Below are 144,179 nucleotides of genomic sequence, written 5' to 3'. Positions count from 1 at the left end.
CCTCCCTGAGAAATACTGGTTATCTTAAATTACCCTCCCTTACATTTAGTTCACGTTCTCTGTTTCCAAACATAGACCCTGGTTCAGGAGTCTGGGGTGGGAGAGCCACGCGGAACCAGTTAGAGTGCCTGGTATCAGGGCTCCTTGACCCAGGCCTGGAACAGTAGCTGTGTCCCCTGTCTGTCCCCTTAGGAGGTGACCCATTAACTGAGGGTCTCTGAAAGTTACATTGACGTGTCAGTATTTTGTATTCTTCAGCTTTTTGGAAGGTACCTCTTTTTCAAAGAAGTGAGGATGCCATTGCCCTGTTGTGAGGTGGCTGGAGTGGTGTCTTTATACCTTGCACCTGTTGGGAGAAACTGAGAGTTGGGGCCATCTTCAGGCACTGTGTCAGTGTGGGAGCTGGAAGAGGGAGTTTGGAGCCCGTGGCGCCTTTGCTCGCACTTTATTGACAAATTGACCTCAACCCCTTTGTCCCATGTCTCAACTCACAGATATATGTCATAGGTTATATATTTGTGTTTCTGATCCCTCGTTATTTTATCCATCATGGTCCCAAATTTTTGTAATGTTACTGGGGTTTGGGGTGGGGTGGGGTGTTAAAGTGCTCTGGGCTGGAAAAAGACAAGCCCAAACCTATTGATTGTCGAATTCTTAGATGACAGAAGTGGAGAGAGGGGCTTGTGGTCCCTTGTGATGGGAAGTGCTGTGAACATGTAGAAGGCCCTGCCAGGCCTCGCTCTCTCAAGTCTCTATGTATTTTTCGGGAGACCAAACCAGACACCAGATAATCAGGAAGAAAGCTTTTTAAAATAAGGCAAAAACCGAGACCTTGTCTAGATATTTTTAGTTTGTTGCCAAGGTAGCACTGAGAAATCTCACTTGAATGTTACATAAGGAGTGATTCACAATAGTCTAGAGTGAAGAAAGTTATCTGGGTCTGTGAGTGTTCGGGTCCGTTTGCTGCTGCTGTTGCTACTGTTTGCCTCAAACGCTGTGTTTAAACAACGTTAAACTTCTTAGCCTACCAAGGCGGCCGTATGTACATAGCTGTTAATACTCCCAACTAATGATGTCTGACATGCTATTTTTGTAGGGAGAAGATACCTGCTAGTGATATTTTGAGTTAAAATATCTTTTGGGGCGGACTTGGTGAAATGTTTGCACTTTGGTCACAATGCTTCTACTGCTTGGTGCAAGCTTACGCTGTCTTAAATTATTAAACAAATAAAAATATTATCTGCAAGAAAAACCAGCTGGTTTAGACAAGTTTAGTATGTAAAGATAAGCTAGAAACTATCTTTATATTCTAGTATTTTCAGCACTCCATATTACCTAAATATTGCCACACTATTTTGTGATTTAAAAGTTCTTACTAAGGAATAAAATCTTTATATATGATATGAGGTGGTCTAATAATTAAATGGTACTGGTTACCCCATGAGTTTTCAGAGACAGCTGACCATCAGTGTACTCAGACATTTTCTGTCTGGTTTCGGTTTTGTTTTTTGTTTTTTGGGTTTTTTTTGTTTTTTGTTTTGTTTGTTTGTTTGTTTGTTTTTTTATACCACTGGTTTCTCCAGGGAGATTCCTGGAGTCCTGTGTCTTGGGCCCTGTGTCCTCACTTGTCCCAGTCTATCTTAATGAAAACCACAGAAGGAATAGTCTAGCAACCACTGGGGGGTTGTTCACCTTAGGCCCCATGAGCTAGTTTTTTATGATTTACCAGGTTTGGGTTGGTGACCCCAGATACCCTCTCTTGTGTAGTCTGGTGTTTCTCTTCTGCCCAGGTCTGAAACCCTTGGGGGGGCAGGGGATGTTTCATTCATGCATATATTTTGCTGCCTTAACTTTTACAAAGTAGCCCTGGTATGGGACTTGGCCTTGGAGTTCAGGAAACAATTTGTAGACTTTTCTCCAGCACAAGATCATTAAGGTGCTTCGAGACAAAGGGCTGTCCACTTTCTTTAGGTGGTGGTGTTGAACCCCTGACTTAAGGTAACAGTTTCTAAGATGTAGGGGAAGCACTCCCTCTGCTGACTGTGACAAGCTGACAAGGCATGGTAAACCCAAAGCCACAGCTCATAAGTCTGCTAGGGCAGCCCCCTGAACTTTGTAAGGGAAGAAAGTCAGGCAAGGTCACAGTGGCACTAGCCGGAGCGTGGCCAGGCCCAGTGTCTATCCCCACTTGAGGACTTCATCCTCTGAAGCCTTCTAGGCCAAGGATGCTCTTTTTGATTGGGTAAAACTCCTGAAACTCAGCAAACCAACCAGGGGGACAAAGGAAACAAAATTCAGCTAATGCTGTCAGCTGGAGGCTGTATAGAGAGCCTTGATGTGAGTCCCAAGAAAGATGGCCTGCCCTAAACTAAAAATTACATTTTAACCGTTTCCAGCTACATTTTTTTTTTGCCATTATTGTCATAGCTGAAAAGAAGTTGCAACAGTTGACATTTGCATGGTTTTGTAACATGTAATAGAAACTTTTTTTTTTTTTACTTTGGCCAGGTTTTATAGGTTGCTTATTCAGTCTGAGATTATAAATAGCAACATGATAAAATTACGAAGTTAGGGCAGAAAATAAAAATAGTCTTTTCGGTATTACATCTGAAAACGTGATCTCGTGTGTTTCTAGGGACGGTACTTACGACCTTGTGCAAATGGGGCCAGAGTGCTACCACTGATCTGGGCCCTCAGCTTCTGGAAGCTGTTATTTGAGTCATTGGTTGATTTTAATGAATTAACAGCTGAGTCAGAACTCACTAAGGAGGTAGACTTGAAACATCAGCTGAACTTAGTGCATCGTGGGATCTTCCAACTTAACACTACGAATTAGTGTTCATCAGTTTTGCACAAATAGACTTAGAAAACTATGTTGAATTTATAAATGTCCCCACCACCCAGCTGAAATTTACATTTTCAAGGTGTTAGAAACCACAGCCGTCTTAACCGGCATTCTAGTCCCATGGTTGTGAAAGCACTTTGACTGAATGTGGTTACTGACTACAGGGACCAGGACATCTGTGATTCCTAGCTTGGGAGTAGCACCTTGGCCTGGTCCTGTCTGTCACTGGTCAGTCCATGTTTGTCCTCTCCATGGGAGGTGACTGCTCCTCCAGGGAGACTTTGGGAAGACAGGACTGGGCAAACAGACCTTAAAGGCTTTTTTGATTTCAGGTAGAGATGAACAGAGTGGTTTAAGACTAGCAGCTTCCTTATGTGAAAGAGGCATTTGTTTTCCCCTCAGCAGGTATATCTCTTACTAAAAACTTTTTCTTTAACCTGTTGATCCTTCATATCAATAGAGTGAAGCCTTCTACCAACTATTCTCATGTTAATTTCTAGAGAGGTTTACAATCTGCTCATTCCTACCCCGAGTGCCAGCTTTTCATGGGTGAATTTGGTGGAGAACTGACAGAAAATCTCATTTTCTGGGGAACCAGGGATTGCACTGCAAATGTGCTAGTCTCAGAATTCTGTGCCTATCTTGAAATTGTATTTCTTGTACAGTTGGAACAAACTCCAAACAAATTCTAAACTATACTTTAAAAAGAGCTGATATTTTAAAACTCTGAATCTTGAGATACCCCCACAAACAGCAGAAGCTTCTAGATTAATGCTTTTTTTTCTTTCCTTTGGAAAAAAAAAAGCATACTAAAAGTTTGTTATATCTATCCTCTGGGATGTTCTAGAAAAACTACCCTATACCTGTTAAATGTTTCTAATGATTCAGGGGTTGAAATGTCACTTTTATGTGATTACGTGTGTGTGTGTGTGTGTGTGTGTGTGTGTGTGTGTGTGTGTGTGTCTGCACTTGGGGCCCGCCCCTGTGAAGCAGTTGTATCAGATTACTTATATTGAGACAGGGTTTTCATAGTGGAGCGCTGGCTGGCCTGGAACTCCCATATAGACCACTTGCCTCTCTGTGTGTCTTCAGAGTGTTGAGATTAAAGGCACCTCCACACCTGGCCACATCTGCTTTTCCAGGGTTTCAGCCTCCTTCCCCAGCCAGTCTGCTAACTGTCACTTCTCAGTGGTCAGAGAGACGCCTCCGGTGCATACCTGATTTGGTGCCTGTTTACTGTGAGCAGGGACAGAACCACACCCAATTTCACACGAGTCTAAAATGGGAGTAAATAGGTTCAGGCAGAGGCCCCTGAGGGCCCTGCTCTAAGCAAATCAGTGCACACTTATAATCTCAGGACGGTTTCTTCCTCAAGCTATCTCTGTTTTCTAAAACTTAGAGGTTCTCAGCGGTGCTCCACATGAAATTATTTGAAATCTACAGATGCTTTGTGCACCTTCCCATTACTTCTTTAGGTAAAAAATAAAAGCCAGGTGCTAATGGTCTCAGAAGAGAGCAGACAGTAAGAACAACATTCTCATTTCACGACTAAGAAATTGGCTGGGTGCTTTTTTCTTTCAGGTCAGTGAGAGCAGGGCATTAGTGAAGATCGGCTGAGTGTTTCCATTCATGGGTGACCCTGGACCCTTTTTCTGGGTTTTAACACCTACATGGTGGGTACGGGTCCAGCAAGAATGTCCTGGACGCTGTCTGGGTCGGTAGTTGTGCCAGTGTGTTCAGACACACCCACGGCGGCTCGAGGGAGAAGCTTCAGGCCCACTGCACATACCCTTTTCCTCTCGAGCCTACAGGTTGAAGACAGTAGGTATGGGGGCCGTGCAAATATTTTGCTCTTAGAGAAGAGGTTGTAGAAAGTACTGGAGTATGAAATATTAACCTTGGGACCTCATTGTCATAGGGGTCACGGGAAAGTACTATAACAAACTACACAATAACATAAGAGGGGACACAGATGACTCTGTGGTCAGCTGGGTTTGCTAACCTCCTTTAGGCAAGTGGGACACACACGGCTTGGAGGACTGACCGGGTTTTGCAGAGTGGACAAGAGTTCATGAAAAGACTCTGGCCCAGCCTGTCTTGTGCTACGCTTTCAGTTTCATGAGTAATATTAAATTTGAGGTCAGAGCGAGGATTTCCTAATTTCTCTGTCCCTTGAGATCTTTGACTGCCCTGTCTGCTCCTAGCCTCAGAATCTCCTGTGGGAATGGACCCTCGGTTGGCACGGACCCTTCCACTGCAGTGGGAGATAGAGCTGTATTGTTGTGTAAGGATACTGTGGTGCAGAAGGGGAAACTGCATCTCACGATGCCTCCTGCGGGCATGTATTCTAAGCACAGAACAAGCATGCGTACCCCGTGGTGACTTCTGTCCCTATGGTGAGGGTAACAAGTTCTCACTCGGTGACTGGAGAAGACAGCCATTCTAAGGACTACTTTTTCAAAAACAACCCCAGGGGGAGGGTGCAGGCAAGGAATTCTGCCAGGACCACCAAGATTGGAAGCAGATTTGCTGGGTCAAAGTCACGCTTCTTTATTCTGGGTCAGTGTGGAGAGTCAGGTTTGAGCTGAGCTAGGCCACACATGACCTTCAGAGGGATGGTGTGTTGATTCCAACAATGTAGTGGGGAGGGGGCAGGGGTGGGGGAGACAGGTCTGGCAGGCACCCACAGAGCAGCAGGATGAGCAGCACATGAGGCGAAATCCTGAGGGATCAGTTCTGAAGTCCGTGACGGTGCTCCAGTCTCTTGACGCCCCCCCCCCACTTTGGAGACACCCAGAAATGTGTGCCTGAGGGTTTTCATGTCTACACATGATCTGGCTCCTGTTTGTCCTCCTCTCCCCTTGCAGCCCTCACTCAGCCAAGAGCTTTCTGACTAAAGGGACCTGGAACTAAACAATTTAGAGCTAGGGAAAGGATTTTGAGCCTGTGTGAAAGATAGGAAGACACAGGATATTTTCTCTCTCTCTCTCTCTCTCTCTCTCTCTCTCTCTCTCTCTCTCTCTCTCTCTCTCTGTGTGTGTCCATCCGTCTGTCCGTCCGTCCGTCCCTGCCCCACAGAGGCCCAGAAAAGGCACTGGATCCCCTGGAGCTGGAGTTACAGGTGGTTGTGAGCCACCTAGCCTGAGAGTTGGGACCTGAACTCCATGTTAAGAGCACATACACCATTCGTGCAGCCCCTTGGGTTTTGATGTTTATCTTACTATTCTAATCTAGGCTGGACTCAAACTCCATGAGATTAAAACCGCTGACCTACTTGGCTAAAATGTCAATCACACCTACTCCTGTTACATACATTACATACATACATACATACATACATACATACATACATACATACATACATGTCAGTATCACATCTGTCTGTCTGACTGTTGGTCTGTCTGTCCTTGAGGTGATGAGGATTGAGCTCTGAGCCTGGGGCATCCTAAGGAAGCACTAGCCACCTTCCAGTCCCCTGCAGATTTTATATAGGTTATTTTGGGTGAACTTTAGCTAGGGTTCGATTTCCAGCACCTTTCTATGTGGTGAGCAGTTCTGTAATAAAATCTGCCTCCCAGCGCCTCCCAGGACCCAACATTAGTAGCTTTGCCTGAACTGCCTTGAGTTGCTCTGTGCCTCAGAAACCCTCCGAAACCATGGCATTACCCAGACTCCAGATACATTAGGAAAACTAGGTAGGGGAGGACTCCGTTTCCATGCCTGAGCCATCTGGAGCAATACTGTAAAAACAGCTGTATAAACCGCACGTGACCCGACAGACAGCGACACCCAATTGTACGAGCCCACACCGGTAGATTCTCTGCAGACACACTGAGTGTAATACCACACTGCTGAGCGCTGGGTTTGCTCATTCATTGTAAAGCTGGTCAGAAGGAGCACAATGGTCTCAGCCTTTGGAGCTGCAAAGAGCTTCTCTGGGCTGGGAGACGCCTTCTCAGGTTGCCTAGCGACAAGACTGGAGATGATGTCATCCTCCACCCCCCCACCCCCGAATTCACGGTACAGCCTGCTCTTTGGGCCTTGCATGGTCGCGTGCTTTCACACGTGTCACTGCGCACGCTGAGCCGCACGTGAGAGGGGGCGGGGCGAGGCTCAATGCGCTTGCGCGGACGCCTTAGAGACTCGGGCTCCTGCAGCTGATGACGCTGCAGTTTCTCAGCCTTCCTGGTTGGGGAGCATGGAGTAAATCCTGCAGCCTGGGCATCCCTTGAACCGGCCTCACGTGCAGATTAGTAAAGCAGATTCCTCCTAATGAGGGGTGGTGTGTGTGTGTGTGTGTGTGTTTGTGGGGGGATATAATTAGTGGATTTTGATTAGTGGGTAAAATAAATTCAGGCTAAAGGATGGGTTGTTTTAATTATGGTGTTATTTACCAATTCCTCCAGGAAAAATCATCTGGTCTTAGACGTTGACTTTTTGAAGTGACCATATTCTTTGATTGTATAACATTTTCTGCAACACATTTATAAATGGTCCCAAAACGAATGAATTGGAGGTGTTGGGAGGGGGGAGGGTTACTGCTTTTTACATAATTCTCCCCAGGATGCTGCAAAAGCTATTTTAGCACCATCGCTCCCTTGCAAATTAGGATTCGGTCACGTGATGGGAAATGATCTCAGGTGATGGTGATATCTGGACAAGTCAGGTTACTCTGTAGTCTGAAGGACACAAGAGTGCCACCCTAGGGACAGACAAAACAAGGCAGGGAACTTTGAGTTTGCTTCTGGTGACATATATGCATGGTTTTCTGTAGTTGAAGTTGAAACCCTCCCCCCCATCCTCTTAAGCTGCTGGCCTAAAATGGTTAATATTACGTAGTAAAAACACAGAGGTTTTCTAACCTTGAATCGACGAACGTGTTTAATTCCGGCGTCAGGCACAGACATCCCTCATCAATACAAACTTGATCCCTTCTGGTGGTGTCAACCGAGTCACTCAGGTGATTTGCCAATCAATTGCTATCGTTGCCAGTTAGGGACCCTTCCTCTGCCTTCCTGCGTTTTTTTTTTTTTTTTTTTTTTTTACCTGACTCTTAGGAAGAAGACACCAGTGATGCAGTGTCTGTCTAGTTACTCCACCCATTCCCTGGCCTTGGTTACCTCCTCTCCCCTCCCTCCTGCCTGCTCCTGAGAACCATTTCCTTCCCACAAAGTCTCCGTTTGCCAGTCCCTCGGCCTGCAGCACCCCTCTGCCCTGGCTCACCAAAGTGCCCCGATAGATACATTTAACGTCTTCCCTGCTTTTTTTGTTTTTATTCAAATGCCACTCTGGATGGACCTTTCCTAGACTGCAGTAGGCAACAGGTAAGCCAGCCCCAGCAGGACTTAATTTGCTTCTCTCCTTAACCTGTATCACCCTGAACATGGCTTGTGCTCCCCAGGGTGTAACTGCCTTTTATAAGTGTTTATTGACCCTCACTCAGACTGTGAGGATGAATGAATGAATGAATGAATGAATGAATGAATGAATGAATAGGCAGTCATTTCAAACGGATTGCTTCCAGAGACAACGGCACTAGACTCAAAACCCACTCGGCATTAGGAATTAATTTTCCCTGCACTACCCTGGGCTTCCTCTCCTGTGTGCGGCCATCAGCCTGCTGCATTGCTTAGTAATAAAGTCGACAAGTTAGGGAAGGAGGCAGAAGCCACCAGCGTTCGTACCTGCAAATGAAAGATCCGGTATGATAATGGCGGTGAGGGGTTTCCTATAACTTTGGGTGGACGTTAAAGCATTAAGAAACTTCACGTAGGGCCTTTGGCTTTAGTGCAGCAGTAGAACGCTGGCCTTGTGTCCTGAAATGCAAGGGGTCGTAGGTTTACTCCCCAGCACTTCAACTAAACAAGGACAAGAAGTAACCTCACTTAGGCAAACAGCTCTTGGTTACCGGAGGCAAGAGGATTGTGGCAAGTTTGAGGGTAGCCTGAGCTACACACGAGTTCCCTGCTGGAGAGGGTTACAGAGTTAGGCCCTGTCTCAAAAAGAGGGGCAGCAGAGTGGGAGATAAAGGATGGATGGTTGGAAGGAAGAAAACAAAACCTTCTCTCACGACGTCAGAATGGCTTGCACTCAGTGGGTGTTCATGCACCTGGGAGGTCAGAGGAAGGACCTACTATGTGGGTCCGGGAACAGACTTGGATGCTCAGACTTGGTGGCAACCTCCCCAGCCCCAACATGGTACAATTAGCCAAATGATGTTTAAAATTATGTGAAAACTTACTGTTAATGAAATCCTATAGAGCTGAAATTTAAAGACGTTTCTGGTCCCTGCTTATCGCTGAGAATACCAGTCATATTTAAGCAGAGGACGGGGTCCCTAAAAAGCTGCACTTGGTTGCCCGTGTGGCCCCTGATCCCCACGTGGATTAGAGGGACCTGGTTGGGACCTTTCGTCACATGCACGGCTGTAGCAACTCTGATTGGCTGGCCAGGGGTTGTAACTGTTGCCCTCATTGATTGGTGGGTCCCGGGACCTGCCCCAAGGCCTGGCATTTGGCAGGTGACAATGAAGAAGACTGACTCCCTGCTCCCACAACCACTGTCCCCCAACCCCTCGCCATCCCTCACCTACTGTCTCTAGACTCTCCTACACGTCTTTACCCACCTCTGCCAACCCAGTACAGCCAGCATCATTAAAGTCTAAAAGGAAGGGTACCCAAAGAACAGCTGGGGACTCCCTAGGACATGAAGTCTTCCAGGTTTGTCTACGCCTTGCAACATAGCACTGACATCTACAGAGTTAGTAGTCACAAACCCCACAATCAAGCCGTTTCTGAAAAATTGCCCAGAGCCCCTATAGTTCTGTGTCGAGCTGAACTCTCAGATTGCCTAGGGATTTATGGGCCACTGGCCCTTGGTTCAGTTCGACAGGCGGTTCAAGTCCTACTCTGTTCTGTTCTCTTTCCTCTTTCTCCAACCCAAAGATGGGTGTACTTGCTGCCCCAGTCACATGTCATTAGCACTTGTCCCTCAGGCTTTGAGTTTTGTCATTGATAGAATAATTTCCACTCAGAGGCCTCCCACGCATGCTTCAAAACTCGGCAGAAATCGTACCTCATCCGTGCAAACTTGCATAACTGTCTTAGTCAAAACTCAACACAGCCTCCCCTGTGCTTAGCCCTCCCTTTAAATCTCCATCTTAGTGATTAGCATCTTGTTGCAGATCCTCCACGTGTCGAAGGAGTGAACTATATCATCGTCTGCCATTCTGCCTTAACTTACAACTTAAGGCCACATCCCAAGGGATGGCAGGAAGTTGCCCTGTGGGCTCCCTTCTCAGCTCAACTCTTCTGGGATACTCACTCAGACCTGTGGTTCTGAGAGTGAGAGAACCCAGACCCCTTCAGGGGCTCGGGAAAGAGCGCTACTCTATCAGTAGACCCCAGTTCTGTTCCCAGCTCCGCATGCCCTCTTTTGACCGCTCACGCGCACGCACGCACACACCCCTCCCTACACTCAAGCATACACATTATTTTTTAGATAATTTTATGAAGTCTTAAGAAAATGTCCCTTCTCAGATGGCCCTGGGGAATGTCTCGTCAGTGGCCGCAGCTGCTGCGCATGCTCACGGCGTCTGCTCCTCTCTGCCAACACTGGCTGTCCGCTTTTCAGCCGGGGCTTTGAGACTATAGACATCTGCTCACCTGTGACTCAAGGCCCTGTTGCCTCTGCCTTTTCCTTCCCTGGAATGACCTCTGACTTTAGAGAGTCTCAGCTCCTGTAAGTGAGTAATGTTGACCTAGAAAATGTCAAGAACGGCGTAGCGTCTCAACCAATGGCAGCTCAGGTGCTGTTTCAGCACGGTGCCTGGAGACCGTGTACTTTTCCTTGGCCAAACTGAAACTTAGATCGTGTGTGCACCTACTTCTGCAGTGTCACCAACTGTTTCAACAAACTTGAGAACCTGCCTCTCAGACGAAACCTGTGACTGTAAACCTGTAATTCTGCTGGAGATCTCTGTATTCAAGGAGAAAAATAGGGTGCTTGCCTGGAGATGTTAAGCATTGAACCCCAAGCATCCCTGTAGGAAGCTGTTCTTGAATGTGCAGTGTGGACAGAGACAGTTCAGTCTTCCATCGCGTTGAGACTCCAAGCGACATGTGATTCATTGTGTACGTGTCCATCCTGGTGGCGTGCTGGCTGGGACTTCTCCACCTCTGTTTGTCCCTGGCTGCTGTCGGTCAGAAGTCAGACTGTTGATCTCAGCTCCACCTCCAGTTTCGATGGCTGCCCAGATCTTTCTCTCGCTCTTCTCAAGACCTCTGCTTAGTTCCAGCTCTCCCTGGTTGGAGCCCGCCCATGTAGAGAGAGTTAGGCATGGCCCCCCATCCCTCTCAGTCTTTGCTCATCCAGTGTGAGTCCTCCTCAGTACTTACTCTCCCTCCAGCAGCACAGGGAAAGGTCTCCCACCGTGTCCAGCCAACCTGTCCACTTTGCACGGACATTCCAAACCTGCCTTTTGGGGAAGGACAAAGACCAAGGTCTCTCTCTTTGTGTCTTTCTAGATGATGATGGTGATTATGATGATGATGGTGATGATGGTGATGATGGTGGTGATGGTGATGATGGTGATGGTGATTATTATTAGGTACTTTTTTCCTTTAAAGCTTTCTGCAGGTGGGTTTTTGATGATATTATTAAATCCGTGCAAACAATCATGCACCAAGCCTTGCTCTTCAAGCCTGATCTGCCACCCTTTGTTGAGACTGTGGTGCTAGGTGTCATGGGGGACCTCCCGGGTTCACACCTGGAGTCCACTCCACTGCTGGGGCAGGGGACATACCCAGTAAACATTTTGAGTAAACACATTTTTTAAAAGCCTAAAGGCCGTGCCTAGTTTTTTTTTCTAGCCCCTGACTGACTGCTGGCCACTGAATTGAGCTACAGAGTCCTTTCCTCTGACTGGAGCGTGGGCTAAATTTGGAGGCGATAAGCCAGGAGGGAAGCAGCTGGCTGGCAGCCAGGGAGTTTCTCCTGTCAGGTGGGAGCCTCCAGCTGTGAGCCGGCTGCCCAGGGCTCCAGTGTCTCCTCTCTGATTACCTAGTCTGGGGCTGTCCTGAGACTCACTGAGGGGAGCGAGGGGAAAGCTCCATGACTAAGCTATCCAACTGTGCTCTGACACTTCTGACTCAGAAGACTACCCTGTCCCTTGGAAAACTGCCTCCTGCGGAAGGGCAGAGACCAAGGTTTCTTATTCCTTGTCTATGTCTAGGTTTTGGTTTTGGTTTTTTTTTGTTTTTTTTTTTTGTTGTTATTTTTTTTCTCTGAAGCTTTCTGAAAATGCACTTTGATAATATCTGATAAGGTTAAGATACACACAAATGTACCATATATATTATGTATGTTTAAGCCTGTCCCCCAGGCTTTGAATCAGCCTCTCATGTCATATTCATATCTAACCTTATTACCCTGTCGGCTTTCAATATTTACTTATTTGGAATTTTATGTTCTAAACTATTTCATTTTTAAATTTAAAATTTAAAGTTAATTATTTTATTTGTTTACATCCCAAATTATGCCTTCCTTCCCTGACCCCCTCCCAGGGTTCTTCATTCCATCCTCCCTCCCCTTCACCGCTGAGAGGGTGCTCCCACCCTTGGAGCATCAAGTCTCTACAGGATTAGACATCCTCTTCCACTGAGGCCAGACAAGGCAATCCTCTGCTACATATGTGCTCAGCTCATGTATGTTCTTTGGTTGGTGACTTAGTCTCTGGGAGCTCCCAGGGGTCGTTAGTTGACATTGTTATTCTTCCTGTGGGGGTTACCATCCCCCTTCAGCTCCTTCAGTTCTTCCCCTAACTCCTCTACAGGGGTCCCTGACCTTAGTCCAATGGTTGGTTGTAAGTATCTGCATCTGTCTCAGTCAGCTGCTGGTAGAGCCTCTCAGAGGACAGCCATGCTAGGCTCCTGTCTGCAATCACAACATGGCATCAGTAACAGTGTCAGGGTTTGGTGCCATGGGATGGACCCCCAGGTGGGGCAGGCTCTGGTTGGCCATTCCTTCAGTCTCTGCTCCATTTTTGTCCCCGAATTTCTTTAGACAGGAGCATTTCTGGGTCAAAAATGTTTAAGGTGTGTTAGTGACCCCGTCCCTCCACTGGGGGCCCTGTTGATATACTGGAGGTAGTAGGTCTCTTCAGGTTCTGTCTCCCCACTGTGGGGCATTTTGGCTAAGGCGATGACTTCATTTTTTATCTTGATGTTAATGTTAAATGTTAATAACAACTATGACTTCCAGTTTAAAATGTATCTTCTTGCTCTAATCTTTATTCGGCATCTCTCTCTTTTTTTTTTCCTTTTCTTTTTTTTCGGAGCTGGGGATCGAACCCAGGGCCTTGCGCTTGCTAGGCAAGCGCTCTACCACTGAGCTAAATCCCCAACCCCTATTCGGCATTCTCTTATAGTCTGTGCATTTATAAACTCTCCCTGGAGTTCCCGGTTTTAAATTTTACTTTTCTATGCCTTAAAAGATTTTAAAATTCGTATTTCTTTTAAAAACATTTAATTTTTTAATTGTCTGTCTGTCTGTCTGTCTGTATGCTGTGCATGTGACTGCAGATACTGGCAAGCGTCCAGAAAAGGACATCAGATGCCCTGGAGCTGGAGTTACAGGCATCTGGGAACGGCCCAGTGTGGGTGCTGAGAACCTGGGGTCCTCTGTGGGAGCAGTACTTGTTCGTCACCTCCCAGCCATCTCTCCAGCCTAAACTTATTTCTTCATTTACAACTTCTGTTCGATTTTAAGTTCCCGCCTCCTCTGACAACACAGTTACATCATTCGGTCTGTCCTCCTTCCCTGTGACAACCACCACCTTCTTTTTTTCACACTTTCTCTCATCCATGTGTCTTCTGTCAATTTGGTCTGGACTGAATAATGTCGGGTAATGACTTGTAAGGAGCACACTGAAGTGAGGCCGGCTCCCCTGCCTTCCCTACCTTTCCTGAGAGTCTCCTGTAACCGCAGGGTTTGTGTGGAGGCGCATTTGAACTGAACATTGTTTGCTGTATTTATTTGCATGCTGTACAGATTTAAATGATGCTGTCTGGATATTCTAATTAGTTTCTTTTGGAATAACTCATTCCAGGGACTTTAAGCATTTGGGCATTTTTGTTGTAACGAATGTACACATAAAGAAACAAGATCTCAGCCACAACGTAGGCTTGTACCAGGCCTATAGCAAATCTTCAGGAGTGACTGGTGTTCTCTTATAAGGAGCTGGGCCTCACAGGCACTAAAACCACTAAGCAAACCACACCCACGCAAAATGAAATATCTCCAAGGCATTCCTGATGGTTGAGAGGTGAGCACAAAGTTAGTGCAGAAATCCAACAGACATCGGATTCTTGTTTCGTTTCTGTTGGTCCCCTGACGAAAGCAACCCAGGAGGAAAAGCATTCCTTTAGATCATTCTTCCAGGCCATTCTTTCAGAGAAGTCACGGTGAAAGGAACTTGAGCAAGTCTCAGCGCATCCTCAGTCAAGAGGAGGAACCAATGCGCATGCCTAGTGCTGTCCCAGAGCATCCTCAGTCAAGAGCAGGAACCAATGCGCATGCCCAGTCCTCAGCTACCTTGCTCTTTAACTACAACCTAGGTCACAGAACCGGGCATGGCTGCCACGTCTTTCCTTAACAAATAAGGCAATCGATGAAGGAGAGCCAGAGGGACAGAAGTAGACCAGGAAAGCAAAAGTAGACTCCCCCAAATGGCAGCTTCTTGTTCAGAAAACATTTTTCAAAGAGAAATGGCGGAAAGGCATGGAGGTAGGCCTCTAAGCCGACCAACGGGAGAAGGAAGACAGAGGGGTCCTATAAAGTACCAACACCAGCTTCTATTTAGCAAACTCTTATTTTCCCTTTGTCTTGCTTTTCTGTCTTTCCCAGTTGTTCAAGTCTTTGTTCATACCAGGGAACAAACTCACTGCCGTAGGCAGTCTCCCTCACACCCCACACCCCCTCACAATCAAGACAGTCCCTTGCAGACACGCCCTCAAGCCAACCTGACCCAGACAGTCCCTCACTGGGACTCTAGGTTCTAGGTCATGACGCCCTAGGGGTAGCCATCGCCCTTGCTAATGCTTGTAACTTAAGATCTAAAATTCTAAGCTAAGAAGAGAACGCTGTGGGTGTCTAGGAATAAGAAGGAAGCTACCCCGAGGGGAAGCATCGGTCCCCCTCAGGCAGCCCTGATTCTGCCTCAGCTGTATCTGGTGGAGGGGACAAGTGAGCTGTGAGCCGATGGACGCTGCTGGGAGTGTGGTCTGTGAACCGGCTCCTCTGGTGTCATCTGAGCAGCAAAGAAATGCGGCATTTCATAATTGCGAAACCCGTTGAGTCACAGCCTGCACCTGGGCAGATGGCTTCGGCACCTAGAAGAGCTTAAGAAGCACCAGTCTACAGCATTCCCAGGGAAAGAAAACTCAGACGCAGTTCTGAGAAATTCCCAACAGTTACAAATTTGGTTCAGTGAACACTCTCAAATTGGAAAGTTACTGAAACAAGCCAGCCCAGAGCCACAGCCTGGTAGTCCCAGCCACTGTAGAGTCTGGGGCAATGGCCACCATGGGCAGACTTTGCCTGGACTATTGCAATAGTTTAAGGTCAGCCTGGGAAACCAGGTTGTCACCAAATAAATACAAAGAGGTCTGGAGATGTAGGCCAGTGATCCAGAGCTTATGTAGTTTGTAGGATGTGCTAGGCCCAGTGTTAATTCGCGGTACTGTCCACAGTAAAAGGGAGGGAGGGAGGAGGGAAAAGAGGAAGGGAGAAGGAAGAAAGGGAGGGTGGAGGGGCAGAGGGAGGGAAAAGAAGAAAACCCCCAAAGTCTTTCTTACTTCCAGCTGCTTCTTGGGGCTCTGTTGTGACTTCTTACTGCACCCCAACTCCTGGCTTCACTGTCCAGTGCTCCCCAGCCTAGTACCTAGTACTCCCCGATACCCATCTCCCACCTCCCAGTGCTCCCCATCTCCTAGTGCTCCCCACCTCCCAGTGCTCCCCATCTCTTAGTCCTCCCCACCTCCCAGTGCTCCCCATCTCCTAGTGCTCCCCACCTCCTAGTGCTCCCCATCTCCCAGTGCTCCCCACCTCCTAGTGCTCCCCATCTCCCAGTGCTCCCCACCTCCTAGTGCTCCTCATCTCCTAGTGCTCCCCATATCCTAGTGCTCCCCGTCTCCTAGTGCTCCCCACCTCCCAGTGCTCCCCATCTCCCAGTGCTCCCCACCTCCTAGTGCTCCCCATCTCTAGTGCTCCCCACCTCCCAGTGCTCCCCATCTCCTAGTCCTCCCCCCCACCCAGTGCTCCCCATCTCCTAGTGCTCCCCATCTCCTAGTGCTCCCCACCTCCTAGTGCTCCCCACCTCCCAGTGCTCCCCACCTCCCAGTGCTCCCCAGCATCCAGTGCCCAGTGCTCGCTCACTATCTCTCAACCTCAGTACCTAGTATTTCCTGATACACATCTCCCAGGTCCCAGTGCTCCCCAGCCCCATCTCCCAGCCTCTAGCCCCCAGCCCCCAGTCCCCAACCCCAGCTCTCAGTTCCTGGCTCCAGCCTACAGCCCCTGAACCAAGAACCCTCAGAGGTCCTGGAGACCGTGGTCATTTGTAATCAGAGTTTTTTGGAGGTTTGTTTTCTCTTCGATGATGTCACATGGCTTCCACCCTCAGAGAATCCAACTGAGCCTTGATGGATGCTCAGGGTCTCTAGATCTTCCCTGTATGCAGTCAGCGGAGAACTGCTGTATGGGAGAAGGGAACCCCACAAAAACAGACCCAATTCAGGAAGGAAGAAGCTGTTTTAAAGGTTAATTATAAAGTTAAATCTCGTGTAGCCTCGGCTAGTCCAAACTCCCTAGGTAGCTCAGGTTGGCTTTGGATCTCCAGTCTTCCTGCCTCTGCCTCTCTAGTGCCGGGGTTAGAGGCCTGCACTACCACACCTGGTTTAAGTGGTTGCTGGGGAATGAATCCAGAGCCTTGTGCATGCTAGGCAACCTGCACCCACTGAACTGCCTGGTGAATCCATCCAAAAATAAACAACTGCAGATGTTGTTGAAGCCATGCAATGACCAGGGCAGATGGGGCTACTGTCTGCACTGCATTTCTGCTTGTGGCTGGAGCACCTGCTTACCAACCCTGTTGTTCATGGGAGTTCCTCCTGTGCATTTCTCCTAGTTTCAAACTGTTGGTCCTCCTCTCTGTCCCCTTGTCTCAACAGCCCACAGTTGATAGACTTCCCATCAGTCAGGAGTCTCGGCCATGAACATGGATGGGCTAGCCTGCTCTCAACCCTGAAAATGGATGGGCTAGCCTGCTCTCAAACTGAATTTCTAAAAGGAGGTTTCGACAAAGTGTGGGTGAGGGGAAGCCTGGAGGCAGTGGGATAGCATGAGCGGGATCGATCAGTGTGAACCGACACATCTCCATCTCGTGAGGACCCTGCCTTGCAGCACCTCGGGCCTCGTCCCCCTGGGTGGCCACAGAGCAGCCATGAAAGTTTGCTAGGCAGAAAGCCAGGTTTGTCAGGCTCACCTCTTTGGTTTCCAAGCCCTTGGGAACGTGTTTCCCCAGTGTGTCGTGACACGAGCCTTAAACAATGTGCTCAGCTTCATAGTCAAGGAGAGACCCCGGCACAGAGGTGGTATTAATGTTCAATTTCCTGAAATTGATCAACTTGTTATGGCTGTGAGAGGAGTTTTGGGGAGATTAATGTATTTGGGGTAAATGGTTATCAGCTCACTTTCAAAGGCTCAGTCAAAATGTTAGCACAAATTTTATATATATATATACAGACACACACACACACACACACTCTCACTCACAGGGCACTGGGCCCTCCCAAACCAATAATTAATTTAAGAAATGACCTACAGGCTTGTCTACAAGCAATCTGATGTGAGTATTTTCTCAATTAAGGTTCCTTCTTCCTTGATATGTCTAGGTTTGTACAAATTGCAAAAAAAAAAAACAAACAAACAACCTTTTGAGGGACTCCCTTCTGAAAGTTAAGAGTATAGAAAAAAAAAGGAACAATCTTACTGTGGAAAAGCCCGACAGGCTCCACGGTGGCTATGTGTTCATGGTTCCCATCGCCTATGATAAACTGTCTGGATTGCAGGCACACTGTGGATTGTGTAAGGAGAAGGCCATTTCACCACCAAAGTTAACCCAAATTAAGAACTGATGTGTGCACACGGGTTGGGACTGTGACTTAGTAGAGTGCTTGCCTAATGTCCTAGTTAGCTTTTTGTTGCCATGATAAAAGACTTAGCCAAAACCAACTTGGGAAGGAAAGGGTTTATTTCAGCTTACAGCCCACCATCATGGGAAGCAGAGGCAGGAACCTCAAGGCAGGAATCGAGGCAGAGGCCATGGAGAAGTACTGTTCCTGGCTTGCTTCCACTGGGTTGTCCAGGTGCCTTTCTTACATAGCCCATGGCTGCCCTGCCCACGGATGACTCCGCCCACAGTGGGCTGGCGCCTCCTACTTCAATTAGCAATCAAGAAAGTGGGCCAGGGACTGGAGAGATGGCTCTGTTGCTAATAACATTGTCTGCTCTTCCGGAGGATACAGATTAGCACTCATGTAGTAGCTCGCAACCATCTGTAACTCTAGTTCCAGGGGACCAGATGCCATCTTCTGGCCTTGCATGTGCTACACAGACATAATGCAAGCAAATGCTTATACACATAAAGTAATAAAAATTAATCATCTCCTGTGGGACGTAAAATCATGCCAGGAAGTTTGGTAAGGTAGAGCAGGTTGAGACCCAGAGAAGCAGTGGGCACAGACCTGAGGCTTAGGCGACTTCCAGCTCCCTGCCAGACTCCTGACACAGTCCAGAGTTCTCCATGCTAATGAGGTACTTAGAGTCTCAAAGGGCTTAGCCAATAAGCTTCCCTTCCCACATTCCTCCTGGCAAAAGGTATTTAATCTCAGGCCCTCTCTGAGAAGTTGGGTATGGCTTTACACATCCATTTTCCACCATGACAATAAACTGTTTAGAACCATAGACTGTCTGTTTCATCAAGATCCACCATGAGGAATCTGGGGAAGGCCTTTTGCCACCAAACCTGCCAGTGCCAAGATAAGGACAATCACCTGCTGGGACAAGCCGGGTGCTCCTCTCCCCACCCCAGACTCCCTTTCTCTGCTCTTATGCAACTCCCAGTGGCTCCTGGATGTCCAAGAGTCTGAGAACCCCACAGCTCCCGGCCCGGGGACACCCAAACCAGCTCCAGCTTTCCCACACCTGGAGTGGTGTCTCAGTGCTCCCTACATTCAAGCACCCACTCAGGCAGAGGCATGCCCTGTGGCGGGACAGACCAGACCAACAATATTCCATAGACGCGCCCATGGACCAACATGCTGGAGTCAGATCTTCAGCAGAATTTTCCTTTTCCAAAGTATGTCAAGTCGACAGCCAAGATCGGCCATCCCATCTACTAAACTGAAGTTAAATTTCAGCACTGCATAAAGCTGAGGATACAGAATGTGCCTGGAACCTCTGCACTTAGGAGGGTGAAACTTCAGGGCCATCCTTAGATGCATACTGAGTTCTGCGCCAACCTGGGATACATGAGACCCTGCCTCAAAACACACACACACACACACACACACACACACACACACACACACACAGACACACACACACACACCCCAACAAGAGTCTTCCATCAGTGTTGTGTCCTTTGTGCGTCTTTCCTTAAATACCTTTCATTTTGTTTCTATATCGAAAGTATCGTCTATCTCCAGGGAAGTAAAATTGCCATTTTTGGAGGTTTTACTCTGATTTCACACCTCAGAGGAGGCGTCGAAGGGCTTTAATGTACACTAAGCATAATCACTGGTGTGACTGGACCCCGCTCAGTCTTCAAGGGACATTTAGGGACTCGCCTTTTAATATGGATCGCATTTAGACACATTTCATGTACACGCATGTAATCCCTGTCACTACAAATTATAAGGGTGCTGGGATTCTGCACACACACCGGAGGCCGCCTGCGGAGTAGAGGGCATGCAGGAAGTGCTCAGGGCACATACCCCACAGATTCTGAAAAGCGTTAGCACAGTGCCTGTTACTCCTGGCCTGTTTAATCTCACCAGAGAACCGCCTGGTTACTGGCTTTCACCTTTCACTTACAGTGCTGCGACAGACGCCCTGATGGGAAGTAGATTCAGGGGAAGAAGAGTTTGTTTCAGGATACCGACCGTCTTTGTTTATGTTTGTTTGAAGGGAAGTCGAGGCAGGAACCTAAGCAGCTAGCCACATCACATCCACAGACCAGGGCAGAGAGAATCAAACTCACCCATGCTGCCTGATTGGTTTTATCTAGCTTTCTCTGTTTGATTCAGCAACCCTGCTTAAGGAATGGTGCCGCCCACAGTGGGCTGGGCCCTTCTACATCAATGAACAGTCAAAACAACCCCTGCCCCCCCCCACATACATGCACGAATGCACCCACACACGCACACGCAAGCCCACAGGCCAGTCTGGCCTAGGCAACCCCTTATTGAGGCTCTCTTCCCAGGTGATTTGCTGATACCCAAAACCAACCATCGCCTTTGGATGACCTTTGGATAAAGAGCTCTTTCAATCAGCCCCGTCCAAGAGGAAGGCCATGATTTCTAACTTCTCACAACTGTGGGAATCAGGGATCTTTCTTTGTGACCTGGGGCTCAAGGGTCAGGTACTCTTGAGATCTCAAAGTGCACACAGGCTGGTCTGGCATTTAGGACACACATTGACCTCCTCAGAGGAAGGGATCCCAACTTTAAAAAGAAAAAGCTGTTTTCTTCCCTGGGTAACTCTGTGGAATTGACATTTGGTTCTAATGCAGACACTAGTTAACATTTGATATGGCCAATTCTCCCCAAGACTTACATGCTGAAGTCATAGGGAACTGCAGGTATGAGGTGGGGGATGATTTTGGTTATCTGATATACCCACACTTACCAAAAGCCCTGGGGTTTTTGTTGTTACTGTTTTCTCTCTCTCTTTCTCTCTTTCTGAGACAGGGTAACAGGCCTGCCTTGACTCCTGTTGCCTCAGGCCAAGCTTCAAATTCAAAATCCTTCGTCTTTGGCCATGGTGGCCTGGGTGTCGAGACTACAGGCATGTGTCGCCATGCCCAGCACCCTGAGTCTTACGGTTGGAAAATCTTTCCTGGCCCAGTGAGGAGGAAGAGAAGGGAGCAGGAAAGCCCTGAAGTGTGGGAGGGGCTAACCTGCCATTGTAAGAATTGTCTGGAAATCCCAAACAGCCTTCAGTTTATGGGCGTGGACCTCGGTCCCACAGCTGAGGACTCAAATCTACTGACAACTGGGGTGAGGAGGAAATGGTTCTTCCCTCGGGGTTTGAAAGGAATGCGGAGGGTTGTCAGCTCCTATGACTCACCTGAGCCTGCACCTTCTCGCAGAGGGCCTTGGATCACACACACATATGTGCTTACACACACACATGCACACATGCATGCACAAACACACATGCATGCACACCCACCTCTGCACCCCCACCCCACACACTTACACATACTCACACAAATGCACACACACATACATGTGATGTGTGCCCACATACATGCACACTCACGATTTATACATACACATACACACTCACACATGCATGCACATAAGTGCACACACAAACACACATGCATGCGTACACACTCACCCATAAAAAGAAGTGCACACACACACATGCACACACGCATGCGTACACACTCACCCATACAAACAAGTGCACACACACACACATGCACACACGCATGCACACTGGAATTCATCTCACACTGCACACTAGGCATCTATGTGTGTATGACTGTTAGTTTTATAGATTTATAAGAAGGTGAAATTTTCAATGATTTAAGGGGATCAAGGAGCAGCTCTGTAAGGAGGCCCAGGGAAAGGACAGTCTAGCTCAGAGATCAAGTATGAGTTGGAAACATGTCCAGGATGTTCCATACCCAAAGAGCAGTTGGGAGACCAATACCTATCATAGACTGGGTACAGTGGGTCGAGAGGAATAGACATCAAGGCACCAAGATGCAATGGGTTCCCTTGTGTATGGTAACATCAGACCAGACTCACTCTCCACCCATACCGGGAGAACGGTAGCCACCTTAACCTTTTGCCAATTGAAGAATTAGAGGCCTGGCCCATTATCCTCTCCACCCCCCAACACCCGACTGGGCCCAGTGGCAGCTTTCAAACACATGAATCTCAACTGCTTCCACCAAAAGGCCAACTCTACACCCTTGGCCTCACCCACATACCCCCAGATTACCCAACTTTCAGGAGCTAGTTATGGGACCTGATAAGTAGGCTTGCCCAGACACTGGGCACTTTAAAGGTCAGCGTGGGGCAAGTGGGATGGCCCTAAAGACATGCTGCCCAGGTGGAGAGGCTGAGCTTTGGTTGGAGAGATGGCTCGGTGATTAAGAACACTGGCTGCTCTTCCAGACAGCCCAAGTTCAAGTCCCAGCATCCATACAGAAAATCACAACCATCTAACTCCAGTTCCAAGGTATCTGATGCCCTCTTCTGGCGTCTATGGGCACTGCATGCATGATGCACAGCCAAAAGTGCAGGTAAAATACCCATCCACATAAGATAATGGTGGTGATTGTTGTTGTGTTGTTGTTGTTGCTGTTGCTGTTGCTGTTGCTGTTGTTGTTGTTGTTGTTGAAGAACCTGAGTTTGATTTCCAGGACCCATGTGGTAGGATGAGAGAACAGATTCCTACAGGTTGTCCTTTGACCTCCACATGTACACAGTGAGCGTGTGCTTCCAGAAGCAGCTTAAAGAGGGAAGAGTTTATTTGGGCTCATGCCAGGGGAGCCATGGGGGCAGGAGATCGACATGGCTTGTCAGTTGCACCCACGGCCAGGAAAAGAGAAGAAGGCTTTCTCTCTCTTTCTTGCTAAGTGTGGGGCCCCAGCCCATGAGATGGTGCTGTCCACACCCAGGGGGTTCGTCTCCCTTCAGGTAAGCATCTCCTGAATCACCTTCACGCACCCTGAAGAAGTCTGTTCCCACTCCGATTCTCAGTCTGCTCACCTGTGGCCATTTTGCAGACGGTGGCCCTGTTTTGCTCTCACATCAGAGAACCTGAGCTCTCTGGCATGTCCAGCACACAGAGTGGACATAAGGGTAAAAGGAACCTCGGACTGGGAATTCTGAGTTATGTCCCAGCTGTGCCAACTCAGAACATTTCTGATATTCTCACATTTATTGTTCCTGTTTGTGAAATTATATTAATACCCAGTAGCCAGGCTATTGGGTTAAAAATATTAATCTGAATATCCATGGTACTTCTTAGGACCATGTCTAGAATTCAGTAAGCATTTAGAAGGGCTGTGTGTGAGCTTGTGTGTATGTGAGCTTGTGTGTGTGTGTGTGTGTGTGAGCTTATGTGTGTGTGTGAGCTTGTGTGTGTGTGAGCTTGTGTGTGTGTGAGCTTGTGTGTGTGTGAGCTTGTGTGTGTGTGAACTTATGTTTGTGTGTGAGCTTGTGTGTGTGTATGTGTGAGCTTGTGTGTGTGTGAGCTTGTGTGTGTGTAAGCTTGTGTGTGTGAGCTTGTATGTGTAAGAGAGGAAAAGAGAGCTTGTGTGTGTGTGAGAGAGAGCTTGTGTGTATGTGAGCTTGTGTGTGTGTGTGTGTAAGAGAGGAAAAGAGAGCTTGTGCGTGTATGTGTATGTGAGCTTGTGTGATCATATATGTGTGTGAGCTTTTGTGAATGTGTGAGCTTATATGTGTATATGCGTGTATGTGTATGCATGAGCTTTTGTGTGTGTGAGAGAAAAAGAGAGCTTGTGTGAATATGTGTGTGTTTGTGTATATATAAGATCATATATGTATGTGAGCTTGTGTATATGTTTAAGCTTGTGTGTATGTGTGTGTGTATGTGAGTGCTTGTGTGTGTGTGTGTGTGTGTGTGTGTGAGAGAGAGAGAGAGAGAGAGAGAGAGAGAGAGAGAGAGAGAGAGAGAGAGAGAGTGGTAGAGCAGGTGTGAAGTGACAGGTCCCAGAAACCCTCCTCTTCATGCAGCAGCTGTGACCTCTGCAGACACTGGGCAAGTTCTCATTACCACCTCCAGCCACCCTGTGACAATACCACAGGGCTCTGAAGGTCAAGTCAGAGGAATGAACTTTAGCAGAGGTCTGCAGGTTATTTTTGCTCCCTCCCCTGTGTGTGTTGTGTGTGTCGTGTTCAGTATGTGGTATATGCACAAATGCATGTGTGTGTGTGCGCGTGTGTGTGTGCATGTGTATGTGCGTGTGTGTGCATGTGTGTGTGCACACACACACGCTCATGTGGAGCCCATAGGCTATCACTGAGTGTTTTTCTTCCACATCTCACCATCTTTATTTGGGGTGGGGACAGGGTCTTACTGAACATGAAGCTACTGATCTGCCGAGCCTGACTGGCCAGTGAGCATCAGGGATCCTTGCGGTTCCGGTCTCCATCCCTCAGCACTGACTGCCGTGTCAGGTTTTCCACATGGGCTCTGGAGATCTACACTCAGGTCTTCTTGACTGCATGGCAGACACTTTCTGAGCTACCTTTCCAACCCATCATTTCCTTTCTTACCCAGACTCAGTCTCCTAAGACTCTGCCATCCTTAGGTCACCTCAGTGATTGTGGGACAGCAGGCAGAGGGTTCCCAACAGTGTGAACGTGGGGACAGGTCCCCCACATTCAGGCTGTGTCTTCCTGGAGTCTGCTCAGTCTATGGCCAGAGGTGGAAACAGCAGACACCCTGGCCCAGCAGCTCTATAAGGTAGCGATCAGAAGACAAGGTGCCAGCAGGGTTGGGGTTTAGTGAGGCCTCCTCTGGGGCCTGTGTTTTAGGCTGGAAGAGGGTGAGCCTGCCTTCTGGAATCCTCTCATAAGCACTATCCTATTAGTGAGGGCTCAACCTTCATGAATGAATGGTTTCCCAAAAGGCACCATCCACAAATACTGCTGTTTGGATCAGATTCCCCCATATGATTTTGGGGGTCAGGGCAAGTATTCAGTCTATAGAGGGGGAGAACAGGTCTTATCTTTTGGCTTCCTCCTGGGACACTTAATGCGTTAGACAGATAGTACTAGTCTAGCAAATTTCTGTGGATTTCCACATGTGGCTGACGTGGTACCCTTAGAGACACTGTTTAAGTTCAAATGCATTATTTCCAGGATGCTCAACTTCAGGGGTGAAGAGAACTCTGATTATCTAACCCTCCATGCCATGCAGGAACCTACACGCAAGTTGCTGGCTAAGTAATCATGTCATCTCCGCATGGATGGAAGCTGCTTTCCACATAGACTCTGCGTGTCCGGGCATAGGAGACCATGTAGGCTAAGGGCTGGACCATAGAACTCTGCCTCCTTAAGCCTTGTGCTCAGCTCAGCTCAGCACATCCCTCCTCTCTGTTTGGATACTCCAGTAAATTCTCATGCAAATTCTGCCTCCACCAGCTCCTTGGAGCCGCTCTGTGAACCACAGTAGTCTGTCTCTCACTGGTGTGCTAGGACGGTGATGAGATCACAGACTCAACAGTGGAATATTGTGGGTTCTCAGCTTTGAGAGCAGTAAACCCCTGTCTGTGATTGGTTCTAGGGAGACAGGAGACAGAGCCTGCTGGTTTGAGTCTCACCCTAGCTATGCAGCCAGAAGCAAATTGCTTTTCTGTATTTACATCACTCCGTTTAGAATAGGATTTATGTATGTATAACGCCGGGATTAAATGACACATCAGAACTACTGACACTTGTCTTCCTGCTTGAGTTCATTGGTCATGAGCCAGGTAGGAAGTGACAAGGTAAACAGACAAGGCTTCATTAGCATAATGGAGTGCTCCCCCTTTTCCGTGACAGTGCTCCCTGCTCACCCCCTGAAGTACCCTGGCCCCAGCTTCCTGTTCTCTCTGGTGGTGACCAGTCTTTAAGCCTTAGCCACCATTTATACCCTCACCTGGCAATTGCAAAACACGGTCTCCTCGCTATCTCTCCATCTAGTCAGTTCTCACCTGCACGTTTTTTCTGGGTCAGAGGCTCACGCAGTAGTGGGTCACTACCCGTCTATCAGGAAGTGGCTCTGCTTGGCGTGAGGTCATTCAGCAAGTCTTCAGGAGCCTCAGTAGGCTGTGGGTAACAGACACCGAGGTCTGAAGGCCACACCAATCTTTACTCTTCGTATGGAAAGCTCAGCTGGGGCTGCCTTAGTTCTTCTGGGCTGTCTGTCACCCAGTCTTAACTATGCTGACACTGGCTGGTGCCCCTCGTACCCTCGGAGATCAGGGGCATGAATCAGGTCCTCTGAGGGAGCAGGGAGGTCAAGGCTGCCCTCCAGCCTTGGGCACCAGTTGCTACAAATGCTGTGTATGTTTCTGGTATTGAGAGAAATGCGCTGACTGCCGTCATCTGCCTGCCTCTTGCTCTGTGCTGAGAGAAGTTCTGAGCAAGTAACAAGTGCACATTCGTTGGATTTAAGAAGTTTTACAACCAACACATCCCTGCCTAACAGAGAAACAGTGACTCCTGCCATTGCTGTTTCCAGACAGGGTTTCACTATGTAGCCCTGATGGCCTGGAACTAAGTAGACCAGACTGACCTCAGACTTACTGAGATCCCCCTGCCTCTGCCTTCTGAGTGCTGGGATTAAAGGTGTGGACCAGATACCCAGCTTAGTACTTATTTCTTATGGCTGACAGGGAGGGGGATTCCTATAGCTGCCTATAGGAGAATTGAGAGCTCAAACCTATGAGACCCAGAATCCCTCTTATATGAGAAATATCTTGTTACTAGCTGGACATGTAGAAGTCCATAGAAAATGTGTGTGTGTGTGTGTGTGTGTGTGTGTGTGTGTGTGTGTGTGTGTGTAATCAAATCCTAATTTGATTAGATATGTATTTCTAGAGGCTGGGCTATGGCTCCATGGTGTACACAAGGCCTTCTCTTGTATTTCTTGAACTCCATAAAAGTCCTGGTGATGCAGAACAGTCATTCAATCTACCTAGGATGCTGAGGCAGGACTTCAGGGCCCGCCTGGGCTAGGGTGAGTTCAAAGCCAACCATGGCAGCTTAGAGAAATCCTATCTGAAAAATAAAAAGTGAGAAGAGACGCGCAGATGCAGCCCTGTGCTGCTCCAAGAGCACTTTCAGAACATCTACCGCGAGAACAACACAAAGAATGTGCAGAGAAAGAAGGGGAGAGAGAGAGAGAGAGAGAGAGAGAGAGAGAGAGAGAGAGAGAGAGAGATCTAAGTATAGAAGTGAACAGAGCGGGGTTGGGGATTTAGCTCAGTGGTAGAGCGCTTGCCTAGGAAGCGCAAGGCCCTGGGTTTGGTCCCCAGCTCGAAAAAAAAGAATCAAAAAAAAAAAAAAAAAAAAAAAAAAGAAGTGAACGAGAGAGTGAAGCACAGATAGTGACATTCTCCAGAGGTGACAATGAGAACGTGTTGGAGCCTGAGAGACAGAGAGACCGTCTCCTTGATTCTCGGTCACAGTTTCTGCTCAGGGGAAACTGCTCCAGATGCATTGACCTGCCCGCCCAGACTCTCCCGGGAGCCAGAGTCGACTCGGTTCCACCAGCTGAGCCGTAGATGGCAACAGAAACTGCAAAGGTGTTTAACAGTTAGCCTGGCGTGGTGGAGCATCCGGAAATCCGAGTGTGACACTGTCCCCAGAATCCAAGGACCAGGGATGCAGCTTGCTGGTGGGTATGTGTGGGCATGTGAGGTCTACACCCCAACATCACACTCTCTCCTCGGCCCACCTGGAGTTGTGTTCCCGAACTTCTCAAACCGTGCAAAGACACTTCCTGCTTACATGTGAAGTAGAGAGGGGTTTTTAAAGTCAGAGGAAATTCAAGACATGATCATTTTTCTTCCTTTCTTTTTTGAGACAGGATCCCATGTAGCCCAGGCTGGCCTTCAACTCCCAACTCCTCCAGTGCTAGGATTATAGGGAATTTAATAATTCTTCATTTCAGGGTGCCACAGAAGCTTAACCTGCCCCCCCCCATGTCCTTAAATTAATCGTATCTGATCAACAAATGATCATCATACAGTTACATTTGTAGAGTGATGATATTTTGTTATATGTGAAGTGATAGCCTGTCCATTGACCTATCACACCGGAGTTTACAGTGAGCCATTTGAAGCCTCCCCCTTAGCTGTTTAACTCCGACTACCCTGCTGTGCTGTGAATGTCAGGAGAATTCCGGCTGTCCAGACCATGCTGCACACTTGGCCCAAATCTGAACCTCTCACCCCCACCCACTCTGCTTCCTTCCAGCTACTATGCAGGTCTGCACTTCTGAATCTGAACACACACACACACACACACACACACACACACAAAAGCATACACGCACACATATACATACATACCCACATGCACACACATGCACACACATGCATACATACATGCACACCCACATGCACACATACAAACACACATACATACACACATGCCCACACATGCATACACACATACATACACCCATGCACATACATGCACACACATACATACACACATGCACACCCACATGCACACACATACATACACACATGCACACTCACATGCACACACATACATACACACATGCACACCCACATGCACACACATACAGACACACACATACACATACACACCACTCAAATAAGAATATGGATATTTGTCTTTCTGTGTCTGAATTATTACTATTATTACTACTATTACTACTACTACCACTACTACTACTACTACTACTACTACTACTGCTATTAAGTATAATGTCTTCCGGGTTCACTTGTGTTGTCACAAATAACAAATTTCTTCCTTTGTAGAATAGAGTAATATGCCATCATATGTATGTGTATGCATGTGCATGATATTGTGAGTGTGTGTGTGTGCACACAATTCCACGTGTCTGTTGTGAAGCATGTTGCAGCAGGCGTGAGTGTGGTTATCCCTTTGACGCAATGATGTCCGCCTTTGGTGGATACCCAGGAGAGGCCTGCTGGCTCCCTGTAGATATTTCCATGTTGTTATCCAGGATGCCGTGCGATTTACATGCTCACTGATATGTACAAGGAGCCTGTTTCTCCACGCTCACTAATGTCCACTTCTGTCATGTTTACAGTGGCCACCGTACTATGCGAGGCGATGTCTTACTGTGCTTTCAATTTGTAGTTTTTTGTTTTTTTTTTTTCATGAACCTGGAGGCCCTTTACATGAGAGTTTCTGGCCCACTTTAAAAATGTCAATGCTGTCTTCTTGCCAATGAGTTTTCTCACTACCATGTTAAAGAGAAATGATGCCTCTAATTTCTGGGGCCACCAAAGACAGCTCTGGGAATTTCTACATGTCCCCTGGCTGATGGAACTGCTCTAGCTGAGAGCCACTAACTTAGGTAGAAAGATGTTCTCTCAAATGTTGCCGAAGAGTCTGGATCCAGAAGTGGTTTCTTAATGCGCTGTTTTATGGAACTCTAATTCTACTCTTTATAAAATTCTTATGTGGGTTCATCCTCGGAACACATGAGTATTCCAAGCTGTCTTTGGGAACACTCGAGCCCGGGTGATGCTATCCTCTGCCCTAACTTTGTAAATAACCCACTGTGATGGTTAATATCGTCATCTCTATGGGATTGGGAGACAAACTTCTGGGTGTAAGGGAGTTTCTGCATAGTGGTAACGGGTAGAAAGACCCACCTCAACCATGGGTAGCACCATGCTGCGGTCTGGGTCCTAGAATGAATAAAAAGGAGCAAGTGGGTTCATCCGGCTCTGCTTCCTGACTACGGATCGGCGCGAACAGTAGCTCATATGGCTCGTGCCCGTGCCCATCCCTCCGTGACAGACTCTCAATCCACACTCCATAAATCGCTCTTGCCAGCGTTTTGTCATAGCAACCAGGGAAGTAGCAGACAGCCCTGCTCTTTGCAAAGGTTCTCCTGTGACATTCTGATGCTCCAGTGCTCCCAGCCAGTCACTTTCAGTCACCGGAAGTAACCCTGGCAGCTTCCCTCAAAGTCTCTACTACCAAAGTGTTCGCGCTTGATTATAGTGACCTCGGCAGCAGGGGTCAAATTTATAGTAGGTTAAAAAAAAAATCACCAATTACAAGACCTTACAGAAACAACCAATTTTAAATTTGAAGATTCTACAAAATGTGACTTCCTTGCCTGAGAGGAGACCTATGACGCATTAGCCTATGGAACACGCTCAATGCTGTTTTTTCATTGGTAAGGGACCGTGGCATAAGAAGAACATCCTCTTTCAGAATCAACACAACAGGAAGAACAAACAGCACTGGGGCCGCCTTTGTTCAGACTGGTTCACCGGCGCCGGCCAGTTGACTGACGGTGGCTGCTGCCCCCTAGTGCATGGTTCGCAGCTACTGCAGGCACTGGGTTTGTCAATCACTGAGGGAGCTTGTGAATGGAAAATAAATGGAATAATAAAAATAATGGAGACATTATTGTCTTAGTCTTTCCAAATGAGTGCTTAGAACACGTTTCCAGCAATTTCTGGGAGGAATGGCTATTAAATCTCTGTCCCTCTTCTGTCTCTCTGTCTCTGTCTGTCTCTGTCTCTGTCTCTGTGTCTGTGTCTGTGTCTCTGTCTGACTCTCTCTGTTTCTCTGTGTCTCTGTCTCTGTTTCTCTGTCTGTCTGTCTGTCTGTCTCTCTGTCTCTGTCTGTCTGTCTGTCTCTCTCTCTCTCTCTCTCCCCCTCACAGCTTTTTCTCCAGTTCTCGTCATCCATGTGATTTGCAGGACTCGATGCTGACAAAAAAGGAAATCATGACAGTGTCGGTGTAAAACGCCCTGGCTTCTCTCTGCACTCTCCGCTCACCATGTTTTAATATTGGCAGTTTCAAATGTGGATCTAGAAAGATAATTAAATATCAGATCAATTTGCCTATCTTACATAGCGCCAGTCAGTGTGAAAAGAAAAGTAAATGAGCTATCTCATGACGAGCAGAGAAGGGGCCAGAGGGAGCTCTGCCCTCTTTCCCCTTCGGCCTCTGTCAATAGCTCCAGCATACTTGGCTGGCAAAGAGACGGGAGAAGGGGGGTGTGCTGGGACCTCTCATCCCCCTGATCCTTGGGCCAGGGTGTTGTGCCACTGTGAGTCCAGGTTCTATGGGAGCCGACGGCTTTCCCACAGTGACCGCACACCTGAAGCCCGATGTTCTGTGATGCTGGGACATGGAGAATTCGGGATATGGACAAGAGGTAAGGAATGGCATGTATGCTGGTCATGTAGGTCATCTCTGCTCTTGCTCATGTCCCTCTGTCCCATGAGACTTCCCTTACAAAGTAAGCTGGGAAGATGGTGAAGAGTCCGATGGTGGAGGCAGGTGACTAGTGAAGCCAGCACAGGGACCTTCTGAGGGCCTTGCATATGGGTAGAGCTTGTGTCTGTGACCCTGATCTCAGGTAGCTGTCAGTTCCATAAAGTACGATCGTTATCTGACGCTGTTTGCTTGGCCTACATCCGTTCCCATCAGGAGTATACAATCGGGATTGTAGCTGTCTGGGAGAGTGCGGTGGGTGTTTTATTCCTGCCCTGCTAATGGTCAGAAGCTACTCACATGCCAGGCAGGCAGGGGCAGGGATAGAGGAACTCGCTCTGTGGCCAGGGCCACAAGATTGTGTCTCCTGGCCTCCGTAATACCCTGAGTGTGTCCAGGCTCAAGTGTAGTATCACCACTTTGAGGTGGAGGAAAAGTGACCAGATGTTTACCACAGTTTTAGTTATGTGTTATTTTTGGTGTTTTGTGTAGCTGGCCACAGTGTAGACCAGGCTTGCCTACTCAGTAAAATGCCTGCTGAGTGCCCGCATTTTACTACGGAGTCCCCAACTGCACAGAAGCCCAAAAAGGCATTTGACTCTGGCTTGGACACACTATGAGGCAAATGTGAAGTCACTGTCAAAGTTCACTGGTTGTCGAGATGAGAAAAACTCTGGGGTTAACTTCCTAGCAAGGATAACTACACGCACCCTATACGAGCAAGGAGGATTTCATTGAGAAACTGTAGACTGATTTTTATCGAAGATCCACTGAGCACGCGTGTGTGCAGAGAACAGAGCCCTGAGGATTGCTGTGAACGCAGGCAGGAGGGAGCTCAGGGTGGAGAGGGGAGCTGCGTCCTTCCTCCCAGTAGGTTACTTGCAAAGCAGGTAACATACAGAAAACAAGAACCATGTGAGCTCTGTCCCAAGGAAAGCAACTTTGGAAGGATTTGTCTTGTCTCACAGGTGCTGTCCACCCGGAGGCTGAGGTGGCCGGTCACAGTGCATCAGCAGTCAGGAAGCAGAATGGTGGGCGTTTGTGCACAGCTGCCTTTTTCCTTTGTAGTCTGAGACCCTAGCGTAGGGAATGGCACCATCACTGGGCCCATCTTTCCTGCTTCGGTTAATACAATCAAGATAACCCCCTCCAGCCCACCCAGAGGTCCGCCTCACAGAGCTCATCAAACTGATGACCGAGATTAACCACACAGACACAATCTAGTAGTTTTGTGTGTAAAAACCTGTCTCAGACGATCTCACAAAGTCCCGTCTTGGCTTCCTGCATTGTCCCCAAAGGCCAAGCCTCCATTTAGTCCGTTCTTGATAAATGACTCTGCCATCAGCCCGTTCGATCTGAAATCACTCCCTCTCTGCCCTGCTTCCCTTCTCTGTGGTTTAGTCTCCTTGACTGGCTCACAGGCTTCCCCGTGTGTGTCTGGGAGAGCATTCCTGGCTGTAGCACTTGGGTTAGTGGATCGACGGTCCTCTCCAGTGTGGGTGGCCATCATTCAATATTTTGAACATCTGAACAGAAACAGGAGGAGGTAGGGAGAGTTCTACTTTGCCTGACCGCTTGGCCCTGGACATTGGTTTTCTATCACGAGGAGAACCGTCCTGAGAGAAACAACTCAGGAAGAAAGGTTTCATTTCTGACGCATGGCTCCCGAGGCTTCAGCCTGTGGTTGCTTACCATAGCTGCAAGGCTAAAACATCATGACGTCAGCTGTCCTCGTGGTAACAAGGGGGAGAGATGGTGGCAAAATACACCTCATGAGTCTATGTCTCCAACCACTACTGACTGTATACCTCTCTGCCATCTGTATTCTGTCTTCTGTCTATCATCTGTCTACCATCTATACTCTCCTTCGGTCTCCATCCATCCATCAATCTCCTAGCTCTTTAGCTTTTGTCTCTTTTCCGTTCACCCTTACATTGGCTGTTTCTTTGCTGACACTTCATAAATGCAGGAACTGGTCCCCTCCTTGGTGTAGGCTGGCTGCTGTTGGCCCCTGGTGATCAGTGCCCTGTCTACCGGATTCTTCCTCCATTCCTCATTTGCCGCCCCTGGTCTGTTAATGAACTGAGTCTGGGCAGTTTGAGTTTCCAGAGTTCTTTATCCTTTCCTGTAGGTCTGTATTTCCAAGTGCTGTCTCTTCCTGTCAGGAGAATTTCTTGTAGTGCAGTTCTCAGGTGACAAATTCTTTCGATGTTGCTTATTCCATTGTTGTTGAACAACAACAACGGTCTTCACAGTCACCGGGAGTCAGAGTCCGCTTCAGCACGCTGGACCAGGGCTTCATGATGCAGCCCCATGTGGCTTCAAATTCTTCATCCTTCTCTTAGACCCCCTTTATGCTGTGGTTATAGGGGTACAGTACCATGCCCAGACAATGCCCCTACTTATTCTTTAATACGGGGGATTGAATGCAGGGCCCCACATATTCCAGGCAAGGATTCCACCATTGAGTTAAAACCCTTTTAAAGCTTTCTCCTCCTTTCTGAAAACAGTGTTTCACCAAGTTTCTCAATGTGTCTCTGAACCTATTCTTAGCTTAGACAGTCCTTGAATGAGTGATCCTCCCGTCTTGATTCCTCAAATACCACAGATGGTAGCCCCCCTCGCCACCACCAGTAGGCCTTATGCTGTGACCCTGTTTAATAAAGTGAGTCTTTATTTTGCCCATCTGTGTCCTTGACCACTAGATAAGGCTGCCTGTGTGTGACTTTCTTACAGAGGGAGCTGTCCTGCCGTGGAAGTCTCTTTACCACGGAAGCTTTGGTGGGGTTTGCTACAGACATATTGGTCCTGAGGAAGAAATAAAAACCCTGTTAGAATTACTGGAACTTTGCAGTGAATTCTTGCCCTCTGCACAGGCGCATACCGTGTTTCAAGGCGGGGAAGCGTAGGCAGCGGTCTGAGAAGTAAACTGATTAGCCATGTGGATACTACAGGAGACACAGCTTACAGACCATATCGCTTTATTTACACCCGGCAACTTAATGAAGGAAAAGTTTATTTTGGCTTACAGTTTTCAGGGATACAGGATACAGTTCACCCGTATCCCTTTCCTAGTGATCCCTTTCCTACAGTGAAGCTCTACCTCCTAAAGGCTCCACAGCCTTCTAAAATAGTCTCCCCAGCTAGGGAACCACTTATTCAAATACAGGAGCCCATAGGGGACATTTTACAGTCACAATATGACGTGCACAAAGACCACCTTCCTTTGTAGGGCATGTTGATTGGGTAAGTTTTAAGAGAAATCAGGAATGAGGAGGCGAGGTCAGATTGATAAGGACGGGTGCTTGGAAGTATTCAGAGTGAGACTCATCTTCAGACCAGAAGGATCTTAACTTAGATGAGTGTGCAGCGCCATGGGGAGGAGCTGACCATTCAAGGTTCGGTCAACAGCAGGAGTCATTCTAGAGCCTGGAGGTGTCTGCACCCCAGCCTTATTCATGGGTGTGCAGGTGTGTGTGTAACACATATATGCATGCGTGTGTGTGTGTGTGTGTGTGTGTGTGTGTGTGTGTGTATGAGAGAGAGAGAGAGAGAGAGAGAGAGAGAGAGAGAGAGCCCTGTGTATGTGCATGTGTTTGTGGACATGTGTGCATAGGTAGGTCCAGTGGAGATCCAGGTCCAATGTTTCTCTCAGGGAACTAAGTGAAAATGAAGACTTAAGGTACAGATTCAGAATAAAGAAAAAGCAAGGGTTGGGATTTAGCTCAGTGGTAGAGCGCTTGCCTAGAAAACCAAAGGCCCTGGGTTCGACCCCCAGCTCAAAAAAAAAAAAAAGAAAAAAAAAAAAAAAAAAAAAAAGAAAAAAGCAAGAAGGCAACATGTTGGATACAGAAAGTTTTTTTTTTGAAGATATGTAAATTAAAATCAGAATACTTACATCCATAGCAGAACTTCTCCCAATCTGGTTCTTGATGTAAATTAAAAAGAAAATACTTTTAATTGAGATTTAGAGCGTGAAGACAAATCTTAGACTTTAGGTTGATGGGGACCTGTGGGTGATCATGCTTTGGACTCGGAGATGGCCTCTGCCCGGACAAACCAGGTTCTGCTGTCGGTCTTGAGTGAGCAATCAAAACAGGCAAATTAATTGTGAGAAACAGAAAGGGGGATGCACCGCGGTGGGGAGAGGGTTTCAGCAGCTCCAGGGTGTGCACACACAGGCAGCTCTGGTCCAGGTGTGGTGCCGCCGCCTCAGACCCCTCATTCTCCTTTCTGTAAGGTGGGCTATACAATCGTGAATCTTCCTTCAGAAGAAAGTCCCCTCTGGCTGGCCGGAGGCTTTCTCTTCTCCCAGCTTGATATTCCCAGGAGGCAGGTGTGTGTGTGCTGTGTGTGTTGTGTGTGTGTGTGTTGTGTGTGTGTGTGTGTGTGTGTGTATTGTGTGTGTATGTGTGTGTGTGTGTGTGTGTGTGTGTGTGTGTGTGTGCTGTGTGTGTGTGTGTTGTGTGTGTGTTGTGTGTGTGTGCTGTGTGTGTGTGGTGTGTGTTGTGTGTGTGTATCTGTGTGGTGTGTGTGTGTGTGTGTGCGTGTGTGTTCCACTGCTTCAGTAGTCCAGTAGCCAAAGCAAGGAGCACAAATGTGTCCTTGAATATCTTCAGCCCTGCCAGGGTGGTCACAAGGACAGATCATCTTTACAGAGCCACAAGGTCGAGCGTTGGTCCCAGGAAGACACAATCCTGGGGATATCTGGGTCCAAACGCAGCCAGCAAAGAGTCTTCCTGTAGAGGGCGCCAGACAACCAGGCTGCCCTGTAGTGGGAAGTCCTGGGAAGCCTCTCTGAACATAGTGGAGAAGTGTGGCAGCTGGACATCCAGGAGGGACTCTGTCTGTCTTTCCCTGCAAGCTCCACACGGGCAAAGTCCAGCTCTTTGAGCACGTGTTCTCTGTGTGACAGCAGTCAGGGATCGTCTGGCAGTTTGCATCGATGCTCTTAGGAGGCAGAGAAGAAGACCTTAGACTTTTATTTGGACAAGAGTATGTAACCTTACTTTATATTAGAGTGCATCTCCCACGTGGAAGCCCAACTGAGAGCTGATCCTGAAGTGAGTCTACTGAGAACTAGGATCTGAGAACGTGAGTGTCTGTGTCTAACATTTATGGCAGATAGGTAAGTAGGAAGGGGTCAGATCTTCGAATTCTCTGTTTCCTGACCCTCACTTGGATGGCAAGGCCACAGGATCACTGGCCATGCAGGATCTTCTGTAGACCAGCAGACTGCTTGCCCACATGTGGGCAGACTAAGCACCAGAAAACAAGTAAGAGGAGTGTGGGTGAGAGGGGGCCAGGTCTCAGTCTACAGTTGGCCTCTCCTTTGATCCTCCACCACTGTGCTGTTGCCAGGAGACTGAAGATGGGGGAGGCCAATGGAGTGCAGTGTGGAACTAGTGGGAAAACACAAGCTGTGGTCTCATTTCAAGTGATTTGACTTAGGCAAGGACCTATTCATCTGTCCTTTAACATAATTTACACCTCTCACAGTCACACATATATACCAGTGCCTGAAACAGGGATGAGGAAAGCCCTCCCTGGTGTTTACCTGGCAACTTACAACCATCTGTAACTCCAGCTCCAGGAGATCTAACACCCTCTCTGGCCTCTGTGGGTATCAGGCACACATACGGTTTATATACATACATGAAATGCCTTATTTTACTCGGTAACAAGTGTCCTTACACGCAACCTTGCCACCCGAAAACATTCTCAAGAATATGCTGCAGTATTCCAAAGCCCACTCTCATCAGAGAGGTGCCCGTGAGCCCGTGCTTAGGACAGTTGCTCCATCCGCCTCCCTCTTCCTGTTGATTCCTCATTTCCTGGTAGCAAGCAGGCGTTCCGTGTGGCCTTTTCAATGTCTAAGCCCCCACAGCTGCTTCCTCGGTTCACTTAATCCAGCTGGTTCTTCTAGGCTTCTAGCATGACACCTTGTCACATGACTCTCCCATGACTTCACGATGGCAGCCAGGAGTGTCTTCCTTAGAGACTCATCTGACCCTGACCGTGCCATTTCCATACTTGATGTGTCCAACTGGAAGGTGGCTTATGTTTGTTACTTAAAGAAGAGTTATCTGTCCTGAGCTCGCAGTGTGGGCGAGGGGCTGAAGTTCCTCACTTTTGAGGAGGGGCTGAAGTTCCTCATGGCAGGGAGGTCAGTGGCCCTGTGGCAGTGTGCAGCAGCTGACTACTTGAATCCCAGTGGACCAGGAAGCAAAAAGAAGCCAGTGGGAAGTGGGCTGTACTATATGCCATCTTCCACATCTCAAACAGGACCAAATGTCCAAACTGAGAACCTGTAGGTACCTCCCCCAACTCCCTACCCAGCAACCAAGGCCTTCGTAACCATGTCTGTGCACCCTCCAGTCCCTCCATGATGTCTGTGCACCCTCCAGCCCCTCCATGTCTGTGCACCCTCCAGTCCCTCCATGATGTCTGTGCACCCTCCATGATGTCTGTGCACCCTCCAGCCCCTCCATGTCTGTGCACCCTCCATGATGTCTGTGCACCCTTCACCATGTCCGTGATGTCTGTGCACCCTCCATGATGTCTGTGCACCCTCCAGTCCCTCCATGATGTCTGTGCACCCTCCATGATGTCTGTGCACCCTCCAGTCCCTCCATGATGTCTGTGCACCCTCCAGTCCCTCCATGATGTCTGTGCACCCTCCAGTCCCTCCATGATGTCTGTGCACCCTCCAGTCCCTCCATGATGTCTGTGCACCCTCCATGATGTCTGTGCACCCTCCATGATGTCTGTGCACTCTCCAGTCCCTCCATGATGTCTGTGCACCCTCCAGTCCCTCCATGTCTGTGCACCCTCCATGATGTCTGTGCACTCTCCAGTCCCTCCATGATGTCTGTGCACCCTCCATGATGTCTGTGCACCTCCAGCCCCTCCATGTCTGTGCACCCTCCATGATGTCTGTGCACTCTCCAGCCCCTCCATGTCTGTGCACCCTCCATGATGTCTGTGCACTCTCCAGTCCCTCCATGATGTCTGTGCACCCTCCAGTCCCTCCATGATGTCTGTGCACCCTCCAGTCCCTCCATGATGTCTGTGCACCCTCCATGATGTCTGTGCACTCTCCAGTCCCTCCGATGATGTCTGTGCACCCTCCATGATGTCTGTGCACCCTCCATGATGTCTGTGCACTCTCCATGATGTCTGTGCACTCTCCAGTCCCTCCATGATGTCTGTGCACCTCCAGTCCCTCCATGATGTCTGTGCACTCTCCAGTCCCTCCATGATGTCTGTGCACCCTCCAGTCCCTCCATGATGTCTGTGCACCCTCCATGATGTCTGTGCACCCTCCATGATGTCTGTGCACCCTCCATGATGTCTGTGCACCCTCCAGTCCCTCCATGATGTCTGTGCACCCTCCAGCCCCTCCATGTCTGTGCACCCTCCAGCCCCTCCATGATGTCTGTGCACCCTCCAGCCCCTCCATGTCTGTGCACCCTCCAGCCCCTCCATGATGTCTGTGCACCCTCCAGTCCCTCCATGATGTCTGTGCACCCTCCATGATGTCTGTGCACCCTCCATGATGTCTGTGCACCTCCAGTCCCTCCATGATGTCTGTGCACCCTCCAGTCCCTCCATGATGTCTGTGCACCCTCCATGATGTCTGTGCCCTCCAGTCCATGATGTCTGTGCACCCTCCATGATGTCTGTGCACCCTCCAGTCCCTCCATGATGTCTGTGCACCCTCCATGATGTCCACCCTCCAGCCCCTCCATGTCTGTGCACCCTCCATGATGTCTGTGCACCTCCAGTCCCTCCATGATGTCTGTGCACCCTCCATGATGTCTGTGCACTCTCCACTCCCTCCATGATGTCTGTGCACCCCCTCCATGATGTCCATGATGTCTGTGCACCCTCCAGTCCCTCCATGATGTCTGTGCACCCTCCATGATGTCTGTGCACCCTCCAGTCCCTCCATGATGTCTTTGCAACCTCCAGTCCCTCCATGATGTCTGTGCACCTCCAGTCCCTCCATGATGTCTGTGCACCCTCCAGTCCCTCCATGTCTGTGCACCCTCCAGTCCCTCCATGTCTGTGCACCCTCCAGTCCCTCCATGATGTCTGTGCACCCTCCAGTCCCTCCATGATGTCTGTGCACCCTCCATGATGTCTGTGCACCCTCCATGATGTCTGTGCACTCTCCAGTCCCTCCATGATGTCTGTGCACCCTCCAGTCCCTCCATGATGTCTGTGCACCCTCCAGTCCCTCCATGATGTCTGTGCACCCTCCAGCCCCTCCATGTCTGTGCACCCTCCAGTCCCTCCATGATGTCTGTGCACCCTCCAGTCCCTCCATGATGTCTCTCCATGCTGTGCACCCTCCATGATGTCTGTGCACTCTCCAGTCCCTCTATGCCGTCTGATGTCTGCACCCTCCATGATGTCTGTGCACCCTCCATGATGTCTGTGCACTCTCCAGTCCCTCCATGATGTCTGTGCACCCTCCAGCTCCTCCATGATGTCTGTGCACCCTCCAGTCCCTCCATGATGTCTGTGCACCCTCCATGATGTCTGTGCACCCTCCATGATGTCTGTGCACTCTCCAGTCCCTCCATGATGTCTGTGCACCCTCCAGCCCCTCCATGATGTCCGTGCACCCTCCAGCCCCTCCATGATGTCCGTGCACCCTCCATGATGTCTGTGCACCCTCCAGCCCCTCCATGATGTCCGTGCACCCTCCATGATGTCCGTGCACCCTCCAGCCCCTCCATGATGTCCGTGCACCCTCCAGTCCCTCCATGATGTCTGTGCACCCTCGAGTCGCTCCTGCATCACCCTCTAGCCACAGCCACTAGGTCGGTCCTTCATAGCCTTAGCCCCAGACAGTGTCAAAGGCCCTTCTGATTTCTATCACCTTTGCCAGGGTCCTGATGCTTGAGCTGATGGGGAAGCCCTTCCAGCAATGGTCCCATGACACTGAACCCTTACCCATTGAATTGAGCTTAACATGCAGTAGTGAGATTCACCTTCCTTTTGAGAGGGTTAAATCCTTGAAGTGGGGGGCCATAAGTAGGGGTCACTATATACAAACCCCACTGGCATCTCGTACGGCACTCTGCAGGCAGACTGTAAGAGGCCAGGGAGGAGCTATGTAAACAGAGGACACTTTTGTTCAGCCATTAACACATACTTTAGAGGGGGACAGGATGGATCATTAAAAGTCTAGGGCTTCTAACTAAGCCTCAGAACTGAGTCTCCTCCTTTCCTCTTGGTCTCTATAGCACGATATTACTCATGTGTGTTTTCTTAACCTATGCTTAGCATCTACTTAAAATTACTCCTACAAACACGGATACAGCTTGGGCACATTAGAGGGAGCAAGATTTAGATGCTGTCCTCTGCAAGTCCCAGCAATTTCACAGGGTCACAAGGCAGTGCTCTGGGGTTCAAAGGTCTGAATTTCAAGGTGGACGGCTACTTAATCACTGTGGCTTGCTACGTAGCTCCTGGGGTGACTGTGACGAGAACCTTTACTCATGAGGCACCAGTGCCCTGCTCCGGTGACACTGCAGAGTCCAAGTCTTAAAGCTACCCCGCAGGTTTTAAGGGATCTGGGAATGCGGACTAACAGGCGTCTTATCTCCCTGTTTGGGACATTAGTCTCTTACAAGCCCTACTTTAATGAAGCAGCTCCCTTTTTCTTTTTGCGTATTTTTTGTGTGTGCTGTGTACCCAGGTTTGCACATCCATGTTCGGAGGCCAGAGGTCAACTATAGGCACCAGTCTCGATCACGCTCCACCCGAGGCGGGAGGCAGGGTCTCCCACTGGAAGTTGCTGTTTCCGCTTGGCTGGCTAATGAGCCCAAGGGGTCCACTTGTCTTTGACTGCCCTGCCTTGGTGCCACACGCATGCGGGAGACCTGGACTTACTCACCTGCTGAGCGCCTCCCAAGCCGAGCTGCTGCCTTCTGAGGAACGTACCATCCTTCAGGTTAACAGTACATTTTAAAAATGTCATTTTTAAAAAAATCACTGATACACAGACCTACTTCCTTTGACATCTTTGGAAGGAAACAATATTATATCTTAAAGTATCAAATATATAAGAAAGAAAGCAACAATTGTATTGCCCCAATGAGTCTTGAAAATTTATTATTTGGGAGAATATCAGATATTGATCTTTTTGCTTTATAGCTCATGATAATAATCAGAAAATATACATTTTGAAATAAAGTCAAAAGAAAATAATTACATATGGTACATATTACAGATTTCTTATTTATACATCAGCAAAGCAGTGCTAAAAGCATATTTATGGCCCACAATCAGCAAACGTGGACATTTTGACTAGAGCTGCAGCAACTCAAATCCTTCTAGGTCAGTGAAGACAGAGAAATACACTGAAGGGCTATCACCGTATCTGGCTGTAAACCTGTATTTCCACTCCTTCCCCCCCCATATATATATGCATGTGTTTATTGCCTTTAGAGTTCTGCTGGTTTAACAATACACTACATAGCCATCGCCATCATTTGGTTTCTAAAAATATATAAAATGAACGGGAAGGCGCTCCCGCGACTGACGCAGCCATGTCCTGGCATGGAAGGCGCACTGGGAAAATGTGGAGCAGCAATACTGAGTGAATACTGATGGCCGTGACTCGACACAGCCGGCAGCCTTCTCCTGGGACTTAAAAACACCACAGCAGACAGTACGAACATACAACTTAAAAACACTGGCACGACACAGAAGGAATACTTCCGAGCTGGCCTCACCACAGTATCTACCAATCAAGACAGGCGTGTGCTGGGGAAGCACACAGAGCATCTTTTAATATACATTAAGGCCTAACCCGTCAAAGGCAACATCCAATGCTAACTGCCTGTCTCTCTGTGCCTGCCTGAAATCAGGTCTTTGTCTTTTCCACATTGTTTCCTCAATCTATCAAGGTCCTAACTTGGAAAGGTGTTCCCAGATGTCACTCTAAGTGAAGAGTTCTTGTCTCTGAAGGCCTCTGTGGTCACCACAGGACTGCACCGTCTCAGCTGTCAGTCTGTGCTGCTACACTCCATGTGGAGTACGGCGAGCTGCAGCTTCACTGTGCAGACTGCTGGATGGAGCTCTGGCTGCTCACTGATGGCTGTCCATCAACCTGCACGGTCAGAGGGCAACTCCTGTCAACTGCTCCCTGATGGCTGTCCATCAACCTGCACGGTCAGAGGGCAACTCCTGTCAACTGCTCCCTGATGGCTGTCCATCAACCTGCATGGTCAGAGGGCAACTCCTGTCAACTGAAGCCTCACATACAAAACGTCCCTGTTCACTGGAGGAACACTCACAGCTACAATAGAAAGGAAATGAAAAGACACACAACAAAACTGAGGTAACCCACTGTGGGTGATTCTCTGAGAAAGAGGATGCTCTATAGGTCAAAGAGACCAATGATATTCAAATTATTCATTGGTAAGAAAAAAACTTGTAATAGAGTTAATACCTGTAGAAAAACCACATAGTATAACCTGCAGTACTAATTAAAAAGCCACAAAAACTTGTGATCTAATTTATTATTTAGAACCTGTATATTTTTCCATATGCAAACTTATATTTGGTAGTTTTTGAATACCATTGGCTGCACCCCTCTGACATATGCCAGAGGTAGGGTTCAAAAGCCAATTCATTTACAGTCACAGTAGGCAAAGACTGTGACAGCAGACTAAAATATTTTCAGATGTTCCTACACAAATTAGTTGTTTTCCCCGAGCTAAAAAAGGATTTAGAAAACACTTGACAGTGGTGTGCCTGCGAAGGTCCTGTGACTGGTACACAGCACCGCTCGCTACTCACGTGTTTGTGAACTCGTATGGCTGCATTCGCCTGTCAGGAGGGCAGGGAGGCCTGAATGGCAGCCGGCTAAGTTCAGAGGTGACAGTGGTGGAGGCCAGTACTGCTGGGAGCTGGTGGGGTGAGCCATCCTGCTTAGGTTCCTAGTTAAGTCTGGCCGTTCACAGCTGAGTGTGCTGTGCACAGTGCCCTGCCAGGAATCCCAAGGGACGTGTGCAGTTCTCCCTCTTTCCACAGGGTCTCACACCAGACCCCATGCTAGCAGTCCTGCCTCAGCCTCCTGAGTGTTAGAACCGCCATCGTGAGCCACTACGCCCAGCTTCATCTTTCGTGTTTTCATAGAATTTAACCTACCTGCAGCTAACATTTGGTTTAAATCAAAGATAAGCCATTTGTACAATGTTTTCGTTTATGAACAAGGTTTCAACGTAGCTGAACAACGCAGCGACTCAGAGGAAGAGTCTGCGAGTAAGGTAGGTCCTGGGCATGTGGACTCACCGGTGTCACCAAAGCTGCCAATTACTCTGACTTTGAATAATTACTTTTAAATGTATACAGATATGAAACAACTGTTACAATCTGGAGCAAATGTGTCCAGGTGATGGTTACTTCGGAAAGAATTTACTTCTCAAGTCATCTGCAAAGCGGTGAGAGCAAGACCTACTGGGCAAGTCAGCATTCAGTTGAAGTCTGCGATGCAGTTGGGTAAGAAGGCAACATTGCACGAATTTCAGTTCTCTAGAAGTGTCTACTACTTCACAGTCATTCTTAAATCTTTTCACTGGAAACCAAAATAAAGCAGCATTCTCGGCTTCATTAAACATTCATCAGGCTGGGTGTGTGTGCACCCTCAACTGCCTTGCGTGATGGGATGGCACTACTGTCCTAACCATGCTCATGTCACTGCATGTAAACAACACAGAGGGTGCATTCTCCTCAGGATTAAAAGCTACTTTAACTCTCAGATTAAAGTCTTAGTCACGTTGTACCCATTTACTCAGGAGAAGGTGAGGGCTGTGAGGCACCTGACAGCACCTGTCTGAATGTTCCTGGTGGACGCCATCAAGTCACTGCTCACGACAACAGGGCTGACTCATTTTTGGCTTTGTACACAGATGATATAAATATAAATGGAGACTAATATCCTATAGAGTCAAACTTAAAAATAAAAAAAACATACTCTGAATTTAATTTTATGTCCTTGGTAAAAAAACTACCGGACCACAGCACTCTCTCCTGTCTCCATGTCTAGAGAAAGCACGCAGTCCACATTGGAGTCATGGCGAGCAGCACTCACCCGGCTGTGCATGGCATGAAGTTCACAGAGGAAGTGGCTTGTTCTGAAGTGGTCACTGGCGCATGGTTCCCAATGTGCACCAACCCGATCCCCAGGGACCTCTCCTCCTCATGTTCTATCAGACACGAGGACCCACGGGAGGAGACAGTAAGGCAGGAGAGCCTCCCAGAGTGCACCAGGACCGCTGTGATCACAAACATTTTACACAAACAATTTACCTCGTTAACGGTATTTCTGTGATGCCATGTTTGGAATACTGTAAAGAAACGATTAACTCCCAGACTAGAAAGCAAGCTGAATTATCTCACTTACGAAAGGGCTAAGAAGGCTGCACGTAAGTGCAGTGGGCTCCGTGGAGGCAGTCTGGATGGTGGCGCGTCCGCGAGGCCCGCGCAGCTGTGCACGGGCAAAGCTCAGATGGAGTCTGTCAACACAGTTGGAACCCACAACATGTAACAGAACCGTCACAGGGCAAGCATTAATAAAATATTAAGGAGCAACATTCATACATTAATCAATTACATGGAATAAATTAAACTAAGCAGTCACATAACTTCTTTACTCTTAATTCAGGGTGTATTCGTGTACAAACATAGATTAGTGCTTTCCTATGCTCTCAAAATGCTACAAATAAAAATGAAGGCTTTGCGTTCCAGCTGCGGACCACACGTGAATACTGTGAAGAGAACGGACTCCATGTGGAGCATCAGTGCACGGGGCGTGGCTCCGAGTGGCCGGGAGAGAGGACACGGCTTGGGAACAGTTGCTCTGTTCAGTTGGCACAAGACTGAAGGACCTTACTGTCCATGGCGCCTTCGCTGAATCCTCCCCCAAAGACAGTGCTATACATAGATGCCTTCAGGGTTAAAACCGGAGGAGACAGGGTTCTGCAGGATACGGAGGTTACTGGGGAGCTGCCGTGATGAACCAGGTCGCTTCAGGGACCCAGACGGGAAAGGTGCCTCTAAACAGGAAACAGAAACATCTGGTGAACTGGCTACCCAGAAAACGTGTCAACTTCCTACCCAGGAGAACTGGAGAGAGCAGAGCACACTGAGGTGCAGAGGAGACCTGGGAGGGAGAGGGCAGGTGGTGGTGACTCAGTGTCCCAGGCTACAGCACCTCTCCCGGCTGTGTCTCCCAGTGGCTGAGGCCACATCACACAGGGGGGAAGGTGTCTCAACAACAGAAGAGACGGGAGACAAGACTCAGAGAGGAGAGGAAGTCAGGAGACTCTAGGATGCAAATTAACACAGCCAACATTCATGTGTGTATTTCTGTGTGTTGGTAAACAGGCCCATAAAGAAGCCGTCTAAAATAAACAACATGGCCATCGTAGTGAGCAGATTACCCAAATATTACCATTTCCCTCAGAAACAAGGATGCTATTCAGGGCCTTACCTGTCTCTATGTCTGCCTGCGAGGCCTCGATTTCAGTGGGCTCGGCCGGCAGCACGGTGACCTTGGTCCCTGTCTGCTGGATGAACTGCTGGAGGTTGACCTGCCGCAGCTCTTTGGTCAACTGCTCCAGCTCCTGCTCCTTGTCCTGGTTGGAAAACACTGGTTATTCTATAACGCGCTGGGCAGGCAGGGCTGTTCTGGGGATGGGGGATGGGACCCACTTTCAGAAGGACGCGTTTGACACACCTGGTTTATGTGGACACAGTGGCCAAAGACAGTGCCATCCCAACCTCTTACACATGAGGTTTCCCTCTGGACAGTGCCACAGACTTACGAAATGCACATCCTCACTCTGACATACGAAATATGTGACAAGTGCGCAGTTTCAATGTACCCAGGTGCTACAGTCTGCTGATCTGGTCACAGATTTCCTTCTTGTACACTTTATAACCGACTGCAAATTAGTAGCAATTTGGTTCACAAGAGTTAAGAGTTCTTAGTTTTGCTAAGATGTTGGAGATTTATCCACTAATAATCATTTTATAACATGAGGAAAGCAAGATCCTCATAAAGTTCTCAGTCTAAGGTTTTAACCCTGTGACAAACAGGCCTGAGCTGCAGAGCCACCTCTGGGTCCCCATAACTAATGTCCCCTTCTAGGCTGACTATGGCGCTTACCTGTAACCGCTTGGTGGCCTGCCCCAGAGACCTCGCCACCGCTCTAATTCCGTTCTCCAGGCGCAGGCTCTGCTGTCCTTGAAGGTCCACCTCCCCCTTGACCTTTTCGATCTTTCCTTTCACCTCCTCCTCGTTGACCTGTGCCTCCTGAACTTCCCGGTGCAGTTTTTCTGCCTGGAGACCACTCTCCATCGTGTGGATCTGGGCCAGGTAGTCCTTCAGCCTGCCTTCACAGTCGGCCACTTTCTGCCTCATCTCCTCCAGCTGATCCTGCAGCTGCTTCTCGTTCTCCTGCTCGATCTGTAATTCGTTTTCCCAGAACTCTTCCTCCTCGATCTCCACGTCATTTCTCTTGATCCGTTGCTCTAGGCGGACAATCTCTTCTTCCAGGGTACAGCTGTACTTCTGCTCCCAGAATCGAATCTCTGCCTCACTGGACTCCAGCTGCTTCTCGATGGCCTGCAGCTTCCCCGTCTGCAGCCGGATCAGCCTTGTCAGCTCCTCTGCTGTTGCCCTGCAGTTACTCAGCACCTTCTGCCTAAACTCAGTCTCTTTACCTTTTCCAAATATGTCCGTCAGCCCTTTGGCCCCTCCTGTGAAGGTGAGAGACTTTCTTTTAGGCTCTCTCCTTCTGATGGACTTGTCTACCTGAGGCCGAAGCTTGGCTAACGGGGGCAGGCTCTGTCGATACAAAGTTCTTTCAGGAATGCGGGCCACACTGTCTGAGGTGGGTCGCTCACTGAGAGATGGCCCAGTCCGACGCAAGATGAGCTGCACGTCACTAGCATACTGCCCCCACTTGTTTAAGGACACAATGGGGTTTTCATGTGGTGCCAAGTGACGTTCAGTGTCTCTCCATTTCTCTATAAGGGTGTACCTTCCAGTTCGACCTAGACAGAAAAGATCAGAGCACACTGTCATGGTAGGACACATAACCATCAACACTGCAACAGACGGTATGTCTGACGACTGTTCTGGGCCAGCATCAGAATGTCAACGTTTAGAGTCCAGTCCAGGCTACCTTGGCAGCGTCAGAAGATACCAAACCCCTGAAAGCTGTGACAGCTAAGGTTCAGACCTGAATTACATGCATGCCGTTCAGACCTGAATTACATGCATGCTTCTGGCTTAGGAACTCTTTCTATTTTCCCCAGCTGAGAGAACGTTACGTGTTCAGAACTTCTGGGGAGAGATGGAACAAAGAAAAACACTGAAAATGTGTCTCCCACAGCCAAGAGTTGTGGCCCAGGCACTGACCTGAGCTTCTAAACCCGCACAGATTTTCACTGTCTAAGCTTCCTCAGGAGAGATGCAGGGAACCCACCCCAGCTCCGTGAAGGGCCCAGGCCTCAGAGGCCCCTAAGGGCTGGGCAAGCCTACAGCTCACACAGCCCCATGAAGATGGCTCTCTGAGGTAACTTCCTGTGAAAAGGATCTGAGGAATGTTGATATTAATAGTTTCAAAGGTTCTTCTAAACAAAGACAAAATTTAGACTTTATTATTAAAGACATAATAAAATGAATAAAAATATGCTGTACCTACTAATTACAGAATTGAAATAAACTTTCAAAAGGCAATATAGGGCCAGTAAGACAGCTCAATGGGTAAAATGCTTGTCCGCAAGCCTGACGATCCTGGGACCCTGGGAAACAAGACACTGATTTCTAGCTTTGGTATATTTGATGCTTCCCAAACAAACAGACAGATGTAGTAAAAAAAGAAACTATGTTATAGATGTGAACACACTCTGTAGACAGTCATTAGAGGTAGGTGCTGTTTGGCCCCTCCTGTGAAAGTGAGAGACTTTCTTTTAGGCTCTCTCTTTCTAATGGACTTGTCCACCTGAGGCCGAAGCTTGGCTAAGAGGGGCAGGCTCTGTCGATACAAAGTTCTTTCAGGAATGCAGGCTACACTGTCTGAGGGACACATTACACATGTACATTAATTAGGGGATGAGAAGAGACATCAGTCAGCCTTCCTCATAGGCATGAGCAGACATGACCTCGGAGCCCAGAAATTAGACAATGTTAGGGACAACAGGACACATCTGTGATCCTTGTGGGATTTGGGACGGTAGGAGACTGACTCAAACAAAGGCTAGAGAGTGTGTGAGAAATGGCTCCGAGGCTGTCCTCTGACCTTCGTGCACATGGGTAACACAAACACACAAGCACATAAAGCAAGGAAAATTAGAGAGAACCCTGACTGACTATCTCACAACTGGAGTGGCCCATGAAGCGCGCCGTGAGCTTCTGAACAGACAGCAGCATTTCCTCCATTACTGGGGCATCCAGGGCATCTGGATACGCAGATGTGAACACTCACCCAGCAACTCAGCAGAGCATGAAGAATGAATGCCTCAACAGATGAGCTCGAACGTCATCAGACTGTACCTACCCAGCCAGCTTTCTACGGCACTGACAGTTTGAGTGTTTGCTAAATAAGTGTGGCATAAGTAAATAATTGCAAACAAAACACTGGTTATATTTTAAATAGTTGACTTCAAAGTCAAGAGAGAAAGGAGACTATTGGGGCAATTGACACTGGTCAGCTGGAGCTAAGAAATTAGTGGTGATCGTGAAGAGACCAGCATCACTGAGATGAATCTTCTGGAAGTGTTTTCTGGGAGCACAGGGAGCTGTGTTCCAGAGATAGCCAAGGTTGTACCTCCTGTTGCAGCTGGACTTGGTAGTGTGTAAGAGTCACCCAGTGGTACTGGTTTTGAAGGTATGAAGGGGTCATGAAGAGCAGCTGAGGCTGGGCACAGTGAGAGGCCATGGAAGGCCTTGGTGAAGGTGCATCCTCAGTTGCAGTTGATGACCCAGGACTGAAGGGGTCATACAAAGGAGCTGAGGCTTAGCACCATGAAGAGAGCCTGTGAGGGGCTGTTGGTGAAGCCTAGTCGCAGTGGAAGGCCAGTGCATTGGAGATGCCAGAACCATGGGGTGATCACCAAGAACAGCAGCGGCAGTGGAGTGGATCAACCTGAGCTTAGAGTGCTACAGAGGGCAGAGCTGGGGAAGTGACACCAGCCCTGTGGAGGAGCCCAGAAGACCATGTGTGGATCCCAGATATTGGAACAAAAAGCTGTAACACTGAAGCTGCCTTGGAGACCCCAAGATGTTTAAGATGCCAGAGCTGTGGGCTATCTGCTGAGGGAAGCTGCTGACAGGGAGTGGAACCAGCCCAGGAGAAGGAAGTTTGTTGCATTCAACAAAGATGAAAATGGAGTTGGAGATCTGGAGACCGCTTTGCCATCAGACGTGGAGATGCAGAGTTTGGAGTCTGCTTGGATGGTTCCATCTTGCTTTGGGGACTACAGTTAAGTGATTGGATGAATCCTAGGAGAGACTTTGAACTTTGGACTTTAACACTGTTGAGTCTGCTGTAGACTGTGGGGACTTGGGAAGTTGGACTGAATGTATTTTGCATTATGCTATGGCTCATGTTTGAACAAGCCTATGGGGGCCAGGGAGTGGAATGCCATGGTTTGTATATGCTCAGCACAGGAAGTGGCACTATTAGATGTGGCCTTGTCAGGGGAAGTGTGGCATTGTGGGCGTGAGCTTTAAGACCCTCACCCTAGCTGCCTGGAATTCAGTATTCTGCTGGCTTCCTTCAGATGAAGATGCAGAACTCTCAGCTCCTCCTGCACCATGCCTGCCTGGATGCTGCCATGCTCCTGCCTTGATGATGATGGGCTGAACCTCTGAACCTGTAAGCCAGCCCCAATTAAATGTTGTCCTTTACAAGAGTGGCCTTGGTCATGGTGTCTGTTCACAGCAGTAAGATCCTAACTAACACAGCCATTCGGGGCAAGTTGGTGGTACCTTGTCTCAAAACCAGAGTAACAAGCAGGCTGAGAATAGAGGGCAGCCAATGGTAGAGCACTTGCCTAGCATTTCTGCATCCTCAGGTTCCCCAGGTTTTAGATAAATGGAACCTCAGACTTCGCAACTTCATCTTCATTTTATTACAACAGTCTAAGTATACATTTCTACTTAATAAAGAACCATACTATTTAATTTACTTTATTCTTTAATTTTAAATGTATTCAGAAATGACAGTAAGAGTTTAACTCATGAGGGATTCTGGGAACTAGGAGTCTGTTCTGGTTTAAGCAAACATCTAGAATTAAAAGATAAAACACAGCATTTAAGATAAGCATGAGGAGCAGACAGTGCAGACTCTGGTTCAAGACCAGTGGCATGGTGGGTTCAGAGAGCAAGCATCATCACAACACGATACACCACAGGCCAAGAGTGAGAGAAAAGTGCACCTCAGGGCTGTGTATCCAGCTCACAGGGAAGAATGTAAGTGTGTACCCACAAACACTGGTTAAAAGTTCATTTGATGGATTAGGAAATGCCATGAGTAGCAGAGCACAGATTTGTGGTGTCTGTGACAGATTCTAGAGGTTTTGACCAAATAGATGGATTCATCCTTTGATAGATTCATGATTGTATTATTGGGAAGTGGTAAGAGACAGGGAATATAGCCTAACTGGAGGAAGTTGGTCTACGGTACCAAGTCCTTTGGGATGACTTACTGCCCTAGCCTCTCCCTGTAGTCCTTTGTTATTTAGCTTGGTAACTATGATGATGTGAATAAGAATGGCCCCATAGGCTCATGTATTGAATGCTCAGTGAGGGCACTGTTTGAGAAGGATTAGGAGGCGTGTCCTCACTGGACTAAGTGTGGTCTTACTGGAGGCATTGTGTCATGGGGATGGGCTTTGAGGTTTCCAAAACCCAGGCCAGGCCCAGTTTCTCTGCCTGTGCATCCTGATGTATCTCTCAACTACTTCTCTAGAACCATGCCAGCCTGCATGCCACCATGCTCCCTGCCATGATGATAATGGACTTAAACTTCTGAAACTGTAAACCAGCCCCTAACTAATGCTTGTAAGTCTCTCATAGAAGTGTTGCCTTGGTCACAATTCTTCCTAGCAATAGAACAGTGACTAAGACAGCTACCAGGAGTGAGCTGTGTCATATGACTACCCACCATGATGAAGGGATACTCCTGAGCCTATGGGACAGATCAGTAATACTCACATGAAGTTGTTATGTCAGGCATTGGGTCATAGCTAGGTAAGGCACCTGATGCAGGGAACTGGGACCAAGAGCAGGTCGAGGCTGCTGTGGCATTTGACCAGGGGGTTTGAAGGCCTTGGAAAGTAGTTTGTGGGATGAACTTGGGAGAGCTTGGAGAAATAGGCGAGTAAAACCTTACGCTGCTGTAAGTGGGTTACTGGGTGATTTTGTTTGTAGCTCAGGGAGCAGAGTTCCAGTGCAAGTGTGGGCAATGAAGGCTCGACTCACCAAGGTTCAGATGGGAACAACTCAATTGGGAGCTGGAAGAGAAGTCATTTGTGTTCTGTTGTGGCGAACGCCTACGTTTGTTCATAATTTGAGACTTCGTGGGAGGCTGAGTTTAAACAGGATGGAATAATTATTCTGGAGAAGCACTGTAGCACTGTAGGACAACGTAGCGTCCAGGGTACGGCATCAGTGATGCCGGTGGCCTAGAGCCAGGCTTACAGCAAGGCCTGGGAGGACAGAGCTGAGCAAATTTAAAAACAAAAGCAGTTCAATGGTTAGAAAAAGACTACACTGCAGATAGGGGTGAGGCTGCCAGAGAGTGCGGAAGTCTCTGCTGTGATGACAGGAGGTACCCAGCCAGAACCTCAGAAGCTGGCCACATTGCACCCCCACAGACTGGAGAGCAGGACACAGTAGCACCCCTTCAAAGGGCTTCCCCTTGGAAGGAGGTAGCCTTTGGGTGCCTTGTGGACCAAGGGCTGCCTAGGAATTACTCTCCTCACGACTGTTCCACGGTGCACAGCTGCCCAAGTACTCAGAGGCAGTGCAGCTGCGGTCCGAGGCCTGGGTGCTTGGGCTGGCAGCAGACTTGGCGTCATCCATGAGGTGCTAGTTCCACAGCACGCAGAGGGCAAGACTCGTGGGGTGATGGAAACACCGGAGAAGCCAGGCGGCATGTGTCAAGGACAGCGTCCTGAAGACCACGCTGTGCGGTCAGTGTGTGAGGCTGTGAGGGAGAAGGGGAGCTGGCACTGAAGACTCCAGGGGCTGGGGAGGCTGGACATGGGAGCTGCTGCTGGGAAGGCAGTAAGGTCACCCAGCTACCCAAGGCCACTGGAGCTCAGTAACCACGTGCCCTGGATGCTGGGCGTGGACCACAGGTCCAGTGCTGTCTTGCTGGGTTCAGTCGTTTCTGTTAATATTTATCCTTATTGATGTGTGTGTGTGTGTGTGTGTGTGTGTGTGTGTGTGTGTGTGTGTGTGTGTGTGCACGTGTGCATGCATGCCACATGTGTATACATGTGCCTTTGGAGGCTAGAAGAGGGTGTCTGGTCCCCTAGAACTGCACTCACATGTGGTGTGAGCTTCATGACATGGGTGCCGTGAACTGAATCGAGCCCTCTCCAGCCACCGAGCCAACTCTCTAGCCTCAGTCCCATATTTTCTTGGTATTTCCCCATTCCTCCTCTTTTTCTTATGACAGGAATGTTTGATCTGTGGCACTGGGTGCTGTGACTCTAATGCGTCTTCTCTTCTACACTGACTCCTAGCTAGGGGTCCACTGAGTCTCCACAGACTTTTACTGGGGCTTTTGAACGGTGTCAGACCATTAAAGCCACTGAGACAATTCTGTGCATTGTGACCTACAACGTGCGCTTTCAGACTTCTGGGGGAATGTGTCAGAATGTTATAGTTTAGACATAAAGTGTCTTTCCAAAGGCTCATGGGTTGGGTCCCCAGATGGTGACACTGTTTTAGGTTCTAGAAACCTTAGGAGATGGGGCCCAGCTACATGAAGCAAGCTTCTAGGGCAGGCTGTTTGGAGCTATCGTGTCCCTGGCATGTGTCACTGTGTCTGTGTGTCTGCCCTCTCCTCTCCTAGCGCTCTCCTCCCTCCCCCTTCTCTCCCACTCTTCACCCCATGCACTCCTTGATGTTCTCTGCCCAGCATTGCATCTTAGGCCAAGGAACTATAGGCCGAGCCCTCTGACACTCTGAGTCTGCACCCCTGAGTTACCTCCTGGGCATGGTCCTCACGATGCTGAGGCAGATAACGCGTGCACACACAGCCCCACACCCCACAAGTGTGAAGTGCCACTTCCTGTCGTGACAATTGTTACTCACCTATGGCTTGGGCTAAGGCTATCACAACCTCCTGGCAAGTCGTGACCTCCGTGACCCCACAGACGATCCTCTGAACTCCATCCACCCACACTTTGAGTTCCATGGTGCACGTGCCAGTTGCACAGAGGCCCTGACAGTAGCATCAGGGTGTCAGGTCATGGCTCTGGCTTCAGAAACACAGCTAAAAAAAAGGGAAAATGTTTGTTTAAAATAAAGTAAACTTTCCCCTGTATTGTGAACTGTAACAAACAGCAAGCACACCACTGAGATTAAAGCCCACGCCTACTTCAGAGCAGAACTCGGCAGGGTAGGAGGCTCCAACTGTACAACCTAGCCCTGACGAGCATCTCTATGCTTTCATTACAGCTTTTAAGCTGTGTCCCAGGTGTAGACGCTGGTCTCCTTGCTCCACACATGGGTTTAGGTTCTGTCCCTCTGATTATTTCCATCAGGATAGCGTCAGAGATTCTTTTAAGTTCCTGTCAGAAACTACAACTGAACCAATTTTAAACAAACTTGCTGTGCTGTCCTGATGATCAGTGTCCCTCCCATCTCTCACCCCCAGCTTCTCCAGACCCCTGCTGACTGCTGTCCATCCTTGTGATACACCCCCAGCCCCAGCCTCCCCAGGTCCCCGCTGACCAGTGTCCATCCTGTGTCACGCCCCGGCCTCCCCAGGCCCCTGCTGACCACTGTCCATCCTTGTGATACACCCCCAGCCCCAGCCTCCCCAGGTCCCCGCTGACCAGTGTCCATCCTGTGTCACATTTCCAGACCTCCCTAAGCTGCTCAGATCAGTGCTATGAAAACGAGTCCCCATGTCTGTCTGTCTGCCTGCCTGTTCTTTTTTCACTGCTATTTTGCCAATTTCATTGTCAGTCATCCCAACAATATAAAACATGCTTCATGTGTCTACCACTTACCCGCTCCCTTAAAAAATAACCTGTCTTTATTAAGTGCCAACCAGAAGACTTTACTCAGTTAACCAAGCCCATGCCAGCCCTGACAGGATGCCTTCACTCTGTAAGCGGTTACACCTTGGGTCTGCATTTGAAGAAGTGTCTGTGTTGTACATGTGCTTGTGTTCATTTGTATTCACTTAATGGTTAAACGTTCAAAGTGACACAATTCTTACTCAGACAGGAAAACGTGTGGAGATGTACCAAAAAAGTCTGAGCAGGTATGGAACCCGGAACTACGCCTGCATCTGCTCTGTTTCAACCAGACCCAGGCAGTGAGCACCCTTCCTCGGGTGACTGGCCGCTGTGCTGTTTTGTGCTTCTGTGTTGGTCCCCATTTGAACTGCCCACAGCCGGGCACGGCAGTGACACACTATCTAGAGTCTGATGTGACTGAGAGACAGACACAAGAACAGCTGACAGTCAGACGCAGGCTCAGTGTTAATGCCGGACATACACTGATTCACAAACCACTGTGACAGACTCAGGGGGCACCGGGTCTAGAAAGATGGCGTGGACTAGACGAGGGCAGGCATTGTGAGTGCTGACAACTGTGTATCTGCAGCCAGCATCTGTGATGATCTGTGAGCAAACGTACCCTCTGGGACACAAGAAGCAAGCATATAAAGAGCCTATGGCTAAGTCTGGGGCACAATAAAAGGTAACGGTTCTGGTATCCACAATGGAGGATGAGGTAACTCGTATTACATTAGATCAGCAATTTGGCATGGGGAAGAGTGTCTGGTACCTAATATTTTTCACCACCATGACAGAAGACATACAGCAAGCAACTCAAGAGAGTAAGGATTTCCTTGGCACAGTTTAAGTCCACCATGGAGGGAAAGCCTGGCAGTTCCAGTGGAGCTCACATGGGAAGCAGCCTGCTCATTTCTCAGTGGATCAGGAACTCCATCTAGGGAAAACTGGAGCTAGCATAAACTCTACCCTGGTGACTCCATGGCTGTTTGCTAGGCCTCGTGTACAAAGGGTCCCGTAATCTCTTAAAACAGTTGGGGACAGACCCATGGGACCGTGGATGGCCCTTCACATTCAGTGGACAGAAACACCTAGCAAGTTTCCTGCTGAAACACAGGGCACACAGCCCTGTCCTGTGAGAGCCAAGCCTGCATATAAAGTGGAGATGTGTACCAGCCCTTCGGGCACTCGGGGCCTGCAAAGGGGGCTGCTCTTTCCCGTTTAGCTTTGACGAAGTCCGGCTTTCTTTCCCTAGGTGGAAGGTCTGCACTGCTGTTATCCATCTCTTTTAACGACAGGCTTTACAGTTCAGAATGATTTACTATTGTCAAGTATTGCATGCTTAAGTGACTTCTGAATTGTGAATTCAAGTTATTTCTGCAGATGGAAATGAAAATTCTGCCATATAGAAGGTAAATAGCTATAAAAAACTGGAAAAGGGGTTGGGGATTTGGCTCAGCGGTAGAGCGCTTGCCTAGCAACCGCAAGGCCCTGGGTTCAGTCCCCAGCTCCGAGAGAAAAAAAAAAAAAAAAAAAAAAAAGCAGACAACAAAACTTTTAGGGTTGGGGGTTGCTCAGTGGTAGAGCACTTGCCTAGCAAGCGCAAGGCCCTGGGTTGTCCCCAGCTCAGAAAAAAAAAAAAAAAAAAAAAAGTTAAAAAAAAACTGGAAAAAATAGTAAGACTATTAAAAACAAGGGACATTTTAGGTTATTGTACCATGTATGGAAGAACAGCCAACAACTATAATTTTTAAAGGATTCATATTTAAAATTTCTATCACACTTAGTATAAAACATTCTGAGTCCAGATAAAGCCACTGGCATGAAAATATGAATCATTTTATTATGAAGGTCCTTTTTCTTTCTTTTTTCTTTTCTTTTCTTTTTTTTTCAGAGCTGGGGACCAAACCCAGGGCCTTGCGCTCGCTAGGCAAGCGCTCTACCACTGAGCTAAATCCCCAACCCCGAAGGTCCTTTTTCTTAAACATTAAAAAAGTTCCTATTACAATAAGTGTGTGTGTGTGTGTGTGTGTGTGTGTGTGTGTGTGTGTGTGTGTGTGTTTGTCCGTCTGTCTGTGGGGGCACATATGTGTGGAGGCCAAAGGACAATTTGTAGGACTTAGTTCTCTTTTTCTACCACAAGTCCCAGACTCAGGTTGGAAGTTGGCGGCAAGCTCCTTTACCTACGAGCTGCCTTGACAACTCCCTCCTTCGACTTTTCTGAGGAATGTATTGTTTTTAATTGTATCTCTTACTTTAGCACTATAAGGGTCATTTCTTTTTTGAAATGCTTGTCCTGGATAGTGTACTGACACATCCATTTTCCTAAGCCACTCATGATGCTAACTTCACACCCACATGGAGATTAATTCTACAACTAGTGGTACTAACCAGCAACTCCTCCATCAGCATCACATTTCTGGGAGCATAATGCTAAGGTGGCTGAAGAATGATGTTTGCTTGAGCATCAGCCTGTGTTGTGTGTGCTGTGCATCAGTTTGTGTTGTATGTGTTGTGTATCAGTCTATGTTGTGTGTGCTGTGCATCAGTCTGTGTTGTGTGTGCTGTGCATCAGTCTGTGTTGTGTGTGCTGTGTATCAGTCTGTGTTGTGTGTGTGCTGTGTATCAGTCTGTGTTGTGTGTGTGCTGTGCATCAGTCTGTGTTGTGTGTGTGCTGTGTATCAGTCTGTGTTGTGTGTGTGTGCATCAGTCTGTGTTGTGTGTGTGCTGTGTATCAGTCTGTGTTGTGTGTGCTGTGCATCAGTCTGTGTTGTGTGTGTGCTGTGTATCAGTCTGTGTTGTGTGTGTGTGCATCAGTCTGTGTTGTGTGTGTGCTGTGCATCAGTCTGTGTTGTGTGTGCTGTGCATCAGTCTGTGTTGTGTGTGTGCTGTGCATCAGTCTGTGTTGTGTGTGTGCTGTGTATCAGTCTGTGTTGTGTGTGCTGTGCATCAGTCTGTGTTGTGTGAGCTGTGCATCAGTCTGTGTTGTGTGTGTGCTGTGCATCAGTCTGTGTTGTGTGTGTGCCGTGTATCAGTCTGTGTTGTGTGTGTGCTGTGCATCAGTCTGTGTTGTGTGTGTGCTGTGCATCAGTCTGTGTTGTGTGTGTGTGCATCAGTCTGTGTTGTGTGTGTGCTGTGTATCAGTCTGTGTTGTGTGTGCTGTGCATCAGTCTGTGTTGTGTGTGTGCTGTGTATCAGTCTGTGTTGTGTGTGTGCTGTGTATCAGTCTGTGTTGTGTGTGTGCTGTGTATCAGTCTGTGTTGTGTGTGTGCTGTGTATCAGTCTGTGTTGTGTGTACTGTGCATCAGTCTGTGTTGTGTGTGCTGTGCATCAGTCTGTGTTGTGTGTGTGCTGTGCATCAGTCTGTGTTGTGTGTGTGCTGTGTATCAGTCTGTGTTGTGTGTGTGTGCATCATCTGTTGTGTGTGTGCTGTGTATCAGTCTGTGTTGTGTGTGCTGTGCATCAGTCTGTGTTGTGTGTGTGCTGTGTATCAGTCTGTGTTGTGTGTACTGTGTATCAGTCTGTGTTGTGTGTGTGCTGTGCATCAGTCTGTGTTGTGTGTACTGTGCATCAGTCTGTGTTGTGTGTGTGCTGTGCATCAGTCTGTGTTGTGTGTGTGCTGTGCATCGGTCTGTGTTGTGTGTGCTGTGTATCGGTCTGTGTTGTGTGTGCTGTGCATCAGTCTGTGTTGTGTGTGCTGTGCATCAGTCTGTGTTGTGTGTGTGCTGTGTATCAGTCTGTGTTGTGTGTGCTGTGCATCAGTCTGTGTTGTGTGTGTGTGCTGTGCATCAGTCTGTGTTGTGTGTGCGCTGTGTATCAGTCTGTGTTGTGTGTGCTGTGCATCAGTCTGTGTTGTGTGTGTGTGCTGCGCATCAGTCTGTGTTGTGTGTGTGTGCATCAGTCTGTGTTGTGTGTGTGCTGTGTATCAGTCTGTGTTGGGCTGCAGAGAGATGGCTCTGAGTTACAAAGGATTGCTGCTCCATCATGAAGGCTAGAATTTAGATCTTTGCACCATGTTACACAGCTTGCAAACACCTATAATCCAATGCCCTGTTCTGGCCTCCATGGGCACTCCTATAAATATATGTGCATATACTTACTCAGATAAACACACACAGACACACACACACACAGACACACACACATATTTTAAATGAGTAAATTTTGCTTCAATAATAGGGTCTAAGTTCAAATGCAGGATATTCATGTAATAACTATAATTTGGTCTGGAGAGATGGCTCAGAAGTTTAGAGCACTGGCTGCTTTTTCAGAGGTCCTGAGTTCAATTCCCAGCAACTACATGGTGGCTCACAACCATCTGTAATGAGATCTGATGCCCCTTCTGGTGTGTCTGAAGACAGCTATGGTGTACTTATATAGAAAATAAGTAAACAAATAAATAAATCTAAAAAAATAATTATAATTCAAGAATGAGCAAAATCTTTATATTTATCCCTTTTAGAAGACAGACGTTTGTAATGACTGAGACTTCTCTACAAAATTAGCTCCGCTTTAAGCAGCTCCTCTCCCAGGGTTTTCTACAACCCCTGACTGACACACCAGGAGCTCGCTATCCCGACTGCCCCTGGTTACTTCTGGAAATCATTCTGATGCCCTAAGAGAGCATAAGCACCACAGTCAGACTGGACTCTGACTTCTGACTGACAGGAAACATTGCCACAGTGAATACTCTGCGTGGGGACTGAGTCTGACACCCAACCCTGCAGAAGGCAGTGGGGGAAGAAAATGGCACAGGGCCGCCAGGGGACTGGGACACTTCCCTCCAAGCAATGGAGACACAGAGCCTTACCCACAGCCATTCATGACAGCCCCATCTCTGTAGGGGTCAGCTCTAGCAGGAGTGCCACTGCTGCACATAGTGCCACTGCTCTGGGCATGTGCGTGTTCCCACCTCTCCCTGTCTCTCCACACTCCATCCCTATCCCCTCCAACCACTAACTCATCAACCAATGCCCCAGAATTGGCTCTACCTGGTGACGGCTTAGCCTTGGAGGAAGCCAGGGGCTTTCACAGGGTATTTCCTTCCACTAGGTATGTGGAGCACACTGTGACAGTCTGACTAGTACTATTCCAGGACACATCAGAGACAGGCCAGCTTCCTAAGAGAAAGAGGACCAAGTGTCTGCCCTCTAGTGTGGTTAGTATAGAAGGTACCACATAATGGCAAGAGCCAAGCAGAAGAAAGTGATCACATGTCCAACCAGACATGAGGCAAGGATTTAGAGTGTGCTGGGCCCTGGTGAGAGTGCCTTAAAGAACCCTCATGCCAGAAATAATTGGGGTCCTGAGGGAATACCTTGATTCCTTTTGGGGGCATCTATTGGGCCCCAGCTCTTAAAGGTCCAGAGTCTCCCATCATGGCAACCTAAGGAGCCAGACTTCCAACAGCCAAGCCTTTGGGGTACATGCAAACCACATCCAAAGCCACCATGGTGCGGAGTTCACGGAAAACAACTAGGCAAATCCACAGCGATGTACGGCGTCAACAGCACAGCTGTGCAGAGCACAGGACAGGGCCCCACGCAGAGACGCCAGGGAGGCATTTCTGCAGGGTGGGGATTTTCCTACTGTTTGTCTCAGTGGCACAAAAGCTCTTGAATAGAAAAAAGTATAAAAACAATGAGCTGTCGGGACCTATCTCCTGCAGTAGTAATTTTTAAAGGGAGCATGGAAAGCCATCTGTCTTGGTCCTAGGACTTAAAGTCCCTAGAAATATCATGAATGGGTAGCCTCTCACACCTTCAGAAATGAGATGAGGGACTGCAACCCCAAATTTCTGTGATGAGCCCTGAACTCAAGCATCAGTTAAACCATGGCTTCTCCTATCACACTTCTGCACACACTACTGCGTATACTACTGTGTACACTACTGCATACACTTTTGCACACACTACTGCACACAGGACTGTACACACTATGGTGATACTACTGTACATGCTACTGTACATACTACTGCACACACTACTACACAAACTTCTGCACACACTACTGCACACTTTTGTACATATTACTGCACACAGGACTGCACACACTATGGTGATACTACTGTACATGCTTCTGTACATACTACTGCACACACTACTACACAAACTTCTGCACACACTACTGCACACTTTTGTACATATTACTGCACACAGGACTGCACACACTATGAAAATACTATTACTGCACACACTACCGCACACACTACTGCACACACTACCGCACACACTGCTTAGGACTCTCATTTATTACTCACTATGATGGCAGTAAGCAAATATTATGACTTCTACCAAAACATCTGCAGAAGGTGGTATCTGAAAGACGGATTTAAGGGCAGGCACATTGTGGTAGTTCTTGAGTGGGAACGTCAGGTCCTTTTCACTATCTAGTGATAAAAAGCCAACCAGATGACAATGTGTTTTGTTGTTTACTGAATCAATCAATAGCAAGAGTTAGAACAAAAGTCTTAACTATGACAGGAACTCTGTGCCTTTCTGTCTGTCTCTAACCTTTCATCACCCATCTATTACATGGCATGAATTATTAGACCAGTGAGGAAACTGAGGCAGAGAACATTCACCCAGGCTCACCCTGCTAGCAAGTGGCAGGTCTGACGGTGCCTGTAAGCACTGGCGATCCTTGTATTTATGAAATGGGGCTGTGTTGAAGTAGCTAGACCTGTAAATAAGTCAATAAACAGAGGAACTTTTAGAATTGGGCTTGGGGTTCCTCTCTCCCTTCAGTAAACTGCAATGTTAGGTACAACAGTGTACATTGCTGTCTGTAAGCTGGTTTGGGCAGGTGAAAGACAAGCCTGTGATTCGACAACAGAAAAGGAGGGCGGGCTGAGAGTTTTTGAGAGAAGGGAAAGATAGGAGGAAGATGGAGGAAGAGAAGATGACGCAGATCCGTGTGGCTTTAAACAGCCACAGGTTATAAATATCATATAAGGGATCTAAGTGGGCAGCGTCTATCAATATCACTGGCTCTGAGTTTATTGTGTGGACATTTCGTGGGTTGAGAATTTACTGATATAAATATGACTGATAAGTTATAAGCCTCTAGTTTTGATTTTACTGGGTTCCAGGGATTTGTGGCAGCTAACAGTGAGATGGGCGGTTACTGCATGGGGCTAGTCATGGAAGCAGCAAGACCGCTGGGGCCACAGAGTAGCCAGTGCTAGCGTGGGATGGTGCACCATTTTTAACATTTAACGCAACACAACAGACCTGACTTGTCTATCAAGAGCCAGACTGAAGGAGGAAGGCCACACTGCTAACCTAAAGCACATGAATAGAAATGGCTCAGTGTAGACAAAGCTACAGAATCAGAGTTGTTTAAAGTCCCAGTGCATTTTCTGAAATGGTCTGCTCACATACAGGGAGGAGTTTCTGTTGAAAAGTACACACTTCCTTCCATTGGTCTGTCCAGGAAGTGTTCACCAACTCCAGGGTTTCAGATGAAAGAATTCAGCTCTATACAGAATAGAGCAAGCTTACTGGCAGATGGATAGACCCAGGCTCTGGCAATATTTACTAGACTGTCCCCTGCCCCGGTGAGCGGCAAATAGTAGGCAGTGCCCACTGGACTGTCCCCCTGCCCCGGTGAGCGGTGAGCAGCACACAGCAGGCGTGTGACATCAGTGCTGCTCAGACGGGAGAAGGTGGGAAATATCTAACAACATGCATGTGCTCAGCAGCTCATAAGACTGAAATTACAAATTACTGAAGTATAACATAGAGAAAATTCAAGAATCTTAAGCGTGGATTTTGGCAACACAAATGTTCACCTCCAAGACCAAGAAGTGCCCTTCTCCAAGACCTGACCTTCTGCAAAAGCAACTACCATGACACCCGTGAACACCCAGAGGCTCATGCAGTCTGTTCCCAAACCCAGCTCATGTCACTGTGAGTAGCTAACGCCAGCTGCAGGAGGGATGTTCGCTGCAGTGGACCAGTGCGCTGTCTTACCTCTGATGGGTATGTGGGCTTCCAGAACAGCACTACTCTAAACATGCAGCTGTGGACATGGCCAGGGATGGCTGACAGCCCTTCTCTGCCCACTCTATTCTCTTCCCACCCAGACATCTAGTGTGGACACAATAGCTACATGAAACCCATTTTTCAAATAGCAATTGTACTCAAGACATTTCAGGCCTGTTTAGCACAGCACTCTTTGCAGCATCTCCACGCTGTATTTACTGTTTTCTTACCCTGGAAAGGTTTCTGATTCTTTGCCTCCTAATTCTTCTCTAAGTCCCTCACCACAGTGATTGACACATGATGCACATCTGTAGAACCCAGACACTAACTATACAAACAGATACCAGCAAGGAAAAGCACAGGCGCCCTGAGAACTCAGTTCTGTGTAAAGATGGTGTGCAGGTGATTTGCACCACAGAGCTCTTCCCTTGACTCAAATTCCTGGGACCAATGTCAACCCAAACCACTAACAGATGCTACGGTGAATATAAGACACCACAGTGTAAAACTCAGAACTATCCTCCCAGAAGCATAAACAAAACAGGTCACTGAAGTACTTCATAGGCATTGTTTTGTTTTGGATTTTAAATATTCATGGAAATGTTCGAGCAAATCATATTTATGTAAGAAAAAATAGGAAAAAAAAACTACAAACACTACGCTAATATCACTTAGAAGTAAAAGAAAAATAACTCATGTTGTACTTCTAGAGGAGTTTCACATGAAACAAATAGCTTTTTCTTCTCTAAAAATAAGCTAATCAAAATAGAGCGAGTGTCACCAGTGAGGCAGCAGCCGGACTCTGCCTTAAACCTCAGGCTCAATACAGATAATCCGAGGAGTGTGAGGAGATCCAAACAGAGGAAGAGATAGTGGCCAGCACAGACTTACCCACCTGAGTGACTCCTGGGGCTGTGGAGACAAGCAGGCCCACACACCACCTGTGCTGTGTCCTGGCACTTCTGAGGGACACAGGTTCACATATGTCTCCTCTCAGCTCGGTTTTCAGCTGACAAACTCTTGTTTTTACATTTACTTATGGATGTCTGTGTGTGTGCGCATGTATGTGCATGTGTGAGTGTCCATGCATCCACACATGCAGATACCATGGTGCATGTAGTAGTGAGAGGAAAACTGAAGTTCAGGTCTCTCCGTCTACTCTGTGGGCTCTGGGAACTGAACTCAGCCTCTTAGGCTTAGTGGAGAGTGATTTTTCCCAAGTCTTCTCACTAGCCCTGACAAATTCTTAAGTTTCTATCTTTAGAGAAAAGATGAATTAACATTCTTTGATTGATATTTATACTTTTCCAGAAAAGATCCTTGTTAAAAGGAATGTCTAAGGTATATTCTGGAGAAAAACAAAGATATCCTTGTATTTTAGATGATAAACATTGTACTGAGGTGTAAAAAATGTTTCAGAGCAGAAAAAAGCAGCCAGCATTCATTTTGGTTTTAAGATCTGTCCTCCATTCCCTGGGCTGCCAAGGACAGCCAGGTGGGAACTCCAAACTCCAATCCCCTGCTGCCTGCCTGCCTGCCTGCCTGCCTGCTGCCTGCCTGCCTGCCTGCCTGCCCTGCCTGCCTGCCTGCCTGCCCTGCCTGCCTGCCTGCCTGCCTGCCTGCCTGCCTGCCTGCCTGCCTGCCTGCCTGCCTGCCTGCCTGCCTGCCTGCCTGCCTGCCTGCCTGCCGCCTGCTGCCTGCCTGCCTGCCTGCCTGCCTGCCTGCCTGCCTGCCCTGCTGCCTGCCTGCCTGCCTGCCTGCTGCCTGCCTGCCTGCCTGCCTGCCTGCCTCCCTACCTGCCTGCCTGCCTGCCTGCTGCCTGCCTGCCTGCCTGCCTGCCTGCCGCCTGCAGGTGAGCAGTGGCAAGTTCTGCCCTGTCCCCTTTGCACTCTACTCCCTGAGCCACAGCTCTGCCTGCAATCCTGGAGGTCTGTGGTCATCTTAGAAGGATTAAAGAAAATATACACTGAGGTGATCCTGGTGACAGAAATCCTAGAAAAAGAGACAGGAAGTACAGACACAAGCATCACCAACAGAATACAAGAAATGGAAGATAGAATCTCAGGTGTAGAAGACATAAGAGAAGAAATTGAACTGTCAAAGAAAATGCCAAATCTAAATTTTTTTACACAAAACATCCAGTAAATTTGTCATACTAGGAAAAGACCAAAGTTAAGAATAATAGTAATAGAAGATTATTCTCAGCTCAGAGGCCCACAAAATATCTTCAACAAAATCATAGAAGAAAATTTCCCCTACCTAAAGAGATAACTGTAAACATACAAAAGGCTTGCAGAATATTAAATATACAGAGCAAAGAAAAAAATTAAAAGCTGCAAGGAAAAAAGGCAAAGTAACATATAAAGGCAGACCTATTAGAATTATACCAGACCTCTCAACAAAGACTTCAAATCCAAGAGGACCTGGGAAGATGTCTTGTAGGCCCTATGAGAGTCCAGACTACTATACCCAACAAAACTTCTAATCACCATAGATGGTGAAAACAAGACATTCTGTGATAAAACCGAATTTAAGCAGTATCTTTTCACTAATATAGCCTTACAGAGGATACTAGAAGGAAAACTCCAATATAAGGAGGGGTAACTGCACCCAAGAAAACACAAGGAAAAAATTAATTTCACACCAGCAAAAACAGAAAACAGACAGACAGAAAGACACACACACACACACACACACACACAAAACCAGTAACAACTTCGAAATAAGAGGAATTGACTTTCATTGATCTTTAATATCTCTTCATATCAATGGACTTGATTCCACAATAAAAAGACACAGGCTAACAGAGCGGATGCATAAATAGGACCCATCATCGTGCTGCATACAAGAAACACACTTTAGCCACAAAGATAGATATTACCTCAGAGTAAAGGGCTGGAAAAAGGTATTCTAAGAAAATGGACCCGAGAAATAATCTGGAGTAGCCATTCTAATATCTAATAAAATAGACTTTCAACCAAAATAATCAAAAGAGGTGGGGAAGGGTACCTGATAATCAAAGGAAAAATCCACCCAAGTGAAGTATCAATTCTGTATATCTATGCCCCAAATGCAAAGGCAGCCACGTTCCTTAAGGAAACATTCCTAAACCTGAAATCACACATCAAACCCTACACGTTAATATTGGGAAACTTTAATACCTCACTCTCACCAATGGACAGGTCATCAAAATGGAAACTAAACAGAGAAATGATAAAACTAACAGACATTATGAATCAAATGGACCTAACAGATATTTATGGAACATGTCACCCAAACATAAAAGAATATACTTTCTTCTCAACACCTCATGGAACCTTCTATAAAATTCGCCATATTCTTAGTCACAAAGCAAGCCTTACCAGATACAAGAAAACTGAAATAACCCCTTGCATCTTACCAGACCACCATGGATTAAAGCTGGACTTCAACAACAACAGAAACAAAAGTCTGCACATTCATGGAAAATGAACAACTCTACACTCAATGGGTCAAAGAAGAAATAAAGAAATTAAAGACTTCCTAGAATTCAATGAAAACGGAGGCACAACACACCCAAACTTATGGGACACGATGAAAGCAGTGTTAAGAGGAAAAGTCATGGCACTAAGTGCCTTCATGAGGAAACTGGAGAGATCTCATGCTAGCAACTTAACAGCGCACCTAAAGCCTCTAGACAAAAAGAAGCAAATACATCTAAGAAGAATAGACAGCAGGAAATACTCAAACTCTGGGCTGAAATTGATAAACTAGAAACAAAGCGAATAATAGTAAGAATCAACAAAAAGCTTCTGTAAGGCAAATGACACCATCAATAGGACAACATGACAGCCTACAGAATGCACAAAGATCTTCACCAACCCTACATCTGACAGCAGGATAATATCCAAAATACATAAAGAGCTCAAGGAGCTAGACACCAACAAACCAAGTAACACAATTAAAAATGGAGCACAGAGCTAAACAGAGAATTCTCTACAAAGAATCCTAATAGCCAAGAAACACTTAAAGAAACATTCAACATCCTTAGTCATGAGGGAAATGCAAATCAAAATGACTCTGAGATTCCACCTTATACAATCACAATGGCTAAGATAAAAAACTCAAGTGACAGCACATGCTGGAGAGGATGTGGAGCAAGAGGACAATTCCTCCATTGCTGATGGGAGTGCAGACTTGTAAATTCACTCTGGAGCAATAAAGACGCCCACCCACCCACAAAACCTGGATCTAGAAATGCCTAGCTTAGGAAGGCTCACTTCAAGAGTAGATGACTGGAACACTGGACAGCAAGAAGAGGTAAGACAGACCCTGAGTGTGGATGGCATCAGTCAGTGGCCTGGGGGCCTGGGCAGAAGGACAGCCAGAAGGGGAAAAAGCTCTGCCAGAATGTTTTTTCTGCTTCCTGGCTGCTTCAAGCACCAGTTCTGTGCTCTGCCTCCACAGGCCACAGCAACCAGTATATCAGGGAAGCCACCTGCAAAGTTAGCCCTAAGTAAAGATCGCTTCTTTGTAATTGTTTACGTTTCTTTGTAATTGTTTACGTTTCTTTGTAATTGTTTATCTGGGCATTTTGTCACAGTAACAAAAGGCTGCTTGAGCATGCAATGCCTAAACTCTTGAGCAACATTTAAAGCATCTTTAACTTTTATCTTAGGAAAGTTACAACTGAAAGACAGCTGACATAGTTCATTATTTAGTTGCTTTAAAGGAAAATCGTACACAAATCGCTCTCTGTGGCGCATCTCTACAGCTTTTTCTTTTAACTCATTATGTGATATTTCAGCTTTGGTAGTATGAGAGTCTAGATGTTTGCTCTACAGCTTCTGCAGACACATGGGATTAATGTGAGACACATAATCATTGGTTTGGGAGTGTGGCCGTATGCTGTTTAATTATGCTGGTACTCCAGGTACTTCACACAGTAACAGGATGTCTCAGCTGATATTCCCATGTGGAATCTGCTTAGAATAAGCAGAGGAGGGTAAAGGAATTGGATGCTGATGAATTCATCAAGCTCTTTCAATTGTAATAATAAATCTCTAAGTTTTATGGACTAAAAGTTTCTGAGGCTATGCCTAGCAGAAAAAAGTGCACTAAAAACTGCCAGAGAAGCAGGCTGTGGTGGCTCATGCTCTTGGTTCCAGCACTTGGGAGTCAGAAGCAGGGGACCTCTGAATTCAAGGTTAGCTTTGTCTACTACAGAGTGAGTTCCAGGAAAGCCAGGGCTATAGAAAGACTCTGGTGTCTCAAAAACAAACAAACAAACAAACAAACAAACAAAAATAAAAACTGCTAGGAAAGGAAATGCATGAGTCTTTACTGCACACAAATGTAGAAATTTCCAATTTTTTTATTATTTTCCTTTCTAAAAAATATATGTATCAGAGAATATTTAGACAGTTACAGAAAATTCCCAAGAGACCCAGACCCTGGCCTTGAGGCACACACTCAATGCAAGGAGTATGGTTTGTATGAACACTTTCTTCCTGCGTGACTTTCCAACAATCCTCTATAAACGTAAGTGATGCAGACTTGAGCCTCTGTGTACATTAATAACCCAAATTTCTCCTACTTTCTTCTATGAAAAAGATAACATACATAATATCAAGCTTCCTGAAAGACTTCAGACGTCAACCCATGACAATGAGCACACCATCACAAGGGATGCTACTCAGACTGACACAGCCAGACACTATGTCAGACACCACCACGAGAAAGGATACTCAGACTGATACAGTCAGATGCTGTGTCAGAAAAAGGGCATTGCAAAGAAGCAAGGGAGTGGAAAACATCATCTCAACAATTTCCACATGTAAAATGTTCAAGTATCCTAAAACCGTCTGGTCACTCCTTTCCCATGACATGGGAAGGCTCCATCACAGACTTCCTGTGTGTGGCTGCTGGAACAGGAGCAAGGGACTTAAATTACACACAGAAACATGTCTCACTAAAATCAGCTTGCATGTGACTGCACAGGTAAGGCACATAGGAAAGTTTAGAGGGAAGGCACATAAGGCAGGTGAAGGTCCCAAAGCACTTCCCCAAGGTCTCGATATTGCTGAGTAGGAAAATTTCAAGAATGCAGAAACCTTCTGATCTTAGGTTTGTGGCTGCTGGTGAAATGAAGTTTTTCTGACCTCCCAAATCTGACCTCTCATTTCCACTGCGTAAGTACCTGTGGACTGTCTTTTAGTTTACAGCATTTCTGACTGCCCACTGCTTGCCATCCTTCCTGGCATCAACAAGGTTCTAACTTTGATTACCTGTACTCACCACTTTATAGCTGCTGCCGCCTCTGCAGTATATCTGACACTGCCACTCTCAACCTGGTACCATACAGACCATTTCTACAGCACTGGACCTTCACACAGACACTTGTAGGAGCTGGAGACAGGGCTCTGAGGTCTTCTGGCCACCACCAGCAAATGCCCTCTCCCCTGCTGTGTTACAATAGGGCACTGAAGTACTGTATTTCTACAAAACACGACTAAAATACTGAAAACGCTTAGACGTTACTATACCTTAGGTATCGGAGGAGCAGTTAATGGTCCGATAACATAATAATTATGCTCTGGCCTCCGAGCTGGATGCTTTTGTAATATTATTTGGTTGTATTTTATGATATACAGCTGCTCCTGATAACCACCCATGTTGCATGAGGAGGAAATGAATTATTGAGGTTTTTGTTCCAGGCACAACTCCATAACTATTTACCAACTGGAAATTAATTTTAGAGAAAAATCAAATTCAGAATCACCACTAACTAGCTTTTAAAAGAAATATTTCTCATTCAAATGATGATTTCTATCAAGGCAGGCACCATGTGAGTTCTATTTCCTAGAACAGTCTGGAAGTTTGTACATGAGAGCCATGAGTCAGTACATGGGAGCCACCGGCTGCACGGATAATCTACTTGACGGCGTCTCACCTGGACAAGTAACTGTAAAAAGATATAAAGTACAGCAGCGCCTCTGTGTGTCCCCACCGAGGACTGTGAAATGGAAACAATGCGGAAGTGTATTTCCACAGAAATGCCCTGCACCCCATGCTCTTAATCAAAGATGTTTTTCTACATACAACAGTCTTTTGATCACAGGGAAAAACTAAGAATGACTTTATCATTAAGTATAAATCACCCATACCTCTGACGTACACTGTCACAAAAGGAGGAGACATTCACACATGCTACAGTCCAATCTGCAAGCCTCAGGCAACACTGCCCTTTGCTTTGTTGCTGCTTGAATTTATTTTCATCTGTTTTCAACAGTGTAGGCCTCCTTGTAAGTTACCTAACACCCTTCATTTAAAAGTGAGCCACAAGAAACTAGGCTTTGCAAGACTGATTGAGACCACAGCTGACAATCAGGCTGCATCTAATGGCAGACTAACCAAGCCGAGGGTGCAGCCCAGTGACGACCAGACAGGTGCAGAGACTTGTGGCAGCTGGGACATGAATCAGTCAGTATAGTGCTTTAGCCGACAGGTCAAACAAGCAAACAAACAAGCGCCTTAAGTTACTGACGTTTTAGGTTTCATTATAGACAAGAGTGCCAAGGAAATCACCAGGAGGGAATATGTGGGTCTGGAATTAAGGCTGACTGTGAACGCAGGGCATGTGTGGTAGTAACAAGAGGTGCAGCCTGTGAACATGTAGCAAAAGACATCACGTATGTGGAATGTGTGTCTGACACAGTCTGAAGTGGCAAGAACAGACAATTGAAGCAGAGGTGACCCCCGCTTTCTCATTAGTTTGGGGCTTATGGTTTTAGCCACCAGAGGTCAGTCTTCCCTAGAAAGATGCAAGCCAGCACAGGCAAGGTTCTTCAGTGGCTTGTTGGAGGAATAAAAGAAGATGTGAGTGAGGGTGGATCTTCCCATCCCTTCTTAATACAGGCAGCAGCGAGCAGAGGTGAACCAGCCCCAGAGGCTAAACCTCTAGACATAAGAGTTAAGTCCACCACTGAGGGCAGAGGGTTAGGGTTAGGGTTAGAGGCTGTGGAATTACTTTCCTGGCGGGAGAGATGTGTGCAATAGCAGCTGCCAAGCTAGTAAGATGGAGGGCAGAGAGGAAGGGTTGTCCAGAGTTCTTACTGTACAGTATGGCCACTCCTGGGCACTCCGCAGCCGAAGACTGCAGTAACAGTTTCTGCTGGTTCATAGGAATGTAAACGGGCCAGGGCTGCTTCAGGGCTCCACATATACATTTGAAACCAAGTAGAAGGAAGAGCCTGCACTGGTGGGCACTGGTGGGCACTGGTGGGCACTGGTGGGCATTGGTGGGCATTGGTGGCATACACCCGTGATTCACAGCACAGCAGTGTGGGATGTGAGCTGAGATGGTTCACATTTCTGAAAGCAGCCTGAGCTGCATAGCAAACCCCATCTTAAAACCAAACCAAAGCAAGACAAAAAAACAGTCAAGAGAAGCTTAGTTAGGGTTGGGGATTTGGCTCAGTGGTAGAGCGCTTGCCTAGCAAATGCAAGGCCCTGGGTTCGGTCCCCAGCTCTGAAAAAAAAAAAAAAAAAAAAAAAAAAAAGAGAGAAGCTTAGTCTATCACTGTGCCTTGACCCAAGTATCCCACCCACCTCACAAAGGACGAGAGCCAAGTCCACTCCATGTTTCAGGTAAGGTCTAAATCTGGCCACAAGCAGGAAGCTCAAGGCCTAGGATACTTCTTGATGACGTAATGTACCTACTAGCCAAAGAACAATTCAGGAAAGACCCCTTGGTTAGCACAACATGGTTCCTTATTCACCACAGAAACATGAAGAAGGAGAGTGACAGAAAGCGAGCAGTTTCTTCATGAAGTCCTGTTTGGAGGATTGTGTCCGGCACACTGACCAGGTTATCGCACACCAGTGTAACCTCAGATTCCTAAAACAACTTCCACTACTGCAAAAGTAATGTTCACTAAAAATATACAGAATAGGAAAGGCTTTGGGGAAATAAAATCACTAATAACTCTGCTGAGCGTGGGGAACTAAGCAAAGTACAGCATGAAACACTTTAAAGCACACACACAATTCACATCGACAGCTTCCACCTTATTAATTTATCTCCATCTCTCCTCAGCTAACACAGCTCTGACAGTATCACCAAGAACCTTACGCTGCAGGCTGTGCCTCCAACTCTCCCCTTCCCGTATACTTCCTGAAGTGCCTTCCTCTTGGGACGTCCCCACAGCACCAATGTTCTGGCCTCTCCTCTGTGCTCTTTTGTCCTGACTGCTCATTCCCCCTCCTATGCCTTCTTCCATCTGTCTGGCCCTCCCCAAGCCATCACTCCAGGGTGAAGCACACTTTCGGAATTGCCATGCCTATCCTCTGGGCATCCACTACTTAGGATGTGGTCAATGCACCCTATATACAATGGGCCCTGATAGGGATGTGGTCAATGCACCTTATATACAATGGGCCCTGATAGGGATGTGGTCAATGCAACCTATACACAATGGGCCCTGATAGGGATGTGGTCAATGCACCTTATGAGCAATAGGTCCTTGGTAAATGTCAGATGCTTACTAATGATTGATGGCTTGTACCTCATTTCCAGGAAGTTCTCTGCCCCACGGCCAGTCAGACCCCACAGCAGCAGCTTCTTATCTATGGCGTCTGAACTCCAATGGCAAGTTAGTCATTAAAGTGGGCTTAAGCTGTGACTCCGAAAAACATAACAAGCATTTGTTCCTTTCCCAGGATTCTCCTTAGGGGTCTACAGCCCTTCAGTCTTTCTTGCCTCAAGTGTGGCACGGTAAATGGCCTGCACTGTGCAGTTGGTTCCATTGACAGTTCCTGAGCTCCACTAACATTCCATGTACGTCCCAGCATAAGTTGACTGTGAGCCATTACCACAGTCAGGTTGGGCCTGTGGTCAAACCCCACCTCCGAAGCCTCAAACCCTTTAGTCCTCCCTTGCCATCAAAGCCCGAGCCAAGCTCCAGGAAGACGAAAATAGCCATAACCCGCTGAACTTGGGGATGGTGGGGATAAGACATATACAGTTATTAAACATATATAATTACATTCATGGCTTCAACTCTTTATGTTGTAATTTGTCTCGTCTTCGAAATAATGGCTCCAAGGGCCACACTCCTGTGTCCTTTTTCTTTTAATTTATTTTTTCTATCTTTTTAAATGGGTATTTCTTATTTACATTTCAAATGTTATTCCCTTTCCTGGTTTCCAGTCCATCAGCCCTCTAACCCCTCCCCCCTTCTATAACGGTGTTCCCCTCCTCATCCACCCCCCTTACCAATCCCCTGGGGGTCCATCCTTGGCAGAACCAAGGGCTTCCCTTTCCACTGGTGCCCCAACAAGGCCATCCTGTGCTCCATATGCAGCTGGAGCCATTGGTCAGTCCATGTGTAGTCTTTGGGTAGTGGTTTAGTCCCTGGGAGCTCTGGTTGGTTGGCGTTGTTGTTCTTGTGGGGTTTAAGAGTCTCAAAGAAACAAATCTACCAGCATGTGCCATGTGCCTTCTGTGACCAGCTTCCTGCACTTCACACTTGCCACCATCCGGTTCCCATCACCACCAAGCGTTCCACACGGGTACTGAGGAGCGTCAGGAGCACCTCTGCAGTTTTCCGTGGGAATGGGGGCTGCACTTGGACACCCACTCAGGAGCACTGCAGAGCCTTACAGTCCCACACCGAGGAACTGTCAGACTGCTTTCCAAAGTGGCTGAGTCGCTCGCATGTGCCTCTCAGTGGTGTGTGACGCTTTTCATGTGTTTATCGATTTTCATTTGTTTATCGCTGGGCCATAGTGACTGCAGTTGTTGTTGTTGCTGTTGTTGTTGTTGTTGCTGTTGTTGTTGTTGTTGCTGTTGTTGTTGTTGTTACAGGTAGCTTATTCTGGTTCTGTTTCACACGGCCTTGGGAATCGATGTCAAGCATCTGTCTCTAGAGAAGTGGCCACTCCAAGTCTTGGCCTTGGACTAATTAAGACAATTAGTCTTGAGCTAACTGTCATTAAAAACTAAGTAGGTTTTAAGGGTTCTTTTGTTGTCCTTTATCAAACAAATGGTTTGCAAACATTTTCCATTACAGAAGAGTTTCTTGTCCCTTTTTTGATGGCACACTTGAACCCAAGTCTTACTTCTGATACCTAGCTGAAGAGGTTATTTTTCTTCTTTTCTTTAAATTTGTCATTACTTCTGTCCAGTGCATGACGACGTGAGAATTAGGCCATCTTATTTTTATTTTATTTTATTTTTGCATAGGCACACCTAGTGGATCTGCAACATGGTCTGTCCTTAGTAGGTCTTAGTTTTTTCCAACAGTGTTTAATGGCATTTTGTGTCTAGTTTCTACAAATTTTTTGTGGAAATACACCCCTAAGCATTTTATTCTTTTTTGTAGTGCTTTATACAGACATTTTAATTTTATTTTGTGATGGTTCCTCAGTAGGGTAGAGAAACAAAACTGACTCCTTCCTGATCTGTAACAGCCGTCTTGTAGTGGATCACCTGGGATTTTCTACAAATTGTTCTCCAGTGGCAGCTCGCCCTTCCTCTTCCTCCCTCCCTTGGTTTGTGCATGGCAGGCCTAAACCTGCCAGGGTGCAGGTAAGCCTGGGAACCTGGGACACAGCAACTCAAGCCATTCCTGAAGCTATATTTTAAAAACTTACTGTCTGTCTGCACAGAGGTCAAAAGTAGAGTCTGAACTGGGGCCATGTGAAGCTTGCTGGTGTACTGGAAGAGCCCTGGTAGGCAGAGCGCCACCTGGGTTCCACCCAGTATCCGCCCAGGGCCTGGTTTCTTCAGAGAGGCATGGGGCATCAGAATAATAGCTTGAGCCAGCCACAGTCACATGCTGCTGAGGTGTGTGATCTTTCTGTGATTCCAAGTTTTACTAAGAAATTAAGGTCACACTGTTTGACTTCTACTCCTAGTAAGGCAGAAATATATTTAGTCTTATCAAATAGTTTGGGTTTTATTATATTTTGGCACATGACTTTTAGGTTTTTTTCAGTTCTTGTTGTTTTGTTTTTTATTATTTTTATTGTGTGCATATGTGTGCCAGGTGTAAACATGTGCATGTGAGTGCAGGTGCCCATGGAGGCTGCATGTGCATGTGAGTGCAGGTGCCCATGGAGGCTGCATGTGCATGTGAGTGCAGGTGCCCATGGACACTGCATGTGCATGTGAGTGCAGGTGCCCATGGAGGCTGCATGTGCATGTGAGTGCAGGTGCCCATGGACACTGCATGTGCATGTGAGTGCAGGTGCCCTAGAAGCTGCATGTGCATGTGGGTGCAGGTGCCCATGGAGGCTGCATGTGCATGTGTGTGCAGGTGCCCAGGTGCCCATGGAGGCTGCATGTGCATATGGATGCAGGTACCCTAGAAGCTGCATGTGCATGTGAGTGCAGGTGCCCTAGAAGCTGCATGTGCATGTGAGTGCAGGTGCCCATGGAGGCTGCATGTGCATATGAGTGCAGGTGCCCTCGGAGGCTGCATGTGCATATGAGTGCAGGTGCCCATGGAGGCTGCATGTGCATATGAGTGCAGGTGCCCTCGGAGGCTGCAGGCTTCAGATCCCCTGAAGCTGGAGTTAGTGTGGGCAGTGGGAACTGAGCTGGGGAAGAAGAGGTAAGCGCTTCTCCAGCTGAGCCATCCCTCCAGCTTCCATTTTATTCCTTTTAGTAAAATATGTTGTAGTAGGATTTTGTTAATCCACACACTCACATACTTTTAATTATTTTTAAATTAAAAGACAAATTTTCTTCTAAAGGTGACTAAGCTCTAGAGTGGCTTCTATTTCAGCAAGAATGAAGTCCCAACATGGTCACACCCATTCCTGAGGCTTGTGTGGTATTTATGCTTTTGTTTTAATGACTACCACAAAGAATAGGATGAAATAATGTAATGCCTTTAAAACAATAAAGTTGTAAGAAATACTAAAGTATTATTCTTTTCTCTCAGACACTAAACTTGTTTATGATAGGAATTCCAATCTTTTTACCTCCCCTACCTTGTAAAACTCTTAGGCAAATATTTTCATCCCCAGTTGGTAAGACTTTTGCTCACACGAAGTGGGCAACCTTTCTGTCTATCCTTCCTTAGCTTTGCTGAGTCATTAAAATCGAGCTAATGGCAAGAGACTGAGGTTGGAGCCCAGCCAGTGCGGAAGAGTTACTTTCTGGGTTAGACCATAACAAAGTGAGCTTCCTGCCCTGTGCTGCCTCAGCCTGGGGCTCGGTGGGCTCTTCTTGCTAAAGAGAAATTGCCTTGCTGAGCCACCTTCTCTTTGGTCCCATGTTCCTTTGTGTGTTAGCAAGATCTGTTAGATCCTAACAAGGTGGTTCTCCCAGGCACTTCTCAAGTTTATAACACACTCCAACTGAAAAGCATTGGTAAGTTTCCTGAGAGCCAGAATAAACTACAGTGTCTAGCAATGTCCAAGCCCTTTGCACGCATGTCAACAGCAATGGAGTCAGGTGAAGGCCTCTGTACCATGAAAGACCTAGGCTGTGTTTATCAGTGGCGCTGCTTTCTGTGCTCTCTCCTCACCCTCTTGCCTGTTCTATGAGGATAGATCTGGGCTTCTACGTATTTTGTGGTTGGTTCACCAGGTGAAGTTCTAGCAAAGGAACACTGGAGAATTTCGCAGGGCAGGATCTGCTTACTGCCCTGTTTAGCAGCTCATGAAGCAAGGTGGTGTCCTTGGTGTGTGAGCCCTGCCTGCAGCAAGGGCAGCTCTCTAGTATGGAGTCCACAGAAAGCACCTGGGGCGGTATTTTCATGGGAGTCTCTAGCTGATTCTGGTAAATTCCATCTGGTGAGCCATAGCTGGGATTTTTCCTTGGTAATGGAGGCCTCCACCTCAGGACCTCCGCCCAGTGCAGTAGGATGGGCGCTAACCTAGTGCAGCATTGAAAAGGAGGAGACACCTTTGTACTGTGTTCTGTGGGCAGACACGCCAAGCTGCTACCAAACAGCAATCCTTACAAGCAACCCAAACTCTAGGCAGCAGCCTTGGTACTGTTCAGTGATATTAAACTTTATGATCGCCTAAGAGCAGTGTGCTCTCTCAGGACTAAGCCTGCACAGAACTCTGCAATTCATAAAGCTTTCCTAAAGTTCTTCACATGTAGAGAACTTTATCATCTAAAGACTCCCCTGCCATGTCCCACGTCCCAAGTCGGACCTTTAAGAACAGAGAGCAACAGCATTCAGGTTACCTAAGATGACATCTAGAGAATCCAGCTGAGCAGAGGTGACAGGGAGGGTTATGAGGAGACCCTAAACTCGAGACCCAGCAGAAGCAAATCCTGATCCAAAGGGGCCTTACCCTAGCACCTGAAAGGCAAAACAAAGGACTAGACTTTAGAATCAAGAGAGTAGATAATCCAAAAACGAAGCCAAATGAGGAAACAAAACAAAATAAAAACCTAACTAAACACCAGCAAAGCCACTAAATCAGCCTGTGATTCCTTCCAGGTTTTCTGAAGTTGAAACAAACAATGGATGAAGATTCCTGGGTCCCCAAAGAAAACCTCTTGGCTCTGGTGAAGCTCTAGACTAAGAGCACAGCCAGCGTCCACCCTTGGAAACTGAGCTGCCGGCCTGACAGGCAGGCACGAGGTGAAAGAAAGACGATTCGAACTGAGCAAGAACTTAAAACGCCAGCCAACACCAGGCCCTGCAAACAGCCTAATGCTGAGGGTGCACTGTGTGGTCAGAGCCACTGCCCTGCGTCTGGGGCGCGTACAGCCAGGCCCGGATCAACAGGGGAGAAGATGAAGTGTGACTGAGAACAGGCAGAGGAAAACTGCAGAACACCACCAACACGTTATTTCTCTCAATTTCATTTATTTTTACAAAGAAAATTCAAACAAAATAAGTTCAATTATTTTACATGTCAGCATTTCTTACAACTACAGTTTAATATTAACACACACACACACACACACACACACACACACACACACACACACACACACACAAGCTCAGCAACATCTTTACAAAAATGAAGGAACTGCCCATGTCTTGGCACTGGAGGGCATGGCCGAGGAGGTTTAGCAGGAAGCCAGCTTCTGTGGCCTTGCACATGTATGTGGATTGTCACTTCAGTGTCTTTGTGGCCAAGTGGCCTATCATACCTTGACATCAATTATTTTCTATTTCTAAGTCCTTTTGTCCCTGATGTAAGACTTAAAATTATAAAGTATCTTGTAAAATTTTAAACACTGAACAGCAGACAGGATGGAGACATTTGCGCTATAATTATTCCTGTACCGTGGGTGTCCCTGTACTGTGGGTGTTCCAGCCTCTGCCCCAGTTCTGGCCATGAGTCTTAAGGTCCTATGGGCACAGAGGACTGTGGGTGCTCTCTCATGGTCATACGGGCATACATGACCTTACAAGGGGTCAGGGGAGTGACTGTGGCATCTTTTTGACTATGCATGGAATTTTTTTATTTAAAATTTGAAAATGCTGCCTGTAATCTGAATAAAACTGCCAAAGAGTTGTAATGTTAATCCTAACAAGATTTTATGTTTTACTTTTATTATTATTACCTTGCGGCCTTATAGCCAATCACTGCTGCTTATGTAAAATTTATTTCAAATATCCATGTGAAAAATAATTTTCAAATACACATAAATTATGATTTAAAATAATTTGATTATATATATTTATAACCAACTAAAATATTTTCCACAGAAGTGACTTTTAAATGCTATTAAAATGGAAATAGCTTGTATTAATCCCAACAGTCCACATCAGTCAAGATTTACAATAGAAAATTGTGTGTTTATCCTCCCTCTAAGCTGAAGCAATGACTTTGTCTCTTTTGTTATTTTCCAAACCCACTGGCTCGGTTTAACACCTCAAGATAATCCAAGAGAAAGCTAAACACAGACCTCTTCACGGTCGAGCACGCCACATGCTCCATGCCACATGCTCCATGCCACATGCTCCATACCACATGCTCCATGCCACATGCTCCATGCCACATGCTCCATGCCACATGCTCCATACCACATGATCCATGCCACATGCTCCATGCCACATGCTCCATGCCACATGATCCATGCCACATGCTCCATGCCACATGCTCCATGCCACATGCTCCATACCACATGCTCCATATGACCTGGTAAGCCTGACTGTTGAGCTACGGCTGTCAAAATGGAGGCAGGAATGTAGGAATGGATGTAGGATGGGCATACAGGACCATCGACAGTGACGTCTGCAAGGGTGAAAGGAGCGCACATGACAGATGTGACTGTCACCTGACCCTGCTACTCACTGCTAGGTGGCTTTCCAGTAGCTTCCTTGGCTCTACAACAGGCATAATTCTTACATCTGCCCAGACCAAATAGCAATGTAAATGCTTACAGCAGGGCTCACCACGCTACCCTCACAAGCACAGTCCTCATCAGAACTCCCATTGTAATCTGTGTTTCTCACAGCTGATTTCTGATCGATCACGGAGATGTCCTGAGACAGAGGTTTCTGCTAAAGGCTGCTGTGGAAGCTCAGTCCCCACAGGAAGCCACTGCAGTAGTGCACAAGAACACACTGCACAGAGCCTCAGGGCCCACATCAGCACTTGACTACTATCCTCTGAGCCTGTCAAGCAGCCTGGAAACGTGCCATTCACACTGATGAGAAGTGATGGTTACAGAAATGGAACCGTTCTCTTCTTCCTAGGACTACTCACCCACCTACCAATGGGATAAAAACCAGTAATTACACTCTGCCAAGAACTTCAGAGTCTTACTGTGAGCCTATTCAACACTGTTACATAAAAGACTTCTAACAGGGGGTTGGGGATTTAGCTCAGTGGTAGAGCACTTGCCTAGCAAGCGCAAGGCCCTGGGTTCGGTCCCCAGTTCCAAAAAAAAAAAAAAAAAAAAAAAAAGACTTCTAACATATGAAACTTACTGTAGTAACAAAGCTTATATCAGAAAACACTTTAAGACCTGAGATGTTGGGAAATGCTATCACATGTCATAGCCAACAAGAAGGAGCACAGCTAAAAAGAGACACAGGCCTTTGTTGTTTTAAAAAATGTTTCCACAGCTAATAAGTACCAATTCTTCCCACACTGCTAGTAAATGTTACAATTCTAACTAGCAGGCCAGATCACTGCTCCATGCCCTATTACTGCAATGGTACTGAGCTTGGTCAGAGATGGGAGCGGTGAACTGGAAGGCAGGATTAACAGTCAGCAGGCTGGGTTCACAGTGTCCTCTAACTGTGGGTTTGGAATGACCTTGCGCATGGCGTGGTGGCTCAGAGCTTCATTTGCACAGCACAGACATGACTTAAAAGTCTCGGGACCTCAAATGCTGTTCAGCAGGTGGTAGCCAGTACAGACGGAACTAGGAACTGAGAACATGAGAGGGGCTGGGGTGCAGACTCCAGGCACACTGGGCCACAAGAACCCTGCCCCTTTACTCATCTGTGAGAGCCCAAGACGACAGCAGGCCCCGTGGAAACATGCCTCAACCACAGGGAAGCGTCACTTCCCAGCCTCCACTCCTGGGTTCAGGAGCAGAGGGCGACAGACTGCACAGACCTTAAACTACTTCAGAAAGAAGGGTCACAGACCCATGACATCCAGAAGGAAACAAACCAGGGCGCTCATCACAGTCCATGGCTTTTCAAACTCAACTCACTGCCACTGTGTGTGAGACATGCATGACATGCGTGAGCACCGTTACATCAAGTAACACACTCGTGTGCAGCCAGGTAGAGTCCACAGGCCCAGCACTCACTCACTCAATGCCAGCTTCAGCATGGCGTGAAGGGCAGCAGGGACTGGGGCTTCACGGTTTCAAGTACAGGGCGCCTGGCACTCTAGTCGAAGTGCTCGCCGTGCTCGCCGGGCTCTGCTCTGAGTGCTCCAAGTGTGCAGACGTATTGAGTTCTCAAAAGCTCTCCTAGAGAACTGTCACTGCATCTCTCAGAAGGGGCCATCTCAGAGCAGATGCCCACAGTCACACTGCCCTTCGAGGAGAGCCGAGACTTGAGTCCAGACATCCTGGAGCCAGGCACGTAGCTGACGTGCTCCACTATGCAAGAGAAGAATTAATGTGGCACCAGATTATTTAAAGAGCAGTCACTTGGTGAGATGGCTCAGTGATTGTGAAGTTGGAAAGAATCATCTCTACGAAGTAGTCTTTGACCCTAAAATACTAAGGAAATCAAATGAAGGCATTCACTAATGGCCTGCTGTGCACTGAGCCTATGATAGGCACTTTTAGGATATAAACAGAAATCCATGTATTAGTGTGTTGACCTATATAACAAACACCAACAAATGGGTGGTTTTACTAATAACACAAATGTAGTAAGTCCTGAAGGCTGGTAGTCCAGAACAGGCCACCAGATGCGTTGTCTGATGAGGACCAGCCTCCTGCTTACAGATGCTGCCTTCCCGCTACGCTGTCACCTGGCAAAACAGAAAAGGCAGCTCTCTGTGGTCCATTTCACAGGGGCGCTAATCCCGCCCATGCCATCTAAAACCCTAATCACTCAAAGACCCTGCATCCTGAGACCTGGGATATGGGGAGGGAGAGGGGAAGTTCCATGATCAGACCATGGCAATCAGTCTAGATTACCTGATTAGTTAACAGTCTAGATTACAGTTGTGTTTACTGGACTCTCATGACTGTAGGATAGAAGCAGGGCCATGACACAGCAATGTATTCCTATCAAAAATATGCTACTTCTGGGGAGCAGAGGGCCAGGCTTTCTGAGACAGCCAGAGCCAGTATTCACTTTTCAATGGTGACTTACTCCTGTGGACACAGGGGAGTACCTGAATTGGACAAACCAAAGCTCATTTAGCAAGGGGCTATGACCCGATATTTTTAACTTAATGGTGGCCAAAGTCCATATGGTGTTGTGTAATCGAATGTAGGATTCATGAAAAATTTGACCATAATCAATGCCTATGAATGCACTATGACTACAAAGACAGTTATGTTATGGCAAGCAGTGTTCTTCCCATGCAGAAACACTTCTTCTCACAGAAAATAATGGTGTAGTCACACAAAGCAAAGGCTGCTCCTGCTTTCTGACTACCACTTATAATGTGCTTATGCTGTGTATTGTTTTAGACAGCACAGACAGCACAAATCATTTACATATACATTTTCTTTAGTTTTTAATAAGTGGTAAAATTATGTTTACACAAGAATCATTTAAGAAATAACTAAAACATATTTTAATTCAAGTTAATTGTACATCTATTTACCTTCCTTTTTAGTCACAGTGGTGTAAACTTTCTCGGGAGGCAAGAAGTTGGGAATGGAATGCTTAAAAAGTCCCAGATTAGTTACTGAGAGACTAAGCCAATGAAACCACTCTCCCTGATAATGTGAGAGGAAACCGTTGGGAAATGGCACATTACACACCAAGTGCAGCGCCCAGCCCCAGGCACGGGGAACTGGACTCCTGGCAGGTGAGGGATCCACTGCACTGCAGTGTGAGGCAGCTCCTCCTGGATGCCCAGGCAGCATCTATGAGCTCGAGAACCACACCCCTCCCGTCCCCTGCCCCTCCCGTCGTCCCCTGCCTCCTGTCCCCTGGCACCCATCTCCTGCCCTGCCTCCATGACTTTCTGACAGGGCTGTCTGTTGCTGAGGAAGGAACCTTAGCTGTTCTCAGAACCTGCCATGGAGAGCAGGTGACTGCTTCTACTTCCTTCCTGATTTCTCATCGTGGTTGATTTGACTTTTGGCTCGAGTTCATGCCCTTGCCAGTGCCTGACCCAATCTTCTCCATGAAGGAACAAGCCTGGGAGCGTGAAAGCCGTCCAGCCTGAGGCGCTGAGAGTCACTGGCACTTGGATACCTGGGAAGTAAACCACAGGTTGGAGAGTCAGGAAGCCATGACCCTCCAGGACCCACTCTCTCCACCAGTTTTCTTTCTGTCCTAAGGGGTCAAAGGCTACCTAAGCAGCCATCCTAACAAAACAGCTCTCCTGCTGTCTCACTCCCCCCGTGGATGTCTATTTCTTGCACCTTCCATTTTCTCACAGCCTCGTTCCTGTCAAGCTTTTGTTCCTGATACTCAAAGCAAGCTCTTGGAGTGCCAGGGTGGAGTTATGATGGCTGGTGGCATCTTCCCTAACTTGCTACCCTGGGTTGCTGCTGTGTAGATAGACTCATTGCAGTAGAGAAGGAGACAAGAAAGGACGGCTGTACAGGAGAACACTCGACTGAAGGGAAGCAAAGTGTCTATGAAGAAAGATGACGACCTCCACAGACCTTCACTCACTCCTCGCACGTGACGACAGCCAGTTTTAATCTAGACGAAAAGTCTAGAAGGAATCCCCCAGTCCCATACCAAGCAATGATTTCTTCAGCATTAAATCTGTCTCAAAATGCCCTCGAGCAAACAGTTCCGCTTCTGTGCAGATGCTAACAGTGTGCCGCAGTGAGAAAATACAGAAGAAGGCTGCTGTGCTAGAGGGCCAGCCTCCCTAAGACTGCAGCCAGTGCTATACCAAATTCTACTTCACTGGCTATAAAAAACCACTATGCTCTGGAGAGGATGATTCAAATGTTCTTAGGGGTGAAATAGAATATAAAATAGTAATAATTAATTATTGCCCCACTTGTCTGAAGGTGGTAGTATTTAATGATCTACAATAAATTATCTTCTATGAAATTTCCTTTGTAACAAGAAATTTTAAGTGGTTTGCAGTATAGTTTTTAATGTGACGTATCTATCCGCTATTTCAATGGAGAATAATTTAAAATAGCAAGACCCTTTTGAGAATGAGAACTGCTAAATGTTTAATTTTAAGATTAAGGGAATTATTAACCCTAAAGAAATCTCTCACACATGCACACATACAATATTAGTAAACATAAAAAAGATAAAACCCAGCATGTGCATCACCAGTTATAACTTTTAAAAGCATAGGAAGCTTGTGTTTCTGAGTGACGCAAAGTCTTGTGTTTAAATGCATGTAAATGCCATCCTTAAATCTTACAAAGTAACACTTCACCCATTGTAGTGGTTCTTCCTGGTCGTCAGCTTGACTATCTGGAATGAACTACAAACCAGAATTGGATGGCTCACCCGTGATTCTGATCTTGAGTCTGGGAGATACAAGTTTCGAACCTCAATCTTGGCATGGAGATCTTGAGGCATAGTGGCTATGAATTGGGAGGACTAAGGCAAGGAGGTCTGTGAGTTCAAGGTCATCTGGAACAAAGCAAAGCAAGTCCCAGATCCAGGCATGGTGGTACACACCTTTAATCTGGGCCCCACCTTCTGCTGGAGACCTACGTAAGGACATTGGAAGAAGGAAGACTCTCTTCTTTGCCTGCCTGCCTTGTGGGACTGAGCAACTGCTAGATCCTTGGACTTCCATTCATGGCTGCTGATGACAATTCTTGGGGAGTTGGACTCCAGACCGTAAGTCATCAACACATTCCCTTACTATATAGAGACCACCCAAAGTTCTGTGACTCTAGAGAACCCTGACTAATGGCACCCATTTAGACATCAATTTACCCAAAGAATAGGCAAGCAGGAAAGAAAGCACATCCATCAAGAGTGTGTGAGGGGAAGGTAGTAGAGACCCTGGAGTGAACTGAGGGACCATCGCCTGTGTGGCTGGTTATTGGGACGGCTTGTCGGAGTCACTGTCTATCCACAGAACACACCGCCGAGCAGTACTGACAAAGCCTAGCAGTCAGAGCATGCAGAACTGTCTGCAGACAGGGTTCACCATCATGGCGCGCTGGAGGGGTTAGGAGGTGTCCAGTTTGCAGAACTGCACGGTACTTTATGTGATCACCCTGGACACGGGTACAGTGAACCTCAATCAGTGAGGGAGAGAAAGAAGGCTACCGCCTAATTCATCCCACGCCCTATTGCCCTACAGCGCCTGCCCCACAGTCCCGGCTTTCTGTGCATGCTTGTGAGTCACTAGGGTTGTGCAGAGAGTGACTGAGTCCTCCTTTACTTACAAAAGCAATGGCTTATACTTCTTTCTACCTATCGAGTACTTGGTTGGATCCTTTAGGATAAGAGAATGGAAGTCTTCCAGCATAAAAATATGCTCAGACTACGTCTAGAACAGGAATGAGATTTGGGTAGAAAGGCCATGTTATTTTAATAAAAATAACAGTAGTTCTCATTCATTGAATTGTTTATAAACCAAGCCATATAGTGCATACACATATATAATTTAATTTTCAATGAAACTGATGTTTTTAGACCCAGTATGTTGAGTGGGAAGACTGAGGTCTGCCAATAAAGGGCACTTCATTCATTAACATGAAATGTGACTTCACTCAGACTCATAATTCCATATGACATGACAATGTTTGAAAAGACACAATGGGGCACTTATTGAGACATCTTGAAGGGAAAAAATAAACAAAGAAGGGAAAGGAGAGGGGAGGAGGGAGAGGGGGAAAAGGGGAGTGAAAGTCAGGAAGCAATCAAGGTGTGATTTTCTTCTAATTCTCAGATCTTTGGTCTGAGGTGTGTGTGTGTGTGTGTGTGTGTGTGTGTGTGTGTGTGTGTGTGTGTGTGTGTGTGTGTGTGTGTGTGTGTGAGAGAGAGAGAGAGAGAGAGAGAGAGAGAGAGAGAGAGAGAGAGAGAGAGAGAGAGAGAGAGAGAGAGAGAGAGAGAGAGAGAGACACCACACTGGTGATTTCAAAGATCTTGGTGATCACTAAAGATGGAGAATCCTGAACTTACAAGGGTATGGAGAATCAGTCCATGTGTTGAAATGAAAGGTTTAAAATGTTTCCCTAAGCTTCCCAAGGTTGCTGTCTCTATGCAGGTGAGGGCTGGCACAGGTTAAGGTGAGGCCTGTAACAGAATAGTAAAAAGTAAGGCAAGGACAAAGTTTCTGTAAGGCGGGAGAGAAGAGGAGAACAAGGAAGAACCAAGGTGGAGGTAGAGAAGGACGACCCAGATACCCATGGCCTTAACTGGCCAAGAGATGGATTTTTATAGGTCAGTTTATCTTATTTAGGTGGGCAGATTATATCATTACTCAATTGGCTCTGAGTTTATTGTGCAGATGTTTTGTGGGGTTTGAATTTACTATTATAAATCTGATTGCTAAAATACCAGCATCTGGAGTTTCGATTTTAATGGGTGGTTGGGAGTTGATACTATAACCATTAGGGGCGGATGCTGGGAACGTACACAGAGCAGAGTCTGAGTCAGAGTCTGAGAGGAGCAGGTGGTTGCTTGGAGTGTGGGCAGAGTCCTTATGTCAGGGAGTTGTGATAGGGCAGCCACCACCTTCGCTGGGAACAGAGCGGGTCACAGAATCACAGGGGACCAGTCGCTGCTGGGACCCCTAGAGTCCTGACTCTACAGAGTGGCAGGGAATGTGAGCAGAGTTCTTGGGCATGCTAGCAGCAGGGGCAGAGAGACCACTGGGGACAGAGAAGAGCTGGGGGTAGCATGACATGGTGCCCTGGAACTGACCGCCTTTGAGTTGTATGCACCTGTTATGCCATTCGGCCTGAAGATGCTGGCAAGCGGGGCCAGAGGGTATTGTTTTTCTTTTTCTTTTTTTCGGTTGGGGACCTAACCCAGGGCCTTGCGCTTGCTAGGCAAGCACTCTACCACTGAGCTAAATCCCCAACCCGTATTTTTTAATATTTACAGCTTACACCTACCTGCGCTCTGAGAGAAAGAAGCAGAGAGACAGAGTGGTGTGATTGTGGGTACTACAGACACCCTGACATTGCTTTTCCCCCTATACTCTGACCTACTGTGTTCGTTCACATTGTACACTTTCTATATGCTTTGAACTATTATATTAATCAACACTGCAGTGTTTCCGTAAGTTTAGAGCTCCTATATTCTAATTTTTAGACTTTCTAGATGCTTGGAACTATTATATCAGTTCACATTTTACACTTCCTATATACTCTGAACGAGTTTTTCTTAATGAGCAATTTTAAAAAATACATGACCAATGTTTGCCTTTGAGGGGGAAGTACTTTTCCAGAATTGAGGAAAAATGAAGACCAGGCAGTGCTGGGGAAGATCCGTCTGCAGTGACCAACTTTTGCCTTAGGGAATATAATTAAGCAAATCTAAACTAAAAACTGTTTCAAGTGATATAAAACCAAGTTTTACTTATACTTAAAAGTGATGTACTTGTAAGTAACTTCACCTCATGAAAGACAGCCAGGAGGCTCTTCCTCGTAGGAGCTCCATCCAAGGCCATGTCAGGACAACACAGTCTGACCTCCCTAGTTCTTACACCCCACAGAGACCACAGCTAACTCTAGCCACAGAAGGATGTGAAAGGTCTCTAATTCATTTACACACTTAGGTTCAAAAGCGTTCGTGAAAATCTTCTGCCTGGCAACCCTGGTGAACCCACAAAGCAGAACACAGTGTCAAGAGGGAAGAGTGTAGCAATCAGCAAGTTAATGCGACTGTGGAACTGAGACAGCTCTCCCAACTGGCATGCCATCAATCCATGAAGAAAGACTGCCGGTCACATCAATGGCAGCATTGAACACTTAAACACCACCGGATGTAGTGGCTATAGGGAAAGAGGCAGAGTCTAAAACAAAGATTGCTAGGATCGATCTGAACGCACGTCCCCTCCAAAACGCCTTCAACTCAATTTAATACACCGACTTCAACTGCCATCTAAAGAGCATCACGAGGTGGGGCCAGGAGAGGAGAGAACCGCCTTCATGCACACATTCCCGTCGTCTGTCTCAGAAGTGGGCTCCTCATGCGGGGTCCCCCTTCTTCTCTTTAGTCAGCATGCGGTTATGCAGACAGAGATGCTTACAGAAGCCAGCAGCTCTGCCTAGAACTGAGGGCAGGCGACCTTCTTCTTCAGAGAATGCCAAGTCTAAAGCGTCTTGCTACAGCCACACAGGACTGAGCACACCAAGGGCACTGCTGCGGTACCCGGGGCCCTGCCCCTCTTAGAAGCAGGGCACTGCTGCGGTACCCGGGGCCCTGCCGTGGTACCCGGGGCCCTGCCGCGGTACCCGGGGCACTGCCCCTCTTAGAAGCAGGGCTCCATCACACACAGGCATGCACTGCAATATTAAGATGAAAAATCTTCAACTCCACATTAATCTGCGCTCAGGAGCTCAGTCTGTTTGGCCCCATAGAAACTCTGAGAGTATCTTCATTTTCATAAGCAGCTCACATCAATAAATTTATTTCCATGAAAAAAGTTTTTCAAAGATCATATAATAAAATCTGGGATATCTGATCAACCTTATGCGCAGTGCGCTTTTTTAAAGCAACTGAACATATGTGGGGGTTACAGAGTGACATTTCAATACAGGGGCTTCTCAAAAACTGCTAAGTGGCACGGGATGGGCAGACTATTTCCTGGTGATGGATTTCTGTATACAATTTAAAAGACTTCTTCTCAGCCACAGACTCTTGGTTTTTTATCATGGTGCATTAATTGTACTAATTACTGGGTGTTCCTATGATACTTCAATATATGTGTGCAATGTTCTTTGAGCATATCTGTCACTTATTACCCTTTTTTTGTCTTCTCCCCTCTCCCCTTCTCCATCCTAAGGAAGAGTCCTCCTCATGTCTCTCTTTCCCTAAATTCTACAGAAGACAAAATGTTATAGTCTTTGTGTGTCTGGTTTATTTTACTTAACATGATGATCTTCAGTTGTTTATATTATCCTGAAAATGACATAATTTCATTTTTGTTTATGGGAGAATAAAACCCCATCCTGTGTGTGTGCACACATATATATGTGTTCATGCACATGTGTGTATGTATGTGTGTCAGTGTATGCATGAATGTGCATACATATATGTGTATATGTGTCAGTGTGTGTACAGGTATGTGTGCATATGTGTGTGTCAGTGTATATGTGTGCCTGCATGCAGGAGTGTGTGCGTGTGTGTGTGTGTGTGTGTGTGTGTGTGTGTGTGTGAATATTTTTATCCGTCCATCCATCCATCCATCCATCCATCCATCCATCCATCCATCCATCCATCCACTGACTGGTACCTAAACTGATCCCTTAACTCTGCTGTCTGTGAACAGCCAGGCCCAGGATCTTCTGTTTTCCTTATGTTCTAAAGTAAGTAACCATGCACACGTGGGATGCACTCGTGGGGTTCAGGTACCTGCACATCCACAGGCCCCACCACTCTACTAAGGCACCTATGTTTCACTCAGAATGACCTTGCTAGTGATTACCATCTTGTAGACTGCAGTGCAGAAGAAACTCAAAAGCTAAAGTTCTCTTCTCTGAAACCATATCCCATTGTACATAGATACCTGTCTGAGTCGGAGTCAGATTAAACTTACAACGCAAGGAAAAGCCCCTTTCTCTTTGCTCCCAAGGAAGACTCCAGCACAGCATACCACACAGAAAAACAGTAACAAGCTGACATGAAGAAATGGCACTCCCAGACCAGTGATCCATAAAAACCAGATTCCAATATTTTAATATTGGAAATTCACATTAACAAACAGATAAATGACTCCTTCACTTCTCATCACGTCTTGTTTCTTTCACATTTCATTAAGTCACACAGTAACAGTCACACTGAGATCTCCAAGTCCCAGCTCCTTAGCGACATGTCCCCTCTCTTCAGCTTTACTCGACGAACGACGTTTCAAAACACTAAAGCAGACAAACTGTTCCTGGTCTTCTAAAACCAGAAATAACAGAATTAGGTCACAAAAGCTCATTTCTTGGGGAAAATAAAGATGATGAATGCAATCAGGATGCTTATTGTCCCTGAAATTCTCTAGGCCTGGATGCCAAGTCAAGTGAGCCTTGCTGCAAGTTACTGTGGCAACTTGAACTGCAGAAGTGCCCTGTTCTGCCAGCCATTTCCTATGGAGTATCACGCCCAGCCGTTTTAAATCCGTTGGTGTAACACAGACATTTCTTTTCAAATGTTCCTCAGAAAGACCTTCATCGAACCCTTTAAACCAAATAAATACGAGAATATAAAATATTCTCCATTAAAGCAGCATGGGGGTTGGGGATTTAGCTCAGTGGTAGAGCGCTTACCTAGGAAGCGCAAAGGCCCTGGGTTCGATCCCCAGCTCCAAAAAAAAACCAGAAAAAAAAAAAAAAAAAAAAAGCAGCATGGGTCAGAAAGTGAAACTAAACATACACATTTGTGTGTGGGCTTGTACACAGACATACAGACACACAGACACACAGACTACACCAAAACCAATCCTTATTACCAGAGGCATGGGGTAGCACCACCAAACCCTTCATCCACCAGAGATCTCTTGCATGGCAGCTCTGGAAGGTTGAAGAGCTGAGTCCTTCTCCCTCCTCACTAACACCTGCTACAGAGAGGGATCGGAAGGCTCTGGGGGAGGCCTGCAGCCCTATTCAGAACAGAGGGAAAGAAAAATAATCGGTGAAATGTACCCTATCTTACCAAATCTGTCTATTCACAGAAATTATGGCTCAGAGGCTCAGAGTGTGAACTGTTCTCGCACAGGAACCAAGTCCAGCTCCTAGTACTCCTGTCAGTCACCTTCCAGTCACCTGTAATTCTAGCTTTGGGGGAATCCAACACCTGCCTGTGGCCCCACAGGCACTGGACACATGTGGTGCACATACACATGCCCCGACACACATAAACACATGTAAAATAAAAAGTAATGTCTCTTTTTAAAAAGAAAATACAGGACACAAATGTAGAAACTTAACAAGCTGACTTGTGATAAAGGGAAAATTATTCTCTGTCATCGCCCTCAGGAAGAAAAATGACTTGACAATTATATCTTCATGGAGAAAACATGATTTAATGGATATTCTGACTGCAAGACAATAACATTAAAAAAATTAACAGCCCTGTGAAAACAAAAACAGTGTTACAGTGAGTTGTGAGGCTGCAAACTCATCACTGTTGTCCATCAAAGTCAACAGTAAAATTAGATGCTTCTAAAGAGGCTGGAGTTGGCTCAGTGGCTAAGAGCACTGACTGCTCTTCCAGAGATCCTGAGTTCAAATCCCAGCAACCACATGGTGACTCACAACCATCTGTAATGGGATCTGATGCCCTCTTCTGGTGTGTCTGAAGACAGCTACAGTGTACTCACACATAATAAAAAAAATAAATCTTTAAAAAAAGGATGCTTCTGCACTCAAAAGGCTGGAAGGGAGGTCATGCTCTCTCTCTGCAGAGAACAAGGCTCTGCTCTGTGTCAGCCACCAGGCAGGCTGGTGAAGGCACAGCTAGACCCAGCTCTGTGGAGCCTTCATGTATCAACAGGCAGAGCTGCATCTTATGAAGAACGGAAAAGGTAAAGGAATCTCTGTATTTAGTCAAGGGTTACAGAAAACGGCAATAACGAAAACTCTTCAGCAGCAAAGCCCAAGTCAGTCATGCAATCCTCACCTGTGTACCACCCGAGGGAACAAATGAACCCATCCATGAACCATTCAACTCGCCACGCACATGCCCCGCCCCAAGCATGAAGCCTCAGCCACAGTCCTCTGCACAGAACCCACACTCTAGTCCTGCGACCCAGAAAGCAGCTGTGGAAAGGCCCCTGCCGTTTGATTCCAGACACCAGCTGCACTGCAGAGCCCTGTCTTCCCCAGCCTCAGTACACAGCAGGACTGCACGCTGGACTCCACTGGCTTCAGTGCCCACATGCATGTAAGCAGGACATGTGAACAGGACTCCACAGGATTCAGTGCCTGCATGGATGTCATCAGTGTCCCTGATACAGTCACTGTCTCACTCTTAACACTCGTGGCCAACTACTAGGGTTCCCTCCAATGCAGAGCGCTGTACAGGGTCTGCGTGAGAGCTGAACAGTGAGGAAACGGCACTGAAGACTCAGGAACTCTACCTGAAGCCTCTGAGGCTATGCACTTTCAGAAGATTAATTTATGTGAGACCTCTGAGGGTCACGCAATCACATAACGAATGAAGGACTCAGGAATTTATGGAATGGCATGCTGGTTTGTGCCCTTAAAGAGTTTATTCACCTGTAAAATATGAACAGCTTGCTCATAAGTGATTCACTTGCCATAATCAAGGTCGACTGCTTTTCCTCCTGAGACCAGTAAGTCATGTTTGAGAGATGAAGATGAGATGACAGAGTGGGCACACCAAAAGCAACCCAAGTCAGACCTTGGTTATGTACACTAAAGAGATTGCTGGTCTCCACTCAGGACACCTCAGTGCCACCAAGGATGTCACGGACGGCTATGACAAAGCCACGAGACTTCCTAGCAGTGCACTGTGGTGACTCCTCTGCTTTCGGGGGAACAATTGAAAGTGCAGGCAGAGCGGGCTCAGAAGGCCCAGGAGGGGCAGTGCCACTCTCAACACCAAACTCGTTTGGAGATGTATCTGTCACCGCAAGCTTGGTCAGGCATCCTAACACAGTGGCTTGGTGCCACCTCATGCTGTGGCTCTTTAAATCACCATGTTGCAAAGAACAGTCCCTGAGTCCCCACTGAACATTACTAACTATATACATGCCTCTGAAAACAGAAAGGTTTCTCAGAGTAACTGGCCAGGTGTTAGGACACAGGCTGCCTTAGCTTCTGACTCTCTCCCTGCAGGGCTCTTGAGCAGGGCCAGCCCTTGCGAGGTAGTGTGCGGGGATGGCAGAACCACACTGCTATCCTGAGAGCTGACACAGACACCTGACAATATGCACAGTGTTCTTAGAGTGGTGGCCAATTTCTACCTTAAAATAATGAATTTCCCCACTTTAACACAAGCTGCTCTCCCAACAGTGTTCTGTTGGCTCTCACCACTCCGACCTCTGATCCCAGTCACTTAGGACGGGTGGGTTTCTGTAGAGTTTCACCTAACACTTCTTGTCGTTGTAAAAGGTATTCAGTTGTTTCTTTAAAGACTATGTAACAGCCCAGAGTGTCCAGGGAGGGTTTCTCACCCTCCCCCAACCCCCTCCGCAACCGCACAGGGATTTCTTGTACACTTAGTTACCAGGTAGGCATTCGGAAAACTGCCTGAAGTGAGGACTAAAAGTGTTGAAGGAGAGACCTAGAGAGTTCGTTTTTGAGAATAAAAACACAACCCTGCCACACTTTTCCTTGGTGAGAACAATGACCCTGGCTCCCCGAGAAGGGAGCGCCTGGCAGCACTCTGACCACTCCATTGCCTAATGCCTGGAGAATGCGAGGCCTGAAGGAGTCTAAGAAGTCTTGGCTACAGGACGAGAGCTGACGCAGTCCGTGTCTGCCACATTCACACTGTGCCCTTCACAGATGTCTCTGCATCTATTTATAGGACATTTAGGGCCAGGCCAGTTACTGTCCGCCATTTTATCATTTTCAAAATAGACTCAGACGTGAACTAATTTTTTTAATGAATATAAGACACAGCCACCCTCACTCCTCAAAAAAAAAAAAAAAAAAAAAAAAAAAAAAAAAACTAAATTCTTAGAGTCTTGGTCATGAAGTCACATGAAATCATGAAGCAGTGCTATAAGAAGTCGTAGAGCCCAGGTCTGAGACAAGACTGGAAAATATGCATGTTCCAACAACAGAAGAAGAAAGCAGGGGTCTCAGGTGCCTTTCTGTAGCCAGCTTAGTTTCATGTACATCTTATTCATTCTCTCTCTCTCTCTCTCTCTCTCTCTCTCTCTCTCTCTCTCTGTGTGTGTGTGTGTGTGTGTGTGTGTGTGTGTGTGTGTGTGCATGCACATGTGCCTTGTGGGGTGAATGAGAGTCCTAAGACAACTGACATCAGTTGGTTCTCTCCATCTAAAACGTGAGTCTCAGGGATTAGACTGGGCTTGATGGCGAGGATTTTACTCGCTGAGCCATTTCACAGGCCCCTGATGATTTTTTAATCACTGTTATTATTGCAACACTAAGGCATGTTACTGCCTCTTTCCAACTGTTAAAGAAGAACGGCGGCTGTAAAGCATCATAGAATTCCTGGGCCGTGGGTGGTGCTGGACATCAGATGAGAGAGAGCCTTTGGCTTCCACTAGCCCCATTCATACTCTCCTCCAGGAGACACTGCCGCCCGGGGGTGAAGTGGCTTGACAGGCTCAAGATGCCAAGGAAGGTCACCCACACCTGGGCAGCCAATCAGAATCACACAGGAGGAAACCAGCTACCTACCTAACAACCACCCAAACCTGGCCACAGCTTGGGAGCTCCCTGGATCTACTATCCGTGAACAACAGTTTTCTACCAGAGCACCTACCTTATCTCTTTCAAAACTTTCTGGTTTTAGTATTGTTTTTAAGGAAATCTGCCCAAGTGGGAAGTGAGCTGTTGAGGAATTTCTAAAACTTACATCACCATCTTTTGTTTACAACCAGCTCATTACCAGGGCCAGGCGTTCAAAATCCTCACACACCAGCGAAATGCACTGACTTACACACACGTGCTCACATTAGCAGGGCTCCTTCCTAGCTTCTGTAATTGTGAAAAACTGACCAAGTCCAGGCTGTTTGGGATGGAGCAGGTGCCACGAGAATAGCTTTAACATAGCCCTGGATGTCTTCCTTCCTGGAGGCACCAACCATCTTTCCTGTGATCATCCAACTGCTCTACCCTCCCGGCCCACTGCTCTCCTTCAGCCGATCCACAAACAGAAAGGGAAGCTACACCCACAACACAACCCACACCTGGGAAGCTACACCCACAACACAACCCACACCTGGGAAGCTACACCCACAACACAACCCACACCTGGGAAGCTACACCCACAACACAACCCACACCTGGGAAGCTACACCTACAACACAAACCCATATTTGGGGCTCAGTAAACACACGCACACACATAGTCTATAAAATTAGGGAACTGCACCTACAAACTCTACTCACCTAAACAAGCCCTGAACAAGCTGACATACCAGTGTGGCCGGTGGTGGGGTGGGTGCAGTGTCACAAGGCCAACACTACCAACACTAGATGCAAAGCCACAGGCAATCAATGGCTGCTGAGAGAGGGGGCATTAGTCTTCTTTGGGGACAAGCCCTGACAGACAGATACCAACTTCAACATGTCAGCCCTAAAACAAACACACACATATAAGCAACACACACTAAAGGGACTCAGCAGGTGTGTGTATGTGTGTGTGTGTGTGTGTGTGTGTGTGTGTGAGAGAGAGAGAGGGGGGGGGGAGAGAGAGAGAATAATTGAAGACTAAGAGACCATGAACTTGAGAGGGAGTTGGGGAACATAACATGGAAAGAGACAGACAGAGGACAGTGGGGATAGGAATGACTCAAGTACAATACCCATGTATGAAATTTTCAAAACTGAATAAATAAAAACAAGAATATATCAGCTCATTTTTTATAATCAATATACCCTTTAACCCATAAAATAAGAATAAAGTCATAAATAAGCACACGAACCTGAAATATCCCTAAATATGGTTTTCTGTCATAAAGATAAAGGAAAGGAACAGAACTCTGGGTGTTTTCGTTTCTCTGTGACATCAGACTCACAAATGCACACTTCCCATGCAAGTCAGTTCTGCTAAAAGCAACATGAAATGTTGGTGAGAAGTCCCTTCTGCTTCATATTCCGTATGAAATGTTAAGACAACAAAATGACTACAGAGAGAATAGGGTAGACTTGTAGAACTACCCACTGTGAGCAGTGAAGCTTCAGTGATCACTGGACAACAGGCCATGGTACAAGGAGACTATGTAACAACCAATTGCTAAACTCTTGCCCTAAAGTAGGGTAGGCACTGAAAAGACCGCATGGATTTTCTCTGCTCACTGTGCAAGACTTGTGAGACATAACCAATGTCTAGAGCGATGGCTCTCCACCTGTGACTCTCCACAAGGGTCTCTCTCCTAAGACCACAGGAAAACATATTTACATGGAGATTCATAACAGTAACAAAATTAGTTATGAAGTAGCAACAAAATAATTTTATGGTTGAGGGTCACCACAACATGAGGAACTGTATTAAAGGGCCACAGCGTTAGGAAGGATGAGAAGCAGTGATCTAGAGAAATAATATAAAGTAAATGTTTGCAAGGCCACAAGCAGACAACAAAAGCTACAACAAAATTAACTTGAGAAATCACTCAAAACCTGTGACAGATGAATGAAATCTTTATGACTCAAGTCCCTCCTTGAATGTGGCCATAAATTCTAGCTTCTTCCAAATATTGGTGCTATTTATTATACAGCCAGCAGGAAGGGTCAGTCACATGGAGCAGGAAGGCCAACGGCTTTGTGAGCTGCAGCTGTCAGTGCTAAAGCAGCAAGAAGGGCTTCACAAGAAGCGGCATCCGGGGCTCCGTGCAGTCAGTGCACACCGAGATGGGGAGCCAGTGTGATTCCACCCCAGGCTACCCCTCCTCATCCCAGGCTGCTCTCAGGAGACAGGTGCTCCTACCACACCCTGTCCCTCTAACCTCAGGCACTGACCCACATGCACTAAAGATCTGAAACTCACCCCAACAGTTTCACGGTCTGCTAAATGCACAGCAAACCAGAAGAGCAGCACAGCAGAGGCCGAGAACGGAACGCAGCCGGCTATTTTAAACAGTTCTGCCACTGATTTGCTTAAACCCATCCAGAAGGGGTCTCACGAAGTTTAGCATCTAAGCTGCAGGACTGTTGCTTGGTCAGAGTCTACCTGTGGAAGGCCTGGGCCCCCAATCTGAGGAGGGCATACACCATCCAGTAGACAGAGACTGAAAAGTAACTACAACCGCCTGAGTAGAAACGGTTCTTACTTCAGAACACCCACCTCTCGAGGTAGTGGAACATGAAGGGTTAAATGTTCAAGAATAAAGTGAGCCCTGGGGACAGAATAACATAGCCATCTATCCACGGTGTAATCCAGAAGGCACTGAAATAAAACAAAAACAGAGCAAGGCAAACAGCACATGGCCAGACCAGAGTTGAGAGCAGATATTCAAATTGATGGAGATGTTTCAAGACAAGGAAACCCGAAGAACAGGAAGGAAAGCAGGCCAGCACTGAGGAGACTTCTCAATGCTGTCCTGTCACCCCACAGCAGGACACAGCACAACCCTCTGACTGACCAGAGGCTGGTCTACAAAGTGGACAAGCAAACCCTACCAAGAGGTGGCAATGCCTTCTTAATGCGCACAGAGTTCCCACAGGGGAGGACATGACCTCCTCTGGGCACCAGGGCTCCCTTCCCCAGGCTCCCACCCTGCACTGTGCCTTGCACCCACTCCTCTTCTTACTGTGGAGCCCTCACCTCATACAGAATGTGAACAGCTCTGAAGGCCCAGACAACACAGGAGTCCAGCATACTAGTTCCTGAAGTGTGTGTGTGTGGGGGGGGGGTAGCTGACAAAAACAAAACAAAACAAAACAAAAAAACAAAAAAACCCACAACCCTCTTCCTTTCCTAAAACAGAGACTGGTGGTGTAGGTGGATATTAGTTTTCAAATCAAGGAAAGGATTCTAACTAGAGCAAGCCCCAGCTCTGCTGGGCTCTTACACTCACATGACCAAGTCCTGAAGACTGGGTCAGCCCGCCACCCTGGAAATCCCCCAAATGCCTAAGATGCTGTAGCTAGCCCCTTCAACTCAGATCTGACTACTCTGCTTCATGCTGTGGGCTAACCACCAGGTCAGAGTGCTGCTCCCAGAAGGAAACCCCAAGATGGCCTGCCAGTCCCTAGGTGCTGTGGAACTCACCAGCTCGTCTCTTTCTTCCTTTCCCAATGGTCTGAGGACATGAACATAAGAGTGCAGGGAGAGCATGTTCAAGCGCTGAGAGTTCATCTTCTAAACTAGCACAGATGAGTGTCATGCAGAGAAGAGTGGCTGGGGGGGGGCACTGCAGCAGACAAAAGGTGCTGACATAGACTCTAGTGTATGCTCAAAGGGATAACAATAAACGGTATTCCCCTGGTGAACACAAAATTACTTTAGGACATTGGCATGTTCAGGCTTGTTTTAAACAATTAACTAATTTCCTAAACTGGCTACATGCTGTACGCTAATCTTGGACCAATGCCCAATTTCCGTTTGAAAATAAAATGCATACTCAGTAAAGCACTCAGCTTGAAGAGCTGGGTGTCTTTAGGTTTTAATGCCATTTAAGCCAAGGATTTGTAGGTGACCTGTCATCTGTCACAGTGCCTGAATGAAAGAAGGCTCTCTCACTAACTCGGTCCTTTCTGCGATTGCAAAACCCAGTGGTTTGGGGTCTGTTTTGCTACACTTGTTTCAGCTCCCCTTGAAAGCACAGGATGTTGTGTGTGATGCTGGCTGGTCTCTGGGCTAAGAGAAAGCTCCTATAGCTCTTCTATGTGTCAAGTGACAGCTTTACACAGGAGCAGAGTGGTCACATGACTTAGAATCAACCCCCCCTTAACTATAAAGCCTGTATGTGAGAGGCAGCCACGTCTGCTTAGCCATACCCCTAACCACTCAACAACACTGCATCTAGCCAGGACGCCGCAGTCCAGCAAGGGAGCCAAAGGAACATATGCTCTCCCACCCTCTCACCAGGCCGATTCGACCTAGCCATGGTCATACTGTCAGGGTGGGTAGCCATGTGCATAACTTCTAATTTAACCTGATTCTGACCTATTACACTTAGTCTTTGTTGTTTTTTTAATGCTTAGGCTGTTGCTTCAAGCTGCTCTTGCTAACGTGGTCTGTATCTCCCATTGTGAACTGAATATGAAATGCTGTCCATGGCCTAAGTGTTTGAAAACTTGGTCCCCAGTGGTGGTCTTTGGGGTGGTTATGACCTTGCTGGAGAAAGTACACAACATGGGCAGGTTTGGGGGTTTATAGTCTTGTCCCATTCCTGGCTGGCTGCTTCCTCTCTCTGTGCAGCAGCTCCCGTTCCTGCTCCTGTTCCTGCTCCAGATGGACTCCACCCTTCTCCACCATAAGCCACAATAAGGTGCTTTTGGCCATGGCGTTAGTGGTGGCTGTATCTCTTCAGTAAGTGTTTGGCTGCGGTGTTTTATCGCAGCCACAGGGAAGGGATGGCGGGATCTCCAAACGTTCTCACTCCAGACTCCTCCTCCTGCTTTCTCTATTTTTATTACAAAGTGGAAAAGACACAAAACACCATAGGATCCAGCTTGTCATTTTAAAAGATGGTTCTTCCCCATCGAAAGCAGTGAATACTTGTACAAAGTAGTACCTGCCACTTTCAATTTCCTATAAGAAAAGGCATTCGCCAGGAAACACAGTTTTTGTATAAACCAGTGTTGAGCCAATTGTTATGGTGCCACCTTTAATCACAGCACTAGGAGAGGCAGAGGCAGGTGAATCTCTGTGAATTCAAAGCCAGCCTGGTCTACATAGTGAGTTCCAGGACAGCCATAGCTGCATAAAGAAACCCTGTCTCAAAGGGGAGTGTATGTGTGTGCGTGGGAGGGGGGTATATTAATTTAACCTGGAAGCCATTGTGGATGCTCACAAAGAATTTTAGTGTATATCGTTGAAACTAGGATTGCTGGGATGTCCATGTATACCACAAATCAAATCCAGGAGACATGACCACAAGCTAGAGTTAACAGGAGGATGGCTTTGAAATCAAAATAATCATGGTTCAAATGGTGCTGGCAGCATCAGCAAAGATCATTCAGGGATGGCCAAAATGGTCCTGAGGGTGAGCCTCTGCTTCAGGAACTGCTTTACAAGAAGAGGTGGGCTCCTTCCGAGCATCTGCCTCACTGCACCTCAGTGAGAAAGGGGTCTGCAACCCAAAAGCACATTAACACCATATAGAGAGACCATATAGAGAAACATCCATATAGAGACACCATATAGAGAGACCATATAGAGAGACCATATAGAGGAACAACCATATAGAGACAGCATATAGAGAGACCATATATAGAGAGAAACCATATAGAGAAACAACCATATAGAAAAACCACATAGAGGGACCATACAGAGAAACCATACAAAGACACTATGTAGAGACGCCATACAGAGAGACCATATAGAGAGACCATAGAGAGAAACCATACAAAGAAACCATACAAAGAGAGACCATAGAGAGAAACCATAGAAACCATACAAAGAAGACCATATAGAGAAACCATAGAGAGAAACCATGTAACTTATCAGCATGAAAGGGCCTGTTGTGCCAGACAGCAGGAGTAGCCCTGGACACATCTCTCTGCTTCTCCTCATAATCCAGACTGATTCCCTTACACCTGTCTTTCCCACTGGGTTCTCAGCTAAGATTCTGTAGCTTAAAAAATGTTCCAAGCCTAGAGAGCTTGTAGAGCTGTGAAAGTCTAACACCGAGGGCCCGGCCACCCTGGCATAGTCTCTCAACTCCATGCTCTTCCTGTTATTTAACCTAAAGACCAACAGCACAATAAAAACCCCAACACCCTTTGTTTTGTGGAATTCATACTAAAATGTAAACGTGGTTATGACTTGCTTGCCTTTATAGACCCGGTGACAGATCTTACACACAAAGAAGCAGGGTGCTCTGGGAGAGGAATCACTCAGAAGGAACCCTGAGATCTGGGGCTGCTTCCCTCTCAGGACACACAAGGGGTATGAGGGGCAGGCTCCACTACCGCACCTCAGCCACAGCATCTACTTTTTAAACTAAACGTTTTGCTAACTGAGGCAGTAGTCGAGCTGCTGCCGTACTTTTGCCTGTGAGGAGCCTTGATGTCCTGCTCTGGAGAGAACTTACAATCACAGGTGTCACAGTGCAATGGTCCAGCTAGCCAAGTCACATACTCATCTGCAGTCAAAACCTTGTTAACAGGAACCTGCTGGGCACTTCCTATTTGCTTCAGAAAACAGGATGAAAATACGAAGTACCTAAGGTTGAAATTCCAGATTTCATAACTAAACTTCCTAACGTATCACCTTGCTTTTACTTCTGTGAACCTTAGCTGGAGTCATCTATTCCAAGAGAATTTTTTTTTTCCGGAGCTGGGGACCGAACCCAGGGCCTTGCACTTGCTAGGCAAGCGCTCTACCACTGAGCTAAATCCCCAACCCCCAAGAGAATTTTCTTAATCCCTCTGTCTGTCTTCCAGTGAAAACAAACACGGTCTACCATCCTGCCCTTTTGCTCCTGACTCCCAGCACAGTTAACTAAGACGTCCTACCTACTGTTGACTGCTCTCCTGGATGGTCTAGGCCCAGCACTCACATGGTAACTGGGACGCCAGGCGCCCCGCTCTGTACAAAACAGAAGCCTCAGCAGGAGTGGTGTTTAAAATCGATGGTGGTGAGCTGCCCTTGACTTAGGATCCTGGCTCTGCCCCACCTCTGCCTGCCTCTCCAGGCTCAGACACAGATTGTGGATCTGGTTTTACAGAAGTTGTTGGGATTTAATATAGATACTTAGCACCTGGCAGCCCACTCATAAGTTATCATAACACAATGACCATTTATTGAAAAAGTATCAGGGGCTAGAGAGAGGACTCAGGGGTTAACACTTGGAGCTCAATCGTAACTGTCAGAGGTCAGAGGTCAGACCCAAGCACCAACGCTGGGTGACTCACAAACCACAAACGCCTCCAACTCCAGCTCACACGCACACACACATACAAACATGCACACATAATACACTTTGCACACACGAACATGCACACACATGTGCAGATACAAGCATGCACACACATGGACACGCAAGTGTGCATACACATAAAAACATGCACACACACACTCATAAATAAAAATATTTTAAAATAAAAACATCTCTATTACTTGAACTCTTCAGTTTTTCTGGGAAGTATCAATTTGCTCATCATCAAAGCTTCTAGCCTTTATGTTAGGTGATTTCCTCTGTGACACTATGGCCATCTTTGTGCTGAGACCCTTCTCCCTGTTTCTAGGGAGCCATGGGTTCTCATTCTGTTTTTCTTCTAGTCGAGCCAAATGCTAGAGCTCCCAATGGTGGAGTCTCCGCTCACCCACGTGCTGCAGGACAAGCTCACTGGTCCTCAACTGCCACATGTGTGAGGTCGGCCAACAGCTAATGCTGCATACAAGCCTGGAAGGGTGGCTGGGCATCTGTACTGCTGGCCAAACGTACAGTCTTTATTTCTGACCACTGTCTAGGGAATCCATCCAGACTGAGACTAACACCTTCCTTCCCTCTGTCAGCTAAACAGTATGGTACTGACCGAATTCTTTCTCTCTCCAGCTCTGGGGTTCCCTTAGGTATAAAAGCCTTCCTTACCCTGGGCAGTGGTGGTACACACCCTTAATCCCAGCACTCAGCAGGCAGAGGCAGGCAGATCTCTGGGAGTGTGAGGCCAGCCTGGTCTACAAAGCAAGTTCCAGGACATGCAGAGCTACACGGAGAAACCCTGTCTTGGAAAACACAATCCTTCCTTCTAGCCCCAGAAAGATACACATTGTTTACTGTACCTATGTCTCCCAGACTGAAGGGAGTTGGGACCTATCAACAGTGTCGCCAAAGAGTCAAGTACTTTGGACTTTAGATAGTGACACTTGTCACGAATTCCAGGTCTTGAAGAGGCCAGTGGTCCTGCCTTTAAAGTCAATACAGGCTCTAGCTGGTTTCTAGACAATCTGTGAAGAACCAACTGTGTAACTTCTGAAAAGAGCGGGAAATGTGTTTGTAAGGAAGGGTCTCAGTCTTTTGTCACATACATATTTTAATTTGAACATTTAATTGGCAAGTCACACCACCAATTAAATTCACTTAAACAACACACCTAATTTGCTAGCTAACATTCAGTGGAACAGATTCTGTAAGATAAAAAGGTCACCAATATGAACCGCAGTTATCCTGGGTTATTTTCCCAGAAAATGAAATTAAATGATTAGGTGGAGGAGAGAGATTTCTAAGAGCTCAGGCTTTCCAGCACAGAGGAAAGGCAGAAGACACAATGCTCACGGGCAAGCCCCACAGAGCCAGGCAGCTGCCGTCTGCACAACTGGCATGGTGACCACAACTGCAGCCCTGTGGAAGCACTCACGCGAGGTCCAGCAGAAGTGAGACACACACGTCTCACACCAAGGCTGCTGTGCTTGATCAGTAGGAACTGAGAATCGCATGAGAAAGGCTCTGAGGAGCTCAGATGAACCCTGATCAAGCAGGCCAGAAAAAAAGGTCTCTCGACATTCACTGCTGCTGACTGTGTGTGGCCTGCTCGCCTCAGCTTTGAGCTACTTGTATAAACCGGCAGACCGGATTATTATAAACCAGCAGACTGGATCACTGCCTATGAAAATTAAGAACCAAGTTAGGTGCAGATGCAGAGGTGGCAAAAGAGCTACTGCTCTGAAGAGCCCACGTGAGGAAAACCTGCTCAGGAGGAGCAACAGGGAGGGGACAGGTCAGCCATCTGCAAATCACAGCTCTCCTGGGCATTGCTGCAAAGCCAGGGGTCTTCCAGGTATGCACTGTCAGAGGGAGGGACAGCCACCTAGCTTGTGCCACCACAGCAGGTGGGAAGGAATGGAGACAGAATGAGCCACGCCCCTCAGGGCACCTGGTCACTTATCATCCCAACTCTGTGACTCTACTTACTATGCTATCTCCCAAAGATCCTCACACATCCAGTTTGTGTCCATTTGATTCTTAACTGCCCTGGTCAATAATCAATCAGACCTGGCACTCAGAGTTAGGGAAATAAATTCAGAAAGTGGAAGTGACAGAAAAACTATCAGTGATGAGCACTCCGAGTGGACAGGAGGCAGGGTGTGTCCTGGACCAGCCTCCAGCACGTGCTGAGGCTGTAGTGTCTTTCCCCAGCTCCTCACCACACCTACCCCTGCACCACTCCCTGACACCCTGCTCCTCCTCTCACTCTGGTCTTTGCTGTCTGCTGCCTTCTAAGACGCTGCTCCTTAATTCTGTAAGTGATGCACACTTACTATTATTTCTTATGCTTTATGGAGCTGAACTGGGGCCTGAACACGACACCTGAACCAGTGTTCTACCACTGGGCTGCACACCCACCCCAAGCCTTCTTTCTTGGGCAGGGTCTTTGTCACCCAGGCTGGACAAGAACACACTGTAGAGTCCAGGTTGGCAAGCACAGAGAAGGGCTAAGCCCCACCCCTTAGCCTCCTGAGTGATGGGATTGCTGGTGTATACACACACCCAGGTCAGTCTAGGAGTTTTTGTTTAAAGTTTAGCTTTTGCTAAATGACAAGCTGTCTAAGATGCAGAGGGTCCTCTCTTGATCCGCCAACTACACACAGAGCTTCCTCACGATCCCTGCATGCCGTCATGTCGGTTGAGTGAACACAAACAGGGTAAGCTCTGATGCACTGAAACACTGGGCCACACCGCAAGGCCAAGTTAACTCTAACCCCATCCTAACACTCGGGGTACAGTCTGAATAAGCAGGAATTTCATAAATAAGCTTGCCAGCACTCAAAGGTAAACGAAGTGTAGAAGGCTGTCCTGTACTCCAGGGCTGGAAGTTTACACCTTGGCCTGTGCCTGCCACTCTTCCCAGCTCCAAGGCGCAAGGAACCAGAGAGCAGCACAGACACCTGCAGTTTCCAGAGACTGTGATCTCTGAATACTGTACCTCCAGCCTGCAGGTCTACTTGGATGAGCTCCTCCCAGACTTCTCCCATCAGGCCTTGCTTCAGTAGATTTCCTTTTAAACTCCAGGGAACTCTGGATGTTCCCCAGGCTAACTTATCTTTCCAGAAGCATTTGTATGGCTCCATGATCCTAGAATTGCTGAGACGCCTGGTCCTTCCTCCTAAACAGAGCCCATGGGATTGAAGATGGGTCTTCACAGCAGTCAGAGATGTGATGAGTGGAGCTATGGTGAGGCACAGCACTGCCCAATCCGCCAACTCCAAGGGTAGCCTTAAGAGCCTGCCCCTGGGCAGAGGCAGCCAGGGTATGAAGCAGGCCGGGAGGGAGAGCAGTTGTGACTTCTACATACATGGACTTCCCACTAAGGAAGGAAGGGTGGCTTTAGAATTAGTGTGAGCTTCAGAGAGTGTTTTGTGTCCCCCATTCGGGCGCTGACCTTAGAAAGTGTAACTATAGGTGAGTGGAGCAATTCCCTGTCTTTATGGACTACATTTAAACTTCAGGCCTCTCTTAGGAAAACGCTGAATTCACAGAAGACATTACAAATCACTACAGCCTACCTCAGCCTCCATCAGGCTTCCCTCACACAGGCACTTGCTCTGTGGCAGCGCCTGCCACACTCACAGCTGGGCAGTTCCTCCCTCCCTCTTCTTCCTGCTGCGAGTCTTCCCACCTGTGCCATCAGGGGAACAGTGAATCAGGCGGATGGCACCGAGTACTGACCTCGACGCACAGCACGGGGGTTTCCCTGCCTTCGATTTCCCTGACCACTCAGGGACTGCCTGTCCCAAATTTTTGGTTTCATTCACATGCAGAGCTTGAAATCACATGGTTTCCCTTTCAGATGATGCCCTTCCTCGACTTCATCCAGAGGAGAAGCTGAGCCGATGGAACACAAGCTCTGTTTAGCCCCCAAGGCTCCTCTGGGAAGACACTACAGGCTGCTGGCTCATAAACAACAGAAAGTTTACTATTCCTGTGATTCTAGAGGTATGCCTGGAGGTCAGACAGGAACCCACGTCTGGCTCTCGGGGATCCTCCTTGCCATGTCCTCACACTGTGGAGGAATAGAGAACTAGATTCCTGTCTTGTAGTCAGATAGTTAGTTAGCTCCCCATAAGAGCATAAGAAGTTGCCTTCACAGCTTCATCATCTTCCAGACTTAGCCTCCTTATACACACCATCCTTGGGTATGTGTGGAGAGTGTGAGTGTGTGTGTGTGTGTGTGTGTGTGTGTGAGTGTGTGTGTGTGAGAGTGTGTGTGAGTGTGTGTGTATGTGTGTGTATGCATGTGTGTGTGAGTGTGTGTGTGTGAGAGTGTGTGAGGTGTGTGTGTGTGTGTGTGTGAGTGTGTGTGTGTGTGTGTGTGTGTGTGTGTGTGTGTGTGTGATGTCAACGAAGACTCTAAGGAGGACTGTGAAGTTCAAGTCCTAGCAGGTCATCCCTCCCCTCCAGCAGCCACACTGAGGAACACTGATTTTCCAATGAAGTTCAGGCCTCACAGAGAACATTTTAATTCAGACTCACTAACTGAAATTAACCCTCAGTCAGTTTACTTGGACGATAACATTGTATTTAACTGGCCCAGGAATAAACGAATCTGGGGATCAAAGGGTCAGGCCCATGGCAGACTAAACCAACCAGACAGAATCTTGTCCTCTGACCCCAGCAGGCATGTGCCACTGCCACATCTGTTTTGGCCCCAACTGTTTGCTCAGTGCCCTTTCCTATGTCCCATGGTCTAGTCTAACTGGCAGGCGACTTCCAAGCATGTATAGACTTGCCTTTGCCTCTTCTGAGCCAGGAATACAGTGGGTTGGTAGAGAACAAGTTTATCATTAAGGAGACCCTAGGTTTAATCCCAAGCACATAAAAATAAACACAACCAGACAACCAGTCGATGAAACAGCCCCACAGATAGTATCTCTCTTTACCTATAACATATACATTCACAACAGAAAACAAGCAATAAAGAAACAGGACTCAAGGTCCCAGCAATGTGACTGTGTAGTCTACACTCACACCCGAGCGTGTCACATGACCCTGAGTGACTGATCAGGCACTAACGAGTGCAGGTAAGATTTTGTGAAGGGAAAAAAAAAACCATGGACACCTTAGAAGCTGAAACCTGGGGTCATGCGATGTTGAGGGATCCGGCACCTGCTACACATTCTGCTTGAGACAGACAAGACTGAATTCATTCAACAGACAACTACACCAAGAATCCAAGGAAAGCCAGTTGCCAGCTACATGCATATCCAGTAGATATCCAACATGGCAGATGATGCTTTCTAGAAGCCCCAAGATGTACTTGCAGGGAAGACAGCATGAAACAGACCGGGAAGCCTCACTCCCGAGCTTTCCCATGTCAGCTGCAGACAGGAATAGATGCTACTCTGGGAACATGGAAACTCCCCTGTGTGGGTGCTTGCACACTGACTAGTCTATGTCTGCTGCCTTTAAAACATGGTTTTGAAGTGTTTTACAAATACTGTTAATCCATCATCTCTAACCATGCGACTGCAGAGAGGGGGGAAGAGGGAGGGAGGGAGAGAGAGAGGGGAGAGAGAGAGGGAGAGAGAGAGGAGGGGTGGGGGGAGACCGACCTAACAAAAGCAGCTGAGCAGTGAAAGTTACTTTTGTTTTCTGATCCTCTCACCTAGAAGGGCTTGACCTTTCCAGGGTCAGTGATGAAGTCCAAACAGTAATGGTGGACCACGGGACAAAAGGAGACTCAGAAATTCTTTCTTTTGGAATCTGAGGGACCATGAGCATTGCCAAACTCGGAAGTGTGGCCCATGTGAGTTCAGGGGACCAGGAAACTGCCTGGGAACAGAAAGGCTGGCCACAGGTGAAGGCACCAAAGCCCCTGAAGCACAGCCAGGACTGGACCTGGACATCAGGGGCCACTTAGGGTCCACGAGGCCACAAAAGTGTTATGAAGCAGCCTCTGGTCTCGAGAGACTTTCATGCAGATGAAGCTGCTCCACTTTTGAACAGGATGCCCCACAGAACAGACACAGCAAGGGCATCACTGACTATGAGGCTTCAAAGAGCCTACTTACCCTCCTGGAACTGCAACAGGGGACTTCGTTGGGCAAGCGAGCTCCCAGCCTGCTTAGAGTCACTTTGAACTCACAACAAATAAGCCAAGTAGAGCCCCTCAGAAGCTCACCTGTTTGAAGTCGAGTCTCCGAAATTACCACACAAAGCAATGCGAGAAGTAGTCACGCCTGTGGCATGGAAGAAAGACCAGCTCCCAGGGAACCGAGAACCCCTCGAGGGACAAGCTCGCATGAGCGAACAGTAAGTCTCATTAGGCATCACTGCAAGACATGTTCATTTGGTCCTGCTCCAGCTGCTAGGCACACAGGATGGATGAGGTGTGGGAGGACAGATGGAGCAGGCAGGCAGGACAGTTGCCTGCCCATGCTAAGGAAGGAGACCAGAGCCTAGCCTAAGAGCAAGACCAGAGTAAGGTGACAACCTATAGAAGTGATCCCTGAAAGTTCTGACCGGGGTCAGCAGGTGGGGAGTTGCCCACTTCGCAGTACCCAGACGCCCTTGCTTTCCTTACCAGTCAGGCTCCTTGCACTGTCTGTCCTCAGCTGAAGGACTGTGTGAGGAGCAAGGGGACAGCACTGTACATCACTTGGCACCAGTCAGAAATGTGTGCAGGGTGATGGCAGATAAGGAGACCAGGTAAGTGGCCACTGTCTGTGTAAGAGACTTATGATAAAGTCGGGCCACGGGGGAAGGGGAAGGACACTAATGCTGTGCATAAGGCAGACAGAGTGAGGTGGCAGAGACAAGGAAGCATGAACGTGATGCACTGTGTGCATGGACAGGTAGGAACTGAGGAAGAGGTGGCCACACCGATCCTGAAGAGCGGCCATGCGGCTAGGCAGGTGGGATCTGGAACTCTGACTGGAGAGTTCTGCAGGAACAGATGGAGAACAGCCAGGTTGGAATGTTGAGCAAAAGCAATGCAGTGCAGAGACCGTCCTCTTAACCAGGTAAGTTCTGCACTTCTCAGGCATGCAAAACCTAAGAGCAGCCTTAGGAGCTCATCCTGACAGCAACTCAGAGAGCCCAAGGGCTGCCCACTGCCCACAGAGACCAGAGGCTAAAACATTCAGAAGCACATAGAAAGACTCCTTCTGTCACTACCCAGATCCCCCACTTGTCCACAAAGCAGCTCTCTGCGTTTTCTCTGCTGCATCTCCACCATGGCAGGTGCTTGGTTTGTTTTGATAACAAGGAAATGCAGAAGGCTGGCAGCTATGACAATGATCTGATGCCTGTTGGTTAAGAAAAGGATCAGGCTAGCCCAGCTAGGATACCAGGCTGGCCTCAAACTCAGACATCCACCTGCCTCTGCACCATGGCTAAGAGGAGCTATTGTAAGGCAGAAGACAGGTCAGACTGAGAATGTTGCCAAAAGTTGGCCGCATTTGGGCTGACAAAGCCCCCATGGGTCTGGGTGCCCAGTTGTATGTGATTCTCAAGTCCCTACTGGAGCTAAACTGGGTCCTCTGGGGGCCATGGAGTGCTTAACAGCTGAACCATCTCTCTAGCCCTGTCCTGGGCTTCCAGCTGAAGTGGACACTTTCTCTAACACCTGCCTTGAGCTCAGTAAAGAGAAAAGTAGAAAAAAACGAAAAAACGAAGACAATGATTTAGGATGGCAACAGAGCCGTGTGGACTCTGACAAGAAATAACAGGTCTGTGACCTGCTCCTCATTGTAACAACAGCTTCTTGCCTCACAACAACTCAAAAATAAAATAAAGGAAGCTTTGAGAAGGGAAGGTTTCTGAAGGTCACAGTAAAGAAACCAAAAGTGTCATTAAACGTGCCCCAAACACATAATCAAGAACTGGATTCGGCTTCCATTCAGCTATGAATAGCCACTGACTAACAGACAACTGACTTTAGAGATGGGGTACGAGAGGATTCATCAGACAAAAGCACTCTGTTATAATAAACGACATGAGAACAACTGACTTTTTTTTTTTTTTTTTTGGTTCTTTTTTTTTTTTTTTTTTTTTTTTTTTTTTTTGGAGCTTGGGACCGAACCCAGGGCCTTCATGCCTTCCTAGGTAAGCGCTCTACCACTGAGCTAAATCCCCAGCCCCTACAACTGACTTTCTACATGTAGAAGATGACCCTAGACCCATAATGCACACTGTGTAAAAATTAACTTGAAATAGATCATAGGTCTAAAACCTGGTGTATAAAGCTTTTGGAAGAAAACATAGGAAAATATTGTTAAGACTTTGGGTTAACAAAGATGTCTTGAGTACCACATTATAGAAGTACCACCAATAAAAGAAAAACCCATCAGAGAGATTTCACTGAAATATAAAACTCTCTCGTAGAAAGTCCCACACGGAGTCAATGGCAGGTGTCAGACTGAGACACTTTGGCAGAGAATCTATTTGATGAGTAACTGTACCCAAGTACACAGAACCTCTCAAAATGTAATCTTAAAACCCAGTTAAGAACACGAACAGGGTTGGATAGACGGCTCAGCAGTTAAGAATACTTGCTACTCTTACAAAAAAGACCAGGGTTCAATTCCCAGCACCCATACAGTGGCTCAAAACCATCTGTAACTCCAGTCTTGGGGATGCAATACCTTTCTCTGACCTCAGAGGACACACGAGCCAGCAAAACACCCACACACATAAAATAAAATAAAAATGGATTTAGAGACGCTCAACATCAATCACTAGACAAGGCCAATGAAACGCACCAGTGGACACACCTGAACACTTAACAAAAGAGACTGATTATACCAAGTGCAGCAAGCAAGACATGAGTGTGTTCACACACAGCTGAGAAGGTGCAGTTGTGATGCACACTTGCTTATAAATACCCTCCCCAACCCCCTCTCCCAGCTCTAGAGGGCAGTTCAAGGCCAGGCAAACACTGCAAAGCAGAAACAAAACAAATGTAAAATGGTAGAGTATGCTTAGAAAACATTCTGGCATTTTCTTTAAAAGCTAAGCTCACAACCAAAGGCAATGGCTCAGAAGTCTACCCACAGGCAAGCAAGTGGAGATACAGTGGGACAGCAGGCCTGCATCTGAACTCACAAGCAATGGAGGGTGATCTTGAATTTCTAATCATCCTGCCTATACAGTGCTGGAGACTGAGCCAGGGTTTTGTTCATGAGGGAAAGAAGCAGTCCACCAACTGAGCTACCCCCCAGCCCCACTGCTACAAATACCAACAGAGTCAGACATTACATTAATGACTCCACTCAGCTCAAACTCTAGAAGAGGCAGGCTGCTACAGGGACAGAGGGCAGAGTGGAGTTTTGAAGGAGGGGAAGCTGGCACAGCGTCACTGTCAGAGAGAGACACTGGGAAGGAGGACAGATAGGCCTGTTGTGCTGGCGGTGGCAAGGGCTTCACAGACCTACACCAAAGCCTGTAAAACTGCAGTCAGGCATGCGCAGCCTAGCGCATGACAATTTTCATCTGAGCAAGCTGGCAAAACAGCTCAGCGAGCCCAGCTCTCTACCAAGTCTGAGGACCTACTCAAGAGGGGAAGAGGGGCTCCCACAAACTGTCCTTAGACTCAGACATTTACACAAAGCAAATAAACAAATAATACAGTGACATATTTAAAATGAGCAAATAAGTGTAAGAAAAGTTATTGTACACATAAAAATAAGGAAGCTAAGATACAATAAGCTATTTTGTTTTCTGACAGATTCTAATACATCCAGTAATACAATCTCTTGCCTAAATGGCTAAGCTTTAACTAAGAGTCCGACACCACTATGCCTAACCTATTCGCCAATGGCATTTCCATAGCAGAGCTGCATATGTTAAAAATCCATTCAACTCTATTAAAGAAAAATAACAAGAAATTCTTACTCTACTTTTCTGACTATCTATCCAATAAAGGAAGTCTAATTTTTTACAATATATATTTATATTTGAAAGGATCATTTTATTTTGACTAGTTTTCCAATAATAAAACTACTATACTTAATGATAGATTTGGTTTAGCACTCAGAAGCCAATGATAATCAAGCAGAAAGACAATGTAAACATCTATTTGAATAAAATATGGAAGAGAGTGGTTACAACTTCCCTCTTGTTATAACCTGTATCTACATCTACATCTACATTTTTCCCCTAAAACAGAGTAAAATCTGAGTGCTTAGTGAAGTGAGCTACAATGCATAAACCTGGAGAGCTCTAAAATTAATTATTTTGAGCTTAATGATAAAACCTGAATATATAAAACAGACAAACAACTAAAACCAACCTCCATCTGACATTAGGACTGGGAAATGAATGGTATTGGTGCCGAGACACTCCAGGCAACTGTCCAAGTCTAGGTAGCCAGTAGGCACATAAACCCAAGACACCAAAACATCACAAGGGTGCCCAACCACAATAATGTCTACAGAGGTGACACAAATGTCCCGGGGCACAGAGGTCCTGCACAAAGCAGGTCACATGCCAGACCCCCTCCAAAACCACTCCCATTCTCTCACGCAGATGAATGTGAGTCTCCACGTAAAGCACGAGGTCCTCCAGAAGGCACAGCTCCGTCTTCAGTGGGATGAAGCGAGAGGAAAGGGACTAGTTTCTCTGACTAAAACGAAGGCATGAAGACCTAACGCCTTCTCCTCACTATGTCTAGCATGGGATCGGGCATGCTGTGGGAGCTCAAAGGTGTCTGTAATCATTCTTGTTCACCATCCAGCACAGAGGGGACCAAGAGGCTGTGTGCAGAGGACTCCCTTCTGAGGACAGCAATAGATCCAAAGTCCTTGGTGCATTCCCTGGCCAACAAGAAAGAAGCTGGGTCACGTGTGCTCTAAGGGTGAGTAGTAACTGAAGGAAACAGTCAGGAGGCAGCAGAAGTATTGTAAGACAGGCACCTGCAGCATGAGCAGCAGAGGCATCGCTGAGCCGCAGGCCACTGAGTCAGGCTTTTATGTGGGCAAGCACAGGACAGAAAGCCAACAGCGCTTTAAGCTTCCCTGGCTATGGACGGCCATGCCTACTTTAACTTTAAAAAGGTTTTCGTGGGAAAGGAAAAGAACTTCCCCACCTCTAGGTGGCTCCTGTTGCTCCTCTCCACTGGGCTCAGATGGCATCTGGTGATGAATATCACACTCTGCCAGGACACGTGGGCATCCTCAGACCTTGCCCTCCTCTGCCTGCGGCAGTTTCCCCAACCTCCGTGGACATCTGGCACTGGGCAGTCACATCATCTGTCTGGCCCACAACCGTGTCACACTGTAAAACATCAGGCACAGCAGAATTCACATTTCCATTCTGTAACCCTGCACTAATAAAACATAGTTGTTTCAATGCTGTAGCTAGAACAGCGGAATGTGCAACACTAATTAAAAGGTGTCTCATTAGCATGCATTTTCCACAAACCGCAGACGGATTGTTTTTACCTGATGCTTAAAGTTTGTTCCAGATCACTCACAAAACTGGAACACAGAAAGGCTAGTTTGGCTTTTCTGACACAAGTATCACAGAGATGAGGACTATTAAGAAAGACATAAACGTCCTGTGGGTGTGCTGGTGCCCGAGTGCTTCAATCCCAGCATCCAGTAGATCTCTGAGAGTTTGAGGACAGCCTGGTCTATATGGTGAGACCGTTTCGACACTGTACCACTTTATCCCGAGCACCGCTGTGCATACCAGGGACTGGAGAGTAAAGCAGGCACTATGTATCGCCCATGGGGGGGGGGAGAACAATAGAATATAGTACAATTATAAATTGTGGCAAATTAAGGATGATTGTCCTTATGGAAGAAATAAGTTGGGTCTAACAGACGTGAAAACGGTGACCTTCTCAGAGAAGACTTCCATGAGAAAGAATTCTGCAGCTAGTACTCAAAGATGAGAGGTTACTCAGCAGCTCGGATAAGGGCCCTGGGGCCAGTCTGCTGGAGAACTGGTCTATATGCTGGGGGATGTGGGTGAGGGGCTGGGGCCTTAAGGAACAGGACAGGAAGGCCTGCTGGAGATTCTGTACCTTACTCCAAGGATTCTTGGGAATCTAGAAGGCCTGAAGAAAAAGTGACTTTCTTTTTCAGGCTATCAGCAAGAAAACAAACAGGAAGGGGCAAAGGAGACCAGCGGACTTAAGAGAGGTCAGAGTAGCTTGAACTAACCAACAACACGGCAGAGACTGAAAATCAGACAGGTTTCTGAGATATTTTGTGGTCAACTGTTTTGGAGGGCTGATGGACAGAATGCAATGAGCAAGACACCTTGCTGGGATAGAGGAGTTCAGAACAGGAAAGGGAGAGTTTGCCGGTCTGGACAGCACAGACTAAGTGTGGAGAAATGGGAGCTGCTGCCATTGTAGACAAAGAGGGGCCAGGCACATCTGAGATGCCTGTCTGTCATGGCTTTCCGGCTAACAGTAGTATCCCCATTTTAAAGGCAGTGAATTTAGATCAGAGCTAGAGAAACAGGGGACCATTCTTAGCTCCCTGGATGCTGACAAGCCTGGCTAGCTGCTACAAGCCCTCGCTCCCAAGTCTGTAGAACACCAGGAACTATGTCTACACTAGAACATTTAGGACTGGAACAAAGTAACATTCAAGAAGAGCGAGTAGTTGATACATGACTTTTAAACTCGAATCCTGTATTTAAGATTTCTAATGCTTCCTATCCACGTCTCAACCCCATTCCATCTCCACCTAGAATAAACTGCCAAGTTTTGAACATTTGAAATTTTTCTGGGGCCTCAACATTTTATAAATGGGCAAAGCCACTCTGCTAAAATTAACTACAACAGAAAGAGCAATGATACCCTGTGGTGAACAATAGTTTTACTCCCAAATTATATGAGACAACAAAAGGACCAATAAAAAATAGGAAACCTTTTCTTAAGAAATTAACTATTTCTCAGAATGCAAGGCACTCAGGTCCCGCACTAACACATGCCACTGAATACAAAGGCTACAGAAGTGAGCACTGAGGAGTACTATTTTAAAAGTCATAAGCTTAATAACTGTAAAGACAAAAAATGGGGGGGGGACGACACAACAACCCTGTAGGATGCTAAATCTTTGATTTCCAAACAGCTCTAAAAAAAAAAAAAAAAAAAAAAAAACCGAATTCAGGAAGTGTGACCCCAGGAATGGCATGGGCACCTCTGGAACTGTGTTTCTCTACAGGACACTGGCACTAACCTAAAACCCTTACTATCTGCACAGTCAGTCCCGTGACTCCCTCTAGGGGCTCTCTACTGTCCCCCAAAGCTCCTGTAGCCCAGAAACAGGGCTCCATCACATACAAAGATCTCAGTCCTGCATGGCCAATTGAGTCCAGTATGGAAAGTACCATCTTGAGGCTCTTAAAGGGAGGGATGAATGATTGGGAGATTTTTTGAAAAGATTTAATTAGCTACACTGCAAATTACGCTGTGTTGAATCTGCTCCTTCAGTAGAAGAATCGTCAAGTCGTGCCCAGTCTTCTTAAGTGGAGTATTGGGCATGTGTAATTTTGAGGTTTGGGGTAAGTTCCCCATGGAAATATATAAGGATCACAAGAACCATTAACATGACCACGGGAGGATAAAGCACAAACCACTTCCCAAACTGATAGCGCAGTTGTCCGGAGCCCTGATTCCTGTGTTTATCTGCACCTCCCCCTGCAATGGGCTGACATTCCGGACTGCCTCAAGCAAAGAACAGGTTTTTGGGTTTAAAAAAACAAAGCAGGAAAGGTGCCGGTTTTCAGTGCCTCCATGCTACCGTCACAACCCCTGGCAACCGCAAATTAAAGAGTTCTAAAGAAGAAAGAAAAACTATCTACACCCCCGCCACCCCCCACACACACACATTCATCCCAAAACTGGGCAGAAACGCAGAGATCACTACATATTTAAGATACTTCCCTGGGACAAAACATATTTCATGAAAAATGGCTGAGTCCCAATCTCCAGTTAGATAGTTCGTCCCTGCTGTCAGCGGGTCGGAGGGATTTTTTTTTTTTTAATTTTCTTTTTTTAATGCAAGGCTTTGATGTGTTGGCAGGGCTGACCTGACAAGCTGGAGTCAGCTAGGAAACGTGTCCTGCATATTTCCTTCTGTGCCTCCAAAGACCAGTACTGACTGCAATTAAACCCTACCTAGGATTGAAGGGCTCAAGATGCCATTCGATGCTGGGAAAGTAGTGGTTCCGCAACCCCGGGCAGCTATGCGATGCTGAGACCCAGCTCAGCCACCCAGCCCCAAGCTAGTCTCCGCCGCCCACCGCCGGGCCGCAGCGGCCTCGCACGCCAAACCCCCGACCCTTAAAGTTAAGCCTCGCTGCGATTGCCCTCTGCAAGTTTCCAGGGTGCAGGAAGCAGCCAACTTTGCAAGCTGCCTCTGGGCGACTCGCTTCCCCGCAGGGGCTGGCCACCCGGGAGGCTGGGCGAGGAGGCAGGGCGGCCACGGTTCAGACAAAATGCAGAAGCCTACCAACCGCCACTTTTCCTTTTCCAGAGGGGAAGCTCTCCCTCCGGGCGAGCATCCGATTTCCATCTGGAGAGGGAGAGGGCCGGCCGCGCATTCCCCTCGTCCACAAAAGTGGCCTCTAAAGTCTCTCGCCAAGGACACCGGGAAGGAGGCGACCCCGGGCAGGGCCAACTTTCGGGCGGCGGGGCGAGGGCGCGGGGGTGACAGCGGGGCCGCGGGGGGCGCGGGCCGGGAAAGTTGTACTTACTGTGCTCGCAGCCCGTCCTCGCCGTCCCGGTGCACGGCCCGCGGCGGAGGCCCGGCCCGGCCGGGCTGAGGCGGCGGCTGAAGCGGCCGCGGCGAGCGGCGGCGGAGGAGGTCGAGCAGCGGCCAGGGGCTGAGGAGGCCAGGCCGCAGGGCGGCGCGCGGAGGGCTGAGCCCGCGGAGAGACGCGCGGAGAGGGCGCACGCCGGCCTGGCCCGGCTGGGAGGGCGGTGCGCAGAGGCGCAGAGGAGGAAGGGCGGAGGAGGGAGGGCGGGACCAAGAGGGACGCGGGCCCCGCACAGGGGGGGGATGAGGGGCTGCAAGTGCAGCCAGCCTGGGAGGCCGCGCCGGGTGGGGAGGGCGAGGCCTGGGAGGCGTGGTGGGGACCGAGGAGGCGGGGCCGAAGGCCAGGCCGGGAGGGGCGGAGGGCCGGGGAGGCGGGGCGGAGGTCAGGGAGGGCGGGGCAGAGGGCCAAGGAGGCGGGACGGAGGAGCATGGAGGGCGGGGCCGAGGGCCACGCAGTGAGGGCCAGTGGGCCAAGGGGGCGGGGTCAGGAGGCATGGAGGGCGGGGCAGAGGGCCGAGGAGGCTGGGCCAGGAGGGCAAGGAGAGGGTGGGTTGTGGTGGGCAAGGTAGGGCAGGGTGGAGAGCCCAAGAGAGCCGGATGGAAGGCTGGGGAGGGGGCGGGCCGAGGGCCGGGGAGGAGGGCCGAGAGCCAGAGGCTCCGCCTCATTTCTGGTCCTGGTTGGGAGGGAGAGGAGCGGTGTTAGGCCCCTCACCAGCTCGGGTTACAGCGGCCCGGCGCCGCCTGCAGACACGGTACCGGAGCGCCACGGTGCGCCTTCTGGGAGGCGCTGAGGCCGGTGGGCTGGAGCCTGGCTGAGGTTACCTTTCCTCTAGCCGCTCGCTGGCTTGGGGTCGCTGGGCGAGTGAGACCCAGCAGCTGCCCGCTCTGCGACTGCTGATTGGAAAGGAGAGAGAACCGGCCCGGACTTCACCAAGGACTGGATTGAATGGCTTTTCCCATAAAGTAACTGTGAATAAATGTCCACCACAGCAACCAGCGATGAGGAGAAATAAAAATGAAGTGAATGAATCGAATGTAGCAAAGATTTTAAAAGAGCCAAGATCACTGGAAAGGCTGAGGCAAGAGAATTGTCACAAGTTCGAGGTCGGTATATGCTACCCTTAGCAACAGGCAATATCAGACCTGCAAAGAGTGAATCATATATTACAGAAGTTAGAAGGATCTGAGAGAAAGAGAGAGTAAGGCAGGAATTTTGCCAGAAGTTAAAAAACAGCCTGGGCTACATACTTTGGTTCCAGGGCAGCCTGGACTACAGAGTGAGACTGTCAGAGAGAGAGAGAGAGACAGACAGAGAGAGAGAGAGAGAGAGAGAGAGAGAGAGAGAGAGAGACAGAGAGACAGAGAGAGAGACAGAGACAGAGAGAGACAGAGACAGAGAGACAGAGAGACAGAGAGACAGAGAGACAGAGAGACAGAGAGAGAGAGAGGTGTCTTGGATTCTCCAATTCTCCAAGGCATGGTTTGGATTGCTTCTCCTCTGAGTAGCTATGATTCAGCACCAGCACCCCCTCCTCCCTTAGCAGCAGGCCATGATAGAGACAACAGACAAGAAAAAAAGAGGGGGGGGGAAAAAAGACGGCAAATGAATCAGAGGTGAGTAACAAAAGATTAGAAAGAACTGGGCTCAGATTCAAAAAATGCACCCACACACCTTTAAAAATAGCTTTTAATCAGCAAAGGACATCGGAACATTGACCTGGAAGTGCAGATTCGTATGTTGTTTCGCCATTTTTCTGTCATGCAGTGACTGAAGTGGACAAAATCCAGTCTCTGGGCTAGAAACACCCTCACACGCCAGAAGCTCAGTCACTAATCTGAAGAGAGATGGGCTGAGTACGTACAGAGGGTGAGAGTCAAGAGTGCATTCCAGTTGTAAAATGTTCCCTTTAGTGCCCGAGTACTTGCTTTTTACCATCAAAATAAGGATATTAAAAATGACTTCCGGGGTTGGGGATTTAGCTCAGTGGTAGAGTGCTTGCCTAGCAAGCGCAAGGCCCTGGGTTCTATCCTCAGCTCCAGGGGGGAAAAGAAGGCAAAATAACAAAAACAACCAAAAATGACTTCTAGTTACTCACTGTTGGAGGGACTTTCTTGTTTGGACATTTGTTTCTTCAGGTTTCAACCAGTAGTTACTTCCCCTGCTCACTAGCCCTTTCAGCACTGCATAGAAACAGAGAAGAGAACCAGCTAAGACATAAATGCAAGGAAGCAGCATTTGAAGAATTTGCTGAGAGGCTTTCTCTCGGAGTCAAATGCACAATCCGAGGAAATAGGATTTCAGTGACTCAGGAACTGAGGTCCTCCTGTAACCCCACTAGGATCTTCTCAAAGGGTTTTTCTGGCCTTGAGATAGACTAGCCCTAACATCCTCCCCCTGTCAATCCTCCACCTCACTGAACAGGATTGGCCGCCTGCCTGATTGCCAAAGCTAATGGGAAATCTTAATGTCCGGTGTGTGCCCTTTGCAGAGTTTACCAGTCTTGACCTATTCCTTTTTTTTTCTTCACTATAAACAAGTTAACAAGTTAACTTACCCAGGACAGTGCTCGTGTGACCAGAAGTGAGTAGAATTTAGTGTACTGTGAGAAGCCGAGTCCACCCTTCACAGAAGCCTTTCCTAAGACCCACACACCCAGTGAGGTGTCTTTATCTCCTCACTGGAACGCAACACTGGACAATTCGCAAAGTCGGAATATTTCCCAGTTCTAGATAAACAGAGATCCTCGTCCACTACCTCAGCCCTATTTAGCCCCAATTTTCCTCCCCTGTGCATAATACCGAGTGTTTTAAGCTTTCTTAGCCAGGATCATGTACCTGTTAGGATTTCCTGAGATGTTACCAGATGCCTTTAGAAGGATTGACAAAGTACTTGTACTTCCTGTTTCTGATTCTATTCCTGGAAAAGCACCCGGCTAGACTGAGAACACTCGAAACTCTGGGACATAATCAGATTGTAGAAAAGAACTTGAGAGGAAGACTTCAGAAAAGAGGCCACTCCAAATAGTAGCCAACAGGGAGAGCAGTGGGAAGACAGAGGAGCTACCCATGAAGATGCATTAGCAGTACTCAGTGTTCTGAAGCAAGGCAGGAAGGCAGGCTATGGGACACGGGTTACAAAGGAGTCCCACACTTTGGAGTCTGTGAAGCCTTTCAATAGCTAAGAATCAATTCTGACACATTAATATTGTGAATGTCGTTGACATAGGGCCTGTGTTTACCTTACAAAACAACACTTTCAAGTGAAAAAATAATAAATGCCAATAAATCCGGCTTCAGACATGGACTCCTATGACCTTGGACAGGCCCTCACTTTTCTCCAGGATATTTTCCCAGATGCTCAGGAGCAAAAATGACCAACTTTTGTTCACAGAGAAGATAAGATAGCTCACCTTTCTACATTCCTGACATCCAGTGTGTGACTAAATGTAAGCCTGTCAGGGTCACCTTAAGAACTTCCTTGCCATCTTGTTTAAATTTTTTAGCAGCCCTTTCACAATGAAAACCTCAGAGCTTTGTACAATATGCTATTGTACAGACAGTGAATTACAAATCCTCTTTGATCCGTCCACACCCATGCTGTCCCAAGTGTGCCTTACTGTTTTTCTGGATGCCTCTCTGTTGACCATCCCCCTTCCTGTCTAAAATCTATGTTAAAATATGCTTTAATAAAAATTCCATCTCTGCTTTGTATTAGCTTGTCCTGAAGTTCTTTCCTGTGTCAAAGTCAGGGTTCTGGCTTTACCTGAGCGAAGTCCCCAGTCTCTCCAGCTGTTACTGGCTGGTAGTCTGGAACAATAATCCTGCCTCCACCTTTGTGGACAGTTTCTTATTGCTACTATAGGAAAGAGTCACAAACTTGATGGCTTAAAACGTCTTACAGTCCTGGAGTTTAGAAATCTTAACAGGGTATGGTTCCTATGCTCCTTCTAAAGATTGAAGCAAGAGACTTATACCCAGTTCTTAGAGAACATACATCTCTCTAGAAAGCCCTGGCAACTCTTGTATATGTCTAGTGGAGTCATTTTGACAAGTTTACATGGTACACACAAACCAGAGAACACCAACCTGTAAGACGGGGTTCTTGGAAGTCACTTGTCCATGCATTGCTTCTCTTTGTTATGGTAAAATACTCTTACCAAGCAGAACATAGGAGAGAAATAGGCTTATTTGACTTATACTTCCAGGTCACAGTCTATCATTAAGGGTAGTCAAGGCATGAACTTAAGCATGAAATTGAAAGCAGGCACCGTAGAGGAATGCTGCTTGCTGGCTCATTTACAGGCTTTCTTCAGAAAACAGGACCACCTGCCTAGAGAATGATGCCACCCACAGTGGACTGAGTCTTCCTATATAGGTTAACAATCAGGACAATACCTTCACAGACATGCCCACAGTCCAGTCTGATCTAAGAAATTCCTCAGTCTAGATATTTTTCCCTCAGATAACTCTAAGCTATGTCAAATTAGAAACCCCTTTGTGAGGAAGCCTGGGAAGCAATTGGGAAGTGAAACTTGTATGTAGCACTGTCAGGAATCAGTATGTAACTGAGTGTAACTTATGAAATTGTATGTAGCACTGTCAGGAATCAGTATGTAACTGATTGTAACACAAAAATATATGTAGCACTATCAGGATTTAGTATGTAAATTGATTGTAACATAAAAATGTATGTAGCACTGCCAGGATTCAGTTACCTGAGTATAACTTGCAGGTTCCTTTCCTCATTTCCCTCAACTTTTACTCCAAGTCACAGTAAACTTTCAACTTCTGAGCTTCAGATTGTGGTTCATTCATGACCCTAAAACTGTTTGCCTGGAGAACCCCAGGGTCCTCTGCCATTCTCAGCTTAGACCCTTCTTAAAACCACGATCCTGATGTGTTTCCCCATTGTCCCCATGCCTGACTCAGACTAGGAGCTCAACGAGTAACGAGTGGATGGTGATTTAAACCGAGTAACTAGTAACATCTCTTCCTCTTGTTCATTTCTTTGTTTTCCTCCTAACATGTGAGATATGCGTTCTTTCAATTAATAATTAAATAAATCACAGTACTAGAATTACAAAATGAGCACTACATAATGTCAAGCTTTCACGAACTCACAGGCCATCTAAGGAAACACACTCTTTAAAAGAGAAATTTTGGCGCTAACGATTGGGAGCTTAGCAGTTAAAAGAATATATTGCTCTTGCAGCAATCCCAAATTCCGTTCCCAGCACGAACATTGGTGGATCACAAATTCTTAACTACAGATCTGGGAGATCTTCTGGCCCCCGTGGTCTCTGGACCCATGTGCACAGACCCACACATACATACGTAATTAAAACTAAAATCTTTAAAACCATTTTTTAAGGAAAGTGAGGCAGATGCTGGTGGCTGCTCATCTCATTCCCCTTTCCTTTTTCTTTCTTGAAAACAGAAACCAAGCCAGCTCAATCAACCAAGTCTCGAGGGAGGGAGTGAAGATTGAAAAGGAAAAGACAATTAGACAACATTTATAACATGAGTCCAGCCAGTGCTGAGGCTGAAGCGGGTTTATTTTTCTCCAGTCTGCTTTTATACCATTCTGATTACCTGCAAAGAATAAGGTCAGCTCTAGGTCAAGGAACAAACAACACAATAAACAAAAATAGTCAAGGAACAAACAAGGCAACAAACGAAGCCCCCCGTGGTATTTAGGAACTTCTCAAGATGATTGTGATCTTGAGTCTACTTCCTTGTCCTAGCCCAAAGTCGAATCCTTGCCAAGTTTCTAGAAATGGCCCCAAGAGCTCACCCCATGTGCTTAGCTGAAATGTTTTCATTTTATACCCTTTTTTACAGACACGCGTGGTTAATTAGCCCTATGATGTGTATGTAGACGAGAGCTGTCTAGGAAAACAACTCCTTATCTCTGGATGCATGTGAGAGAGCAGCGTTAAGTCTCTTACTATGAGCTAAACTGCCGACTGATACAACAGCTAGTTACAATGTGACAGCACTAGAGGTACAAGAGGCACAGACAGTTTCAGAACAGTAGATTATTACCTGGAGAGGGGAAGATGGAAAGGGATTCCCAGAGAACATAACTGAAAAGCCAAGTGGTATTCAAGAGACCGAGAAAGGGAGACTTTAGGTCTTATGCCCCGTGAATGCTCGAGGGGAAGCTGGGGAGTCTGGGAAGATGGATGGTAGCTTAAAAAGTGTCTGATTTTGGTTTAGAAGGACATTAAGCTTGGTAAATTATGGAAACCATTGAAATCAGAAGAAGTGTTAATAACGCCCCATAGGGCTTCATGTTGTCTCAGTTGTGTTGCTAAGGATAGTCCTTCAGACCCTACCTCCCAAGTGCTGGGGACACAGGCATGTGCTAATGTGCCTGGCTTGATGCAGTGTTGAGGCTCAAACCCAGGGTTTCAGGCAGCACTCCAGCTGGGGAGTCAGCTGTAAATTTTTACCTTCCTATATGTTCTTCCTGCTTTGAAAAGAAAATAATAGTTTTTTTTCCTGTATTAATTTGATTAGCTCAAAGGGCTTAGTCATTTTGTTCAGAGGGCATAAACAGAGACATTCAGAGATCCTCGATCCTCAGCCAGAATTGCTATGCCTTCTACTTCAACAGTGACTGTAACTAAGAAGGGAAAGAAATCACATCTCCTATCCTCGTCAGTGTGTTAAACAAGAAACTGGGGCATCCTACCAGTCCTCAGGAAAGCCTCCCTCCTGTGCCGAAGGCTGCAGTAACCTCTGAATGTTATGGTGTTCTTAACCAGTGTAAAGTCTTTGGAGAAAAAACAATGGCTCTCATATCTAGGACTTTGACATTGAAAAATAAAGTTCAGTGCTGTGCATGATGGCAAATGCCTTCAATCCAGCCCTCAGGAAGCAGAGAAAGGCAGATCTCTAATAGTTCAAGGCTAGCCAGGTCTATATAGTGAGTTCTAGGCTAACCAGAGATACATAGTAAGAATCTGTCTCAAAAGAATGTTTTAATTACTGAATTACAATAGTTTTAATGACCCTCCCTCACTAATAATAGGACAGGAAGGTAATAGTCAATGTATTTTGTCAAGCAATAAAGTACAACATGGGGTGGGGGGGCGTAGAGCATAAACTACAAGTAGAAACTGTAACAGCTTAAACTAAAAGGAACCTGTTCAAATATAATCGAAAACGGGATTTAAACTAGTGGGCCATTCCTTAGCTGGAGGTTACTTAAGAAGATAATCCCATGAAAATTAAAAAGCCTCGATTCTTTCATTATGAGCTGGAGTATGGTTTGGGTGGTTGAGACTAAGATTCTACCAGAGCCTATTTTAGGATCAGAATACTGGGAAACAGTAAAGCGGGGACCAGATGTTTATGAAGTTGCATCCTCATAAACGCACATGGTCAAATCTGAGCTCTGCCACGTTCTTTCAAGCCAGATGCCACTCTCGAATCTCCCCACCTCTGCAATACTGTAACTGGGGTTTCATAATGACGACCCCAGTGTGACTTCTGAGTCACAGCAGGAAGATTGAATTACGCCCTGCTTTGCTGTCATGTATTTAATTATAGTTTTACTAGTCGCAAGCTAGGAAACCCATCTGTCTTATAGCACTGCTAGACTGACCAGAGCCTTCTTGTCAGAAAGAAGCCAGGCTGACACCACCAGCCAAATCTACCGCTCAGAGAGGGAAAAAGCCAAAAGCCAGGATAGCACAACAGATTTTAAAATGTGAGCATTACCTGAACAAGAGCCACTGTCAGTACCATTATCAGGACATAATTGTATCATCCCACCACAGTTCTTATTGTCACAGGTGTGTTTGTTAGTAATAAGTGTTAGGTAACTGATCGCTTTATTAACTATAAGGTATCATGTGTTGTCATGAGGAACAAAAGGAGCATTTTTTTGGGCAGTTCTGCAACTTTATTTGACATTCAAAAGGTTAGCTCTCGTCTGCATTGACCATCTGTAGATTTTTGAATGTGGTAACAGGCACGTAAGTTACCAGTGCGTAGAGCTTGTTTGGTGAATCCTCATCCCCACTGTGTTTTCCGGATGTACTCAGAGGCGATGCAGAACATTCCTTATTCCCTTGTCCCAGCAGCTTTATTAAGCCTGGTGTCAATGCACACATCTGGAGTCACCATTTCCTTTATGGCGAATTTTTTAATTTCTTTGAGTTTCCGAGGAGTGCACTGAGTGCCCGCTTCTTGGAGCCCACTTCATGGATGCGCTTGTGGAGGTTGATGGTGTATTCTCGGGTCACCACCTCGTGGACAGCAGAACAGCCCTTCTTCTTCTCGCCACCCTTCTCTGCGGGAGCCATTCTGCCGGGCTCATGTTGGAAAGGCGAGAGGAGCATTTTTTAAAACGCACTTTAAATGCACATGTTTCGTAAGCAATCACATGGACATAGGCACATGGGCAAAAATGTTAAGACCCTTAATAAACGGAGAGAAAGAAGATAAGAGTAAAACAGGTGACTGGGAAGATAGGCTGTAGGGATGTGGGGAAAGCAGGGCCTGGAGCATCCGCTTTCTTGTCACAAGAATCAAGAATCACTACCTGAATGCGCATCTTAAGTGAGATGTCTTCACAATGAGTGACTAAAGTTTTCTATTTCACTACATTCTGTGCTTGGCCCTTTCCAAATGCTCCTACACCTTTGTCAGTGCTTTGACCAAGTCCACAAAGCTTTGACTACGTCCACAATGCTTTGACCACGCCCACAGTGCTTTGACCACGCCCACAGTGCTTAGACCAAGCAGGGGCCAGCTCTGCAGTGCTGCCGCTGCTCCTGTAAGCAACCCCAATAAAAACTCAATGGTTTTCCAAGTTAGAGTTTTGTGTAGTCGTTACCTCGGTCTACCCAAGGTTCCCTTTTAGGGGTGAGTAGAGCTGTGTGTTTTCTCCCTAGAAGTCTCCCACCACAATGCTCAGGGGAATTTAGGTAAGGCTTTAGGACAGCCCTGCCATAGTGCATAACACACAGTTTCTAATTCTGTTACGTACTTCACTCCTGCCGTTCACTTCCTAGACAAAGTGAGTGAGTTTCTTGTGTGTTTCCTATTTCATGTTTGGAGAAATCTGTACTCTTTGAATATATATATATATATATATATATATATATATATATATATATATATGTTCATTCCTCTGGCTGGGACTCACATACTAACATGAGGCTCATCGGCTTCATATAGATAATCTATGCAGAGCCTGGGGATGACCATCCACAGTACTGTGAACAACTTTCAAAAGGAGACAGTCTGTGTAACTGAAAAATCAGAAAACATCCCTTGTCATATCACACTAACCGCAGGAAGCTCTGGACTCAGGGTCTCCATCTTGGATTGGGGGAGCTGAATCTGCATTAGTTCCTGAGCATTGTTTTCCAACAATGGCCTTATCTTGTGAGTTCTGTCAGTCACTAGAGTGTTACAGTCCATGAATGAACAAAGCCTCATGTTGCTTGTTGACCTGGGCAGTGAAAATAGGAAAGTGGAACTAGAGAGCTGGCTCAGAGGTTAGGAGAACGTGGTGTTCTTGCAGAGGTCCTGACGTTGGTTCCCAGCACCAGCAGAACAGCTCACGTCAGCCTGTAACTCTAGCTCCAGGGGATTTGACACCCTCTTCTTGGCCACTTTGTGGAATGCACACATGCAGTATATACATATGTTCAGGCAAATACTCAGACCCATCAGGTAAAAATAAGCAATCGTAAGAACCCTGCGACATTCACGTACTCGCAGGTCATTGGAACACATGGAGCAGAAGCAGAGTAGAACCCTCCCGCCTGGCTCTCCATGGAGACGTGTCCCTTCTGCCCTGCCCAGCCGGATTCCAGGAAGAGAGCCCAGCAAAGGAAACACTTTTCTTCTCAAGGCAAAGAAAACAGTTTTTCATTTTTGCCTTTAAAATTGTTGCCACTTGATATTCTCTGGGGGACATCTTTGTTCAAACAAACCCACTATTAGGATGCAAATCTCAGGAAACAAAGAGAGTGGACAGGTGTCTCTCCCTCTTTTGTAACAAGAGAGCACTGATATCCAGGCTCCAGAAACCCCTGCAAGTGAGATCGAATCCTGACCAACCGGCCACACTATGCAGATGCAAATAATGGGATAAGTAGCAGCTTCAGAAACATGTTGCAGGTTTTAAAAAAATACAACTCGGGAGCTGAAACTTCAGGCTTGGATATGGACTGTGCAGAGGAAAACCTGACAGACTGATGGCCATGCTGATCCAGGCAGAGGACTTTAACTGGGGTATTTCTGGAATGTTGGAAATGGAAAAAGAAGTTTTTACACATGGGCATTTACTACATGAACTCATGAATGCATTTAGCATGTATTTTAGACACAGTGTTTGGTTCATATGGATGAGTAGAACGTAGACCTTCAGATGTGAAGGGAAACCTATTGCATTTGATCCCCCAACTTGCTCGCAGACGCAGACGTAGGTGGAAGAGGGAATGGATAAGGAGAGGGCATGGGCTCAGAAGAGGTTGGAAGGCGTGGGTGTTGGACTGTCATCGCTCCGAAGTATGGATGTCCTACTGTTTTTTCTGTTATTCCAACTGACTTTCCAATACCGAGAGAGGGGAACAAGAATGAGAGGGGCCTCGGTAAGATTTTTGGCTTAAATAGATAAAAGCAGATTCATGAAATTTCAGAACTCTCTCTGGAAACCCAAGCCTGAGCAAGATGGACATCAGTAGGACAGAATATCTGAGGATGAAAACTTCTGGCATTGGAGGATGCCGTTTGTCATTTTTTTTTTTTATCCCTTCATCCTTCCCAGTCACCGGAAGCTCATCCTTGAAGGAGGAAGACAACACCAGGCTGGACGGTGCATGCTTATCCTGGACTTTGAGCAATTTGATCTGTGTGGGCCTCGGTTTCTGCAAGCAATGGTGGAAAGGAGCACTTGGAGGAGTGACTATTTCACATGTGTGTGCTCTCTAGGCATGCTTGTGAGTCATCCCTCAGTCCCATGACCAAATATGTGACATTAGGTAATTGTAGGGAGGAGTGGTCTAACCTGGCTCCCAGTGAGAACAAACAGGGTCATTGTGGCAAGGAGGTATGGCGGCAGGAATGTAAGGCAGCTGCTCACATTGCTTCAGGAAGCAGAGAGAGAGGAGAGGGAGAGGGAGAGGGAGGGGAGAGGGAGAGGGAGAGGGAGAGAGAGAGAGGAGGAGAGGGAGAGGGAGAGGGAGAGGGAGAGGGAGAGGGAGAGAGAGAGAGAGAGAGAGAGAGAGAGAGAGAGAGAGAAGAGACGGAGAGGGAGGGAGAGGAGGAGGGAAGGAGAGAGGGAAGGAGGGAGGGAGGGAGGGGAGAGAGAGAGAGAGAGAGCTGGTTCACTGCTCACTTCCTTTACCCGTTTTAATTCAGGGGAGGCCCCAGCCTGTGGGAGGGTGCAGCATACATCTAGGATGGATTTCCATCCTCATTAAGTCCTCCCTGCATGTCCTCAGTGTATCAACTGCAACCTGCAACTTCTGGTTGAAAGCTGCACTTTTACTCAGTGGTAGGACAAGGGACAGGGGGCAAAACTAGAAACCAAGCATCTTAGTGAGGACCAGGAGAGTGGATTCACACTCTGGTGACGGGAACAGCAGCAGAGCTGATGTTAGTCATTTCCACCCCCACCCTCTGGAACAGCCACGTTGTATCAATTAGACTGAAACATTGTATGTGCTTGTTCCCAGTTCTTTTTCTTCTTGATTCATTTCAGTGAAAAGTAAAAACCCAGCTAGCTAGTTCTGCTGTGTGTCATCACCCTTACTGTGGAAAAGAATGCTTTCCGTGGAATCTAAGCACAGATGCGTCACCACGGTTCCGAGCAAGAGTTCTGTGTGGCAGGACAGTTGCTGGGCAAGGGTGATGAGGGAGGGCTCCTCTGTCAACGGAAAAGGCCTCTTACTCTCTATGTCAGGGTGGCTTAGGATGTCAAATCATATGGGGAAACTTGAAAAGTCATACTGCAGATGGAAAAAAATCAGAGCTATTGAGAGAGAGAGAGAGAGAGAGAGAGAGAGAGAGAGAGAGAGAGAGAGCACAGTGAAATGGTGGACATGGTACTCTGCTGTCCTTTTTATTGTTGGTAAGAGAGAGAAAATACTCAGAAGCATCTGGGAGAGTTCAGAGCAGAGAGACTGAAAAGCGAACTGGGCATGGCGAGGACAAGAGTGCATAGTGGGGAGATTAATGGAGGTATCAGAATAGCAAGAGAGAGAACGGGGTGGGGGAGGGGACACACACACATACATACACACACACACACACAGAGAGAGAGAGAGAGAGAGAGAGAGAGAGAGAGAGAGAGAGAGAGAGAGAGAGAGAGAGAGAGAGAGAATAGCAAGAGAAGTTGGGTTATAAGGAGATGAGAAGCCGCAGGGGACGGCATCAGTAGGTTAGTGGTGAACTTCGAAATGTATAACTTATAAGAAGTGCTTGTGAGTAGGGACCCAGGGAAACTAGAGGTAGGAACTGGCTTTGGTATGCTGACTGGTGCCACAGGTAGCCATACGTCCCTTCCAGAGTTAGGGACATTTCTCCCTTTGGCAATTCGGCTGCTCCCTTTTGGTTTGGTTTCGCAAGTTCCTAAGAAATGCTGACTGTTTATCCAACTGCAGTAAACCCTTCTGTAGGCCAGCTTGAGCTCACCTCCAGATGGATGAATAGGACGAGGCCCAGGACTGTGGAATTTCAGAGACTGACCTGTGAAGCCATGATCATGAAGAGGGGCAGCCATGTGGCGGACAAGCACAGGCCCCGCAGACATGGCTCATGCCTGTGCTCGGCTCCTGAAGGAACCAGAAGCTGACAGCAAAGTTCCTCGTTACAGCACAGCCTAAGCTGGAACATCAGAATCAACTGTTCTCTGGGGATGACATTTAGAGCCCATGGCACCTACCTCTTCATTGTCTAGGGAGGAGGACATTCCACTGATAAAGTTTCCTCAGATTGTTCTACTCAACTGTCTAGTAATCTGCTCAACACACATCTTCTAATTAGGACCTGAACTTACCTGAGAGGGAATGGAAATAACCAAAAACCCAGCCTGGGCTGGAAAGACAGCCCAGCAGCTAAAGAGCACTGGCCAATCTTGCAGAGGACCCAGGTTCAGTTCCTAGAGCCCACACAGTGGCTCACAGTCATCTATAACTTCAGTTCCAGAGGATCTGACACTGTCTTCTAACCTCCTCAGGCACCAGGCATGTACATAGTGCATGTACATACATACATATATATGTTTATATAATATGCAAAACATTCATACACACAAAAAGTTAAAACCCATTCTTTACTGTTGTTCTCTCTCAATTCATACAACTTTCATGCCTTGTCTTACTTTTATCTCTTTTGCAAAATAATGTTGTAACAGCTCAAATGAGAGAGCTTGCCTGGAGAATGTGGGGTTGTCAGTGCTCTCTGTAGACATAGAGAGCATATGATTAAGTAATTTGCAGCCAATGGGAGAGTTGATGTTTATTTTTACATTTAAAGGACTCTTTGTTCGGTCCTTGGGATTCAGAGGCTGCCTGTCTCTGACCCTGACGACACTTGGTGGGTTTCCATGCATAGTTACACTGAGCACAGCTTTCAAAGCAACTGGAAGCCATTTCTGAGGAGCCCAACTGTTAGGTCACTGATTCTAGAAGGCTCAATTGTCAGGAGAGAAGCCAGTGTCTTGTTTGCAGACTGAATCAACAGAGAACAGCCATCCATAGTGCAGTATTTAAGGTGAGACTCACCTCCCTGAGGCCCCCAGGAAGCTTTTTCCTCAAGAACTGGCATCTTCAGAAACCATGTTGAAAGCAGTAGGGGGATTACCCAATGAATTGAAGCAAAACCACAAGAAGGATACCAATGTATGTCTGAAAGCTACAAAGACATTCGGGACATTATTGGGCCCGTGGAAGAGGAAGCTTTGCTTCCCCTAAACTGATTTTATAAACCACTACGTGAGAAGTCTTCCAGTCAGAGTGTTGAGGTTTTCCCTTTCCCTAACGTTGTTCTATGAATGTTCTGGGAGCCGATTGAAAAATGAAGAGAGGCGGTCTCTCTGAACTCTTCTCCCCGGTGGCCATTCCCTCTCCACACCCCTCACAGGCTGCCTTGCCCAATTTGTGCAGTCAGTAATCAAACTCCCTGTGGTCCCAGACTAGGAAAAGCTCAATCCCACCGCTCTCTCATCTTCGCCTGGAAGAGACCATTCTCATCAGTCTTAGCTCCCTCTCTCCCCTCTGAACTCTGTCCTTTCTTCTTTCTTCACTAGAAAAGGCAGACGGGCAGCTGGGAACTCTGCAGTCCCCTTCCTCATTTGGTTCTTCCACTCTGCTAGTTATAAGAAGCAACCACATTAAAAACAACAAAAACAAAACGAAAACAAAAAAACCAAGCAAGCAAACAAACCCCAGTCTTTGGTCCACGAATACAATTTACGTTTAGACCACATCTGCTCTCATGTGCCACGCCCAGCTTCATGCCCCATCCCTCTGCATCTAATTAGTGCTGCCCTCCCACGCCCACCCCGCGAAGGACCATCCACTGGAGCATGAGAAACTTATCAGTGGCCACAGGGTTGAGAAAAAACTGACCTCTCTCCCGCAGAGGCCGGTAACTGCTAATGGCTGCTCAGCTAGGGTGGGGTCTGAGGAGCCTGTCTCTTCTCCTCCCTGAGTGTTGACTGATGCTCTTGCGCTGCTGTATCACAGCTACCGTGAATCTACCGTTCCAACGGCCCTGTCTAGGAAACATCATTTCACGTCTTCCCCCCCACCCGGCTCTCACATTCTTCTAGCCCCTTCTGTGATGGTCCTCGAGCCTTGCGGGTGGGGCTGGGTGATACAGATGTAACTTTAGGGTAGAGCTCTCCACGGTTGCTTACCCTCCGCACTTTGGCCAGTTACGAGCCTCTGCATTAGCCGCCATCGGCTCCATGAGAAGGTCCTCTGCTGAGGGTGAGCAGTACCCTGCTCTATGGAGGAGCACAAGGATAAACGTTTGAGAAGTCAGTTTGGTATAGAAGCAACCACACTGGATCGGTGATAAACCCTAAAGGAGGGAGCCATATGTTTTGGTGGCTTTGAACTAGAACGCTCTACCTCAGCTCTCTGAAGAGTCACCCTGCATGTCTATTTCCACCCCGCAGCCCTCTGAACATTCTCTGATGGTCACCTATTAAAGATATAGTACAGACAATTACTACTCAACAGCTTTTCCATTTTGGGGCACTAAAGTGGAACATTGTCTTTTATTTTACATCGAGGAGGAACCACACGAGGTAAACGAGTCTGTTTGAAACAGCTCTGGAACCCAGCCAGTTTTCTACGAGAAAAATCCCAGCCTTTAGAACATGGTCCATTTTAAAGTTGGCTATAGCCTCTGAGCTTTTGGTAACTAAAATCTTTTGATGTCGTGACATTAAGTCAGCCAGGCCTGCCCCAGGCTTTGCTTTGCTGAATATTTTCATTATGGAAAGAAATGGACCGGTTTGTTTCCTGTATCTCACTGTGTTGGCGGCAGCTTCCTAGATACTTGGCAACGTGCAGGTTGGTTACTGATACTTGCTCACAGTCGAGCATGGGAACACAGACGCTTTCCCTTCTGCCTGTCCTCTCCTGTGCGGTCATAGAGAGCTACCTTCAGGATTCTCTTTCTCTGGTGTGGTCATGTGACCAGACATTTGTCAGTAGAATGTGAGTGATTTAAAGGATCTTGTGCCTTGTCTTTGTGCCCCAGCCAGCAGCTCATGATGCCAGTCAGCTCTCACGGTGACTAACCGCCAGAACCAGCCTAGAAGCCAGCTATGTAAGGTGAAGCAGAGGCAGGGCCAACCTGGGTCTCCACTGAGTAAAGCTGCCAGACTTATCCGGGCTGTTACCAAGGAGACAAATAAACTTCACTGTTTAGCAAATGTTCTATTTTTAGCCACTACATAATAATTATCCACATTCCTGGGGTCCTGTGTGGCATTTTAATACACATATATACTATGTAATGATCAAATTGGCTTCATACCATATGAGATGCTTCAAACACTGATCATTCCTTTGTGATGAGATTCTCTTGCTCTTATCTAGCTGTTGTGAGATGCACAATGAGTTACTACTAACTGGAGACCAACCACTGAGGACTTACCTCCCTCTCCTGATGAACCAGCATCTCCCTGGCCCCTCCCATGTCCTTTTCCCTCTCTGCTGAAACCTATTTTACACTTTAGTTTGATGACATCACATTCTACTGCCCACATGTGGGTGACATCATGTGACACTTGTTTGACTCTGTTCTTTGAGCCACTAACCTTGGCCTAACCCACACTACTACTATAAAAATATCCTGTTGCATTTTATCTTAATAAGAATGGTCAAACTATATAAGCAAAAATTACATTTTAGAAAATAGAACTCCACAGGACTAAAGAGAGTCTAATTCCTGGATATTAAACTTTCTTACTGTTCTTCCAGAGGACTTAAGCTCAGTCCCCAGCACACTTGTCAAGTGGCTGACCATTGCCTGTTGCTACAACTCCAGGTGGTCTAAGACCCTGTTCTGACCACCTCAGGCACCGGCACACACATGGCATTTATTCACACATATACGCAGGCGTACACAGAGACAAAACTAAGTATAAGAACGATTTTTTTTAAAAAGCTCTTTTAAAAATGCAAGAAAGGAAGAAAAAGAAAGCAGAACCCTCGATATAACCAGCTACTTCGCTTTGGTTCTGAGAGAGGTTTTTCTATAAACACTTGAGACTAACTTGAGGTTGTATTCAAACATAAATGCATCTTTACCAGAGCCAGGAGCATTTTCCAGAGTTGGAATCTGCACAGGGACCCTCACCTGCCATTCCCCGTGTCTCTGAAAGTAACCAAATACATCTTAAGACCCATTTCTCACCTACAGCATTCCATGAGCATCCTGGTTTAATTAGGATAAGATTCTCCTTAGGATAAAATGTGCCCTCCTGGGGTTGGGGATTTAGCTCAGTGGTAGAGTGCTTGCCTAGGAAGCGCAAGGCCCTGGGTTCGGTCCCCAGCTCCGAAAAAAAGAACCAAAAAAAAAAAAAATGTGCCCTCCTGAAACAACACTCATTACGGATCATGCATTAACTGAGTAGCAAAAGACACAGAAGGAAGGCTAAGAAGTTAGCGCATAGGACCAGCAAGACTGCTCCACTGGTAAAGGACTTCCCGCACAAGCTTGACCACCTGAGTCCCATACCCAGAACCCACGATGGAAGGAGAGGAGAAACTCCCTGAAGCTGTGCTCAGACCTCTGCACACATGCTGTGGTGGAGCACACAAGCACATACATACACATGTGCACGGGCATAAGCACACACAGTAGTAATGTAAATAAAATCAACTTTACAAATAGAAAATAAAGGCATCTCATAGGGATTATTTCTAAAATGAAGTATAAATTGGAACGAAGGTAAACCTGTGGTTTTGTTTGCAGTCGCACTCTGTCCTGGCTAATGGTGCCTCTTAGAAACAGCTGAACGTTTTGCTCATGCCATTATCGGTTTGCTTTGCTTTTCTCGCACATCAGAACAACATAGTTCGTGATTTCCTGTGAAGTCTTTAAAAGTTAAAATAGACAAGATCAAAACAATATAACAAACGAGGGTTAAATCACACAGCCCAAGTTGGTCCAGGATCAAAGAGTACACAAGCGGGCTTTGGCCGAATGGGGACCGAGTTCATTCTCACGGCCCTGAGTTCTGAGGGGAAGGAAGCGGTACTGAGGAACCTGTCTTTAATAAGCTCATAAAAGCCACGTGAATCCTTGACTATTCTTAATGGAACTCTGAATTCTTGATGAGTTCTAAGAAAATGCATTTCTGTGGATAAAATAAGCATCATCGGGAACAGAAAGGTGATTCTTCATGTACTGTAAGGACAATCTGCCTTGCTTTTGAATTGTTTCCCACTTGTTTATTTTGTATGTATACATGTGTGGTGATCAGAAGACAACTCATGGGCTTCCATTTTCTCCTTTCACCATGTGGGTCCTGGGGATGCAAGTCAAGTCAGGTTCTTAGGCTTAGTGGCAAGTGCCTTCCCCCTAAGTCCTCACCAGCCCTTGTTTTAAAATAAACACAAACTATATATACATATACACACACATACACACACACACATGCATACACACATGCACACACACACATGCACACATACACGAACACATGCACACTCACGCACACATGCATACATGCACACACACACTCATGCTCACACACACGTGCACACACACACACACACACACACACGCTCACACACACATCCTGGCATTTCCCTGTCTCAGCTTCCTCTGGCTGTAAGTGTGTTGGGATTACAGGTTTGAGCTACAGTATTGGTTTTTACATCAGTTCTGGGGATTTGAACTCAGGTCCTCATGCTTGCATGATAAGCACTTCTGTCCACTGAGCCAGCTCTCCTGCCCCACAGCGTGTTTTAACTGGGTCACCTCAATTATTGTGGCACTTAACAGACATTGTATGTATAAAGATTTCTGCTTCAACCTTATGTTGATATTGAGGGACACCAGGACTCTGACTATGGTTTGTTTTGACCCACATGCCTTCACCTGAACAACTCTGCCAACGATCAGCTTCGGAACCAACCCCCAGGACTTCTAGAACACGCTTGGCACCATCTGAGAGCCAAACTGGCCTAAGACACACAGTTTTGCCCAAGAAAGATATTTTACACTTAAAAAAAGATTTATTTATTTTATGTGTAAGTACACTGTCTCTGTCTTCAGATACAAGAAGAGGGTATTGGATCTCATTACAGATGGTTGTGAGCCACCATATGCTTGCTGGGAATTGAACTCAGGACCTCTGGAAGAGCAGTCAGTGCTCCTAACTACTGAGCCATCTCTCCAGCCCAATATTTAATACTTTAAGATTTAAAAAAATCCAGAAAATAAGTTTGTGATACATAATAATTTATGAAATACAAACGACTGGTGTTCGTAAATAGATTCTCTCAGGGCATGCAAATCCACGTGTGTCCTCTCTTCCACATGGTGTCTTAATGTTGCAGTTGGAACAGTGACTTAAACACAGACCTTTAAAGGCTGGCGATCTGTTCTTTGTGGAAAACGTTTGCCAGTCCTTTCTCTAGAACATTCCAAGGTAAAAAATTGCATAGCAGGCAGTTAGAATTTAGAGCGTGCAATTGCCCACAAGAAGCAATAATTTTAAATGTGGACCTTGATAAGAACAAGAAAGAAATCAAGAAGTCTTGGAAAGCACTTGACGAGCTGGGGGAAGGAGGAAGGGGGTGGATGTGCCTTAAATCCACAGGGAAGTACAATGAGGACATGTGAGTCCCCCAAAAGCTGGGCAAGGGGAGAGTCCGAGGCGAGTTCTGAGCAAAGGAGGCATCAGAGACTCAGTACACGGAGTGACAGCAGCAGGTCCTGCAAGTGACTGCCTTTGAGAAGGCTTCTGAGAGACAGTGGAGCGCTGCTGTTCACAAGAAGCCAAACAGGGTTGGTCTGAAAGTATGGCTGGGTGTGCTGGGTATTTACTCATAAACATCTTGGGCAGTAGAAACAGAAGATCAGGAGTTCAAGGCCAGCCTGGGTCACACAAGGAAGATAAAGAGCAACCTGAGGTAGTTGAAATTCCGTCTCAGAATGAACAGAGACTGGAGAGATGTCTCCCTGGTTAGGAGCACTTGTTCTTGTAGAGGACCCAGGGTTAGTTCCCAGCACCCACACAGTGGCTCATAAGCATCAGTAACTGGTTCCAGGGGATCTCATGGGTTTTGTTGTTGGTTTTTGTTTTGTTTTGTTTTGTTTTCTGACCTCCTTGAGCATCAAGCATTCAATTGACGCACATTCATGGAGCCAGAACACTGGCGTCTTAAAATGCATGTTAAAAAATTAAATAAACAAGTGCCCATGAAGCCTCCTCTATGGGATCGCAAAGCCCGTGCAGTGGGCCGATTTCCTTATTTTCCTGTTCCACAGCAGAGCATTGAGGGCGTTTGCAGTAAAAACCCTCAAAGGTCAGAAATGAAAACAGATGGAGCAATTGGTATGGCAGGGAGAGTGGAGGAAGGTTGGGGGAGGGTGGGGGAAGACTGGGGAGGGGCAGGGAGGAGTGGGGAGGGTAGGGGTAGGGGATGGGCTAGGGAGGGAGGGAGGGATGGGGGAGGGGTAGGAGAAGTAGGTGAGGGGCGGGACTGATGGGGGGGGGCTGGGGGAGGGGCTGATGGGGTCCCTCTGAAGCAATCTGATTACAAAAACCCAGGAATCCAGGTCCTCTGAAAAGCAATTTAAAAAGAAAGAAAGGGTGAGATTAGCCACAGAAACCCAGGGGAAGAAGTACAGAAAGGGTTGGACTTTAAATGGCAAGGTCGTCTTGTGCACGGAATAAAGAAGGTAGGGAGAGAGTGGGACATGTCGGGAGTTCAAGACCCATCCATGTGAAGCTAGGGAACAGCATCTAGAGCAGTGGTTCTCAACCTTCCTAATGCTGCGACCCTTTAATACAGTTCCTCATGTGTGGTAACTTGTACAGTTTCATTGCTACCTTGTAACTGTTACTTTGTTACTGTTGTTAATCATAATGTAAACATCTGTGTTTTCTATGGTCTTCCGCAATCCCTGTGGATAGGCACTTTGAACCATAGGGTCTGGACTCACAGATTGAAAACGACTACTCTGGAGTCTACCAGGGCTGTCGAAGTAGAGCTCCTGAAAGATCTGCAACCTTCCGAAGGAAAATGGTGCCTGTGGAGGAGGCAAAGAAAACTGAGAGGATCAAGGACTGTAATTAACACAGAAGACTCCAGAAAAGTTAAAGGAAGTCTGTTGGTTTGAGAAGGTGGTCTTAACCTTTCCTGGAGCCTGGACTTGGTGAAATGTGAGTAGTTAGGATTAGGGAAAGAGCAAAATCATCAAATGAGGTCATTGTGCCATTCCTGTGAGAAAATACAAACATTACAGATCAGTGCAGACGCCGCCCATTCATTACCTTCCTTGTGCTGCCCAAATACCTGACAGGAAGAAACTTAAGGGTTAAGGGTGGGGCTGAGGGGTTCCTTGGGCTCACAGTTGTCTGAGATACAGTCCATTATGGTGGGAAAGGTAAGGCAGCCAAAGGCCCATGGAAGAATAGAATGTGGGTGGAGCTTCTTACCTGTAAGTCTATGGAACTGGAAGCCCAGGGACATGAATGTGGGTGCTTGGCTGGTTTTCTCCTGTGTTCCTTTAATTCAGTCCAAATTCCTAGCCCACCTCAGTTAATCCTCTGGGAACAATCTCTCAGACTCTACCAGAGGTGTGTCTTACTTTTATTCTAGGTGCCTATTAATCCAATCCCTTGATAATTGGAATTAAGTTATCAGAAAATCAGAAAGTAGGACAACTGTCCTCACCCACCATCGACATTAAAACTTAGAGTATGGATACAACAAGGGGCCGGTCTTTGTCTGAGGATGCAGAGAGAGGGACGTCAGAGGACAGACAAGTTATGTCTGAGATTGATCACTGGGGACAGACCACAAAGAGAAGTCTTTGCCAAGGACTGGTACACTGAACCCGGAGGGGCTGAGTTGAAACTGAACAAGCCTTTGGGATGGAGCGAAGGGATACTCATCTCTCTGACTGCAGTTCACTAGCTCTGGTTCCCCTCCCTCTCAGGGAGACAGAGTGAATGCCTAACAGTGCTGAAACACTCCCTTGAGAACACGCCTCCGACTAACTCATAAAAACTGATTGCTTTTCTTTACAACTCCAGTGAGTGACTTGTTCTGTCTGTGGTGCCTCTTCCTGATTGGCAGAGAGTGACACTGCCCCAATATGACCCGTTTGGTATTAGATCATAGTTGAACCATGATTTGATTTGAAAATTAGCTTTTAGTGTTGAGGGAACAATGGAAAGCAGCTAATAATACCTGGACTATTTAATTATCAGAAATACCTGGGCATTGGCTAACGTTTAGTGACGTACAAACAGGTAGGAAAAATACATTGGGCAAATTAAATACAAAGGCTTGTATATTGGTTTTATTTGGCGTGATAAAATACAAAAAAATCTTTGTTTTCTCAGATTTTATTCCACCGTGCCTCCTGCCTGTCACCCCAGGCCCCTCACTGTTCCTGCTCCTAAATATTTCTTTCAGAGATTAAGGAAAAAGTCCAGAAAGTAACTAATTTCCTGATCCTTAGGACAAGAATACCAGCTCCCCTATGGAGAAACAAACTGGATGACAATTTAGGGTAATTGACTCAATCAATGCCTTCTAAGTTGTTAGAAAATAAGTGCTGTGAAAACCATGTTTTTATTCGTGTGGCCTATGGTCTCCTGTGATGAAACATCTTCTATGTACTCATTAAGAACAAAACACAAGACGTGCAGATCCACCCGTAGCTTGTGTTGCACAGAAGTGACTTGGGTTGTACAAAGGAAAAAAAAAAACAAACACCTGGTAAACAAAATTAAAACAAAGTTACAGAGTCGCCAAATTGTTAGGTAGTAATAAGCTGTTCAGAAGAGATTCACAGGCTCTCTCTGTAAATCCTTTAAGGGTCTAATAGTTACTTTTTTTGGATGGAGATAGTAGGACCTGCAGGCATGAGCAACTGAGGATGTGCCTAATAAACGGGTTGGTCATCACGGAAGAGGATAAACATCACGCAGGCACAAGCCCGGGAGCTGGGTGAGTTAGGGCTCCAGTTTTCAACTGACTGTGTGTCAGAGTGCCCTGGAGGGCTCAGAACCTCTGATCGCTGGCTTCTGCCTCCAGAGTTCCTGACACAGTGGGACGTAGGGAGGAGACTGAGAGTTTCTTGCCCTGAAGCCACTGAGGCTGCTAATCCTGTGAGCACTTGAAGAGTCACTCATTTGAGGCAATTTCTGGAGGCGGAAGGGTGAGTAAGAAAGTGTTGAGGAAGTGACCGGAGGAAGAAGAAAGCTACCAGCTCCTCCCATCGCTCTGATAAAGCACCCCACAGGAGGCGACTTCTGGGAGAATTGCTCCCAGTTCCTGGTCCCAGTCCATCAGTGAGGGACGGCAAGGCAGCTGGAGCATGATGCAGCTGATCACATGACATCCACAGTCAAGATCAGAGCGAGCAGATGGACACGTACGGTACTCGACTCAGTCTCTCTCTCTCTCCACGCAGTCTAGAAGCCAAGCCGGAGGAAAGGCCCCTCCCACTTCTAGACAGGGTCCTCCCAACTCAGTTCACGGAATCAAGACATCTCCAACAGACACGCCCAACGGCAAACCTGATTGGAAAAATCCCTCACTGATAGTCTCTTCCCAGCCCATTCTAGATTGGCTCTTAGCAATTAAAACTACCATGGTAGCTTCCTGGAAGGGATTACAGAAAAGAAGGAATGAAGGTAAAAGATGTTTCGCTAAATTAAAATAGCAGAATGGAAAAGCAACCTCGGCCGCACTGCAGCTTCCGTCTCGCCACCGATAAAATGGTAACGCCCCAAACAAAGAGATAAAACACTCCAAAGAGAAACCTGAAGATACTGAAAGACCTGACAGATGGGAGTAGAAATGAGTTTGTAGTTAAGTAACGTTCCAAGGTCAACAGGCCACAAAAGAGTCCCGGAGTCGTAAGCTGCTTATGAGAGAGACAGGAATAAGACAGCTGGAGATGGAGACGCGGTGCTTGTGGCTGATTGCGACTGGAGGGATAATGTGGCTTAGGCCACAGCGACTACAAGCTTATTGGTATTGCATCTCAGAAGGGGGCACACTCATCCTTCCATCCTGGCCAGATGGACACGGGCCTCTTGCTGCAGCGACCGGCTTATACCATGTGGAAGGGATAACATGACTCTGGGCTTTGCTGTAGTCATGTGTTAAGCACGCAGGCAAGGTCAGGCTGCACAGACCTTGAACAGAAGTGAACAGGCCAAGAACATTATATTGAAGTTCCCAGATAAAAGAGACAGCCAGGACCAGGAATAAATGTCCCCTCCTTATAGATAGGTTAAATGCAGATTATTCTGTTCTGAAGTTTGCTGGCTTTGACTGATTCTGGAAGGAAATCCTTCACAGACTTAGGAGTAGATGATGATGCTGGGCATGGTGGCAGGAGCATGCTGTCTCCAAACTCAGGAAGCTCAGATCAGCTCAGGTCTCCCCAGATCAGCCTGGGACAAATCAGAAGACTCCTTCTGAGACCCAAAGAAGACTAAAAAGAAAGAAGGCAAGCTTCTCCGCAAGGAAGATGCTAGTGAAGGAGTTCCTGTGTTTGAACGTGGTGGCTTTGAGGAACAAGTGTCTGCTGCCTCTAAGACTGGGCCTGGGCAATGGTTTAACAGGTGGTTGGGTCAATATCCCAAGGAGATGTTTCTTGGTGTAAATTTCATGCATGGTTTCCTGCTAATTTTGCTTTAATTATGAACATGGTGTAGCAAAGGGTGTAACAAGACATTCTTTCCCCTGTGTGTGTTTATGAGTATGCGTGCACATACATCAGTATGTGGAAGCTAGAATCGACAGAGAGGCTAGCTTTTATTCAGACAGAGTTTCTGACTGGCACCTGGGGTCCTCCTCACTAGGCTGTGCTGGCTTGCTAGCAAGCCTCAGGGAACCCTCTGCCTCTGCCTCCCTTGCACTGAGACTACAGGCACATGCCAGTATCAGGGCTGAGGTGAATCTCAGGCCACCACGCTTCCAGGACAAGCATTGTAAGAACCAAGCCACCTTCCCAGCACCACCATTTTAATTGTTATATACTCACACCTATTAATTTAGCCTTTAGAGAATGCAGATTCACTCAGAAAGGAAAACAAGAAACTGAGCAAAATCATTGTATTCAAAAAGACCGTGTGGCCAGGCTGGTCTTTCTAGTAGTCCCTTCCTCGAGCCCTCGAAGTTCCTGGTTCCAGTGCCCCCAGTGGTCAGAGCCACCCAGCACTGAGGACTCCACGATGGTACAGTTGCTCCCCGAGGAGCTCCAGGGTGTGACGCCTCATCCGACCCCCAATCACTCGGTCCCTGGAGAGCTCAGCTACACAGAACAGTGAATGCTTTAAATTGGACTTTAGTTAAGCGCCCTGAAGGCACATGCTAGAGCCGATATTTCAACACTGCCCTATTAACTATCGCCACTTCCACATATTCAAGCTGAGTACTTTGTGTTTCATTCCAGGGCCAACAGATTTTATCCAGCTGATGGGGTTTTTACATCTGGGTCGGAGCGCTTTTGCTATTTCGACGTCATTTAAGAGGGAGCGTTTGAGTTCTGGCATCCCTTGTCTGGAACCCGGAAGCGAAACTAAGCTCGCCCATGAATTTGGTATGTGAAAGTGGGAGTTGATATCGTTGCTATTTTTTCCTGTTGCTGGGATGAAATACCCAAACAAAAGGGGTTTGCTTTGGCTTTCAGTTGCCGGTACGCCATGCTGGTGATGACGTCACAGCGCAGGAGCTTGAGGCAGCTGCTCAGTTGATTCCGAAGTAAGGAGAGGAATCAACGGCACTCTCCACTGTACTCTGTCTGTGACCCAAAGACTGGGGAACGGCACTACCAACGTTTTACCGTGGGTCTTCCTACCTCAGTTAACCCAATCAAGACAAGCCCACACAGGCACAGGCAGGGGCTTGTATCCTTCATGGTTCTGCTACCAATAGCAGAGTCACGATCCCAGTGACCTAAATCTTTCCCCTAGGCCCTATCTCTAAAGGCTCCATGACCTTCTCATAGCATAAAACTGAGGACCAAGTCTTACACATCGGAGACTTGTGGGCGGCTCCCTATCTAACTGTGGCATTGCCATGTTTGCTCGACTTTGTTAGGACCACGTGCTGTACCCGTGACATTCTGAGGGTGATGTGTGTTACATCACTATTCTTACAGTGCAGTTTGAAAAATATATTATTTGATTTTGTGTGTGTGGGGGGGGTGTTGCTTATATGTATTGATTTGTACCGGGTAGAGGTCAGAAGAAGTCATCAGATCCTTGGAATTGAAGTTAGGGACAGTTTGTCTCCATGTGGATTCTGGGAACCGCGCGCGTGCGTGCATGTCCCCAAGGCCTGAGGAAGGCAATGGACCCTTAGGGTCCGTTGGAAGTGGAGCTGTAGCAGTTTTGAATGCTGGGAACCGAACTCAGTTCTTCTGGATCTCCACATCCCAACCTGCCATCCACTCAATGAAAGTCCGTGTGGTGTGTTCCATTCTGAGAACCTGGGCTATGTGCAAGCGACTCAAGCCCTTTGGGAGAAAAGGTTGTATTATTCTATCAGCAATGCCAAGTTAATACATTAACTGACTCTCTTGCTTTTAATTATAGAGCTATTAATATGGGACTGACTTGCAAGGCTGTGAGCTAAATATCCAATTACTGCCTGTGTGTAATTTGATTTTAATTATTCTGCCTTAAATGCAGGTAGTGGCTTTCTTTCTTCCTCTCCTAGAGTTATGGTAGCAGAACAATAAATTCAACCCTTCTCTAATACGAACCTGAAAATATCTACTTCCGATGGCAATAGCATGAGTTATTCTTCTATTGCTGTGATAAAACAAGGAGACTTCTAGAAGGAAGGGTTTTTTTATTTGGGCTTATGGTCCCAGAGGAATAGGAGTCCATCATCCTTGTGACAGGGGAGTCCTATGGGCATGGTGGGGGGAGGGGGGCACAGCCAAGAACTCACATCTCAAACTTCAAGCAGGAAACAAACTGGGAGTCCGAACTAGAAACTGTTCACATCGTTGAAAGCTCAAAACCCTTCCTCAGTAATGTTCTTCCTCCAGCAAAACTTATGCCTTCCCAGTGACAGCAACCAGTATTCAAATGTCTGAGACTATGGGGAACAACTCATTCTAACTGACCCAGCAGTTTCTTTCTGTTGCCCTATTCCCATGAAGTTATCTTTACCTTTCTCTCATATGCTGTGTTTTTATTTAAGGTGTGTGTGTGTGTGTGTGTGTGTGTGTGTGTGTATGAGTGCACTGAGTGCACATGAGTGTGTTGCTGTGTGTTTTTGTATGTTTGTCTGTGTAGGGGTAGATTTTGTGTATGTATGTGTGTGAATGAGTATGCACATGAATATGTATTACTGTGTTTTTGTATGTGTGTCTATGTGTATGGGCATATTTTCTGAGTGTGTATATTTGTGTGTTGTGTGTAAATGTGTGTCTGATTGGGTGTTTGTGTGTGTACGTGTGTTCTTTGTATGTGTGTGTCTGTTTTTGTGTGTATGTGTGTATGTAGGTTTGTTTGTGTGAATATGTGAATGTGTGTGATTGTGTGTTTGTGTGTATGTGTGTTCTTTGTGGGTATCTGTTTTTTTATTGTGTGAATGTGGGTTTGTGTGTGTGTGAATGAATGTGCACATGAGTATGAGTTACTATGTGTTTTTGTATGTGTGTCTGGGTATGTTTTGTGTATGTTTTGTGTGTGTTTGTGTGTGTGTGTGTGTGTGTGTCTGTAGTTGCGCATTGTGTGTGAATGTGTGAATGTGGATTTGTGTGAGTTTGGTGTGTGTGTGTGTGTGTGTGTATCTGAGTGTGAGATGTGGTGAGTACACATGTGATGTGTGTGTGTGTGTGTGTGTGTGTGTGTACCTATGTGTAGACATCAGGAGCCCAGAGCAGGTGGTGATAAGCTCGCCACCTTATCACTGGAGGCAGAATGCCACCTTGACCCAGTGAATGTGAAGCTAGGCATTCCATACGAGCTAGGTGAGCAGTGGGCTCTGAAGTCTGCCCATCTCCTCTCCCAGTGCTGGTTTATGGCACGGTCAGTTATGCCCAGCTCTTTGCCCGAGCGCTGGAGATTGAAACTCAGGTCCCGAGGCTTGCAGAGTGAGCTGTCTTACCCACTGACCATCTCACTAGTCCCATTTTATAGTTTTTTTTAAATTCCATGAAATATGTTTAAAACTATCAATGCAAGGCTTATAAGAGATTGTTTGATGTTACTTGAAAGTTTAGTATTTCCAAACGCCGCAGTGGCGAGCACGCCTGAAGGGACATGAGACTGTTATTCTCTGCCTGCATTTCTCTTGCTGCCTGATCGAGTCTGATAGTTTAATAGCTAGTATTTTTAATTATTGCTGCCAATTTCTTTGGGATATAAAAACTTGCTGTCTCTTAATATCCTAAAGAGATTTTATAAAAATCATCCACATGATTCTACTGGCCTTTTTTTAAGCCAAATTTTGGTTGGGTTCATTTTTTTCTCATCAAGTGAATTCCATCTTGATGATATAAAGACACAAAGCCAGGAAAATATTGTAACTAGTTTTAAGTTTATTTTGATTTTATTCTAACTGTACACTTTAAAAATTATATGTCTAAAGTTAGGGAAAAAACCTCCCTTTATAACTAAAATAAGGGGAGATGTTTTAAGACTAAGTAAATAATCTTGTTATTCATTAAATTTTTGCCCATAAGTTTTTTACTCATTGATAATATTATTTTTCCTTATTTTCTAAAACGTTTATTTTGGGGGCAGGGAGATGTCTCAGTGGTTAACAGTGCTTTCTGCTCTTGCAGATCACTAGGTTCAATTCCTAGCACTTCCGTGAGGCTCACACTTACCTCTAACTCCAGTTCCCAGAATCCT

General features: G+C 47.0%; 3 protein-coding genes across 3 annotated transcripts in view; 1 reads left to right on the top strand and 2 right to left on the bottom strand.

Moving 5' to 3' along the window:
• Positions 1 to 1,403, top strand: part of Bhlhe41 (basic helix-loop-helix family member e41) — a 4,406-nt gene extending 3,003 nt beyond the window's left edge. The window contains exon 5 of the mRNA XM_032905404.1: positions 1 to 1,403. This exon is cut by the window's left edge and continues 1,126 nt beyond it. The gene's annotated coding sequence lies outside the window, so the exon portion shown is untranslated.
• Positions 1,404 to 41,220: 39,817 nt separating this feature from the next.
• Positions 41,221 to 112,103, bottom strand: Rassf8 (Ras association domain family member 8). The gene is made up of 5 exons (XM_032905403.1): positions 111,922 to 112,103; positions 53,487 to 53,667; positions 46,317 to 47,206; positions 45,639 to 45,783; positions 41,221 to 45,201 (listed from the first exon to the last, which is right to left on the bottom strand). The coding sequence occupies exons 2-5, from the start codon at positions 53,587 to 53,589 to the stop codon at positions 45,080 to 45,082; spliced, it is 1,260 nt and encodes a 419-aa protein (XP_032761294.1). The 5' UTR covers positions 53,590 to 53,667; positions 111,922 to 112,103; the 3' UTR covers positions 41,221 to 45,079.
• An 11,440-nt stretch (positions 112,104 to 123,543) lies between these two features.
• On the bottom strand, positions 123,544 to 123,927 carry LOC116903669 (60S ribosomal protein L31-like). The gene is made up of 2 exons (XM_032906329.1): positions 123,798 to 123,927; positions 123,544 to 123,716 (listed from the first exon to the last, which is right to left on the bottom strand). The coding sequence occupies exons 1-2, from the start codon at positions 123,925 to 123,927 to the stop codon at positions 123,544 to 123,546; spliced, it is 303 nt and encodes a 100-aa protein (XP_032762220.1).
• Positions 123,928 to 144,179: the final 20,252 nt, after the last annotated feature.

Source organism: Rattus rattus, chromosome 6, assembly GCF_011064425.1.
Source record: "Rattus rattus isolate New Zealand chromosome 6, Rrattus_CSIRO_v1, whole genome shotgun sequence".
Lineage (NCBI taxonomy): Eukaryota > Metazoa > Chordata > Mammalia > Rodentia > Muridae > Rattus > Rattus rattus.
This window is presented reverse-complemented; position numbering and strand designations above follow the sequence as displayed.

Bases quoted from the DNA above. Each gene is read 5' to 3' on its own strand.
- Rassf8 (XM_032905403.1), bottom strand. From the start codon at position 53,589: ATGGAACTCAAAGTGTGGGTGGATGGAGTTCAGAGGATCGTCTGTGGG. The intron at 45,784-46,316 runs GTAAGCGCCATA...TTTTCCAACCAG, and splicing joins AGGCCACCAAGCGGTTACAG to GACAAGGAGCAGGAGCTGGA. The intron at 45,202-45,638 runs GTAAGGCCCTGA...TTTCCTGTTTAG, and splicing joins GCAGGCAGACATAGAGACAG to AGGCACCTTTCCCGTCTGGG.
- LOC116903669 (XM_032906329.1), bottom strand. From the start codon at position 123,927: ATGGCTCCCGCAGAGAAGGGTGGCGAGAAGAAGAAGGGCTGTTCTGCT. The intron at 123,717-123,797 runs GTGCACTCCTCG...CATTGACACCAG, and splicing joins CTCCAAGAAGCGGGCACTCA to GCTTAATAAAGCTGCTGGGA.